This window comes from Pseudonaja textilis, chromosome 3 (assembly GCF_049901715.1).
Source record: "Pseudonaja textilis isolate UNSWEBS1 chromosome 3, rPseTex1.2, whole genome shotgun sequence".
NCBI lineage: Eukaryota > Metazoa > Chordata > Lepidosauria > Squamata > Elapidae > Pseudonaja > Pseudonaja textilis.
The window spans coordinates 82,007,772-82,132,766 of record NC_141992.1 but is presented as its reverse complement, the minus strand read 5'-3'; the positions used below and the strand labels follow the sequence as shown (position 1 = coordinate 82,132,766).

The following is a 124,995-nucleotide window of genomic DNA, read 5'->3' as shown; positions in this document are numbered from 1 at the left end:
GCAGACTGGAAATCACCTTATACATTTTTTACATGAAATGGAAAAAGTGCATTTATGATTTGATGACTAGGAAAAAAAAACTGGATAATAGAGAAAAGTGAGCTTTTTTCCCTTTGTAATCATAGAGTCAGAATTAATTTTGTCAATCATACTTATATTTGTTGCAGAATAAAATGGAAGTTTCTTCTATTTTTGTGCTCTTTCCTTTCCTTTCTCCTTTTATTCTTTATTATTATTTTTACATTTTTTTTGTTAAACAATTAATAAAGTTTATTTTTAAAAAGGTGTCACCATGGGATGTTGTTTTGCAGCTTCCCTTTTCACTCTATCATGGGAGTGGTAAAAAGAAAAACCTTACACACACAGTTTCACACCTTTGTATTGCATTGGATCATTGTTTTATCAATACTTGTTTTGTAATCTGGGTGATATCTCATGAATAATGTATAGGATGGGCACACATTATTAATTCCAACAAGAGCGTCTCTTTTTTTGTAAAAGTAAAGGAGAGCTTTAAGGTAGTTATTCTGCTTGGCAGGTTTGCCGACAAACTAACAAAAATAAAAAGAGCCAGCTTTGTCTAGTGGTTAAGGTACCAGGCTAGAAACCATGAGAGTTCTAATCCTGCCTTAGGCATGAAAGCCAGCTGGGTGAGTTTTGGCCAGTCACTCACTCTCAGTCCAACTCACCTCATCTGGTTTTTGTTGTGGGACAAATAGGTGGAAGTATTAGATATATTCACCACCTTGAATTATTTACAAAAATAATAAAAGTGGGATAGAAAATGTAAAATAAAAATGCCATAAAACTGTATTGATTTTTGCAATTTGTTACAATAGGCTCCATTGGGTATTCTGTTTTGCCCTGGGCAGTGTGGCAAGGACAGCCCACTATTTCTTTCTCAAGGACAAGGATGTCCATCGTTGGACTCAACCTGGCACCAACCTGCCTTTACCGATCCTTTCATGTTCTATCCAGGGGTGGAATTCTACCAGTTCGCAGCTATTTGCTAGAACCGGTTGTTAACACTCTAAGCAGTTCGGAGAACTGGTTGTTAGAAGAAATTACTGGCCTAATCCTGTAAGGAAGGCAGGAAGAAAACATTCTGGTGTTGCTTACAGAAACTGCCTCTCCATTAACCCTTATTACATTCTTGGCAGGACTAGACTTCCTGTCTCAGGAACATCTCTGGAGTTTTTTTCCCTCCTTTGCTGGTACTTTGCTTGTGTGGAGTGACCATTTAAAGTTACAATGGCACTGAAAAAAGTGACATGACCATTTTTCACACTTATGACTGTTGCAGCATCCCCACAGTCATGAGAGGCCAGGCGAGGAGATGCGGGCCTTGATGTGAGTGATATTGAGTTGGTCACATCCAGCCAATAACATGACCACCAAGCCATGCCACCACCTCAGCCACGCCCACAGAACCGGTTGTTAAAAATTTTGAATCCCACCCCTGATTCTATCTCCAGAGTAAGGTTATCTGACATCCACAAGCTGAAGTGGCTCTGGGTAGCTCACTTGCTGCATTTTAAGTCCTGTAGACAAATACACATCTTCCCATTAATTACGGTGCACTGCGGCTGGAATGTCTTCTCACTTTGTAACACTGGACTTTGAGCCCCCATGACAATTTCATCTTAGGATGAATATCTGGTGAAGCCGTTTTTCTTTTCTTTTTTTCAATGACAGGTCTGTAAAATGGTGAATCTCTGATATCTTTTTTATGTTATTGGTGGTCCCGTGAAAATCTGGATTTTTCTTTTCTTTTACACATTCACTGATGGACTGGCAGAAGAATGGACTTTTTTTTCTTTTAACAGGTGAAATTTTTTAAGAGCTCTGCCAGTTTTCTACCCAAGAGACGGGAAGAAAGCCAACACTTTTATTTACTTCTATCTGTCTGCCACCAGTTGACAAATAAGGTGTCAAATACAAAGCGGAGTCCATATCAACGGTCTTTCAGTGGAAACCACATAACTTCAAAGACCCACTCATAGAAATGAAAGCAATTGGTGCTTGTTTCCCCAGTACAAGTGAGATGGGCAAAGAAGCTATGGTAAGAAGTTCACTAATCAGAGATCATGATAATACCAGGCTAGACAGAACACTTGGCCAGAATCATTTGCAAAACTGAACAATGAATTACAACCTGGACAGCAATTTTTAAAACTTCATTTCCAGTGACTTCCTGCAGGGGAAACAAATAGCTTTACCTTATCATAGTGAAGATTCCTAAATTTCAAAGAAACAATAATAGACTATTGGAGATCCTGTGCTACATGTGTGATTCATGGAGATTGTTCACTTTGATTGTAATGTAAAAACCTGCAGAATTTTTAAGGGGATACAGATCTCTGTTTCAGATTTCTCTTTTCTTTTTAATGCCCAGGGTTAAAGTAGTTTTAATCCTACATGCTTTTCTTCTCTTAAGTATGTAGCTGTTACAACTTCCATTTTTAACCTGGCTTTGTTTCTAGAACTACAGTATATTTTGAACTTGGTTCTTTTTAGAACATATAGGACATGGAATAATAAACATGTTCTAATGAGAGAGTGCCTGGATTCCTTCCTCAAGGAAGATTTTTTAATTGTTCAGTTTATTGTAGCTTGATCCAACTAAAGACCAGAGACCAGTATTTCTGCTTCAGAATATTCATGTGCCTTCTGAAGATGCATCCCATTAGAGCAAAAATGACATTAATATCCATAAGTGAGAAGTGTTGCTACCTTGTGCTCATACATTATAGCACCTGATACCCAGAGGAATCTCCCCAAATACATGACTGATGTGAACCACTGGATTTGTCAGCTTTGGAAGCCATATTGAAAATCCGATGCTCCCACACTGAGACAATTGAGCCTGGGAAAGTGGGAGTGGGGGAAAATTCATTGGAGTATATCTAGTTAGACATAATAAAATTATTTTGCTGATTCAAGGTCAGGTAGTGTTGCACATTGTGAAAAGGAAGTCTTACTTTGGGATGGATAGTGATTGGGCCACGTGATGTGGTGATGGGTTTGGGGCAGTGGTGGCTAACCTTTTTGGGCTCCTGTGCCAAAAATTGTGTGTGTGCTTGCACACTTGCACTTGCGTGCCAGCACCTAGAAGGCAATGCGCCCCCCCCCCACATCCCCTACGCATGCGTGCTCAATCCACCCACCCACCCCGCCGCCCCTTTACCTGCACTGCACCTCACAGCTGATTTTTTGCTGGTGATTGTCACTTCCTGTTTTTCCCAAAAAACCGGAAGTGAAAAACGGAGCTAGATTTTGGCCTACAAAGCTTGTAGAAGCCTGCAGAAGCCTTCCTCAAGCCTTTGGGAGGCCGAAAAAGGTCTCAAACTGCCCAAAAAACAGCTGTGAGGCACACGCATGCGCAGTAAGGTAAGTTTGCCTGCAGCTGGCGTGTCAGGACAAATGGCTCTGCGTGCCACCTGTGGCATGTGTGCCATAGGTTCGCCATCATGGGTATAGGGGATGGATTTGTAGTTTTTATTTATTGCAAGGAAGCCCAAAACTTCAGATTCGGGATTCCACAGATGTGCCAGTTAATATCCAATTAAAAGGAACCTTTGCGAGATGTCTGTCTCGGAGTTATTGGTTGGAATGGAGGTTTGCTGGATCTCTGACAGGATTATTCTGGGCAGATGGGATGGTGATAGATTTTTTTTAAAAAATGGTGCTTAGCTGAGATCATTATAGGTAGCCGTTGAGCAGTGGTGGGATTCAAGTAATTTAACAACTGGTTCTTCTTAGTGACTGGCTGGGTGGGCACGGCTGGGGGGGGATCATGTGTTTGAGTGGGCATGGCCAACTCGATATCACTCCTGGCAAGCTGGGACGGTGCAGGTGGGCCGACGCTGCAGAGACAGGGCGATTTCCTAGGTACCATTCCAAGCCCCTCCCCCACACTTGAGTTGACAGAATAAAAGCCCGTCTAAAGATCACAACTGCCTGCTGAGCCTGCCTGGCACATGCTGGCAAAAGGAGGCTAGGGAGAAAAAAAAGAGAAGGCTCGACCAAAACGTCCTGTTTTCCACCTCCGTGAGGCTCTCTGCGCCACGCTGGATCAGGATGGGAAAGCCAAAAGCCCACCCAGTCCGTACTCACCAGCACAATGGCAAATCACCGGTTCGGACATTGGGAGTTTGAGGGGTAGATTGTGTACCCTGGAATCCGTCTGCTGCTCCTCCAAGCCCGGCTCTCCCTGCAGCCAACCACCCAGACCCTCGGCTTCCAGCAGGCTTGTTAAGGCATGCAATATGCTGCCTCTCAGCTCCTGGGTTCCCCACACGAGCACTGGAAGTCTGGTACTTCTTCCCCACCCAGTCTGCCCACGCTCCCCTCTGACTCCAGTCACCAATTTCCCCAGCGTCCCACACGGACAACCCCTCAAAATTTTTAAGAGTGAGAGCCGCAGGGAGGCAAAGCACTCTGATCTCTGTCTCCCTCTAGGACGGGCCTTGGAAAATCTCCCCCTCACAATCAGACTCCCTTTCTTCTAGCATTCATGAGGGGAACCCAGAAGCTTAGTGGCAGCATATTGCATGACTTAACAAGCCCGCTGGTGGCCAAGGGTCTGGATGGTCAGCTTCAGCCAAAGCCGAGGAGCACCAACAGTTTGGAGCTCATAAAGAAGCCATGCGTTTTCCAGCCTGGGCTGCTTGGAGTGAAAAGCATGCAATACTGCCACTCCCGGGCTCCCTGCACAAGTGCTGGAAAAAAGGGAGTCCGATCGTGAGGGCGGGCTTTCCCAAGGTTTGGATTGGTTCGGGGTGGGCGGGGCCAGCCATTGGTGCAATAAGCCGGTTCTTTGAACTGCACAAAAATTTAACAACTGATTCGTGTGAACTGGTCCAAACCGGCTGAATCTCACCTCTGCCCTTGAGACTGGCAATTCCCTTACTAAGTAATGCTATAGTTAAGTGAGATATCACATGACCACAAAAGGGCTTACAACCTGACTTCCACTATGGTTTTTAAGTGAATAATACATGGTTGTTAAGAGAGACCTCAGGTAACTGATTTGTGATTTTATTGCCAGCTTCTCATTGACTGTGCTGTGTCAAAAACTAGATGTGAAGTGCCTAAATGGCAATCACATGAGTGTGGGATGCTGTGACAATTGTGAATGCCCCTGGTTATGAAGCTAGGGGCATTCTTGATCATTTGACCGTAGGGACACTGCAACGGTTGTGTGTGGAGGAATCATATTTTTTTTTGAATTTTTTGTATTTTGAATCATTGCTAAACAGTGCAATCATTAAGCAAGGAGTACCTATAAAGTTAAAACTGCAAGCACAGTTGAGGGCAGGTAGAGAAAATTTGCTCACTTATTTTCCTAATCAACCAATCCTCTTGTCTTATGGTTGAAACTATAATTATGTACCCCTCCAGATGTTGCTGAACTATTTGTCCATTGAAAATCTGCTGAAGCTGATGAAGACTGTTTAGCAATATCTGTCGTCGTCTTCTCTGCCCTTCTAAGGGGAAAAATGTGCACACGCTTAGTAATGCAATGGACATATTTTGACACAAGACCTAAAAAGCATGGCAGATCTACCCACAGTTTTTCTTTGGCATTAATAGCCACCCTCATGCTTAAGGGCCACAGTGCATACTCAGGGAGTCTTATAAGTTGTTATTTCGATTTGGTTCAGCAATATTATTTTTTCTGGTAAATATTATTCTGGAAACTCTGCAGGTGTCACTTGCAAAAACCCACTTGTTGGTCCCACATCTATCTTGGGAGCCATGGCTTTGGGCTCCGAGTCGTATCATTGTGGCTGCACCAGGTCTGTTGGTCATGCTTCAGCAGGATGACTGTTTATTTAACCACATCCTGTTAGGCATTATCCCCACTCACATATTTTTAAAGTAGATTTTCAATCAAATCCATTTGTTCTTTCCATTAAATTTATCCTCTGGTCCTCCTGGATGACTCTGAAATGACAGATATGTGACCTATTTTGGACACTTTGGAAGATATCAAGCAAAGTTCCTCATTGCTTTTCAGGAAGCCTTTATAATCTACATCAATGTGAATTATAAGCCATACGAAGGCAACTAGAAGCCAGTGAGAAATATTAGATGGACAAAGCAAAGTAATGGAAAACACTAGCACATGCCAAGACATAAATCTATAGCAGAGTGTTAACAACAGCCATTTTGGGCCAAAGGTCAAGAATTAATTCAGGAACTCAAATCAACTCAGTGCTTCGTTTGTGTAACAGAAAGTCTACATTGAACTAGCTCTTCTCTTCTTCATTCCACCCCCAATTCCCAAGTCAGCTGCATAACTGCCAAGAGGCATTTTTTTCTGGCCAAACATTTGAGGAAATGGTTTGAAATGCATTCTCTTTTCCCTTGAGATGCACTTCTTCTTGTGTGTTTGACATGTGAACTCAGCAAGAAAGCAGATAGTTGTAAAAACAACAAGACCATTTTGAGAAACACACTGGTGCATCTGAAAATGTGAAACTGGTTCTTCTAGAAGAGGATGCCCATTCTGGATGCACAAGATCACCGCTCCATCCCTATAATATGTAGATGAAAATGATAAATTGCAAATAGTTCCAGACAGAGTATTACAACACCCCCGTCATAAACAGATCTCTCTCTAACCTCTCCAATGGGAAAAATTAAAACTTCATTATTCCAGTGATGAATACTTTATGATGATGACCGGATGATCCACTTTGCTGCTGCCTCTTAATTGGCATGTATCCTGCCTGTTAAATGGAAAAATATACGTAATACTTGAATATAATATCAAATGAAGAATCATTGGCAATAGTTAAGATCTCTTTCCAAAGCTCTCTAGATGCTGAGTATTGTCAACATAGGTTCTATTTTATATATGCTCAAAGGCAGTTTCTACACCCCTTATCAGCAGTATTGTAGTGGATGGGGTGGTGGTGGAAATATTTAAATCTCATTTTGCAATAATATCTTCGTAGACTATCGTAACTTCTTTAAACATTATATTTACAATCCTACATACCGTATAACTATTTATCTTCAGTATCACTGAACTCCATGGAACCTCTGTATAAAATTACGTAAGATTGACTTATAAAAAAACAAATCAACTCAAGGACTAACCACTCTTAAGCTGGGTGACCTTTGGATGGATGGGCTTTCCTTCTTGGATCCCCTTACCAGCCTGGACATGGTTGCTAATTCGAGGAATTGAAACCTCACATTTGGAAGATGCTGGATTGGACAGGTGACAGTAAAATAAACCAGTCTTCTCCAATGAAGTATTTATGCCAGAAGGGAATGTTTGGAGTTAAACCAACTCATCTGAAGGTCCGGATTAGTAAACGTATTTTTAGTGATACACAAAATTTAATCCTTACTACTTCGCATAAAAAGAATTATATATTGATGGGTAGGGAAATAGCCAGTCTGGGCAGTGTTAAACACCAGGCTAGAAACCACGAGACTTTGAATTTTAGTCTTGCCTTAGGCACCTTGTCTCAGTCCAAGGAAGAAGGCAAGGGCAAACGACTTCCGAAACCTTGCAAGACAACTGCAGAAATTTGTCCTGGCAATTGCTAGGAGTAAACACTGACACAAACTTTTAAGAACTCTGGAGAAAGAATTTCTAATACTATACCAGTCAAAAACACCATTCCATCTTTGCCAATCTGAAGGATTTATTAAAGTAAAATATTACTAGAAGCCACTACAAATATAGAAAAATTACAAATGGAAAATAACAAAGCCAGGTTGTCTGATCTCTGACATGATAACATCACATCTTGCAAATCATTTGACCAACTTTCCCATCTAACTCAACTCTAGTGAAAAGGAAAAGCATTCATGACCAGAAATGAAATGTATTTAATAAATAAATAAATATAATATAATATTCTGATTCTTTTCTGCACATGGGGGAGATATTAAAACTGCTGGTCGAAGGCATGTAATCTTCCATGAATAAATTGATCCCCAAAATGATTTGTGTTGAAATATAAGAAGTTCACATTTTCACGTTATTAGAAAAAGAATGCAATTTGGGAATCAGGAGTGTGAACTTACATGTGACATTGCCTTAATTGGCCATAATGACCTTCCATTTTGGAAACTGCATGTCTCATAGTTTAAGTACAGTAGGTGGCCACCCTGGTGAGAAGCAAGTTGCTTGGGTTTTTCCCAAGGAGAAATCTCTCAGAGGAGAGATGACTTATATACTAAACCTGCCAAATGAGAAGAGCTGGGTGTGTGTGTAGCTGCTGTATACAAAACCTATTATCTCTCCATCAGCTGTCATCCTCTGTTGCAATCATTGAAATGATACCAACTCAGTTTCCAAGGGAATGGCATAGAGCAAAGATATTGGGACCCTCCTTTTTCTTCTTCTTCTTCTCCTTCTCTCTCTTTCTACATGCTCTGCTGTTTCCACATTGTTTCACTGTAAAAATGCAACAAACAAAAGAAGAAAGGGATTGCATACCTGAGAAAGGGTGTGGAAGATGGAGGTTGGGCACACCAACAGAAATAGGTCAATCCTGGGGGCACTTCAAAGGCACCAGCCAGGACTCATTAAAGGCTGATTAAAGGCTGATTAAAGATTACCCTACTCTATGGCATTAATTGGTGCTGTAATACCAAGTCACCCAACATTTTAAAAAGGCAGCTATATGCATAAATGTGATGCAGTTCTCAACAAAGGAACTGAAAAAGCTTCTTGGATAAGAAGTGAAATGTTTTTAAAGGAAGAAAAAAAACCACGAAAGTCCTGTTGTTATTTTGGAAAAAGCACCTGTGGGGGAGAGAGAGACAGGGAGGAAAAGGGAGGGAAGGAGGGGAGGGAGGGAGGGAGAGAGAGAGAGGGAGGGAGAGAGAGAGAGGGAGAGAGAGAGAGAGAGAGAGAGGATGCATGTGTGTTTTCTCTCACACTCTCACTTTTTCTCAGTCAAATAAAAATACTGCAGCTGCTGCTGCCATTAGAAAAGTTGTTCAGTAATTACTTCATATCTAATGACTCCTGAAACCAGCAGTCTCCTGGGTAATAGATTTATACACAGTTTTGTCAGATTATGATTTTAATTGTTATTTTGAGATATGCTTTTCATGACTTTTCTTTTTTTGGAAGAAAAACGGCATTTATTTTATAAACAGGGACCTAAAAAGAACCATACTAGGGAAGACCAAAGGCTAGACTTGTCCAGGATAGTTTGATAAGTTAGGACAGGAGCACAACAGTAATTTCTTTTTCGTTGTCATCAGGAGCTAAACCTACTGATGGCAGTCAAGGACTACCATAACTGACAGTTATTGATAGCCATTACTTCCCCAAAATGTCTTTAATAAATGTCTTTAATAACCTTCAAGGGACCATCACTACATCATATGGTTAAAAAAAAAGCTGCTATGTACTTTAGAGGAAGCTTCTGTGAATGCATCTCCTTTGACTTCATTGGACAAACTCTTATGGAAAAAAAAGGATAAAACATAATTTTTCTGCGTTGTATATGATTGGATATCCCTAGAAAGCAGGATCAAAGGCTTGTGTTCAACTTTTCTGACAGAAACATTCTTTTCCATCTGTTCCAGAAATAATAGAGGTACATGCCGGGACAGAATTCTTCCAGCATGCCTAATAATTGGGAGAAGGAAAGAATGACTACTTGACTACCTAAGGTTATTCCACAGCTGTTTAAAGAAATGGAGAATTGTGGGAGGAGATAGATTTCCTAAGTTATTATGAGCAAGGCAATCTACGTCCAAGCATCTCAGCTCACTACATATCTGAGTCATGACCAACAAGTGGCATCACCCTTAATTTGCTTGCACGTTAAGACATGAATGTAGAGAGGTGTTTTTTTTTTGAAAAAAATCAAAATGAATCATTTTACATTATACAGAAGTACATAAAGCAGAAAGTCTGTAAGTTGCTATTCAGGTGCATTTATTTTTACTATAATGAAAAAAGGACCTCTCACTGCTGAATTTGTTCAATTTCTATCTTGCCTTAACTCCAGGAGATCTGAGATTACTATGAGGATTACTAGTATGAGGATTACTGTTTGATTCTCACAACAATCCTCTAAGGTAGTTTAGATAAAAATGAGTGACTAGCCCTAAGTTATTCGGTTTGGGTGAGGCTGAAACTCAGTCACAGTCCAACACTTACACACACAATCCCAAGTGGGCAGAAAACTGCATTGAGGGGGATGTTAACCCAATTGTTGATCCTGCCTCTGTTAATTTTGGGCCCAGTCCTTGCAGTCACTTGATCTTCCTTTAGCAATGGATGATAAAGTTTAATAAATTTCTCAGAAGTCAAGAAAGTCCTTGAATGGTAACCATTACTCTGAAACTGGTATTTTAAAAAGAACTTAAGCCAGACCTGTTCATGTGCTTAAAATCAAAGCAACTTGATGGATGGGACAAGGCACAAAAGGAACATCTCTGAGGTATAATTAAGTAACCTAAGAAAGGCTTCAAATTTAAGTTACATTCATCCCATTCTTTATTTTAAATTATATGAATAGTGGCAGTCCTCATTTAGTGACTGATGATAAAAAAATAATTTTCTAAAAAACGCTCACATATATGACTTTTGCAAATCGATAAAGCCAAGAAAATTTGAAGTAAGATCATAAGCACAGTTTTGGCTTGACTTAGTGACTGCTTTGACAAATGACCAAGTTGCTCGTCCCAACTGTAGTCCATTAAACAAGGACTACTTGTGTGTGCATAATAAAGCAGAGATTTTTAAATGTAACATATTTAATTTTATATCAATAATTGAAAGAACCTGTATTGAGTTATTGATCAAGCATAAGGCAATTATAAATGTCCCAAACATTCCTGCATCTGTTCAATTATTTATGGGTTTAAGATACTTAAAACTTGCTTTTAGCTTCCAAGCAAAACAGTCTCACAAAGCAGCTTACAAATATAAATCCCTAGAAATTATCCTTGAAATATGTTCACAATAAATAAAAATACCAAAGATAAAATATTATCTTTTAAAAAAAAAATCTGCTCAAGCAAAGCAAAAGTAGTTGAAGTATACAGCATAGGCAAATTAGCGGGAAAATATCCATAGTGAAGATAGTTTATATCCAAGGTTTAACACAATAAGAACAAAGCAAATACTAGGATCAACTCCATTATTGTATAAACTGTAGAAGCTAAGTTCAGAGAAGTTGCATTGGTGAAATACAGGTGAAACTCGAAAAATTAGAATATCGTGCAAAAGTTCATTTATTTCAGTAATGCAACTTAAAAGGTGAAACTAATATATGAGATAGACTCATTACATGCAAAGCAAGATAGTTCAAGCCGTGATTTGTCATAATTGTGATGATTATGGCTTACAGCTCATGAAAACCCCAAATCCACAATCTCAGAAAATTAGAATATTACATGCAATCAATAAAACAAGGATTGTACATAGAACAATATCGGATCTCCAAAAAGTATAAGCATGCATATGCACTCAGTACTTTGTTTGGGGGCCTTTTGCAGCAATTACTCCCTCAGTGAGGCGTGGCATGGAAGCTATTAGCCTGTGGCACTGCTGTGGTGTTATGGAAGACCAGGATGCTTCAATAGCGGCCTTCAGCTCTTCTGCATTGTTCGGTCTCATGTCTCTCATCTTTCTTTTGGCAATGCCCCATAGATTCTCTATGGGGTTCAGGTCAGGCGAGTTTGCTGGCCAATCAAGCACAGTAATCCCATGGTCATTGAACCAAGTTTTGGTGCTTTTGGCAGTGTGGGCAGGTGCCAAGTCCTGCTGGAAAATGAAGTCAGCATCCCCATAAAGCTCGTCTGTGGAAGGAAGGATGAAGTGCTCCAAAATCTCCTGGTAGATGGCTGCATTGACCCTGGACTTAATGAAGCACAGTGGACCAACACCAGCAGATGACATGGCTCCCCAAATCAACACAGACTGTGGAAACTTCACACTGGACTTCAAGCATCTTGCAGTGTGGGCCTCTCCATTCTTCCTCCAGATTCTGGATCCTTCGTTTCCAAATGAGATGCAAAAGTTGCTCTCATCAGAAAAGAAGACTTTGGACCGCTGAGCAACAGACCACTTCTGTTTTTCTTTAGCCCAGGTAAGACTCTTCTGACGTTGTTTGTTGTTCAGGAGCAGCTTGGCAAGAGGAATACGACATTTGATGCCCATGTCCAGGATCCATCTGTGTGTGGTGGCTCTTGATGCACTGACTCCAGCCTCAGTCCACTCCTTGTGAAAGTCCCCAACACTTTTGAATGGCCTTTTCCTGGCCATCCTCTCCATTCCTGCTGCCTGTGCACCTTTTTCTTCCACACTTTTCCCTTCCACATAACTTTCTGTTAATGTGCTTTGATACAGCACTTTGGGAACATCCAACTTCTTTTGCAATTACCTTTTGAGGCTTTCCCTCCTTATGGAGGGAGTCAATGATGGTTTTCTGCACAACGGTCAGGTCAGCAGTCTTTCCCATGATTGTGATTCCTACTGAACCAGACTGAGAGACCATTTAAAGGCTCAGGAACCCTTTGCAGGTGTTATGGCTTAATTAGCTAATTAAAGTGGGACACTTTGAGCCTAGAATACTGAACCTTTTCACAATATTCTAATTTTCTGAGATTGTGGATTTGGCGTTTTCATGAGCTGTAAGCCATAATCATCTCAATTATGCCAAATCACGGCTTGAACTATATTGCTTTGCATGTAATGAGTCTATCTCATATATCAGTTTCACCTTTTAAGTTGCATTACTGAAATAAATAAACTTTTGCACGATATTCTAATTTTTCGAGTTTCACCTGTAGTTCCTGTATCACTCATCCCTGCTTCCAAAAACAAAAAAACAACCTCCCCACCCCTATCAGCCATCCAGTGGCCTGCAACAAGGTGTACTGTGTTCAGTAGCATCACTAACCTCTTCCCTTTCACAACTGCTGCTTCATGTTTTCTTGAAACCAGTTCATCCAGTTTGTCTCCTTTACTTTGATTAAAGTGCTGTTTATAAGATTTGATGGGAAAAAAATACAATGTTCTTAATCCTATCAACCTGCATACTCACTGCATTAATGACAGGGTCAAAATAGCTAACAGGAGGGTACTCAAAGTTAGTATGCATTTATTTTGAGCAATTGTTCTCAGTCATGATGGGGCCATGATTAATTAAACAGTCAATTTTCTGGCTCTTCATTTAATTAATCAAGGATTTTGTTCACCATTGCTAGACTATTATAGTGGAATGATTAAACCAGCAGTGAGAAAAGTGTGGCTTTCAGATACTGTAGGTCTAAGATTTCAATTAGCATACCCAAACATCTGGGATAATAAGTGCTGCTATCCAACATATATGGAAATCATAAACTCAACTGTTGGTACCTTAAGCTTTCTTCTCCTTGACATAAGCAGAAGGATATCTGAACTTGTATTCGTGTTTTAGTGGTTCCAGAGAAGAACGAGGCTGGGGAGGGAAAAAGCCACCCAATTCCCAATTTGTGGTATTTTATAGTCTATGCCTATAGTCACAACACATCAATTGTTCTTTCTTCTGTACTCACTGTATTATAGGTAAGATCAGAAGTGTAGAACTATGTCAGACTACTAAGCTTTAGGACTATAGCTCCTGCTTCATTAGATTACTGTAAGGATCTGTGTTAGTATATGAATGGTAGAAATGGCTAGTATTTCCTCTTCTTACAGGATATGATGAAGGAATAAAGCTATGCAAAGGCACCTGGAGCAAAGAGAAAAGGTATGAAACATAGACCAATATCTGTAATAATTATGTTTGGGCTCTTTAATCACCATGAATACAGTATATAAATTTAAAAGATTTTTCTATAGTGGATTTAAAAATTAAAAATCTCAATAGAAACAAATATGTTCTCAAAAATATAAGCACATATGTACAGATATTTTATACATATGGGTCTTTTTTCCTACTCTAATAGGCTAACTGGCTAAGGAAGACAAAGAGTAATATCAATGTTTTATGTTGCATTGTCTGCTTGACTGGCGAGGAGAGGAGGAGGAAGAGAAGGAGGAAGAGGAGAGGAAACAGAGTTATTACTTTGGATAGTGTGGATGTCAGTAAAGTTGGAATACAGAGCAATGGCTTCCAATTCTGTCTTATTGCCCAGCCCCAAACAGAAAACCAGTAAATTCTGCTTCAGATCAAAGCCAACATCAGTACATTTTAATCTAAACACATGATAAAAAGTATTACTGCTTAATTAAGCATTAATTCTTCTGCCCATCTTTTTTTTATCTGTGATTTAATTCATTTTCTTAACATGAGCTAAATGGTGACTGTTCTGTTTTCAGTGCTAGCAGTTGCAGCCTCTTTTGTATTGTGAATGACCAATATTGTGTGTGAATTGTACACTCCAGTGGCAATTGGTTTGTAAGTGTGTAGTGTTAAACTTACAAGTCAAATAGCAATCATTTTCTTGGGCTTTCTCCCTTGACACAGCAGTTTCTATTTGAGGGTTGGACTTTAAATTCAGTAGCTGGTAAATTTGATTCTAATAACTGTCACCCTTGTTTTAAAAAAGTTTGTTCTAAAAAGTCTCCCACTCCCACTTCCCATCATGGCAGCTCATAAACAGTAGTGGAAAGCAGAAGAGCAGATGAAAACTGCGCCAAAAAGAGGAAGGAAACTGATAGTCAGATTGTAGAAATATGGAAAGCTCTTAGAGGGACAAAGGAGAAGAAGAGAGGAAGAGAACAATAAAGGAATATTGTTAGATGAATGGCATGGATTTTGGAGGCTGGAGGAACATATGGGAAGGGTGAAAAGAAAATGTGTTTAAAACATTTATATTAAGGAGATAAAATTTGTTAATGAAGAGAAAAAATATAGGCAGGGCAAAAAGCCACAATATGGAAGGATGGGGAAGTAACTAAAATTTACAATATTTTGCTATTTAATATTTAATTAATTGCATTTATATCCTGTATTTTTTTTAGAAACAGATGGAAAACATAATGTTCTCTCCTATTTTCCCTACAACTCTGAGAAGAGGGTTGGGCTGAGACATACTGACTGGTTCAAAGTCATCAAACTGATTTCTCTGCCTAAGGGAAGAACAGAAATAACTTTTATTAGCCCTTGTGCTTTCAAAGAAGGCAAACCAAAATCTTTCAGCCTATAATTTTAGAAGTTTATCATAAAAACAATAAACAAGTCTTTGCTGAACTGGGATGCAGAACTTTCTGTCAAGACTTGGCACAAGCAATGTTGTTCAGCAACTGACACCGAGTTTGAATGAGCACTTTTGAAGTATTGGAGAACAGGTTTGGTGTTTGCAACCTTCTTGAGAAAAACAGTTCATAGATCTCAAAATGTAGCTTGTTCCCTGTTCTTTCATTTTGGGTATTTATAGTTTGCAAAAGTGTAGTTTCTAATATATCCCTAGAATATGTGATGACCAAAAGTCCTCTGTCATCAAATTAACAGAATTATCTTGGTGATCATCAACTGATGCCTAGAAGGACCTCTAGCATAGCTTAAAGATAACAATTCTCCTCCTCTTTTAACACCTGTCTCTGCAACTAATCAAGCTAAATCAACAATATTTCAATTTGAGACATAACAGTATCTTCACAATAACTTTAAGTTTTGGGACAGCATGACATTAATGCAGCAAATGCAAAATTATGGAAAAATGTATTGATGAATTAATCACTTAATTATAGTTATAGTTAATTAATTATTAGAGTTATAATTAAATATGTTATAATTAAATATGTATAATTCAGTGGTTTCTTAGCATAGAAGAAATTAAAGAATTTAATTAATTAAATAGAATATTTAAGTTAATTAAATATTATTCTCTTAAAAGCCAATGTCATTGGGATTTATTACAAATAAATCTTAACAGCACCAGAATTTGATGGCACTGAAAGAGTAACTGGATTATGTTTCCATTAAAGCAAGTGTTGGCCATGCAGCACCATGACATCCCTAAATGGTATGAATGATCACTTTGCAACATCTGCATCTATGTAAAGTTTTCCCTATCCAGTTGTGTCCAACTCTAGGGTGCCGTTTTTTGGTCAAGGGAGCCAGCATTGTTCAAAGACATTTTTGTGGCTTGGTGGCCAGCATGGCTATATGTCAAAGGCTCTTGGAATGCTGTTACCTTCCCACTGAAATGGTACCTATTAATCTACTCACATTTCCATGCTCTTGAACTGCTAGGTGGACAGGAGCTTGGACAAGTAATGGGAGCTCCACTGCTATGCAGTGGGATCTTGAACACAGGCCATCAGCTTCCCAACAGACAAGCTCAGCATCCTTAACCACTAAGCTATCACCACCATGCTCTCTATGCCATCACTCTATGTATCATGACTAAAATCACAGAAAGGACAAGTGTCAAAAATCTTTGTTTGGAAATAAGAATAATTGACTACATTTGTGCAATGGCTAGTTTACTGGGATTGAAGCAATGTAACAGTTTCATAAATAAAAATTGCATAAAATCAGGACTGACTCCTGCTTATAGTCGAGATGAGATATAGCATGCTAAAGCTGAATCCAAGGAATTCTGAAGGTTTATTGATTAACATGGTTCTGTCCAGTTGGAGAGAACTTTCTAGTTCCAGATGGGGTTGCATTCTCTGAAAGGTTCCCAGTCTGGGGTATTTATGGATCTGATTTTCATCAGGTTTTGATTTACCAACTTCATCCCCAACTAACCTGGCTTCCTTCAAGACTAGATTACCACAATGGACTTTATTTCGGGATACATTTGAAAGAAATATATAGAAATTGCAACAAATTCAGAATGTATTAGACTTTTGTTGGGTATTCCCTGTCAGAGACATATGACACTTGTCCTATCTCAGTTGCAATAGCTACATCTCTTTACAGCTTGGTTCTTATCTGGAGAAACAACTTCCCCGTTATCAACTGAGAGATTCATTTGTTTGCTTGATTGGGATTTATTATGAGTACTCCTAAGAAAGGAGTATCAGCTGGAAACATGTATGGTAAGGATCTTTTTGGTGGCAGTATTAAAACTGTGGAATTTCCTTTCACCCATGGTGTAGGCTTCATATTCCATCCTTACTGTTGTTTCTCATGTTATCAATATGAATGCTGTTTGGCAAGCTATATTATATATTTATAATATATATATATTTGGGGTGTCCTTTTGATAAAACTCTTCTGGAACTTTTTCAGTTTATGTTTTACAGAAAGAGTAAATTATATTTTGGGTTCTCTAGGCAACGAAGCATTAGAATCCTCAAGTTTCAAACTTAAAACTTGGATCTGAGCCTGATTTTGATCATATGCATTGAAAGTAACTCACGTACCTTAATTGCTATAATGTTCCCAGTTTCTAGCCACAAGAGTTTCTATCATTCCAAAAGAGCTGCTTGGTTTTGTTATTTGTATGGATGACATCCTAGTCTCAGTCCCATCATCTCACTCATGCAAATTTCTAAATTGCCTTGCTCAATGGAAACAGAGCATTGTGCTTTTAAATTAGAACAGAAGCATCTATCCACTTCTCTATCTAAACTCTGATGACTAATGCACTGAGCATGCGAAACCAATTAAAAATAAGTCTGTTGTTGGTCCAGTTCAAAACACTGTTAGAAATCTTTGGGGTACAGATTATCTAATTTCCTGGGTAGGACACCTTTTTAAACCATGCTAACCCTGTCTGGAGTATGTATTTATTCATTCAATTTATACAGCTGCCTGTCTCAAATGACACAACTCCGGGTGACTAACAACACTTGAAAACAAGATAAAAACATAAAGCAGTACATCCTATAGACTGCAGCTGTAGGCTATCTGACACAATTGACACAACTGTAATACAGACTCAATCACTCACCCAGGGCCCCAGGTTCAGTAACAAAACTAGCTTCAAGATCTGGCCAAGAGAGTCAGGGGAATGATATACCAGAGGATGGGCACCACAACAGAAAAGTTGCTCTTCCAGAGTTCAAACAGATGACACTCCCTAAGAGAGGAAGGGGATTTAGAGCATACCCCTTCTGTCAGAGTTTAAGTAGGTGGTAAGACAATTTTTTTTCATGAAAGAAGCTGATTGAGAATTCCTATTTAGTGAGTACCCTTTAGCCTGCATTCTGAATAAATCATTTTGAGTATATATATTTTTACTTGTCTCTAGGCATGGCTTAAATACGGCCCACTGACATCTTTTTTCTATCCCCATGATGTTGCCTTCATCCTGTGAGCAGGGATTTAAGTCATCCTTACTTATATACGGGGTGGGATTCTACCAGTTCTGTCCGGCTCTACAGAACCAGTAGCTCAGAAGAGCAGTAGACACAGAACCGGTTCTGTGTCTGCTGCTGTTTTGGCCCACCCGCCTGCCCGGGCTCTTACCTATTCTTTATTTCCTGCTTTTTCAACCTCAGCTGCTTTGCACGGCATAGCTGCAGTTGAAAAAGCAGAAAAAAGGGCTTTTTCAACCGCTGTGCACACGCATGTAGTGCTGCCCAGCTATCTGGGCTGCTCAGCATGCTGTAATGTGGACGCTCGCACAGTGATGCATAGCACCGAACCAGTAGTTACACCAGTCAGATCCCACCCCTGGTTATATATTGTTAAATATAGCTATATTGTTAAAGCAGCATTTCCCCAATTAATTCAGGCATTTAAGCGCACCCTCTACTTATCTAAAATCTTGCTAGGCTTTGTCACCTATTGCCTCAGGGAAGGCAATTGTAAAGAATTGGGACAAAGGTATCAGAACAGGACTGGGTTCAGAAAATTTCACACTAGTGTAGTTTTCTGCCACCTCAAGGATAGGTAATAATGCAAAAAAGCACATTTTAGCTGTTGGGCAAACTCTAAAGAGAGTGGAGAACATGGGACACTGGTTACTGCGATCCATAGGTTCACAAGGAGTCAGACATGGCTTAGCACATGAACAACAAATATTTTAGTTGATGGAATTAGCATGTAAGAGGAACAGCAATCAAACTCTCTCCTCTTTCCCCGCAAGGAACATAAAGAAAACAAGGATAGCTAGCCCATTGTTGTTTGGAGCTTCACATGCAAGCTTTCCCTTACTGAGGAGATGGGAGAAACTGATGGCTCTATTACGCATGACTTTTGCATCCATGACTGCTGATCCACTGTATTCCTATACAGTATTATCTTTCATAGGCAGTTAAGCTAATTTTCTTCCAGTTTAGTTAGTGCCATAGATGAAGTGGCAAAACCTTGATCTTGTCATGCTGGAATTCCACTAAGCCAAATGGGCCTTTTCTTTTTTCTCCCTTTCAATTTTTTTTGTTTTTTTGGTTTCATCCTGCCTCCCATAGTCTGGACTTGGGAGAACAGAATAGTGATGAGATTTTTTTGCACACTTTTGTTGGATTGGAGAAAATCTCTTTAGCTCATGGGATTTCCTGCCTGTTTCCAACCTTGTCAGATTAGCTGGGTGGTAATACAATTGCCAAGCTGACTTCCAGATGTTTTGAAGTGATTACTGAATAAGAAACTCATTGATGAAAGGGCCTGGATAATATTCTTATTAATTTCATTTTTTTAGCCTTTAAGGAAGATCTGCAAGTCCATCAAACTAGCATTTTCCTTTTCCAACCTCAAGCTCAGGAATTAGGAAGAGAGGTGAGGTAGCATCCCTTCCATTGAGGAAACAGAGTCACAGCCTTTCGAAGCAAACAAAATCTATCCTAGTAGCAGAATCAACTTTTCTGAACCAGAAATAAGTTGAATAGCATCTTCAGTAGTACCAACGTAAAAGAGTTGGAGCTGTTTTCAAGTTGTTACAGAACCTTAATGTGGAAATACCCTTAATCTCTGAAAAAAAAGTATTGTTGTAGATCGAGGAAATGAGAGGCTTGGACCAGAGCATAGTTGGAACAAGCTTTATTCTAAGAATAAAGGGTCGTTGCGTCTGCTTGCTAACAGGCAGACTTGCCAGCGAACGACGACTGGCTCAACCCGACAGCCAGCTTTTATAGCCGACTGTCAAACGGAGCCAGCCAATGGGAGCTGCTGGTGCTCCCGCTTAAAGAACGGACCTGGTTGGGAACCCCAACCAGTCCCAAAGACATAACACCCCTTCCCCCTAGATGGGAAGACGTATAGTCCTTGAGATACGCCTGTGGTCTGTGTTGGCGACCGGAGCGACGTAGCTCCAGAGAGTCACTGGGCGACAACAAGTCCGTGGAGCCCTGGTCTGAGTACGTAGGGGGGCGAGCTAGGCTCGGTGCAGGATCTGGGACCCGGGAAAAGTCTCTGCCTTCGGGCTGGGTTGGAGAACAGTCTCTGCCCGAATGGCGAGTGACTTCGCTGGGGAGAAGTGGTGGCGTCTCCGGCTGGCAGTCCCAGTCTACTGCCTGCTCCCTCTGCTCTGTTGGAGGCAGCTGGTCTCTCTGGAAACTCCTGACTGGACCTTGGTAGGGAACTTGAGAGCTGTCCGGTGGAGACGGATCTGGGTTGGTCAGGCTGCTCCGACGCCTCCGCAGCTGGTCCAGGTGCCTCCAGCCATACTCGACCGTCTTCTAGCTGGACCCGATAAGATCTCGGACCTGTGACAGCCACAACCTTCCCGGCACCAACAGAGGATCCCCGCGGTTCCTAGCAAATACTAGGTCCTGTAATGCGAAATCCTGGCCAGACTGTCAGACCCCAAAGGGGTGTCTGGGCAGTAGTGGGGTGTAGCCTGTCTAAAGTAGTCCTCAGGCGTCTCCCCATTAGCAGTTCGGCCGGGATTTGTTCGTAACTGTGCACGGTGTGGTATGCTGGCTTAGGAGGAACGAGACAGTTTAGAGTGCCAGTCCTCTTGGCCGAACCTGGCCAGTGCCTCCTTAGCCGATCTGACTGCCCTCTCAGCCAACCCGCTGCTAGAAGGGTGAAAGGGGCCGTGAGGACGTGTCTGATGCCCAGATTGGTGACATACCTGCTAAATTCACTTGAAGTGAACTGGGGGCCATTGTCGGAGACCAGAGTGTCAGGAAATCCATGAGTCACGAAAAACGAGTCAGTGCTTTGGCAACTGCTTGCGTGGTGGTCTTGGGAGTAATGCCACATCTATCCACTTAGAGTACGAGTCCACGACCACCAAGAAAGTCTTGCCATGCATTGGCCCGCCAGGTCGATGTGAAGCCTTGACCACGGGCATTGGCACTTTCCCACCTGGTGGGTGTGGCGCTGGCGGGGCTGCCCTGGATTCCTGACAGGGTCGACACGAGCTTACTCCACTTGGCGATCTGGTCGTCCATCCCTGGCCACCAGATGTAACTGCATGAGCCAACGCTTTCATCCGTGCGATGCCCGGATGGCCCTCGTGCAGCACCTTCAGGATGTGTGTGCGAGGGTGGTTGGGATAGACGACTCTGGTACCCCACAACAGGCATCCCTGCAGCTTGGAAAGCTCCTGCTGGCGAGTTTTAAATGGGGTGAAATCAACTGAATAGTTAGTTTCCGGCCACCACCTCCCTACCCAGTCCAGAACCTGGGCGATTGTTTTGTCTGCTTTTGAATGAGCCGCGATGTCATCGGCAGTCACTGGCAGTTTGAGCTCGTTGATCTCGAAAATAGCGTGCATGGGAGCTGGGTCCTCGACTGGGGCTGGTAAGGGGCAGCGGCTGAGGGCATCTGCATGGCTCAGATTCTTCCCGGGACGATAGACCAGTTTGTACGAGTAAGCCGCCAGGAACAAGGTCCATCTAGTCATCCTGGGGGACAATACCTGTGGGGTTTGCTTGTCCCCGGTTAACAGACCTAGAAGTGGCTTGTGGTCTGTGGCGAGTTGAAATGGTGCCCGAATAGAAATTGTGGAATTTTTGACTGCTGCTACTGCAGCCAGGGCCTCCTTATCAATTTGGCCGTAATTACGCTCAGTTGCCAAGAGAGTTCATGAAAAGAAGGCAATTGGTGCTTCGGAGCCATTGGGAAGTCTGTGGCTTAAGACAGCTCCTATCCCAAAAGGGGATGCGTCTGCAGCTAGGACCAAGGGGAGGCGTTGGTCAAATTGAATTAAGATGGCCTCAGAGGTGAGTAGAGATTTGACTGCTTTAAATGCATGGTTTTCCTTGTGTCCCCAATGCCATGGTGAGTTTTTATCTAAGAGCCTGTGCAGCGGTTCAGCGACTGAGGCTTTGTGTGGGAGAAATGAAGCATAGAAGTTCAATAACCCCAGGAAGGCTTGTAACTCGGTTTTGTTGGTAGGCATGGGCACCTCATGGATTGCCTTGACTTTAGATTCCACCGGGTGGATGCCTGAGGCGTCTAGCCTGTATCCTAGAAAGTCCACCTGTCTAGTGGCGATGGCACACTTCTCCCGTTTTAGTTTGAGGCCATGCTGCCTGAACTTCTCTAATACTGCCCTGACTCTCTGGATGAGTTGGGGTCTGTCCCTGGCTGAGACCAAAATGTCATCGAAGTATGGCACTACACCAGGGAGGCCTTGGAGAATTCGCTCCATCAGCGATTGAAAAATACCTGGGGCTACACTTACGCCAAACTGGAGACATTTACACCTGAATGCCCCTCTGTGTGTTACTATGGTCTGTAAGTCAGCCGTTTTATTATCAACAGGGAACTGTTGGTACGGCTGTGACATGTCTAGTTTGGCGAAAACGGTGCCAGGTTCGAATGTGTGTAATAGGTGCTGAATAACTGGAACAGGATATGCGCTAACCTGTAGATAACGGTTTATTGACATCTTGTAATCAGCACAAATTCTCAAATTACCGTCTTTTTTAAGTGGGGTGACTTAGCGAAATCAGTGGGTTCAATCACCCCCTGTTTGAGGAGCTTGTCTAGTTCCGCACGTCAATTTTGGGCGGATGGCAAATGGTACTCTACGTGGTTTTAGGTGGATGGGAACTGCCTGGGGTCTACTGAGAAGGAGATGGGCGTGCCATTATAACAGCCTAACTCGCTACTAAAAAGCCAGCGTAGTCTGAGAATAAGAGTCAGTATCGGAAGTTGAGACAGCATGGATTCCCGTTACACTAAGGCCAAGAGAGGGGAACCAATCCAACCCCAAGAGACTAGGGAGGGCACCATTAACAACCACCAAAGGCAGATGGCCTTTAAAGGTTTTGAATTGGACTAGGAACTTGCCTTTCCCGAGGACGGGATGTTCTTTCCTTAGGTAGTCTCTCAGGGGTGAGGTGGCACCTTTGTAGCTGCTTCCTTGTCAGTCTGGGCTGGATCTTCTTAAGTGTGTCCCAGGAGATAATTGAGAGCGCTGACCCCGTGTCCACCTCCATGCGGCAGGGTTTACCTTCTAAGGAGACAGAAAGTGTAATTTTATTGGGGTATGAAACGTGTGGTTAGCGTGGTAGCAAGTATAGCAGTTCTCACTTGCCTTTGGGAACCAGGAGAAGAAGGAGATTTTTGTGGAAGAACGCGTGCAGCTTGGCAGACCCTTGCGAGGTGACCTTTCTTGTGACAGTTGTGGCAGCTGGCGTTTCTGAACCTGCAAGATGCCCGGCATGGGAACCTCCACAGGTTAGGCACAAAAGGGTTTGTTTCGGGCCACTGTTGTTTCTCTGCCTGGTCCCTACCTGCGACTGTCTCGCCGGCTTGAGGCGATGAATGTCAGAGTATTCTGCAGGGTCATCTTCGCTCACCACTTCTTCGGAGTGTATGGAGGAAGTGCTGGGCTTAGGTGCGGTGCCCTGGATCTCAGCTGCTGACTGGGCTGAGAGTTCAGCAGCTAAAGCTTCCTCAACAGCCTGGGGAAGGTTTAAATCTTTCCTGGCCAGCAGACGTCTTTGGAGCCTTAGATCTCTTACCCCACAGACGAGTTGATCGAGCAGCATGTCGTCCAGATAGTTCTTAAACTCACAGTGAAGGGCTGCTGTCCTCAGGGCGGCCATGTATTGGTTGATGGATTCCTCCTCGGCTTGCTTCCTCATTCTGAATGCGAAACGTCTAACAATCTGGGACGGTTTCGGTGAATAGTGGTTGGAAAGTGTTTCCAGCAGCTCAGACCATGGAACGTTTCTGATCTCTCATGGTGCTAAAAGTGCTGTGGCAGTATCGTAGACTGCAGCCCCGCAGTAGCTGAGGAAGTAGGATTTCTTCCTCTGCTCTGTAGCATCAGCCAATCCGATGGCATCGATGAAATGGTTGAAGCGATTCTTATACGAATCCCATTTTTCTTCATCGGGTTTGAATGGTGGGAATGCCGAATTGACATTCATTCTGGATCACTCAGTCTCTTGGCAGACTGGTTTGTCTCACTGGGTGTTCGTGGCCCTGGTTTCACGCTAACCGTGAGCGTTGGCAGCTGTGGCTGCAGCGCCCTTAACTCGCTCAGTGACTCCAGCCTCGAGGAGGCAGTTTGTATTTTTGCGCTCTCTGCGAGCATTTGGTGGCTGCGGCTACAGTGCCGTAACTGACAGCAGTTTAAATTTCGCGCCCTCTGGAGAGCGTTGGCGGCTATGGCTATAGAGCCGTAACTGACAGTAAATTGAATTTTCGCTACCCTAGAGAGCGTTGGCGACTGTGGCTACAGTGCCGAACTTCGCTTGAGTTGCTGAATTCAAACGACAGCGGTTTGAATTTGGTGCTCCTTTGCGAGCACGGGCGGCTGCGGCTTCAGCGCCCGACTTTCACTAGCTGTAGCGCTCTAACTCGAGCGGCTACAACGCCGTGACTTTCACTCTTGGTCAGCAGCGATCTGAGCCTGAGCTCCCTGTGAGCGATACGGCTGCGGTTCAGCGCTGTGACTCCGTGACTCTCAGCTCTTTTGAGTGCTTCTGGCTAGCCTTCAGATCCCACCCTCGTCGCCAGTGTTGTAGATCGAGGAAATGAGAGGCTTAGACCAGAGCATAGTTGGAACAAGCTTTATTCTAAGAATAAAGGGTCGTCGCGTCTGCTTGCTAACAGGCAGACTTGCCAGCGAACGACGACTGGCTCAACCCGACAGCCGGCTTTTATAGCCGACTGTCAAACGGAGCCAGCCAATGGGAGCTGCTGGTGCTCCCGCTTAAAGAACGGACCTGGTTGGGAACCCCAACCAGTCCCAAAGACATAACAAGTATGATTTCCTAAATAAAACAGGACAGTGTTTGGTAATATTTGTCACTGATGCTGGTGGTCTGAAAATCCTCTTTTTATGCATAATTACAGTAAATCACAGTACTGGTATGTTGGGGAAGGCCACTTATATAGCAGCCTCAGCTAAATAGACTGAGAAGCAGTGACAACTTTCACTACAGGGTGTGGCCCTGGTTTTGCCTGGCTTTCCAGTGTCTTCTAAATAGAGCGCCAGGAACAGTTCTAAGGGAAAAGAATATCCAAGATGCTTGATGTTATCTTGCTTAATCTACATCCATAGAGATGTTAAGAGTTAAGCCTTAATCATTTAGTCATATTTCACATAGGTCTCCATAAAAAAATCTTCAAGGGCCCAAGGCAATTTTTCTGAAAACAGAAGACTAAATACTGCTATGTAGACTCAGGATTTGACTGCTGTACAGGATCCAGAAGTTTCAAGGTTTAGCTATTGAAAATCTCTAATTGCATACTTAAGAATTTCCAGCACTGTATTGGCACTTGTACTTGGAAGGATAAAAACAGTGAAATATAAAAAGGCCCACTGTTGAACCTGGGTTATAGTAAGAATTGGCTTGCATGCTGTACCGGGCTATGGTTTATTTAACCATTGTTGTCATAAGTGGCTAAATTTGCAAACCAAGGTTTGCACATCAGATTGAATGGATTTAAGGAATATGTAAACCAAGCAATTTACTTGATAGCTAATGAAAGCTTTCACAACTTTCATTTTTTTTAAAAAAAATGGGAATTTTTCACAATTTACCTATCATTCAAGATTTTCTAATTTTTATTTACATTTTAAAATTATTTTTTTAAATTGACACCACTATCTATAGGTATGCTTATAACCCAATTACTTTGAGTGGAAAGTGGGGGGAAACCTATCATGGGTTGAATCAAAGAAGCCCATGACAATACATACCAAAATGGAGATTCTTTATCCTGGAGAACAAAGAAATGTATTTAAATTGACTTTTGCTAATTTAATTTAAGCCAGTTAGAAGTTTTTCAAACAAAGTTCAAAAGAAAATATTTAAAATAAATGAATGATGCAATCCAGTACTTTCATGTAACACAGTGCAAATGTACAACATATATACTATATAATACAGTTTATTTGTCTCACAAATAGTAAAAAGTGAAATCAGCAAAGATTGAGATAATGAAGAAGATATGTTATATTTAAATTTCATTTCTTTGATGATGAAATGGTCTTAATTGCCTAGTAGATATTTACTGGCTTATATGTCAGCAACTAAAACCAAGAATATAGTAAACACAGAATATACTTGTGTGAACTGATTTTCACAATTTACCATGAAATCTAATAATCAAAGGTGTAGTGGTGGTGCCATCTTGTGTCTCAAAGCTTGAACATTCATCTTCTGATTAATGATAAAAAGTCTCCTGAGATGCTTAGGAAGATGCTTTCCTTCAATTTTGTAGATAAACCAGCAGCTTACATAAAGAGTAATACGTGTTTTTCTCTGCTATATAATTAAATAACATCATGGAGAAATACATACAGGTAGTCCTTGATTTGTAACTTGTTGCTTAATGACTGTTTAAAGTTATGATGGACCCACCAAAAGGAACTTATGACCCAGTTTCAAAGTTCTGATGGTCCCTCCCCCATCACATTGCCACATTTTGGGACCTTGGAAGTGGCCTCCATTTACAACCTTTTGCAGCATAAATGGACACAGGCTCCATTATGACTATAAGTCAAACACGGAAGTGGCAGCTCCAAACGTGGCAGCGGTGCTCCAAATGGCGGTAGCAGCTCCAAACACGGAAGCGGCAGTTCCAAATGTGGCAGTGGTGCTCCAAATGGCGGCGGCACTCCAAATGGCGGTGGCAGCTCCAAACATGGAAGCGGCAGCTCCAAACGTGGTGGCGGAATGGACAGAAGGGAAAGCAACAGCGGCAGGTTCCAAAGGTCTTGGGTCTGCAGCAAAGGTGTTTGGTGGGAGTAGGGAGCTCTCTGCGCTTCACCATGATCACCCGTTAGGAGCGGCTGGTGGCGAGGAATTGCTGCCCGCGGGGCGCTCCTAACGGCAAGTCCCCCCACCCTTCCCCCCATTTACATGTTTTAAACTAGGCCTAAATTTGGGGGGAGGGGCTTAATTTGATTTTATGCCTAGAAAACATGCTGGGTCTTTCTATTGGTGGAGGCTGTATTGTTGGAGAAACATGGTAGTTGGATTTTCTTGTTGATCACATAAAATCATTGTGACCAGTTGCTTGGTGGGGAAGATCCCAAAAGTTGTTTTTGCCTTTACAAATGCATAGCCTTCAACGATATCTTAAAATAGGAAGTGTATTGCAATATTTCCTTTGAATATTCCATAGAACCTTAGATCCAATTCAAAGCCCCATCCCTTCCTCAGATTGCTTCCTTTGTTAGCTGAATAAACTGAAAAGTGAGTTCATAACCAACATATTGCAAACAAACTCCTTTGAATAAGAATTAGAAAAGCAGTGAAAATGTGACTTTGTACGATACTGCACCATCCATGATATAAAATCAAAACAAGAATTTTCTTCTATCATAAACTTCTAAAAATCCATTTTTTTGTCTTGTATGTGTGTGTGTGTGTGTGTGTGTGTGTGTGTTTAGCATCTTTGTATTTTTTAGACAGATACGTGATAGCCAGATAGGCAGACGGCTTTTATGAACAGTCCACAGTTCTTTGTAAGCTGAGGGCTGTAGGCAAGTAGGCGAAATCTTGACCAAGCATTTCTTCAAACTGAGAACCATTCCCTGTGATGTGATCTGCTAAGACCACAAATAATTTAAAAAGCAATTTTCTGCTCCCAAGATGCATTATAAATGACTCTCTGCATGAAAAGACAGGTTTTCTCTCTACACAAAATATGTATCTCTCTCTTTTTTTTATCAAGCCCTGGGGAATACCTGGATTAGATCTTTTGACTTTTGAATCCAAAATTCTGCATTGAAAGAGGTACTTGTTTTTCTTAATGCAAAAATTTAAACTACATTTTGTATAATATATTGTAAAATAACACATCTTATTGCACAGGCTATATTAGTTATACCCAAACGTTGCTTCATTTGAGGCTTTGTTGTAAGGATTTAAATTATGAAGATTTCAACAGCGCTTGACAATTTTCCAATTGTCCTGTCCTGCCCTAAAATATGGAATCTCTGAATTAAAAAAAAAAAAGTTGGGAAAAAATATTTTAAAATACCCTAATGCAAATGATGTGCAAAGACTAGCCTTGATTGTAGGGAAAACAGCAAAAAGTCTAAAATGAATAGTGTGGTTATTATGACTAGTACTTAGAGAAGTGCAAAACTGCACAGATTAATTAAAACAGCTATGCAGTCACATTATTAATTTTTTTCCCTTAAACACAGTGGAGTTTTTAAAATACTTGGGATGATTTTTTTCATGTTAATATACATGTTAATTATAGGCACCTTTGGGTTGGATTTCACCAATTAGTTTGCTAAATTGTTGCCTTCAAGGGAAGTATCATACGCTATGCACATTTCTACTCTCTTTATAGAAAACTGCAAGGAAGATGAAATCGGAAACCCCTCTTGTGGACAAAGAATCCTTTTTTCTTTATACTCACGCATATGTGTGATCTTATTACAAGAGCTAACACATTCACTGCAGTTCTTGGCCAGGGTTCAAAGGACGAAGTGATGCATTTCACTTTACCCACAGGGCTGATTCAAGTCCTGCATTCAACAAAGCCCATCTTGATAGTCAAAAGAGTTTTCCAGAGAAAAGTATTTGATGTATTATGAGGAGAGGGGACTGCAGCTGGAAGGGGAAGAAGTGACTATATACTGAAAGAATTTTGGTTCTTGGAATATTAATTTACCTCAAGTTTAAAGTCAGAAACAAATGAAAGGTCATTAATTACAAAGCTTGAAGTCATGTCACACAAATGATTGGTTTTGGCTTACCATATTGAATCCATATAACATACAATATTTTTTTATTTATGTCCAAACAATATATCTTTTATTATGATTGCTTACTTGAGATCTCACCTTTCTTGGCAATTGGTAGTTTGGAGGTAGGAATTATATCTGGATATGAAGAGGGCATGAAATCTTTTTTTTTTGCCTGGGACCCAGGTACCATAAAATGACAGGACACACCAATTTTGCTGTTTAGGTTGTCACTAGCTATTGAAGATTATACCTCCCCCAAAGAAATCAATGAATTTGTGCTTCCAATTCTAAAAAAAGAACCCATTGAAAATGTATAACTAAAGCAATAAGCCAGTGTATTGATATGAGCAGGTACATTGAAAATATGCCTTCTTTTTCTACTTGCTTTTGCCAAAAGCTATAAATTTGTTTCAACTGCTAAGCAGAGATTTCTCTTCAGCTTTTTAGGAATATAATTTATTCCTTTCATACTCTCCAAACCTTCTAAAACTGTTTCACACCAGGCATACTTTCTGCTGCCAGTTTTATTCCTCAACCATTCATTGCAGTTTACACTTCATCAAAGGGACAATGCCAATATTTGTACCCAAGCAATGTCCCACTTCTTTAAACACATTTTCATGTGAAGTATTTATAACTTGGAAAACAATAATGAACTTTTTCAATGAGGGAGAGATGCCAAACATCCAAGATGCTATTCATCTCTTCAATTGAAAATCAGTTTTGAGGCACTCATAGTGGCTTGACAATACCACTGTTGGGAGTGGGAACAGCATATAAACTGAGAAGTGGAATGAAGTAAGAGTTACTTCCAATGGAAAAGTAGCTTGTCCTCAAACATTACAGAGCTCTAGTGCGTCTATTTGACAATTGGATCTGGAGAAATTCCTCTTATATTGCAGTTAAACCAGAAATAATTAAACAAATTGGCTCAACTGCCCAAGAGAGATGAAAGCATGGGATTCTATGAAGATCTGATTGGGGAACAGCAAAAATATCACAGCATAGGTGCCTTGAAGTAACTTTGGAGTATATAAGGGATAGCATAATCTTATAAAGCTATCCACTGAGGTAGGTGGAATTAAAGCTATCCAGTGAGGTAATGGAGGTTGAAGAAAGCAATGTCAAGTCATAAGCTCCATCACTCTGTACATGTGTCATGATATCCCATGCACATATGAAAGCAATGGACCTTGAATCTGGACATTACATTTATTATTTCTATGAAAGCAATTTAATAGATTTTTTTGCGGGTGGGTGGGTGGGGGTGCCTTATCTTTCATGCTGATGAAGTAACAAAACAATTACAGCATGTACTTCTGGTGCTGTGAAATGATAATGATTTGCAGGCAAAATATATCCAGATGACTCTTTTGGGTTCTGCAAACTATGCCGAGATACTGACAAATTTTATTTATTTATTTATTTGATTTGTCAATCGCTTACAAGATAATAGGTATAAGTATATACATAGTTATGAATACATGAAATGGGTACATGTAAGAAAAATAAAAGAAAAAATAGGACAGGGACGGTAGGCATGTTGGTGCGCTTATGCACTCCACTGTGGACATCAAGCTTCTCTATGTGAACCCAATTCTATAAGCAATTTCTTCTCAGAATTAACTCTCTTCAAAATCCGGGTTTATGCCAGGACATCATGATTTAAAATATTTGACTATCTTTAAGAACGAAGATTAACATTTTAAAATCCAGTAAAGTCATACTATATCACTGATCACTACAAAAACCAAATGTCCATAAATGTTTGGACTAAACTTAACACAGTGTTGGAGGGGGACCACGACAGGTTTCTTGATGTTAATCTCTACAGTAATCTTACTACTACAAGAAAGGATGATATTCCCATTCTTAAATAGGGATGCTAGAATGTCGAGTGCTGGCAGAGTAAGAGAATTAAGACTTCTCAACACAAATGGTGGTGTCATAAAAGCTGCTGTGAGAAGGTTCAGAGGTCATGTCAGTTCAGCAGCACAATTAAGAATGGCCATGGAAAACAGAGCCCATGACTGGAGGGAAGTCAAGGCATGCAGTCAGAAGTTAATAGGGCCCCAGTTGCTGATTCTGTCATCACTACTATTGCTGCCAAAATGCTAGAACTATTATTATACAGTATACAACAAGTTTTCTAGTGGGAGAAGATAAAAAACTTCATTTCTATATCAGATCAGCTAAGCTGAAATCTGGGGGGCTCTGCTACAGAGATGAGTTGAAAACAGTAACACCATGAATCACATATTAAAACCACATAACTTGGGCTCATTCAACACACGCAACTCCAAATCCAGATGTCTAGTCTGTGGTTCAGTGTATAATGCAAACATAGCCAGAGCTTCAGAATTTTCCTAAGCTTGGAAAGGACTGAAAATGTATTGCTGACAATTCCTATAAGACTCTTTGATATTGTTAATAGTTTTTAATTCTCCTATGGGCTTCTAATTTCTCTCCATCTTCCCAAACAGGCAGGATCAGGAACTAGATGAGGTATCTTAGATGAGATCTGACTACTATATGTAGTTCTGCAAAACAAAGTGAAATTAATATTGTTCACAATTTGGAAACTATGATTGTATTATTGTATCATAAAATTATATTGATCTTATTTACATCTCCCTTACACTGCCAATTTATTTTCAGATGCCAGTTGTGATCCTTGTGTTTTGTTTGTAAAGTATCATATCTCTCCTTATAGTATGCGTTCATATAACAAATTAATCCAAAAAATTGGTTCATAGGCAGCTCTCAACTTTCATATCTCCTTTTGTAGGCTGTATTTCAACAAAATGTTTGAGGCTAATTGTATGTTAGACACCATTTTGAGTGTATGTATGTTGTACAGTGGCTAGAAAGTCTGGTTTGTACAAACCAAAAATGGAGCCATTTCATATTCAAAAGATACAACACACATCAAACCAGAAAACAGTTTAGCAGCTTTCTGCACTGCATTATACCCTGCCCTACAACTTGGAAACCATTTTTATTCAGCACTATTACAATATTTGAAAACCAGAAACATAGATGCTAACAGATTGTCTTAAAGCCTGAAAAACATTCTTCCATTTCTTTGCCAGAAAAGTAGCCCAGGAATAGTCGGATCAAACAAAAAATGGTATTGAACTGGCATTGCTTTTCCATTGTAAATTTGATGCTGTTTCTGGAATTTTTTTGATCATAACCTTACTTTATGAATTTGACTTTTCCTGTTCCTTTTTCCAATCAATCAGGGCTATGGTAATAGTGCTCCATATTTATCACCAGATAGATGCCTGTGAAAGGTGGGGAAGGGTTGTCTTCCATTAACAAGAATCTATTGAAAACAAATAAAACAAGGGCCCAAGGTAAAAAAAAGCAGATACTGCCCTCTGAAAAGCATGAATGTCTTTGAAGATTAGCATAGGAATGGCCTGTTGAATTTTAACCCCTTTTGTTATGCTTTATACATGCTCTATTCTTTTTCTCCTACCTCGTTCCCTTCCTTTTTCACAAGAGCTACCTGTTTTCCTTGTTCTACCGCCACCATTTTCTTTTTCTAGTGAAAAATATGCATTTGTACAAGTGGTTTTTACACATACATAGCATAGCTTATTTATTCCATTTCTATCCCGAGGCAATTCAGTGATTCTTGAGTAACTGGTATTTTAATTAGTAATTATTGATTCATCATATATGCAGTTTTATCCTGATTTATCCTTTTGTGAATTGTGGTTTCTTGCATGTATACACACACACACACACACACACACACACACACACAAAGAACAAAGAAGCACTCCCGTTTTTGCTGAGAAGTCAAACCCTTAGAATTAATTTCAGGTTGCGTTGACAAGGATTGAAAAAGCAAGATAGTCTATATTTTTACCTATCTTCCACTTCATCTTCTTTTGGGAAGAATGACTTATATCCCAATTTTTTTTATTTGAGATAAACACAGTATCCATAAAAAATGCATGAATCGCTATGGGTGATGAACACAATTGTAAAGTTCCTTGTTTATCAGCGTCTGGCTTACCACACATTAACACTGCAATGTATGCACGCATTCCTGGAAATCCTCTAAATATAAACACCAGCAGCTGAGTCAAGGTTGCAAACTGTAGTTCTCCAGAATTTAGCAGATGCCTGTTTTGTTTTGTTTTGTTTTTGTGGGTTTTTTTTTTGCATGGTCTCTATTGCTAGTCATCTCAAAAGTTTCTGGGCTTTTATGTTCTTGTGGTTGGCCCTAATCAGTGTTACCCAAATCATGAATTTTCTCTTCAAGAACCAACATAACCCGCTTTGTTACTTTATTATGTTTCTAAGAGGGGCCTTCTGTAAAAGATTTTTCCTGTCGTTTTCTCCCCCCCTCCTTCGCCCCTCCAATGGTTTTCTCCTTTGTTGTTTTGGGTCTCACAGGAGTTACAGGAACTCCGTGACTAGTACAACCGTTTGAAGAGCTCGGTGCCCAAGCAAGCAAAATACACCCAACAAAGAAAAATCGCTACCACACATTCAAGAGTCAGGCGGGCGTGCAAAAGGGAACGTTGGTTGTTCAAATGACTTTTGCGCTCTTAAAATTGAGAGAGACCCTTAAACGGGACCTGTTTTTGTTTTTCTTTAATTTCAAAGAGTTCCTTCCCCTTTTCCTCTCAACGTTACTCCCGTCTCCGCCCCGAGCCAAAGAGGAGAGATGAACTCCTCTTCGAAAAATAGCCCCTCTTTGTTTCGCCGACTGTCGAGATGGCGGAGGAGACGATATCCTTCCGCGGGCGGGCTTGCCTCTTTACTCCCGCGGAGGGAGAAGACGAACGGAGCGCTGATTCGACGCGGCCAACCCGGCCTGAGGAGATTGTACCGTTTGGAGGGCGGGGAGGGAGGAGGGGATGCTGCTGCCGCCGCCGACGTCGCCGAAGCAGCTCCTTTGTCTTTCCCACAATGCACCAGCTTCTCCTCCGCGGGAAAGCAAAATGGCGAAGGGTTGTTGTGGAGCCGGGCTGCCCGTGAGGCTGCTTCGTGCTTGAGCCCCCTTGTTGGCTTCCCTCCTCCTCCCCTTCCCCCCCCCGCCTCGCGGGTTTGCCCTTTCGGAGGGCAGCGAGAAAGCCCGGCCGAAAGGCGGCTTCTCGGGCTAGAGCGCATCGAGCGCCATTGATTTCCCTGCATGAAGCGAGTGGCCCAACTGGAGAGACCGAATGAGGTGAGCGAGAAGAAGAGGTCAAGGGAGGAGGAGATCAGCGATCTATTATCGGTCGCAGGGTGGGGGTGGGGGCAAGAGGAAGGGAAGGGAAACAGGCTCTCTCCCGTTTCCCGGTTTTTTTTGATCCCGCCATCTATTGATTTTGAAAGGGGAAAGAAAACAGCGTTACAACATTTCCGCTCTCCCGATGTTAACGGGAAAGGGGACCGAGAGAATGCAACCTTCCAGAGACGTTTCGGCCCCGCTGGCCGTATTTTGTATAGGGTGGGGTGGGGGTGGGCATCCCTTGCGCTGCAACATGAACAGTAGCTGTTGGCTGTATAAGTGTGTGTAGACACACACATATATACATATATGTGGGGGGGGGGGCGTCTGGGTGTCCTAGGCAAGCCGAACAAAGGCGAGAATCTTCGCTCGTGATTTTATAGACAGATGTAATGTATATTCGGGAAATTGAGGAAGTTCTGCATTGCCATAATTTCGGTCTGCAAATGGGACCCGAAATCATCTTTTTCGTTTTTGTTTCCAGGGTCGATAAAAAGAGGTCGTTCCAAAAGAAGGGGTTGGTAAATTTGCTGCTATATTAATGCCAGTATACTAGTTCTCGTTATTTTTTTATGATTTATTAACTGATTATTATCTTATTAATTATTTACCTAATAATAAATGGGACCTAGGGCTAAAGATTTTACAGCACTGTTCCCCGAGACAGCATTTTATATTTTTAGTTCAGACAGCTGCTATTCCCTCCCCTCTCCTGCTTTATGTTGTACAACTGCTATATGTACCCCTTTGTGTGTGTTTGCACAGTTTGTTTAACATAATTAATGAATTTACCTTTTTAAGTTTACAAAGTATATTGAACTATGATCCATAAAGTGGGATGACACATCATTTTAAACCATATTTAAAAAATTGACCAAAATTAAAAGAATCGAGCTTTAGCACATTGTACAAAGACAGTTGCTGCCTTTGTAACTGGTCTGGTTAAATGTATTATGGGGGAAGGGTCTGTGAGTCAGAAGAAAAAAGGTTTGGTAGTACTGATAAATGAAAAGGCAGCTTTGATCTTGTACAGTTGGGGGAGGGGAACAACCTGAGGCCACCTGCAGCCCCTGAGGCTTTCAGTATAGTCCCTAGCACTCCCTTCAACTGTTTCTGAAAAAATTTAGAATTTTTAATTACACGGAATAACCATGTTAACTATATTTTTAAAATGTTAAATTGAATATTGTTTTGTTTTCATCCTGGCCACTTGTGCTTTGTACTATAGTCCTCAGCACTTCACACACACATAAAATCAAATGTGGCTTTTGATCTCCCCCTCCCCCCAAAGCTGTATTTCTCTAATGTAATGAGTTGTCTATTTTCAATTTGCTTATACACTATACTTTCAAATTGCATTTGAATAGTAGTGTACAGTTAATGTCAACATTAACAATTACAATGATATATTAGAAACCCTAAATCTCTGATTAGTCACATTACTAAAAAAAATACTATAAAGCTGATAAAAGGTGCAGAAAAGACATAGCTCTCCCCAGAGCAATTACTCTGTGATAAAAGAGTATAATATTTGATGATTCTTAGCTTAAAAATGTTGAGGGAGCACGTTATTTATTTGCAGGATGTGTGTGTTGTGTTTATTATTCTATTTCCTATTTTTTCTTGTTTCCTGGCAAAGCTGTTTATACCTTTTAACAGCATTGTTGTTGCTGTTAAAAGAGCTTGTTACCTTTGCTCTTGCTCCTTTCAGTATTTGTGGAGTGTTAGCCAAGTGACATCATTTTTCATATTAGGAAATTGGAGTTCTCACCATTCACAACTATTCCTAGGCAGTCAAAATAGGTCTTGAAATTCCAGTCAAGAAATGTGGATAGAAAGAACTGGAATTCCACAAATGTAAGTAAATAAATTACAATAAGCTTGACCAGAATTTTAATCAATTGTTTAATTGGGACTGAGCTTATAGGGGGAATGGAAGAAGAGGGAAAGAGAAATCTGACTAAATAATTGAGACATATTGGTGATATGTTAAAAGTGAATGAAATAATGTATGGCAGCCAGGTATAATTCTGTCATTGCTAACTACCACACTTAATAAAGACATTGCTTTTGCTGCTGTGTAGCCTTGCCTGTCACCTGAGTGTTTCACCTATTTGTCCTTCTTTCTCCCTCTCCCTCTTTCTCTCCCTCTGTGTGTGTGTGTTTGCTTGGTTATTAAGATGAGTATGCAGCTTCAGACTTCTGTTATATTGAATATGTTCTTGCAGGAAACAAGTTAAAAAACTAACTTAATGTGTTGTGCAACACCCACCCACCCCAAATTATAGTTATAACTTATAGTTCAGTGTTCTGTACAAATCCAGGCAATTAGATTAACTCAGTTAATTGAGATTTAGCATTTTATGCCAACATGATCTATCCCTGATAATATCTCTAAAGATATGCAAGGTATTGCTTCTCTCAGTTTAATAGCCTGTTTCTGTTTTTGTCTAATTTTATATGAATTCTGTGGAATTTTAAAGTAAGCTTATGGAGTATATTTCCTGTGTTGCAAAAAGAATAGAACACTGAACTTCGCAATAACACTTTTGTTTGAATTCTTGCTTTCTGACCCCTCATCCTCAGCAAAATTAAAAAGATTCAGGGCCGTGTTTATTTCTCTTCATATGTTTGCAAATACCTTAGTTATGATGTATTGTTTCATTGTTTGTACAAGGGTTCAATGAACCAAGAGAACCCTGAGTTTGCATAGTGATAGAAATGATTATAGGTTGAATACTGTATTGTATATAAAAATATGAAAACCACTTACTAGTAACCAGTTGCTACTAAATAATTTTACATAATGTATGTTACATAGACAGGTTTTTGATAATAGCTAGAAGTTTTTTTTTCTTTTAATGCAATAAGATTGCCATGTGCAGGTTTTAATACAATTGGAAGTATACTGAGACAGTATCTGAGAAAACCAAGATGAAAGCACATCTTTAGCCGATCAGATGAACAATGTAGAAATAATAAGTACACAAGTCATAGATTTAACAGTTTTTAGGATTATGGCATATTTCTGCAATGGATATTGAATTGCAATAAATTTCCAGTTTAAATAATTACATACTGGCTTCATCTTCTTGTCTCAGATATGTCTGGAGGTTAAATATAAGTCTCACTCTCACTTAAATTTGTTGTGCTTTGAACATTAGCTTTTAATGTTTTAGAAGTTGCTCACGTTCATTATATATGTCTGTATTTTAGAGACTCTACGGGGGTGGGTAATTCAGTGGTCCACAAGCGGACTCCTTTGCACCGAAACCAAAAACCACCAATATCCTTGACCAAACTCTCCTCACGGGATGGACAAAAATCCAAAAAGCCAGTGTGCAAATTTGAAGAAGGTCAAGATGTCCTAGCCAGATGGTCAGATGGCTTGTTTTATCTTGGAACCATCAAAAAGGTAATCCATTTTTAATTAGCCTAGCTTACAATGTCTTACAGCAAAATTACAAATTGGTATTATGGCTGCAAATTTATTTTTATTTCAGATAAACAAACTTAAGCAGAGCTGCTTCGTTATATTTGAAGACAGTTCCAAGTCCTGGGTTCTCTGGAAGGACATACAAACAGGCAAGTACATCATATGATGATGATGATTTGATCCTTTAGTAAGTGATGTAAAACATGAATTTACTATTTTCAAATTCCTTCCAGTTGTGATTCAGAGTGCAGCGGGGCATGATGAAAGGGTTAACCATTCTTCAGCTGTCACTTACTTATGGTGGTGATTTGCTAAAGAGGACGGGGAGCAAGAAATGTAGTAGAGATGAAAATTATAAGGGAAGGAACAGACTGAAAGCAAAATATGTGTAGCCCATATGTAGCCCAAAGACAGATGAGTTGCTGAATTTATAGACTACATAGGTCTCTTGTATAACTCTTGATCGTAAATATACTTCTCGAACTCCAGCTGAATTCAAACTGTCCTAAGTCATGGTGCACAGACCAGAGTGGCTGAGTTCACATATTATGCAAAATAAAACCCAAATCACATTATGTCAGGAGTTAGCAATCAGTGTTCAGAATGTAAAATATAATTCATTTAATATGAAGCCATGCCTTTTTGTTGTTTTAGGAGCTACTGAAACGGGGGAAATGGTCTGTACAATATGTCAGGAGGAATATTCAGAAGCACCCAATGAAATGGTTATATGTGATAAGTGTGGTCAAGGTAATTTAAAAAAATAAGTATGTAGGCATTTTAAAAACGTATTAGAATATTGTGTGCAGAGATAGTCCTCAACTTACAACTGTAATTGAGCCCGTAATTACGATCATAAGTTGTGGAAGTCATTAAGCAGGTCATCAATACTTGACTTTGCCCAATTTTGCAATCTTCTTCACAGCAGTTAAGCAAATAGAGCAGTTGTTAAGCAAACCCACCATACCCAATGGGTGCTTTTTGCCATAATCCGGAAGTAAACACGTGTTTTCTCACAAAATGCCATAAATCGTCCATAAATATGGATCAGTTGCCAAGTGTCCAAAATACAGTTGCATGACCCGGGGGGGAGGGGTATGGAACTTCGAAGCTGGATTGTAGGTAGCTCTGGGAAGGTCTGCATAACTTCACATGGTTGCTAAGCGAATGGCTATAAGTCACAGACTACCTGTAAACCTAAGTGCATAGGCATTTCTGTTGATGCTTATTGCATTTATGCCATTCTCAATGTCTCAAATGTTTTCTAGCATCACAGGACATTTAATTTAAAATGTTTGGTTATGGGTTTTAATGTGACAGGACATTGCTCTATATCCACTTAAAGCAGGGCTGTCAAATTCCTGGCCTGTGGCCGGATGCGTCACATGCTGGCCACACACACGCCCGGTTTACTGAAGGGCGGGGGGAAATCCTGGTATGTCACATGATGCTGCTGTGACGAGTGAGTGACACCCCTGACTTAAAAAAGTTTTTTTTTTCCTTCTTAATTCAGGGTTGTTGTTTTTTTAATTTCAGGTTATCATCAACTGTGTCATACACCAAATATCAGTTCTAATGTGATAGATTCAGATGATAAATGGCTTTGCCGGCAGTGTGTCTTTGCAACAACAACAAAAGTAAGTTGATTACTTAAAGAAGTAATTGCAGTTGAAAATTGATTTTTGTACAGTGTTGGATATTAACATTTTCTGGTTTAATGCATTTTATTGTAGAGAGGTGGCGCGCTTAAGAAAGGACCAAATGCTAAAGCACTGCAGGTCATGAAGCAAACATTGCCTTACAGTGTAGCTGACCTTGAATGGGATGCAGGCCATAAAACAAATGCCCAGCAATGTTATTGCTACTGTGGAGGTCCTGGAGAGTAAGGAGTTGACATGCTTATGAACCATATATGTTCAATTTTTTTTCTGTGTTTTCTTATTTGTCAAGAATATGTGTGAGACCAAGTGTTACGTTTCATAAATATTCCATAAAACAGCTTTATTGAGCATAGTACCAGGCTCTCAGAATACTTTCCATTCTTGAGTTTTCAATTTTGATGTTTGGATGAAAAAGAATTAGTTAATCTATAATCTTGGATCAAGTTTTGGTGAATAAATTTGGAAGTTAATTGGTTTAAGACATAGTGCTAAAGCATGCCAGTGTTTGCTTTTGGTTTAGCTTGTTATATAAACTCTGCCTGTGTGTTATGTTTAATAAACATGAAGTCTGAAAAATGCAGAAGTATAATGAATGCATAGGGACCAGTTAAATCTTCAGGAGCAACTCATATAACTACTACTGGTGTAGCTTTCATTTTATTTTTCTTAAAGCAGCCAATTTAAGAAATGTTAACTGAGCATTACATGAAATAAGTATAACATGAAATAAGATGACACTCCATTTTGCTATAAGTTCACGGGATCAGCAAACTGCCAAATGACAACTTTCCTGCTCTGGGAATTTTTATTTTTATATGATATAGTAATATGTCTGTCTGTCTATCTATCTATCTATCTATCTATCTATCTATCTACCTACCTACCTACCTACCTACCTACCTATACACTGCTCAAAAAAAAGGAACACTTAAACAACACAATGTAACTCCAAGTCAGTCACACTTCTGTGAAATCAAACTGTCCATTTAGGTAGCAACACTGACAATCAATTTCACATGCTGTTGTGCAAATGGAATAAACAGGTGGAAAGCATAGGCAGTTAGCAAGACATCCCCAATAAAGGAATGGTTCTGCAGGTGGTGACCACAGACCACTTCTCAGGTCCTATGCTTTCTGGCTGATGGTTTGGTCACTTTTGAATGCTGGCGGTGCTTTCACACTAGTGGTAGCACGTGACGAAGTCTACAACCCACACAAGTGGCTCAGGTAGTGCAGCTCATCCAGGATGGCACATCAATGCGAGCTGTGGCAAGAAGGTTTGCTGTGTCTGTCAGCGTAGTGTCCAGAGCATGGAGGCGCTACCAGGAGACAGGCCAGTACATCAGGAGACATGGAGGAGGCCGTAGGAGGGCAACAACCCAGCATCAGGACTGCTACCTCCGCCTTTGTGCAGGAGGGACAGGAGGAGCACTGCCAGAGCCTTGCAAAATGACCTCCAGAGCGCCACAAATGTGCATGTGGCTGCTCAAACGGTCAGCAACAGACTCCATGAGGGTGGTATGAGGGCCCAACATCCACAGGTGGGGATTGTGCTTACAGCCCAACACTGGACGCAGGATGTTTGGCATTTGCCAGAGAACACCAAGATTGGCAAATTTGCCACTGGCGCCCTGTGCTCTTCACAGATGAAAACAGATCGACACTGGTGTGTCAGACGTGACAAGGTCTGGAGACGCCGTGGAGAATGTTCTGCTGCCTGTAACATCCTCCAGCATGACCGGTTTGGCAGAGGGTCAGTAATGGTGTGGGGTGGCATTTCTTTAAGGGGCCACACAGCCCTCCATGTGCTTGCCAGAGGTAGCCTGACTGCAATTAGGTACTGAGATGAGATCCTCATACCCTTGTGAGATCATATGCTGGTGTAGTTGGCCCTGGGTTCCTCCTAATGCAAGACAATGCTAGACCTCATGTGGCTGGAGTGTGTCAGCAGTTCCTGCAAGACAAAGGCATTGATGCTATGGACTAGCCCTCCCGTTCCCCAGACCTGAATCCAATTGAGCACATCTGGGACATGTCTTGCTCCATCCACCAATGCCACGTTGCACCACAGACTGTCCAGGAGTTGGGGATGCCTTAGTCCAGGTGTGGGAGGAGATCCCTCAGGAGACCATCCGCCACCTCATCAGGAGCATGCCCAGGCATTGTAGGGAGGTCGTACAGGCATGTGGAGGCCACCCGCTACTGAGCCTCATTTTGACTTGTTTTAAGGACATTACATCAAAGTTGGATCAGCCTCTAGTGTTTTTTTTCCACTTTAATTCTGAGTGTAACTCCAAATCCAGACCTCCATGGGTTGCCAAATTTGATTTCCATTGATAATTTTGGTGTGATTTTGTCGTCAGCACATTCAACTATGTAATGAACGAAGTATTTAATGAGAATATTTCATTCATTCAGATCTAGGATGTCTTATTTTTGTGTTCCCTTTATTTTTTTGAGCAGTGTATGTATGTGTGTGTGTGTGTGTGTGTATATATATATACACACACATACACACACACATACATACATACACACACACACACACATGAATGATGTAATTTTATTAGTGATTTTCTAAAATTCATAATCATGTAACCACATTTAATGCTTTTCTGCTAGATTTACTACCAGGGTATTTTCTGCATAACCATCTTCAATTTTTTCTTACTGTTAATGAAGCTGGTATTTGAAGATGCTACAGTGTTGCAAATGTAAGCAGTGGTTCCATGAGGCTTGTGTGCAATGTCTGCAAAAGCCCATGCTGTATGGTGACAGGTAAGACGTTTTTCTTTTGATCTTCTGTTGTGTGTTATATATCTCATTTGGGAAGGGCTGTATTTAGTCCTGTACTCATACATTCTCTATGTCTGTAACTGTGATACTCTGGACAAGATCTTTTTAATTTGCACATATTTTCATATTTTATATTTTAAACTTTATGTCCTATGGTGAATCTATGGCACACATGCCGGAAGTGGCACGCAGAGCCATTTCCCCCGGCATGCGAGAACTTGCCCAGAAGAGCCCCACTGCGCATGCACTGAACAGCTGATTGTTGGATATCTGGTGCGGGGGACGGGGATGCGCAGAGATGCAGAGGACGCGCTGGGGGGTCATGCGCGCATCTGCATGTGGATGGCACGGGGGTGATCGCACACAGGCGCAGACGCACGGCATCACAGGTGCAGATATGCGGCACGCTGCAGGGGGATTGCGCATGCATGCGCAGGGGTGGGTGGGCAGGCCCAGCACGGATTGATTTCTGGGTGCTGGCGCGCAAGCGCATGAGTGCGCACACAATTATCGGCACGGGAACCAAAAAAGGTTTGCCACCACTGTCCTATGGTATACCTTTATTTTAATTGTGCTGCTTCTGACACAAACCCTGATATTTACATTGCTGCATTAATAAATAAGTATTATGCTATTTTAGTGCATTGTGGGAGTTATTCTATTTATGGTCTTCCCTGAGTCAAGTTTTATCATAGGAGTAAAACATTAAAAAAAATGATAGGAACAAAAATGATAGAAAAATGATAGGATTTTTCACTATTTGAAAACAATCTTTTATTCACCACTTGTTGATGTACTTTAATTGTGAACACAGATTTGTTTTTTGTAGTCTTAAATACCTTGTATTGAAGGTATTGTATTGAATTACTGTCAGTACAATTTAAAAACCAAAATGTTCATATACTGAATATGCCTTTTAAACTTTTTTTAAAGGTTTTATACATTCATTTGTTCAGTTTGTAGTTCTGGACCAGAATACCTCAAACGTTTACCCTTGCAGTGGTAAGTACAACTTAAATTAATCTTGGGCAAAACAAATATTCAGCATCTCATTGCACATCTCTGTAAAGATAGTTTTGTGGCTCCATTTTTTGAATTGACTTTGCACAAGTAATTAGAATATGGATATATTACTTTTGTTATCCTCTTCCCCTCTGGTTTCAGTTGAGAAAGTGAAAAACAAAATATTTAGAAAGCAGGATTTTTAGTGAAATAGACCTGCTGATTGTCGGCAGGTTATAGTTGTGCCTGTCACAGTATGGGACAACTTGCTGTGGCTGACTTGCCCTGGCCATCGCGCCACAGTATGGGACAACTTGCTGTGGCTGACTTGCCCTGGCCATCGCGCCACAGTTGTCTCACCGTGGGACAACTCGCTGCAGGACAGTTCAACACAAGATAACTCAAGAGAGAACTTACCCCAGCCTCGAGGACTTCTAACCTGAGAAGCTTCAAAGTAAAGCAAGGCAAGGCCCGCTGCAATTCACTTATCCCTCTCTTGAGTTATTCCACATTGAATTGTCCTGCAGCGAGTTGGCCAGGGCGGGTCAGCGGCAGTGAGTTGTCCTAGACCCGTGATGGTGAACCTAGGGCAGGCGTTCCAGAAGTGACACGTAGAGCCCTCTTGGTGAGCACGCGTGCCGTCACCAGCTGCTCTTCTGGTTTCTGGTGTGCACACGTGCGCCAGCCAGCTGGTCTCCACAGGTGCCAGAGCACCAGAAAACGGCCTCCAAAAATTCCCCAAAAAAACAAGCCATTTTTGGGCCTTTGGGGGGCTGTTTTCAGGGCCATTTTCAGGCTGTTTTTGGCCTGAAAAAGAACCAAAAAACAACCTGAAAATGGCCAAAAACAGACATGCAAGCTGTCTTCAGGTTTCCAGTGCTCCAGCACTTGTGCATGCACACGCATGCACGTGTGTTCCGGTTTGAGCACTCTGTGCCGAAAAGGTTTGCCATCACTCCTAGACTCTCATCTAGACCAGCGGTCGCCAAACGGTGGGCCGCAGAGAAATGTTACCCCCAGAGCACCCCCAAAGCAATCCAGGCTGTGCAGAAACACAAGGCAGGAACCCTCCCTGCCCACTCTTTACCTGGCAAACCTGCCTGCTAAATTGCTTTTTTTCCCCCTTTTTTTGCCCTGACCATCAGCTGTTCTGCTGTGCCAGGAGATTTAGATTAGCTAGGAAGCAGGAAATGGTTGGATTTCTTGCTTTCTAGCTAATTTTTAGATCTTCGGCTCTGCTTTTAAGCACAGCCAAACTGCTTTTAAGCACAGCCTTAGGACTGAAGGCTCTGTTATTCAGTGCAGACTCACAGCAAGCAAATTTTATGTGACAGACTCAGGCAGCCAATGGCAGGTAGATAGATCACTGAATGATTCTGTGAGCAACTCAATCTGCCTGCCTGCTTTGCCTGATTTGGGTAAAAGTTTCTATTTTTTATTTTAATAAAATCTATTTAAATGCATGGTGTGTTGTGAGTTAATTTTATGAGTTTGCTTGCAAGCAAATTTTATGTGACTGAGCTAGCTGATGGCAGATAGATAGATCTCTCAATGAATCTGTGATTCTGTGAGCAACTCAATCTGCCTGCCTGCTTTGCCTGATTTTGGGTAAAAGTTGCTCTTTTTTTATAAAAAATTCAATATTTATATAAATATTTATAATATTTACATACAAGCCATGCCCAGCCAGTCACATGACCACCAAGCCACACTCACAAATTAGGCCACGCCCACAACTAGTTAGTGGTTCCTGGGATTTAAAATTATGAGCTTGGTGGTCCCTGAGGTCCAAAAAGTTGGTGACTGATCTAGAGAGTTAATGTTCTTATATCTAAAATGTTAAAACTTACTACTTGTTATTTAAACTTCTGAATTCTAGGGTAGATATAGCACATCTATGCCTTTACAACCTAAGTGTTATTCATAAAAAGAAATATTTTGATTCAGAACTTGAACTCATGACATACATTAATGAAAATTGGGATCGACTCCATCCTGGTGAAGTAAGTTTTTGAAATATTGACATTGTTTGTGTGTTTCTGTAGTTCAAAAGATCAAACAGCTAAACTGTGTGTAGATATTTTAACAATTGTTCAATCTATAGTAAAACTGCTAGGTGTAAAATTTGTTTTCCTAGTTAATGTTTAGTTGCTTGTAAACTCTTTTTGAAATTATTTCTTTTGAGTGTTTCGTTTGTATTAAAAAAAAATCTTAAGATTTGAAAGTTAATGTCAGATGCAAAAGATCAGGTCTGCACATGAAGGTCCAATTAAACATTTATTGATACTTATGCTATGCACAGGAATCTTCTCAACTAACGGTTAGCATTTGCTTGGCATTATATAAGGGTCAACAGAATTCAGGGAGGTTAGCCTTAGTTTGCTTGGGCCACATAGGGATTCTAGACTGATCCCTCTTTTGATTGTGCCTCAGGTTTTGCCACTCCTCCTACAGTTACACATAATCCACATACTTTGGCTACCTTATATGGTCTTGTGGCTGATAGAAGTTTGAATTTCAAAGCAACTTTATCTTTTTTAAATAGATTTTTTTCAATAAAAATGTTTATACATGTAGTCCTTACAATATGTTACTTCCAAGTTACAATGGATCTCCCCAGAAAAATTTTATGATGCCATTTTGAAATTCCAGTGGCTACACCCCCAATCATGTGATGACATTTTGGGCGCTTGGAAGCCAGCCTGCATTTGCAGCCATTTGCAGCATCCAGTGGTCATTTCCTCAACAAATTCTTTTATTAAAATATTTATTTTATCATTCACAGAATGTAGATTTCTCACATTTTACCAAAGAAATAAGTATTTGTATTTCATATAAATATAATATACCCATAAACACAAACGATGCTTAGCAGTTCAAATAGATACCGAACACTTTATTCAATGCCTTGTTCATAGAATAATGAAGATAATTTAACTTCTCTTGCCCCTCTTGTTTATTAATATGCTACAGTAGATATTTTAGAATTTCGCCCTGTTACATAAGAAATTCTAGAATGCTGCTGTGTTTTATATCTCTTTGAACTGTTAAGTATTAGTGCTTATGGATGTTGCTGCACATTTCAGTAGATTAAATCACTTCTTGATACTTTACAGCTGGCAGACACACCAAAATCTGAAAGATATGAACATGTTCTAGAGGCATTAAATGATTACAAGACCATGTAAGTTGATAAGGGTTTTATACAATTTTCTCTTTTATTTCCTTTAGTTTAATCAGTTAATAGTCTAAAGTTTTTTGAAGTATTATCTAAAACCGTGTGGCTGCAACAGAATGCATTATTGTTTGTCTAAATGTTTAGGTCAGATTTTATTTCTGAGTAGAAGTTATATGAAGGTTTACTTACGTTTTTCCCAATGTTGGCATTTGAACAGACTGTGAGTAGTGCCATACGTTTATTAATAAATGGAACTGCATATCTAAAGAAATGAGTTTTGTCTTCACGTTCTGCATTTAATATCTTGAAATGCAGGTTTATGTCTGGGAAGGAAATAAAGAAGAAAAAACATTTGTTTGGCTTAAGAATTCGTGTTCCTCCTTGCCCACCAAATACTGCTTTTAAGGCTGAGAAAGAACCTGAGGGAACTTCCCATGAGTTCAAAATTAAAGGCAGAAAATCATCTAAGCCTGTGCCTGATCAGAGGTAAATAGACTAGAATAAAGTGACAGACAGAAGCGGAAAGAATTGTCTGTAGATTCCAAACAAAGGCTAACTAGAAATAAGCAGAGTCCTAAAGGCTAGGGGGTCAAAGGTTGATCATGTTAGGCTAGGTTGAGCTTGTGCAGTTAGAGTAGCATAAAGAAACAATTTGGTCTAGTAGTTAAGGCACCAGGTTAGAAACCAGGAGACTTAGTTCTAGTCCTGCTTTAGCCAGGAAAGCTAGCTGGGTGACTTTGGGCCAGTTACTCTCTTAGCCCAATTCACCTCACATGGCTGTTGTTATGAGGAAAATTGTAGAAAGGAGTATTATTTATGTCTGCCACCTTGAGTTATTAAAAAAATAAGAAAACAAGAAATAATTAGAACATGTAATTCTAACAGCTATTGCTACTTTTGTCCTTACATACAGTACCATAAAAGTGCTTGATCCAAGTAGGTACTATTAAGCAATAGTACAAAATATATAATATATCTATCCAGATCAAGTTGGTAGTTGGCAAATGCAAGCTATGTGTGATCTTAATACAGAATTGGCCAAGAGTTAAATGAGTACTTTTGTGCAGTAAACTCAAAACCTGTCTTTATGTTTGAGCAAAATGGCTTGCTAAGCTCAGATTAAAGTTTTGACTATCACCAAACGGAAGGAGTATACTGTATAGCTGGGTATCTTCTATAATAGGAATGTCAAACTGGATTTCTTTGAGGGCTGGATCAACATTGTAGTTCTCTGCTGGCCAGCCAGGGGTGTGGGGAGATGGGACGGACGCTTCCTGCAGCACTTTGCCAGCCAAAACAGGGTGAGGGGGGGCTTTTTTGTCTTTGAAGAATTGCCATATTCAGGGAATACATGCCTTTTTACTACTTTGTTCCATTTCCTTTGGAATAGCACTACAGTCAGTCTGATCAATACTGTTGGCATTTTAGGAAAGTGTTTTAAGACCTGACTGTTTAGTACAATCTTTGGGGATTTGTGGTGTGGTAGATCATCTCTTTGCAGTTGGCTGTTGGTACAATCTGATATTTTTCCTCTCTGTGGTGACAGATTGGAAAGTTTTGTGGTTGTAGTGCAGAAATATAAATTGAAAGTGGTTTTCTCTGCTGGTTCTAGTGGGGTATAGTTTAATTGATATGTTTTTATATTTCACTTCTTAGAGATCTATTTTTTATGAAGTCAAAAGATAAAGTATAACTAAGACAATTGATAAAGGAAATTTCAGAAATGAAATTGTAAATACAGACCAATATTACTGTTTAAGACTAAAACTTTTTTCCAGGGAAGTCACTAATGGTGTAGAAAGAAAGGGGAAGAAAAAGTCTGTAGGTCGTCCCCCTGGCCCATACACTAGAAAAATGATTCAAAGAATGTCTGAGCCATCCATTTTGGTAAGTGGCATTCAGGTTTACTTTCTTAATAAAATAAGTACTACTTTATTATTTCCTTAGTTAATAAAAATGAACACGGTAAACTGTCTTAATGTTTACAGTTAGAGAATTGTATATTTACAGAATCTGAAAAAAATCTACTTTATTCTTTTAGGAAAAAGAACCTGTTATAGTGCCAGAATCCCCTGTTTTGGATTGTCCTAGCACTACTGGGTATGTATGGGAAAATATTCATTCAGCTTTCTATTCAAACAATCAAAGCAAATACTCCCCCCCCCCAGTGTATGTGTGATATAGATAGATATATAGATAGAATATAGATATAGATACACACACACACACACACACGCATCCTCTACATATGTGATGAAATGTAAGGTGTTTGCATTCCACTATGGTAAATAATGTTTTTGCTTCTAATGATGTGATGAAAGAGATGACAAAATAAAAAAGGGAAAGGAGACAATCAATATCCAGAAAATAAATTAGTGCCCTTTGATAAAAAAAACCCAAAAACCTCTCATTCTGTACATAAACATGGAGTTTTGTACTTTGGAACAGAAACAGATGCTTATGGTCTGTTCATACAGTACTGTATTTTCATTCTACAGCCAGTGCTTTACTTAGCTGCCTTGTTTAATGACTATTCACAATTACGATGGTGATGGAAAAAGTAACTTTACAACCGGTCCTCACTTTTATGACCTTTGCAGGTTTGTAAGCAAAGGAAAGGTGAAATAAGATTGTAAGCCCAGTTGTGGTTTCACTCCGAAGGCCGCTTTGCTTCACAACCATTTTGCTGGTTCCAATTGTAGTTGCTAAATGAGGATTACCTACCTAAAACTGGCCTTAAAAAAGATTGTATTGTGATATCCTTCCCTGTGCCTAATAAGGGAGCAGATCATTTCAATTTAAGAACTTGCTTTCATTTCAAGGTTCTGGTAATGAGATTTTAATCGGTATTTATCTTAAAACTAGAAAAACAATAATGCCACTTCTGACTAACTAAATCTGGTTTGGCCAGAATTTAATATTTGGGAATTTGATTAATGCTAGGTTACATGAAATTTACTTTAATATATATGTCCATTTTTATTCTATGACAACATGACATCATTCAGAAGATCTGATGGAACTGCACACTCATCCAATACCTCAGATGTGGAATCCACAGGTGCTGCCAGTACAAAAGAAACTACCTCAAACAGTATTTCCAAGCATTACAGGTGCAGTATTTAATGTATTACAAACACACACCTATACATAGATTGGTTGTGCTGTTTTTATTTAAAGATAATTTATACATTGAAGAAAGTGTGTTTCATCTATACCAGGGGTGTCAAACTCAATTTAATTGAGGGCCACATCAGGATTGTGTTTGATGGGGGGGTAAGCCTGGCCAGGGTGGGCATGGTCAGCTTGACGTCACTTGTTGGGGGCATCTGTGGTGACCAGAGCACTCTGCCAGTGAAAACGGGCTCCCAAGGCCCGTTTTTGGCTGTGACGTCCTCCTGCAACCCTCTGCCAGCGAAAACAGCTTCATTTTCTTTTCTTTTCTTTTTAAATAAATTTTATTAAGTTTCCAAATTTTAAAAAACATAAAACAAAACTTTATACATTGTTATCACATCAAGTCATCTTTTGCATTTCCTCACATTTTTCAGTATATGTATTTACTTATTCCTTTACCATTGCATCTTACTCTTACTATAAATCGGTATCTTTTATCCCTACATCTCAATCTTCTCCATGGTATATTTACATATTTCCTCATTCTTTTCCTAATTGCCATTTTATTTTCTTTTTATTTCTAAACCACTCATACCAGCCATCCCAGGTCCTATAATAAATTGAATCTTCTCTGTCTTTTATTTTCATCGTTAGCCTGTCCATCTCTATACAATCTATTATTTTTTTAATAACCATGCCTTCCGGTGGAACCCTTTTTTCCTTCCAGAGTTGTACATACGAAATCCTTGCAGCTGTTAATATATGTAACATAATATATCTATCTGTTTTATTGCATTTTTGTGTTGTTATACCTAATAAAAAAGTTTCCAGATTAAATTCAGTTTTCTAATTTGTGATTTCTACTATCCATTGTCTAATTATATTCCAATATTTTTTCACTTCCTGGCATGTCCGCCAGGTATGAAAATAAGTGCCTTTTTCTTTTCCACATTTTCAACAATTTGGTTCTGAGTTAAACATTTTTGCCAATCTAGCGGGAGGAAAGTGCCATCTGTAGAACATTTTGTATTGGTTTTCCTTGTATGCTGTGGATGTAATTAGTTTGTAATTTGATCCCCACATTCCCAATTTTCCAGGTCTATATTATGGCCAACATTTTTCGCCCATACCACCATCGTCTCTTTGACCACCTCCTCTTCCATTTTAAAATCTAGTAGAAAATTATATATTCTTGAAATCATTTTCTTTTCCATTTTTTGTAGAATTTTATCTAATTGATGCTTTTCCATGCAGAAACCAAATTGTTCTTTGTCCTTCTGATATCTCGCCTGGATTTGCATGTATGGCCACCAATCTATCTTTATATTTTGTTGCTGTAATTCTTGTCTCGTTTTTAATCTTCCTTGTGTGTCTAATAGGTCTTTGTAACTCCTCTTTTTTCCCAGATCCATTGCATTTGGGTATATTTGTGCTTCCATAGTTAACAACCAGTTCGGTATTTTAGTATAATGGTTCTTTTTAGTCTTGTTCCATGTCCAATTTAATGAATCTCTAATCATGTCTCTCTGAAAATATGCATGCTGTTTACATTTCCCATTCCATAGAAAACTTTGCCACCCTCTCTGCAAGTCGTGACCCTCTATTGGCAATATTCTTCTATTTTCCAAGTTGATCCAATCTTTAATGCATACCATAGCTGCAGCCTGATAATACATTTCCCAGTCAGGGAGTCCAAAACCACCCCTTTCTCTGTAACAATTTCATTTTTATCCTAGCTTTTTTCCCATCCCAAAGAAATTTACTTATTATTCAGTCTAATTCTCTAAAAAAGGTTTTATCCAATCTTATTGGTACAGCTTGAAAAAGATATAGTATTTATGGTAGGGTAGACATTTTAATTGCTGTAATTTTCCCCAGTAGTGATAGCTGTAATTTCCCCCACGTTTCCAATTCTTTTTTGATTTGTATTATTAATTTGCCGTAGTTATCTTTTTTGATTGAAGAGCATCTTGCTGTTAACAAAATGCTTAAATATTTTACCTTTTTCACACTTTGCATTCTCGATTTTCCTTCTAATTCTTTTTTTTTTTGCTTATCTTTTAATTTTTTAGTGAATAATTTTATTTTTATTAATCTTAAGGCCTGTGACCTTGCCAAATTCCTCTATTTCCTTTTTTAATTTTACTCCCCTATCCTCTGGATCTTGCAGAAAAAATACTATATCATTGGCAAATGCCTGTACCTTATAATGCTCCTTTTTAATTAAGGCCCCTTTGATTTCTACATTTTTCCTAACGTTTTCCAATAAATTTTCTAAGGTAAGAATAAAGAGAAGGGGTGACAGTGCCTTACTCCCTTGTTGATCTTAAATGTTTCCATTCTGTCACCATTCATTATTACACTGGCCGTCTGTGTCGTATAAATAGTTGAAATCAATTTAATAAATTTATTGCCAAATTGCATGCTTTTTAATTGTTGTATTATGAACTGCCAATTAACATTGTCAAATGCCTTTTGCGCATCGAGGAAGACCATTGCCAATTGTTTTCCTGAGTTTTCTTCATAATATTCTATTATATTCAATACCATTCTAGTATTATTTTTAATTTGTCTATTCAGTAAGAATCCGTTTTGGTCTCTTTAAATGATCTGATTAAGGTTTTTTTTTTTTTTCAATCTTTCTGCCATTATGGACATAAATATTTTATAATCAACATTTAAAAGGGATATGGGCCTGTAATTTTGAATTAATTGATGGTCTGAATCTTCTTTTGGGATCAATGTTATGTATGTCTCCCCCATGACTTAGGTAATTTTGCTGTCGTCAGTACCTCACTATAAAGTTCTAATAATTGCATTTCTAATTTTCCTTGGAGCGTTTTATACAGTTCCCTAGGGAGACCATCCGGTCCCGGTGTCTTATTGTTTTTCTGTTTCAGGATTGCCTCTTGCAGGTCTCTTAATGTTAGTTCCCTGTTTATCTCTTCTTTATCCTCTTCCGGGATTACAAATAGCCCTTTTCCTTCTAAGTAATGTTGGATATTTCCCTCTGGTACATCTTCCCTCCTATATAATTCCTCAAAAAAACCCTTTTAACAATATGTTTTTTCTTTTCAGTTTGATATTGTAGCGTACCATCAGCGTCCTTCAATTGTTGGATTGCTCTTTTTTCTTTTTCTTTCTTAAGTCTATAGGCTAGTCATCTTCCCGGTTTCAGAATAATTCTCTTTTATCTTTTTCATGTCCTGTAACCATTCATCTTGTGCTAACATATTCAATTTATGTCTAATCATTATCCTCTCCGTATTTGCTGTCTTATGTGGTGTTTTTTCTAGTGTTTTTTCTAAGTCCTTAAGAGTATCTAGTAGTTTAGATTGTTCTTTTATTTCCTTATATCTACGTGTATTATATGAAATTGCTAGGCCCTTGATAAATGCTTTTGTCATGTCCCATAGGTTTGGAATTGATGTTTGTTGTTTTTTGTTTTCCTTCAGAAAGAACTCCAGTTCTTTTTCCATCATCTTAACACATTCTTTTTCTTTTAGGATCTCCTTGTTTAGCATCCATCTTCTGTTTTTTTTTTTTTTCAATCCTTTCCAAATTATTTTAATGGGATTATGGTCCGCCCATATGTTAGATTCAATTTCTGTTTCTTTTATATTACGTTCCATTTCCCCATTTGTCCATAACATATCCAATCTTGACCATGATGTGTGAGGTGCTGAATAGTAAGTATACTGTTTTTTGTCTGGATTTCTTTCTCTCCGTATATCTTTTATTCCTAATTCATCCGCTATTTGATAAAATACTTTTGGTAACGTTTTCCTTTTCCTTTTTTTCCTTAGATTTTTGTTATTGTAGTCTTTTCCTAAATTTGCTATTGCATTGAAATCACCTAGCAGGCATATGTTCTCATATTCCTGGAAAACAGCTTCGTTTTCACTGGCAGAGGCATCACGGGCCAGTCCTCCACTGTTTCCAGGGCAGCCCCGCAGGCCAGATCTAAGTATCCCATGGGTTGGATCCAGCCCCCGGGCCTTAAGTTTGATACCCCTGATCTATACCATTTTGAGCTGTTAACATATTTCACATATGACTTTTAAATATTTGAATAGTTTTAAATTTCTGCAATATGCTGACTGCTAATAACAAAAATTGTGTAGTGGGAGTGTGTGTTTAAGTTTAAACAAATTACAGTCATGAGGTTCTTTATGATAAAATTGCCAATGTTTTTCAGTAGCATCTCCAAAAGTAAGAACATAAGAGTGTGCGCTGTATCTGCCAGAGCAGATTTGGTTAGTTAGCTAGAGCTTCCAATTTGTCAAAGAAGATTGAGACTTCCCCCTCCCCCCTTTTACTTCCTTCTATAGAAGTAGTGTAGTAACTGCAAATTATATAATTTCCTGCTTATAGAGATTTTATCACTGGTTCCATTTATGAGGTGCACTGGAAGAAGATTCATGTTCTTGGCAAACTTACAAGGAATCTTCTTTTCCTTATTTTAGAAATGCTTGACAAATTTAGGAGCAAAAATCAGTTTTAAAATAGACCGGCTAAATTAGTAAATTATGCATTGATACACTCTCGGTTCCAGTAACGTGGCTGAATGTGTCATGTCTTAAGTAACATAGTTCGCTGTACAGTAGAATTACCTTAACAGAAAGCAAGAATTAGGTTAGTTCCTATCAAGTGTAGTGCAAATATAAAACAAAAGCTCTGGAAAAATTATTCAAAATTATTCAATATAGTGTTGTAAAAGATAAAATTTACATAAAATGTCCATATGAAACATAGTCCCCTACATCCTGAGAGCTAAATTGTCTCTAACAATCCATGAACGAAATGTGGCCACAAATCCCACTAAAATCATACTGCTAGTTTAAGTTTTGTCTCCATTTGATTCAGCATTAATTGAACTTTCCTTTGCTGTATCTAACAAATAAGACATTAAGAGTACAGTAAATTTTGTTGTGATATTACATATTCTAAATGTTTAATTAACATTTTATACGCTCTGCAGTTTATCCGATTCTAGAAAAAGAACACGAACAGGAAGAACTTGGCCATCCACAATACCCCACTTAAGGAGAAGAGGACGTCTTCCACGAAAAGCACTCCAGATTCAGAACCCAGAAATTGTAAAAGAAGATGAAGGCAAAGATGACTATCAATATGAGGAACTCAATACAGAGATTCTGAATAATTTGGCAGATCAGGAGTTGCAGCTTAATCATCTCAAGAACTCTATTACCAGTTACTTTGGTGCTGCAGGTAGGATAGCTTGTGGTGAAAAATACCGTGTTTTGGCACGTCGGGTTACACTTGATGGAAAAGTTCAGTATCTTGTGGAATGGGAAGGAGCAACTGCTTCCTGACTATAATGCTGAATATTATTTCCTGCACTGCCCTTTTATCTATTTATAGGCAGAGTTTATACATTGGAGTGCAGAAGGGAACCTAAATGGATATTTGTAAAACTGAAAAACCAAGTTAGCCTTAACACTTCTTGAACAGAACAATTTTTTTTCACATAAGAGGCCTATCGACTAAAAAAATAAGGCTAGATTCTTAATGTGTTTAAAACGAGGATCTAGACTGTGTTGCGTTGGAAATCTGGGATTTCATTTGCTTTAAGATATTCACAAGTCAAAAAAAGCCTTGTCTCTAGTGTACATTCCATGGATGTGTTTTTGTGAGTAGGGACTATTTTCTGTAAGTAGGACAAATTTTGAAAAAGATACTTTATCTTTTCTTATCCAGAAGTTTGCAAGACTATTTCTACTTTGACAACCCTAGATTTTCGTACGGTGCAGTGTATATACTTCCAGCTGAGGACTGTAAAATATTAAAATCTTTCAAGCAAAGTGTATAAAATATATATTGAGCTTGTAAATTGCTCTGTGACTAGACTTTGTTGTCTTTTTAATATATTCTTTGCATGTGTATATATACACATATGTGTGCATGTGTATATATGTGTGATTGTGACCTATGCAATATAAATTATGGGATTGGCAGCTTTTGACTATGTATCCCATAATGTCTTTTATCAGGAATAGTTGCAGTATTTACACAGCAGCATTTCTTCTCAGGCTATATTGGGTGCTGTTGTTTGCCACATACTATAGAATATGTGTCAAATGAGTGCTGGGTATTCTGGCAGTAAGTGCAGTCGTTAATGTCATAATGCTTTTAGAAAATAATTCAGGCTGCAGTTCTACACATGGCAGCCCAGTGATTTTGGAGTGCCTCTCAGGTTCACATTATCCCTCTCCTGCACAAATACCCACTCCTTTTGAAAAATGGATATCAATTACATCAAACCTAAAGCCAAGGCTTATTATAGTTGCCTCTAATTAAATCAGTTCTAAGCGAAGGGGGAGAAATTAAAAGTACATGCTCTAGTTTTTCTTGTTAAAGATACCTGGAAACAGTGCGGCTGCACCAGGCCAGGTTTTTGAGGTTGCAGTTCTCAACTCATTTACATTCAAATCAGAAAAATGTCTAAACATGTATAGTATTGCACTGTACAATTCCTTGAAACAGTCTGGCTGTGCACAACCTTGCAGCATCAGTTTATGTTGGCGCGGGGAACCCGAGTTGGTTGAGGCACAGACTTGAACATTTGAGCATGAGCTCTGTGCAAAAAAAAAAAGAAATCTAATAATTTGTGACAAGTTGATTGTAAAATCATTTTCAGTTGCTAAAAAACAAAAGTCAGCAGGACTCACATTAATAATCCTGTTGGGTGTGATGAGAAGTATAGTTGGAAGAAAAGGTTTAATTACACAGGGTTACATATGTTGCCATTTGAAGTAACAATACTGATTTTATGACAAAATTACCTCTTCTGTTATTAAAAATGAATCAAATTTAAATGGGTAACTTTATTTTACTTGTAAATAAGTTTTTTTTTACTGGGGTCAAGGAGGATTTAGGTGGATAAAGTCGCCAACGACTAGTGGAGTAAAATCGCAGGGACTCCTTTACTTTAGTGGCTTTCCTTTACCTGAGTTTTTGATTATTTTTTTTAACCAAAGAGTAAATATTTTTACTTTGAAGTTTCTTCCCTTAATTAGAGACAGTCTATTAGACATGGGTTGCTAACAAAAAAAATTGTCACACAAAAATTAAATAACAATTGGGGAAATAGGTGTCCAATGAAATACTGCTCTGCTCTTACTTATATGATTTGAAGAACAAATATACTGTTAGGATTATCAAGAAAAACATCACCTTTCACATAACCAAAGGAAGAATAGATAAAATGCATTGCCTGGTGCTTGTGGTTTTTCAGAAAATTTAATTGAACAAAGGTGGAAATTAAAATTTACTTCCACTTGCCTTCACTAAAAATGTGGGTCTTTTCCATTTACTCAATCTCAGCTATTAAGTTGCCTTGCCTATAGCTACAATATTTTCATAAGAACAGGTTACTTTTAAAATGTTGGTCTTTTGAAATAATGCAAAATGTAGTTTTGTTGTAATTCACAGCCAGTTTTTAAAAATTTCTTTTTCTGCAATTTTTGTAATTCACATTAAACACCAGCAGTATTTGCAGTAGGGCTTCCATGCAAGATCACTATTGGAATCTGGTAGGGGAGAGAATGTGATAAACTATCGGTTGAATTGTGAATGTGTGTTTTCATTTTGTCATGGTGGTTGACATGTTTGTATTGCTGGAACTGTTTTCTAGAATTCAAACTCAACAATAAATGTGTGTATTTTTAAGAACCTGTTTCTTCTTGCATTTGTTAAAACATGCAAAAACAAAAGCTCAGCTCTCGTTTTAAGTTTCTTAAAATAAATTCTGTAGATATTTTCAGTAAATGATGGTAAAGTTAATCTTGTATGCAATTTTTTTAGGATTGTACCGACAATATATACTTATTCCCAAATTTGTTGCTGCTGTTACTACTAAAGTCCTGTCGGAAGTGCCAGAGTGTTTCCAGGTTGAAAGGATTACACAGTGATATCACTGTTGCCTGGAGGATGCCCAGTCGGGGGTTCCTTTTACACTCCCATTAAGTTACCCACCAAAATGGTACCCATTTATCCACATCGAGTTGCCTGCTTTTGAATTGCTGGATCAGCAGAAGCTGGAGCATGTGAGGGAGCTTATTCCACCCCATGGTAGCAGCCTGGTCTTGAACGTGAGCCTGCCTATTATCAGCCCAGCATCCTATGCTCATGAGCCACTGTACTCATCCCAAATTGACTGCATCAGTGTTACTTCTTTTTACATAGTAGTGAAATGATAGTCCAGTGCTAGATATTTTAAGACAGTCTAAAAAATTATTTGGGGACAAAAATATTTGAAAAAACAATCTTAATTAGTAAATGATAGAACATTTTAGATCCACTTTGGATTGATAAAAGTTAGTGTGTCTACTTTAGAAACATTTTAGCTTATCATTGAAATCTATCCTGCCAGGTCTCTGTAATGGTAAACGGATATGACCCTTGGAGAATGAAGAGTTGCAGTCAGGGAATAGTCAGGTAAAAGACAATTGAGACTGTAGTACTGTGAGCAGGGCAAGCTCAGAAGAGAGCCTTCCTAGTTTCTTGGGCTGTAAAGGAAGACTGGGAAAGATGTTCAGATTTGCAAGTTTATGTTAATTTAAGTATACAATAAAATAGAATTTGCTCATCTGATATATCTTGAGTGGCTGACCGTTTCATTATTTAAATAGGCTTAAGTTATATGAGAGCGAGCCCATTCAGTTAAATATATTAATTTCAATGGAGAAAAAAAATCAACACTTTTAGTAATAAAACAGCATGGTTAGATAATCTAAAAGTAGAAACTTGTTATTAATAAAGTAACCTAGTGCATGTAAAGTGCAAATTTAGTGATATCCTAAGTACCTCTATGAGCCCTTGAATTAGGTAGGACTGTTGGGTCCACCTTTTGGTCTCCAGAATGGTACCTTATGGTACCCCAACCTTATGGTTAAGTACAAGTACTCCTCACTTACTGATTGCAATTAGGATTGGCAACTCTGTTGCTAAGCAACATGGTCATAAAGTGAATTGCCACTGAACCATAGTAGCTCTGGCTGCGATTGTTAAGTGCAGTATTTCATAGACTTGCAAATTCCTCTTGGAAATTACATTTACAGTTTCTTCAGAGTATTTATGGGACATAAGCATTCAGGCATAGTAGTGTCTAGGGTCAAGTTTTACTCTGTTTTTTTTTTTTGAGTCTATGACAGTACTGTATATTTTAATACATTTTAAAAATGTGCTGTACTTTAAATAATATAAAAAATTTTCCCCCAAGGTGCAAAGATCTTTGAATGTTTCCTTCTATTTTCCTCTATCATGTTCAATGTTAGAGACTCTTATCTTGTTCTTGTAAGAGAACAAAAGAGCACAGATGGGAGAAACACGAGAGAAAAGGCTGCGAGGGGATACCTTTTCCTACATTCCTACATTGCCTGGGGAAGGACCTGCACCTCAAGCATGTAAATGGGAGAATCACAGAAATAAAATACACAATAGATTTAATATTCCTTTATTGGTTTTTCTCACAATTACTTTTGCGCCTCAATAAAAATCTATATTTTGTTTGCAGAATGTTTATTCCTGAGCTCTGTTAAATTGTATCATACAAAACATAGACAAAGTAAACTTATCAAAACAATTCAGTTAAGCAATGTTTATGGGTTTAAGGTTGTTGCAACCTTAACACTGCAAAGGACAGTGAGCAAGTTGTAGCTAAATATAGAGGTAGAAAGCTAGTCACAGCTTTGTTTTATACAAAATGTTATATAATACCTTTACCAGTGCTATAGCTATTAACAGCCTTTTTTTTTCCTGAATTCAAAGACCATTGGAAGTACCGTTTGTTTCAACTGCAAGATTAATATGGAAATAAAATTCAGTTTTCCTCACTTGCATATATGTTAATAGGTATATATAATGCTTGCATTTTGTTCCTTAAATAATCATTTCTAACATTTATTTGCCCATAGTAGTAGTATGTAGATAAAAAGTTTTCATGAAATTTGCTATAGCATCAAGACACTTGGGTATAGGTGCCCATGCTCACCAAAATCTAATTATTAATAGATAAACCTGTTGTATGAATGGAAGATTAAATAGTGGAAACATCCATTATAGCTGTACTGTTTTTCATCAACGGATATGCTTTTGTTTATATAAAAGAAAACCACTTAATTATGAGACAACCTCACAGGATTCTAGAATGTTTCTCAACTCTGATTTAGTCCTCGGCTGTTTCAATTTACCGGATATATTAGTGGAATCATTAAACAATGATCTACGGGATATATTGATCATGTGAGTTCAAGTATTATATACATTTTTTTTCAAAAATTGTATGGCCCGTTACCCAATATATCATAAAGTTCAAGAATAATTTAAGTAGTCAAATTGATAGAATTACTGATACTGAGTTTATGTCTTGCATTCAAATTAGCATTGGGCAGAATACTAATACACAAAGCAATTTGGTGAGCATATACAGGTATTGCTTGACTTACAAGAGTTTGTTTAGTGACCACTTTTCAGTGGCATTGAAAAAAGTGACTTATGACCATTTTGATCATGATCACATGATCAAAATTCAGCTGCTTGGCAACTGACTCATATTTATGATGGCTGCATCAACCTAGGGTCATGTGATCACCTTTTGCAACCTTCTTAATGGAGAAGCCAGATTCATTCTAACAACCGTGTCGTGTTCCTAACTTAACTGCAGTGATTCACTTTATGACTGTTGCAAGAAAGGCCGTAAAATAGGGCAAAACTGACTTAACTGTCTTGCTTAGCAACAGAAACTCGGGGCTCAAAAATGTTGAGGACTACCTGGACTTTGACTTGCTTTTGCGTTACGTTTTTTAGAATCATTCTTTCAATTGGTATAATTTAGTTCACAAAGTTAAAAATCATTCTGATGTGTATTTACAAGAATAAACCTCACTTTTGGCCTACAACAAATGTGGGAAAGAACTTTAGGAATACCAATTCACCTGAACTGAAGAATTATTTAAAAAGGCAACATTTCATACCATCCAATAATGTTACTTGGTGTCTGCCCTTGAAAACATGTGCATGTATACAACAAACATACACATAAAACATACATACACAGAAATCAAATATCCATCCTGAAATCAAATATCCATTTCTATTCTGCTGCTACTCAAATCTTAAAATTAATTAAAATGGCAGTGAATCCCTTAGTTATATTTCATGCTAAAACAGGAGTATTCTATACCCAATTCCTTGGAGACAAATTTGTACCAGAAATGGAAACAGAACACTTGTTAATCATTTACCCATGATCTACAGCAAGGGTCCCTAAACCCCAGGGCTGTGGAGCAGTCCCACTCCGTGGCCTATTAGGAACAGCCACACAAGCAGTGGGCAGGTGAACGAAGCTTCATTTGCCCAGGATCTAGGTTGTGTGTGAAACCATCCCTCTCCTGGTTTGTGGGAAAACTGTCTTCCAAGAAACTGGTCCCAGGTACCAGAAAGATTGGGGACCACTGATCTATGGTAATAATTGTGTAGCTTTGTGAATGGAGCAATATTTCAGTCCTTACAATGCTCAAAGAATTCAAGAGTAGTACTTATGTCTGACAGCATGATAAAGTGAGAACACTGTAATGATAAAGATATCCATGTTTATAATTTCTTAAAATGATAAATTTGCATAGAGAAGCTTCCAAAGTCAACCAATTAAACTAAATAATGAATCCTGATATCCAATATGTATATTAAACCTGTGCACATACTTCAAAAATGATTTTAGTGTTTCACATTTCAATACCATTCTGTTATTTAAAGCAACACACCTTTTTCAGGCTTTCATGGCAGTATGAAAAATGTTTCCATAAACTTTTGTGTGTTTATTTTATTGTGTGATTCTTAAACCAGCAGCATCTTCCAGGATGCTAGTAGTCCTAATGCACATTAATATTATGTTAAGATTAATAATATTAACTCAGCACAGGTTGCTATGTCCAGGCACTCCAGAGTTATGAGGGGTCTTTGATGCTCTGAGTTTGGTAGTTTTCTTGCAGACATTTCATTATCCAAACTAGGTAATATCATCTGGGCTAGTCACAATCATGACTAGCATTGATGATGTTTACCTAATTTGGGCAATGAAACATCTGCAAGAAAACAACCAAACCCAGCATCAAGGACCCCTCAATTAAATCCTGATTGCAAATATTTTTCTTTACTGGGTCTCCAAAATTAAAATTCTACATAAAAATTTGAGAAGAAAAGTTAGTTTTCAATACATAACTAAGTATGGTATTTCAACAAATGTTCCTTTTATGACTCCAATTATAGTTTTCATTTTGAATTATTACAAAGATTGATTCACTATACTGACTTCCAAATTTGAAGTCTAGTAGCTGATACTACTGAACCAATACAACTTTATAGGCAGTGACTTGGATTTTATTCCACCTATTGAATATTAATGCCTGTGAACTGCTGGGGTTTGAAACAAGTGCCTTCCAAATATTCATTCATTTTGAAAATGTCTTAGTACAAATAAATCACAAGAAGCTTTACTTTAACAGACGATCTAATAGTAAGCTTATTTTCAGTATTTTTACTCAACTCTGGTCATTAAATACTGAAAACACATCTTTATAAGGTTATGAAACAAATCATTTACTTTTTTAAAAAAAGCTAGGCAAAAAGTATAGACATATAATTACAAATGTTAAAAATCTGGCATTGCTCCAGTATTCTGTGCAAGACAAATGGCATCGGAGACAAATTATGCACCAAGTTAGAGAAAAGCCACTCTTCACAATTTTAAAAAATCCTATGTGAAGGTTATTATCCATTTCAAACAACTGAGAAATAATAGCCACCTCTTTTTCTTAATCATTGTATTGCAAATTCCCTTATTTATTGCTTTAAATGAAACCCTCTTGTGTTAAGTTCTAGTTTTCCTTTTATCTTCAAAAAGATTCCTCAACATGTACACCTGAACAGCTGACACTATAATCATTACTGCCAGGTTGACTATGGACCAGAAGTTTACCCTGTCATAATTGCTTTCTTGTATATTTCTATCACGAGCTTCAAATGCTTTGAGCAGGTTTTGAATCTGAATGCTTTTGCCAAGCCGAGCCTTCACACTGTTAACAGATTCCTAGTAAAAAAAATAAAAGAGTTTTAAAACCGAATATTTTTAAAGAAAAAAAAAGAACAAAGACAAATCTGAAATTTACTCCTAGTGTTGACATTGTGAGATCATGCTCCAACCCTCCTTTTCACAGGCCATTGTTCCTAGCTACATTGTTCCTAATGTTCTAGTCAAGAAGTTTGTTATTCACATAGGCAGCTGAAAGGACTCTTCTGCTTTTCATATACTATATACTACTAATATATAGGAAGATTACAAATCATCCTCTTTCAGCTAGACTTGGTCAGCTAAAAATTCCTTTGATCTCAATGTTCTCTGAAATGTTTTGTTTTTAATCTTAGCACTCAAAATATTCCTGATACGCCAGTTATTATGTTTGTAAGTATTGGTAGTCCTCTACTTATAACAATTGAGCCCAAAATTCATGTTAAGTGAGAAATTTGTTAAGTGAGTTTTGTCTCAATTTATGACTTTTTTGCTTAACAAATGTCACTGCAGTTGTTAGTAACATGGTGGTTAAAGAGAATCTGGCTTCCCCATTGACTGCTTGTCAGAAGGTTGCAAAAGATGATCACGTGGACTCAGGGCACTGCAACCATCAAATAAGAACCAGTTGTCAAACATTTGAATGTAAATCACATGACTGTAGGGATGCTGCAACAGTCATAAATGTTAAAAATGGTCATAAGCAACTTTTTTTTAGTGCTGTTGTAACTTTGGTCACTAAATGAATTGTTGTAAGTTGAGGACTACCTGTACAATATTCCAGTGTTGCTATTCCAAGCAGGTATACCCTCTATCTCATTCTTCCATCACAGAGAAAAAGAAAAGATTTCAAAACATTCTGAACTTTGAACCATTTTGAATCCTACTAAAAATGCCAGTACTACATGTATTGCATGAAGTAAATGTGAAAGTAATCAGTAGGGATAGATGTGCAATAGCTGCTACATTGCCCTATTTGCAATCCAATTTTGATTCAGTGAGAAAGAGAACAAACACGTTTTATGTACCAGTAGTCATACATTCTACAAGAGCTTCTATGTTACATACCAGAATATCTTCTAACTTCGTATCCAGAAGCTCTGTTCCAGTTGCATATTTTTCCCAATCATCTTCTTCTTCTCCCATGTTATCTAAGATCAGTTCAAAGAAAATCACTTTCTCTGATAGGGTGCTAAATGTGTTGTCAAAGCAGAACATGTAATCACCTTCCTCTGTCTCCACTCTGTTAACATAAGACATTTGCACTTTAATACACTATACAAGCAGTTATATTACTTTCAAGCCCCTTAATGACAGTACTCTGAAACTTTAAAAGGATACAGCTTATGTTATATCTAAATTGCTACAGCACCCTGGGTCAATAGAACTTTGCAGGAATGCTGTGCAATACTTTAAATTGTTGAGGAAAAGAGCAATCTTTAACATCTGTTGGACATTGGCTTAATATTGCAGTTTCCCTCAAAAATGTAAAATATTCCCTAGCACTTTTGTGCTTTTCTCTTAAACACATGGTTCCCAAACTGTCATAACACAGCATGCCACGAAAGAATTATAGAGACATACTGAAGCAAAAAAAAAACTTCGGGAACTTCCAACCTAGCATATTTCAGCTGCAGAAAAGACAAGATTTTAAGTAATTTCCCTTTCCATAGCAATTCCCTATACCTTGTTTCATATCTTTCAAAAAGATTTTGCCATCTTTGGGGGTGTGGGAGGAATGTATAGCAAAGATCGCTCAATCTTGTGAATTTTCTTTTTCAAAACTCAGGATCTGCCAAGTGAATCGTTTATCATTTTTAAACTTACGTGTGGACACCATCTGATTTTCTCTGTTCAAAAACTAGGGTTTCATGTTTTGGTGAAACGAGGTGAAAATCCACATCTAAACCTGCTCCGTCTAGTACCTAAGAATGCAACAAAGGTAGAAATTAAACCAGTACTCATCAACTTAAAATTGGCAAACAAGGTTTTTATAAACCAGTCTCAAAGTGAACAAAGTGATATAACTCTGTGAACCAAATGTGAAAGCTATTGGGGACATCTAATTTATATAGTAAGGGAGAACTGCAGATATAGTTAATAGTATATCAAAATATTTAATAGATTATATAAACATGGCCCAAGATTTTGTGAAAGCAACAGCATTTTTAATCTAGCACTCGCTTGTTTTTCATGTTACAAAGAACAATAGCAGCATTCTTTTTTAAAAAAAAAACCTGTCATTAAGCAAAGATATTTATCCCATGGTTGGCAACTATGTCAAGCATGTTACTTCGCACCTTCTGTTTGTATTACCCGAGTCACCTTGAGATGGATGGCATATAAATTTTATACACACATGTAAAAATAAACCTTCCCAATAATGAAAAGGAAATTTCAAAAAATACTAATATGGCAGAGGTAATTTGAAATTAACTTTCTAGTAACCTTGAGTAGAATTGATCTACAAATTCATTTGTTTTGTCATTAATAAATCATACTCCATAAAATACAGAATACAACAACAGCACACTAAGTAATAAGTAACAGGTAGTTCCATGACACTGGAGAAGAAACTGTTCAGATCCAATGTAGTCAAATTGTCATTTAAACTATTCATCTTAGTTCATTTTAGGCTTATTTGACTCTCACAATCCAAGTACACTGCAGAATTTTGTTATGCAGACTTGTCAGTCCGAACATCTAAAAACCAGTCTGATCAAGCTGTGTCACTGATATTTAGCTAGTCTGTTTGCTCTGTAAAACAAACACGAACTACCACATTCCCTCAACTTAGACCAGCCATCACATGGACATGCAGGGCTCTCAGGTTCCTAGCAAATATGGCCAATAGTCAAACTAGAAGAAACGATGGCACATGCACTCTATCCATCTGGAAGTTGGGGAAGGCTAGATGATGGCCAGAGATGTGAATGTTTCATTCTTTAAAGTTTTGATACTGCAAATAATTTTTCCAAAGCATCTGAAGGCCAGACAAGAAATAATGGATGTAAACTGATCAAGGAGAGATTCAACCTAGAAATAAGAAATATTTTGATAGTGAGAACAATCAACCGGTGGAACAGCTTGCCCTTGGAAGTTGTGCGAGCTTTCCATCATTGGAAGCTTTGAAGAAGCAACTGGACTGCCACCTGTCAGAAATGATCTCCTGCGTGAGTAGGAGGGGTGGTTGGACTAAATGACCTATAAGGTCCCTTTCAACTCTTATTCTATCCCAGGGGTCTTCAAATTTTGACAGCTTTAAGACTTGTGGACTTCAACTCCCAGAATTCCTCCTCCAGTCAGGTTAACTCGGGAATTCTGGGAGTTGAAGTCCACAAGTCTTAAAACTTGCCAAGTTTGAGGACCTTTGTTCTATTCTGTTATATAATAAAGACGAATAGGTCCCAAACATTTGACTTGCAACTTTTTATATTAAATCCAAGACAAAACCAGAGAAACTGGCAAAAAACCGATTCTCTCCACCTAATCGCATTACGTTCCTGCAGTATTAATAACAGGGTTTGTGCCCTGCCTATTCGCCATGTGAATCTGGGCACCGTGACCTACACTTTACGTCACTTCTTTCTAGAGCCGAAAATAAGCGTGCAGTGTAAGAGGAAACCGCAGATTTGAACTTTTTCCAGGACAGTCTTTGAAGAGCATACTTCCTCTTTAACAGGGGGATTTTTTTTTTCCTTTTGTGGCTTGAATCAAAAGTCCGCTCTTGGATAGATCCACCGATTCTTGGGGAAACCTCGGGCACTGAACTTCAAACTGGGCACCGAGGCGCCTATATAAGACACACACCAGTTGCCCCCCCACCTTCTTTTGCTACCACGATTTCATCTACAGGAGATCCCCGATCTTCCACCACCACCTTTCCCCTCCTTACCTGGAACTCGATCTCCAACGTGGCCTCCTTCTTCATGGTCTGGAAGAAGCACTCCTTCCGGCCGGCGGGTAACGTGAACGTGAAGTCGCTGTCTAAAGAAGCAACGAACCCCAAAACTCTAGGCGGTGGGGGAAGGAGCAGCAGCAGCAGCAGCAGCAGCAACGGGACGGAGACCAGCACGCGCTGCCCGGTCGCCGTCCTCATCCTCAAAAAGTTCCGCAAGCGAGGGGAACCACAAGCCGCAGATCGCAACTCGCGCCACCTCTAACGAGGGCTGGTCTCACACGTCGGGACGTGCAGGGTTAGGACACGCAGGGATGGCGGGGGAGGGTGCGGGGGGTGCGGGAAGTGTTAATAAGAAGAAAGAATACCCACAATACACAGCCCGAGGGAGGGCGGGTTGCGTTAAGGAAAGATACACCCCTTTCTTAAAACGTCAGTCCATTTCCTGAAAAAGGAGGCGCTTTTAAAAGGCCGGGTTTGCAAGGCACGGTGGGGAATGTAGTCCGCCCTGCGTTAAAAATGAGAGCCGGGAGCGGAAAGAAGGCCAGCCGCAGGACTACCACTCCCGAGGGGCGCCAGGAGCCGAGACAACGAACCAATAGACGGCGACCGCTTCCTTTTTAAGCGTCTTCTATTCGCGGACTTTTTCTTTTTAAAAAAATAAAACTTCGATCCTGCGCAGTTAGAACGAGTTGTTCCCAGGGCCGCGAATTGAAAAGCAAAAAAGTAAAGCGCTGACTCCTTATATATTTTAAAAAAAATGCGTTGGGAGGGGGTAAAAATAAGGGATTTCGTAGCGTAGGGGTTGTTTTGGTGACGTTGTTACCAACTGTCAATCCGAGTGGGGGTGCTTTGGAGCTCTCTTTTTAAAATATATATTTGGGCCACTGTAATGCGGCTTTTACTAGAGTTCAATGGGGGCACGAGGAGTGCTCCCTATAGGGGGAGAGGAGAAAGAGTTGCTAAGCAACGGGAAAGCTTATGGCCTGGAACCCGCGTGGTTGAGGCGGTTCAGGAGCTGAGGGAAAGAAGGTGGTGATTCTGACGGGCGCGGGGACCGATTTATTTATTCGTTTTATTTATTTTCACATTTTTTTGAACCGCCCATTTCCCCGAGGGTTATTCTTTGCGGGATCCGGAGCGCTGAGAGAAACCATGAAATTATATAGAGGTGAGGGAGGAGGAATATTGAGGATCTCGGCCGGTTGCTGGTGGCGGAGAAGGAACTGAATTTCGGGTATAAAAATTGAGGCAGTGGAGAAGGCCTTCTGAGGAAAAAAACTGCCATTGTCGAGCAGAGTTTAAGGTGTTTTTTTTCTTCTCACGACCCTTTCTCGGTTTATTATATAGATAGATAGAGAGAGAGATAGAGAGAGAGAGATAGATAGATATAGATAGATATAGATATATAATGAGCCCAAACTAGCTTTTCTTTTTATGGTTTATATGTATAAGAATTTCCCATATTAACAATTAAAATGGATTCATTCATAGAATATTTATTGAATCGTGCAGAAAGAGAAAAAGAATGCAAAGAAATGATTTCTGAAGAAGTGACTTATGATCATTTTTTACAGTTACAATTGTTGTAGCATGGTCATGTGATCAAAATTTAGATGTTTGGCAACTGACTCATATTTATGACAGTCACAGTGTCCCAGAGTAATGTGACGACCTTTTGCTAACTTTTGCCAACCAAAGTCAATGGGGAAGCTAGATTCACTTAACACCTTACTTAATAACTGCAGTGATTCACATAAGTGTGGCAAGAAAGGTTGTAAGATGAGTTGTAACCACCATATTCTTGCATTGTTTCATTTGTATATTATAACCAGATATGAGGTCTTAAGGGAACCAGGAAGATGGGAGCAGCAGGCAAGCAGGCTCTCTGCTTAACTAAGATTAAACTAACCTATTATTACCTGCTTTTAAGGCTATTTTTCTATCATATCTTAGTCTTCACATTTTTATTTTTATTTAAACCCTTTACATTTTTGAAATTTTTGCAGTGTGATCACTAATCCACTTTTAGTTATATTTCAGCTATGGTTTAGCTGTATTTTTTAAAAAAACGGAGCTGGGCCTTGCTGCTGCTTCTTTGTTGTTGTTCTAAAGATCTTACTTCTTTCTCTGGAAATCTAGCAATGCCTAGCATTGATGTGATTTCTCTTATCTGATTTATTCTATTTTTATCCACTATTTTTATTATTTTATCATTTTTATTTACTCATGTTCCCTGCTTTGTCGGGAGGGCAGGATCCTTGGTATACTTGTGGGGGGCTCTGCCATTGTTTGCATTAGGACTCATTTCTTCTCAACTCCCGATTCCTTTTCCTCTGGATTTTGGACTTGTTTCAGTGACTAGACTCTATGCTATATTACACAGCTCCCCCTCTATTGTGCTACTTAATATATGACAAGGAGAGACAAGGAAGACAAGGAAAAGGAGTAATTTTTCACTGACCTGGTTCCTCAACCTTTTCTAAAGCAATCCAAGATTGAGGACTATGTTTTAGCTCGGCTTCTCAGTTTGAAAGCTCCTGCTCCCTTTTGTCTGGCTGCTGCCGGTTGTCACGATCTTCCGACGGTTGAGGGCATCGCCCCCCATGTTGAGAACAAAGGCTTATCTAAAACTACAGCCCCCAACCAATCCTTAACTGAGCACACCCTTACAGAACTTTTGGCTCAGCAATGTTTCTTGGTTGCAGAAACTACAGCGAGCATTCAGCTCTAGCTTGATAAAATAATAAGTACTTTAAACTACTTAGTTTCCTGGACTACCAGTGGGAGCCCTGGGTTGACCGCTTGGCAGCCTGATGCAGCGGCAGGGTTCTCCCTGCCAAGCGTCAGCAAAAGCACTGGCCAATGTAATCCTACCAATAGTTCAAACTTTACATCTTTTGATGCAAACAGTCACCTGGTCTTACAGTCAAAACAGGTGGCCTTCATCATTAATCTCATTAATGGCAACTTACCTCACTGGCGTTCAACACAGTTGGTGAAGAGCCATATATTACAGCTATTGGGGCTAAAAGCTGATGATTTGAAGAAGGTTGAACTTTTACCCTCTCCTGAATACTGCACTAGAGTGCTACTCAGTTTTGACAATTCCAACACCCCAAAACTATTTTTCAGAAGAGGATCCCTGTTAAGACCCTTCGGCATTCTGCCAAGAAGAGTCTTCAAAGATATGTCAATTAAGCCACTCTTGAGTAATCGACAATTTGTGAGTGGCAGGAGATTTATTGCCCCCAAAAGATCCTCAGCAGCACATATTAATGTGCCAACCTTGAATGGCTTGAATACTACATCACGTACGAATTATACACCTATTCCCGCAAAACCTCCAGTTGGCGTCCTCTCAGATGGTAGCCTGACTGTTCCTCCTACAACCGGTCAAATTAACCCCCCACAGCGAGTAACATCTTACCAGGAAGCTTCCCTTGATTTGATCAGCTGGGAAGAAATGGCCCCAAAGGAAGCGACACCAGCCCAGGGCACCCCAGGTTCCTTAGTAAATGAGCCCCAGGTCAGTGCCTCTGGGATTCCATCTTTTTATGAGACTGACTTATGTCAAGACAATTTCTGGAATCAGGAGGAGACACAGCTCTTCGACTCCTTTTGTGCGCTTCCACAATCAGAAAGGGCCCAAATCATAAAGCGTCTGGATGCAGTCAAACCAAGCTCTGGAGTCTTTCACCACCTGATAAGGATTCCCTTGCACTCCAGGGAATCTATACTGATTTACCAACAGAAGTTCCCTTGGCACTCTCTCCAGAATGTCTAATTCGTAAATTTGAAGATCGAGGGCTACTTCAATCTCCATCTGTTGCTGCTGCTGAATACTTGTCAGCTAAGCAACCAATTAATGCCACAAGTATGAATTGGAGTACGCTTAGAGCGCTACAGCCTCATAAACAAGGCTCGCCTCCCCTCCCTCCTTCTCTGCCTTTGCCTCCTAAGAGGATGACCCTGCCACTTAACAACAGGTGTATCTTTTTGGATCCGAAGGGCGCTCTGGGAAAAATTAATCACACAGAATGACTATTAAAACTGGCAAAAAAAAAAAAACACCTGCACACTTAAGTGCCTTTCATGGAACATAGCAGGCTGGGGGAGAAGGTGTGCTACCACAGAATTTGCCAACTATATTCACTCATTTGGTGTGGTCCTGCTTCCGGAGACCTAGGCATGCAATAAGATATCCCTTACAGGGTTTATGGTCATTTCCTTGGCCGCCACTCGACAATCTATGACAGGAAGGCCTAAGGGTGGTCTAGCTTGCTTGGTCTCTACTTCTTTGAAAGTGGAGACAGTGGGGCTGCCCCCCTGTGGCTCTTTAGCTATGGCGCTTCTAATTAAGAGAGGACGCAGCAAACTGTTAGTTTTCAACGTTTATCTTCCATAACGATGAGGCAAGCTGATACTAAGGCTCAATGGGGCATGCTGGAGAATTACATTACTTCTATGGAAACTAAATTCCCAGCGTTGTACATCCTTATAGGGGGTGACTTTAATGCCCGATTGGGAGTCCTAATTCCCCCATCGATTGAGGCACTCTACTCCCAAGAAAATCTCCAGGCCATAGGACACCTGATTTCAGCCAGACATTCTCAGGATGAATTAACAAATTTTTCTGGCATTGAGTTAGCCCTTTTAGCAGCCCAACACAAAAAGATAATTCTTAATGGGAGTACCCTAGGTGATCTAGCTGGTGAGTTTACTTTTAGTTCCTCACATGGGAGTAATGTTATTGATTTTGTGCTGGTATCCCAGCTTCTTAGAAAGGCAGTCCGTGCTTTCTATGTGGACTGCCTTATGGAGAGCGACCACTACCCCCTGGTTACAATTATTGGGCTTTCCTCAAATATACATCTCCCTAGGCGTCCCCATATATTAGATCCCTATGTGGCCTCATATACAAGGAGGATCAAATGGTCTTCTAATACTGAAAGAAAGTTTCACTCCTTTTTATCATCTCCGGAGTGTCTCAGCCTATACAATCAGGCCCTAACAAGTAGTGGCCCAGGGACAATTTCGGCCTTTGAATCACAAATTAATAGTGTTCAAAGGGAGCTAGGAGCTGTCCGTAGGCCGAGAGGTCCATATCATTCAAGAAGTAATTCTTGGTTTGACAAAGAGTGTCTGATGCTCAGGAACCAGATTAATCAGGTTTACCTGCTCTATTGTAATTGAGGGGATAAATGCCCACCAGAGGACTACTATCGCTTGAAGTGGGAGTATAAAGGACTAATTGCTAAGAAAAGGAAAGCTAAAGAGAGAGAGAAGTGGGATCTACTTCTCCTCTCCATTCAGCAGAAGAACACTCGATTATTTTGGCAAATTGTTGCCAGCTTCTTGCCGAATCATCAAGAACTCCCCCTCTGCTGTATTTCCAACAGAGATTGGGAAAACCATTTCTTGGCAATTTTCCAGGTGTCAACAAGTTCAACCATGCTTGGGCCACAGCTGCCTCCTGCAGTTCCTGACTGGCAACCCGTGACTCATGCTGAGATTACCGAGCTAATCTCCGAACTCAAGTCAGGCAAAGCCCCTGGCCCTGATGCTATACCCCCTGATTTGCTAAAATCCAACCCCGAGTGGTGGATTCCTTTCTTAGCAAGACCCTTCATACATATCAATACCTCTGGCAGGATCCTTACCTCCTGGAGCTTAGCAATTATTGTTCCAGTTTTTAAACAAGGAAATAGGAACAACCCAGCCGACTATCATAAGCCTGCTCTCCATCATTGGAAAATTGTATGCTAAATATCTCCAATGCAGACTCCTCACTTGGGTTGAGGAGTCTAATATTATTGGTACTGAACAGATTGGGTTTAAAGCGGGCTGTACCACACTGGACCACTGCTTTGTCTTAGCGCACTTGGTCAATAAATATACTACCATACCAGGTGGCAAACTTTTTACTGCTTTTATCGACCTAAAGTCAGCATTTGACTCAGTCCCTAGAGGACTGTTGTGGTCAAAACTGCTCAAAAGTTCTATTGATAGACATCTTCTGTTCCTAATTAGACCCTTGTACAACCAGAACTCTAGTCAGGTCAGGTGTGGTTTGCAGGGAGAATTTTCAAATCCTATCCCGATTAAGAACGGAGTAAGGCAGGGTTGTGTTCTGGCTCCTCTTTTGTTTAATTTATTCTTATCTGACTTGGCCCTTCACATCGGACGTATTGAGCCCCCCCAAAGCTGTCAACTACGAAGATCCTGCTTCTCCTTTATGCTGATAATACGGCCCTCCTTTCATTGTCAAGGCTAGGTCTGAAAAGATTGCCTTCTGCATTTGGGTCTTACTGTGCTGAGAACCACTTGTCCATTAATTATGACAAATCCAAAGTATTGGTGTCCTCTAGAGCCCGGAAATTGTATAACTGGGCTATCAATGGTAGTGCTGTTAAGCAGGTTTTCCATTTTAAGTATTTAGGTATTCAATTTCAGAACACTGGTGCTTGGACTAGACATCGAATCCAGGTGCTGAATTCGGCCTCCTGTAGTCACCAGCAGATTTTAAGATTTTTTTATACCCAAGTAGGCCAGTTTATTCCTTCTGCTCTGCATATTTACAAAGCCAAAACTTTGGCTCAAACTCTTTACGGAATTTCCACATGGATATGGGACTTCAAGAATTGTATTGAAAGAACCCAGGCTGTCTTTCTTAAAAAAACTTCTGGGTCTTCCTCCTTGTGTTGGTTTCCCTCCAATGTACCTGGAACTGGCCCTCTATCAGTCGAATGTATGGCGTCGATTAACACCTTTAAATGGTGGTTTCGGGTGCTCTTTCTGGCAGTTCCTGGTAGCTACCTCTCCCTGGCGTTTGCTGACTCATATTTCTTGTTGGGAGAGGGAGCTGATGAAGAAATTACACCTGCTAGGTTTTACGGGGGATCCCCTGGGAGATTAAGGCCTTAAGGACTCCCAATTAAGGGTAGTCCAATGGCTTGTGGACATTGACTTGCAATATCTACGAGCCAGAGCTAACAAAACTTGCTCCCCTCTGATCTTCAGCCAATTTAATAATTACGGACTGAGGATGGCTTCCTATTTTTACACTCTAATCATTTCCAAGTATAGAAGAGTGTTCTCACTAGCTCGCTTTGATGTCTTGCCCTCAGCACTGCTGGATGGGCAATTTAAGAGGCTCCCCATTAATGAGCGGCTATGCCCCTGTGACAGAGCTGAGGTTGAAACTGTGGAGCATGTCCTTTTATGTATTACGCAGGCTATGTATAACGCAGGCAGATCTAAGTTACTGTCTCTCCTTGAAATAGACCCTTCTAGACCCAATGTTAGTAATTTGTTGTTATATTGTCTAGGGGATGGCTCTTCATACATCACTTCTCAGGTTTCCAATTTTTTTTAAAGAGCTTGTAACCATCAGAGGAGAATGCTGTAATTCCCCTTAGTCAAGTTTTGGTGACCAATTGTTCATGGCTAATTTTCCCATGTTCTTCTTTTTTGTACTTGTGTTTTGGTCTGTGACCGCAAATAAAGTATTATTATTGTTATTATAACCAAAAGTTTCTCCCATTTTGTCATAAATCCAGTTTTTTCTTGTTTCACATTTTAACAAAAGGTTATACATGTTCATCAATTTGTACATAGTTCTGAAAACAGGTTAATTCAATATAGAGTTAAATAATGTTAACATTATTTAACTCTATATTGAATTAACCTGTTAGTGTGTGATATTAATAGTATAAATACATATTAAAATGAGTCATGCCTACCATTCAGAAAACCTAACCCAGTTAAAACTACTGTAACTTTAAAGAACTTTCAAAGGAAAAAGTGGATTCAATTATTTAAAAAAGTTGTTCAGTAATACCAGATAACAAACAATGTATTTAAATAACATTTGTTGCCTTCCTAATAAAGAGATCTTAGTAAAGCTGAATATGTACTATAAGTATCAAACTCAATTTTTCTAGAGAGCTACCTCATCTAGGCTGAAGTTGTCTTGTATTTCCTTCAGTGGTCTAATCAGGAACATCTTGTCTGGATTAAAGCTCAATTTAGTTGTTATCCAGTTCATCACTACCACAGGTCCCAGATTCAGTACATCAGTATCAAATACCTTGATGATTCTCCTAATGAAGATTTAGAACGAACCCTGAAGATACAGATGTATCTATGGAATTCTTACATACATCTGTATCTATGGATATTAATGTGTTAACATGAAGGAATATAGCATAAACCGTATTATCTTGATAACCACCTCCATGGCATTCAAATCAGTACAGTTTAGGCCATGTGTTGGTTGGATTTCTGTCAACTAAAATATGTGAATTATGCACTCTTTGTATTTATGCAGGGCACTATCTCCTAGTTATTTCCTTCTATTTATCATTGGTTATTATCATTCAACTTAAAGTTTTTCTAAAATTAAAAAATGACCATAAATAGAAGTTTGTTTCCAAACAACTAATTGTTTGATGGTTATTAATGTTAAGAAATAGTAGTGTGAAAGTGGCTGAATGTATTTGGGCAGCTAGAGTTAACATATTTCTGTAATGATGAGAATTAAAAAGCAATATTTCAAACAGTGAATGGTAGTTATATTACAATTCTCTTCTTAGTTATTTATTTCAGACAAATGAATATAAATGGAACCTAACTCATGGGCTTCCAGTGACCAACGGGAAGATGTGGAAGATTTGCTTGCTAACATTGTAGCATTAAGAGGTCATCTAAAGAAAACAGAAAAAACTTTACAAGACTTGGGAGAACAGCTTTATAGGTATAACTGTGTGGAACTATAGTTGCTGTTACTGATGTGCTTATTTACATTGTGTTTATATCCGAACTTTGAGATTTTCTGTCAGAATAATTAGTGTAAAAAATTGAAGTAATATCTTTCTTTTATTTTTGTTTTTCCAGTAATAATTCAAATTCTGAACTTGGTGTTCATGACAGTGAGCTTGAAATTTTAACACTGAAAGATCTGGTTGATTCTTCTGAATTACAGAATAGTACTGTGAGCAAAATGTCTTGGCATAACAGTGATTCTTCAAGGAAACCCAGGAGCAAAGTAATTATTTGAGAATTTGCTCATTTCTAGCAATATGCCTACATTACCTTTGGTTTATCCCAAATCCTCATACTGTTGATCCTAAAAATTAACATTTGTGTTTATTACAAATGGTTTTTTTTTGTAGTCATATTCAGTGGCTTTTGATAAGAGTATGGAAGAGGAAAATGAACTTCTAAGGGACAAACTGAATGTAGTCCGTGAAAACAATGCTGCATTAATTTCTCAGAATCACAAACTAATGAATGAAATTGAAACTTTAAAGTTTGAACTAAACCAGGCAAGAGCACAAGTAGGTATCTTAAAAAGCATATTTATTACCTGCTATATTGTTAGTTATAATATTATCCTTTATGTTGAATTGTAATGTGTAATGTTTTTATGTTAGCACTTATGAATACTTAGCTGTGGTTTTTAGGATTACCTTCGCTCAGATTTGGAGGAATGAATTTTAAAGTGGCATAATGATGTATCTTTACTTTATTAAAACCATTGTTCCATATTATATAAAGAAAAAAGCTACTTGGTATTACAGACTATAAAACTTGAGAGATACCTTATTTTTCTCTTTCACACATTACATTTTAAGCATCCACAGTAATATTAGATCAGCAAAAATCAGCCCTAATCTTGCAATATTTTATAACTTTGTTTTACGCTATAATTGTCAATGTTTAAGTATATTTTTAAGTGAAAAAAGACAAATAGTCTTCATAGAATAGTTTTATTTCTATTGTGTTATTGACTAACTTAAAGTATAATGCTGTGTGCAGATTAAAAATGTTGGAAATTAGTAAAGAAATATTCTATTTATATTGGTAATTATTAAAGTTATTTGCCTACTGGAAATAGCAAAAAAATAGATTGAAAAAAGAAGTGTGTAATCAAATAAGTGTACAAATGATCTATTAAAAAGAACAATAATAGATTCTTCCTTTTTACCTTATTTTTCCAGATATCTTTCCTGGAATCTACTTTGAGTACATGTTCAGTCCATGTTCCAATATTAGAAGAACAGATAGCAAGCTTGGAAGCAGATGTTCAAGCTCAGGATAGTCTTCTAAAGTAATTATTGTTTAAAAATTTTTTTTTAATTTGCAAGATTGGTTCATTCACTATTTTCCACTTGGAGCTTGGTTCACTCATTTCATATTGAGATGAAAGTTTATACACTATATCAAGTTGTGCTTTCCTTTCTGAAAATAAGATATGCTCTAGGCCAGGGCTGACAAACCTGCGGCCCGTGGGCCAGATGTGTCACGCACTATCCAGGTCCAGTTTAGCAAAGGGGGGAAAGATCCCAATATGTCATGCGGTGGTGCCATGACGCTGCAAGTTTGACAGCTCTGCTCTAGGCCATCCAGTTTTGGGGATTCTTTATCTCTTCTTTATCTCTTGTTCTGAATAGGTTGCACTACCCCAAACAGAGCCAGAGTAAATTTGGGGATCTTCCTAAACTTATAGCTTCAGTTTGAGGATGAGATAGCAATTGTGACCAGGTCAGTCTTTGCAGGGCTTTGTGTCGTGTGCCAGTTTCACCCTTTCCTTGAATGGGAGTCTTTGTTCACTGTCACTCACACCTTGGTCATCTTCTGGATAGACTATTCTGTAGTCCGCTGGAGATATTTGTATTTTATCTGTATTGATCGGTTTGTCTGTTTGTTTTAATTTCAGTTACCAATTGTTTACTTATTTTCTATTGGAGAGGAGTTGATGTTTTTTTATTATTGTTGTTAGCTGCCAAGTCTTTGGTTTGAAGTGGGTAATGATAGTGAATATACAAATGAATGAATGAATGTTCTACCCCTTCTTATCCTCTTAGAAAACTAATTTGAATACAGATAGTCCTTGACTTACCATAGCAATTGGGATTGGAATTTCCATTGGTAACTGATGTCATAAAGTGCAGTGGCATCGCATAGTGATGGCAGTCCCTGAGTCCTGGTTGCTGTCATTAAGTGAATACCTTGATTGTTAGGCGATGCAACTTCCTGCTGGCTTCCCATAATCAAAGCCAATGGTGAAGCCAGCAAGAAATTGCAAGTCCATGCCCACAGGCAGATAAGTGGGAAGGAGTGAGGGGGTGCATGGAGGTGCATGGAGGTGCGGGGGTGCATGGAGGTGCGGGGATGGGTAAGGAATATACATGAGATCCACTGCATGGCAGGTTGAGAGTGTGTGAGTGCACAAGCGGTGTGTAAAAGCCATGGGTCAAGGAAGGTAGGCAAAAGACATAAATCAGGACAGGCATGATTTGAATTAGGGAGTGTGAGATGCACACAAGAGTTATGTGAATTGGGCAGAGTATGCAAGGTTGTGTGCAAGAGGCAAGGCACTGGCATGATTAATGAGAGTACAAGGAGGTATGTAATAAGTGCCACTGAGTTGAGAAGAGTGCACAAAGGTATGTGACAGACATCATGCAGGTCAAGGAGAGTGCCCAGGGATATGGGTTGGGATAGGTGAGCAGGGGTGAGTGGGTAGTGTAATTGCAGAGGGACTTGGGAGCGTGTGCATGGATAGGAGAAACGTAACCTGCAAGCACCAGATCGTGATCATGTGATCATAGAAAGGAACAGAATAGAATAAAACTTTATTGTCACTTTAAATGGATACTAATCAGTATACATTAAAATGAAATTTCATTGCATTCAGCTCCCAAAAGATAACCATTATGTACATACCCAATATACAGACATATATGACACAGAGAAACATCACAGTCTAGTTTGAATGTATACATATACATGGCAAAAAAAAAAATGTTGGAATTGGCAGAACTCTGAGGACCACTCACAACCACTATTCATTCAGTGCCATCATAACTTGGAACAACCACTGCCCTAATAGTTGTAGATCAAGGAGTCCTGGTGAATAATGTTCTGATCTTTAGTGCAGGGGTCTCCAATCCTCACAGGCCACCACCAGGCTTTGAGCTGTTTGGAACTTGGCCATGGAAGTGGCGGGTGAGTGCACATGGATCCCCACATGCATCCCTGCAAATGGAGCAGCAATTACTGCTCCATTTGCGCGAGCAGCAGTTGCACATGCCCGCCACTCCCATGGAACCACCCATCCCCCCACCGTGCCCGAAAGGTTGGGAGAGATTGCTTTAGTGTACATTACTCTGGCCATTTATTTCAAATTTCTATACTGAAAATATGATTGGAATGGGCGAGTTGAGAATGCTTTCCAGCTGTTAATATTCATTAGCCAATATCTTTGCTAGAAGTAAACTTTACCATATTGTTTTAAAATCTGTGTTTTAGAGATACAGAAGATAAATTAGAAGAAAGCCAGAAAATGCTAATGGAAAAAGAATGTGATTTGCAGAAATTAAAGGAGGATTATAGAAAAATGAAGCATGATTTAATTGGATGGTCCAAACAAGGGAAGAGGTGAGAAATTACATGCATTTTTATATTTAATTCTGAAATCTTGACTACATTTTTGCTGTAAAATAATTTTTAATATGTTGAATATTTTTAAAATAAAGTAGCATTCAGCAGTATTGCTGCATGTTATACATATGTTTGAGTGCATATTGAATATATATAAACAAATCAGGTTGTAATGGTTTTTGAACCAATAAAAATTCAGTGAGGCTGACAAAATCAAGTACATTGAAGTCAAGAAAGTTAGTAGTGATTATATCATGAGAGTGAAGATCTTAAAATCCAAACTCAGTGAAGGAAATATCATCAAGGAAATTAACGTGGACAATTCCAGTCATTAGATACATAGGTAGAATAATGTACTGGACTTTGCTTAGGTTTACAGTGATTATGATTGGTGGGACTGGGTATTTTAATGAAATGGCTGCTGCTAAGTAACAATTGGGGAAGGCCAAACTAATCTTTCTGCAGAGACATTGAAATCTGTTTCTCTCTCTTTTTTTTATACTGTAGTTCCAAAGTTGTTATATAAAGAAAGCCATGATGTAAAACATGTAGAAACAGATTCTTATTCAGCCTACATTTTAAATATTATAGGCACTGTCTTAAACATACAGAATGTTAAATAATGGATTCTTTGTTTTCTGTTGTATCTGCAAAGCTGTTATTGGCATGGAAATAAATGTTAGTAACTCACTTGTACAATTCTTTAGTTGGAGAGAAGAAATAATATCTAACATTTCCAATTTGCATGCATTTTAGACTTTACTTTCAGAGTTAAATTTATTGGCTTGAAAATAGATGTAGAAAATTATGAGTCCATTTACACTGTTGCTCTATTTTAGTGATTGAGCATATTCTATAACTATTCAGATTGAAGTTTGCTGCTGTGCTCTGAGCCACATTCAAAATTTACTTATTTATTTAATTTATATGCAGCCCATCCTGCTATTAAGCAACTTTGGGAGGTTTACAAAATGTTCTTGCTTGCATCAATAGATCTGCTTATGAAGGAATGTTTTGACCAAAGCTAAATTTATTCTTAATTTCTCATGAAAAACATGTATTTTGGATTCCTTGACATTTTGAAGATCTTTATGTAAACATTTTTAAACTGAGGTATGTTTGAATGATATCCAACAAATACGTATTCTCTGTTCAGATTTATCTTTTTGTTGAGGAACCATTTTTTTACCTCTTTAAACTGAGCTGCTGTTTTCATTTAAAGAACTGAACAGCAAAGAAATGAAGCACTGTATAATGCTGAGGAGTTGACAAGAACATTTAAACAGTACAAAGAGAAAATAACTAATAAACTGGAAAAGGTAAGAAAAGACTCCCAAGATATTTATTAGAACATTTTGTATACCACAAAGCTATGAATTCAACTATTAGTTCTAAAACTAAAGTCACTACTGTTGTTTAATATGTTTTTGCCTGTACCACAAGAGCATCTTAGCCAATAAAAATCAGATTTATTGTATATCAGTATTTGAAGAAATATCCATCTGGTTCAGTTCCAAGTGGGGAGAAAGACACTGGAAACATGAAGGCTGATTAGAAAGATGATTTATTGATGGACAGGACCACATGGGTTTGAGGTCCTGGACCAGCTGACCACATGGAGTAGAGAGTCAGCCTTTGGCCTTGCCCTTGAGCTTCCTATTCTTGTGCAAGAAATGTATTCTATTGGCTGCAGTCAGACTCCCATGCTAGGAGTTTGGCTGAGTTAAGTTTGGTTGAAGCCTGGAGCATGATGCAATGTCCCCAGGTGATTCTGCAATGCAGTGAGCCCTGCTGCTAGATAATCCTATTATATCCTGGAGGATCATGTCTTAATCCCATCACCCTGGAGCTGAAGGTCTTTTGTTTTGTAGATAGGCTGGCCTAGTCCTCCTTAATGAGCATCAACTATCTGCTGGGGGCGGGAACTGAAGATCTGAGTTTCTGTCTCCCTTATTCTATTTCTCTTTTAGGGGAAATATAATATTCTGCCTTTTTAATATTTCCTAAAATATTTCATTCTTCTACATCAGAAATATAATTCCTTGCTGCTAAAAGGTTTGGAGGAGAACAGAATGTAATGCTAGTTTGTAAGAATTTAGAAGGCTACAGATTTACCCAGGAAAAAGTCTATTTGTCCTAAATGAACGGATAATTCAATAGACATGCATATGATTGCATTATTTTTATTTTTTGATTTACTTCATTTGCATACTACCCAATCACCAAATTCTAGAAAACTAAGTCATAAAATAATATCTGCAAAGAAAGAAACAAAAATAACCCAAATTATGCGTAGTCCTCAACTTACAATCATTCATTTAGCAAACTGTTCAAAGTTACAGTGGCACTGAAAAAATGACTAACAACTGATCCCTGTACTTCCGACCATTGCATCATTCCAGCGACCACTTGATTTAGGTGCTTGGTAGACTGATGTCTACCTTATTTTATTATTTGATAAATAGTGGGTTGATTGGTTCTGAATATTTTTCTTTTATTCAGGTCCAAGTTGAAGAACAAATTTTAGAAAAAAAGTTAATAAACTGTGTAAATGAAAAGGAGAAGTTGCTCACACAATGTAATGCCTATAAAAGTGAGCTTGAAAATATAAAAGCTCAATTGAGGTAAGGATCTATGCTAGATTTTGGCATTTAACCATAGAATTGCTTTTGTGATCATGAAAATAGTTGTATGTCCCATTCAAGTCTTTTAATGCATATTTGTCTAGATTTTAGAATATAGTTTTAATATTAATGGTGACTGGATTCTTCACATTCTTGTGTATTATTTTGTATTCCACAGATGAAGTTTTAGATTTTGAAATATTAATATTAGATCACTAGCAAATAGGTTGTGAGAGCCAGTTTGATTTAGTGGTTAAGGCATCAGGCTAGAAATAGAGAAATTGTGAGTTCTAGTCCTGATTTAGGCACAAAGCCAACTGGATGATCTTGAATCAGCCAGTCTCTCTCAGCCTTTGGGACCAGCCACTTCTGAAATCTTTGGCAAGCCACTTCTGAAATCTTTCCAAGAAAACTACAGGGACTTGTCCAGGCAATAACCAGGAGTTAAGACTGACTTAAAGGCACAAATAGGTATATATGTGTGGTGGCAATAAATATCTTAAGCCAAAAGCTTTTAAAAATGGAAAAAATCACTGAACAGTCATTTATAATATAATATGCAATTGGTTTGTTGTAAAGTTTGAAGGAATTGTAATATTTTTCTGGATTTCAAGAATGAGATTTAAATCTTCCTCCATTTTAATTTGAAACTCTATTTCTTACACACTGACAAATGCTTCCAATAATATAGTTGTTCTTAAACAGGTATATGGAGCAATTTTTTTCAGAGGCATGAGAGAGACTTGATGGACTATCTTTATCATTATAAATCTGATTTATTCTTGAGTTTATTGGTAGGGGCTCTGTATGTATCTAGAACCACAGGGTACCACTTTGTAGTTGTTCATGGCAGGCTTTGTGTAAAGTGACACCTATATTTTGGAATGTCATCTCCTGAAATTTATGAGGTACCCATTGTTATATCTTACAGGCATCTGTTGGAGATTAATCCCTTTTGTTATATCTTTTTTTATGTGAAAGCTAGCTTAATATTTTTCCAATTTTCCTTTTCTTTTTTTTCTCTTTCTTACTGTATATTTTATATTGTTTTAATTCATACTTTTAACAGTGTATTTTATATTTTCTCAATCACATTGGATGCTTTGGTATAAAAAGTGATATATAGTTAACCTCCACACATACATACACACTGTGGTCACATGACTGCACTTTGTAACTTTAAGAAGAAAGGGTTCACTTAACCATTGCGGATTCACTTAATGACCACTACAAAAATGTCGTAAAATTGGATCTTGCCATGTGGATGCCTCAACTTACAACTGGAAATCCCAGTCCCAATTGTTGCCATAGGTGGAGGACTACCTATAAAATATTCTTAGTAATCATTTTGAAAAGGGAAAAAAAACTGACAGTTAAAATTCAAAACTATCTGGAATTGCTGGATGCCACAAATTACATGCTGAGAATTAAGCCCTTGATTTATTGTCCATAGACTTTATGGTTTATAAAAGGATATTACGGTATGTGCAAAACAGAATCTTAATTTCTGTTTTTAGCTGTTAGGTGTATTTTCATAAAACACTACAGAAAACCAAAGTATATTATTGCTTGAAGAACTATGCTACTATAAAAGACAAATATATCCAAATCCGGTCACCATTTAACCTCTTTCTGGCAGTGGGCATTAGTGCTCAATTTGTTTTGATGCTACAAGTCTCAAAACATAAAATATTTAAAACTGGTTAGCTTCTGAGAAGATATGAACCATTTAATTTTGTTATCTGTTCATATAGATGCGTAGACAGATAATGGTATGTGTATATATAGACACAGATATATAAATATTACACATGCACACAAATATAAATATTAAAATGACGATGGGCTTGTGCCAATTTATATTATGACTTAACTTGTTTATTTTTGTGTCTGTAGATTTCAAGTTGTCAAATATAGATTATTGATACTTAATTGTAATTATTAGTTTTTTATGACAGACTTTAAAAAGTCAAGATGATTTCATATTCCAAAAGATTGTATGTAAATGCACAGCCTGATTTTGAGAATCCACTTTCCAAATAAAACTGAATCAAACAATTATTGTCAAAGAAATCATGCTAATAATAAGATAATCTTGAAAAACCTGTTTAATTTTGTTTTGCATTTTAGACTGTTAACTGAAGAGAATTGTACTGGAATACAAAACCTTAAAACTATGGAAACAAAAATGTCTGAAGTGGAATTTTTGCTCAAACACTCTCAGCAAAAGAATCAGATCCTTGAAAATAAACTTCAGGAACAAAAAACAGGACTTCAAGAAAAAAATGCCATAATAAATGAAAATGAAGATTTAAAAGCACTAATTGCACAACAAAAAAATCAGCTTAACTTGCATCGTCAAGAAATTCAACATTCAAAAATTGAACTGAAAACTTTAGAAAATGTTATTTTCCAGTTGACCCAAAGCTCATCAAAAGAGGTACAATGATTTCTTTGATATTTTTTGAAGGATCTATTAATTGTCCATGTGTGTACATTTGTGTGTCTATACATTCAAGTCAGCCCTGATTTGTAGTAACTTTCTGAACTAGATCCCTGGAGATTTTTGGCAAGATTTTCAGAAGTTTTGCTATTGCGATCTTTTTTAGGATTGAAAGACTGGCCCAAGGTCACTCACTCATTTTGTTCCTTTTTTTAAAAATAAGTTTTATTTCAGTTTTCCACATTTAAAAAAAAAAACATCTTTTTTTAGTGAACAGCATGATTCCAGGTTTTCACATCTCCATACAGACATGGCTTTGATTACATATTCATCTTTCACATTTAGTTTCATATCTTACCTCTACTTTACATATTTTCTATTATTTTTCTCAAATATTTTCCTTGGGTTAGGCTTATTTTATAAATTTTCAGTTCATTTCTTAACCTATTTCTTTTAACTTTAAATAATTCTCATGTCTTCATATTCATTATACTTATACTTCTATCAGTCATGTTTACAATTTCATCGCATATTCTAATTTCATCATTTCAAAAATTCCACCTCTCTTCAAACATTTCAAAACAAAAATTTCCCCTACAATTACCCGTTAGAATGTGCCACCCCTATAGCTTATATATCATTTAATGAACTCCCTTTTAAATCCCAGTAATCATTTAACTTTTGATTATTTTGATACGTCACCGGAAGTCCCCGCGCATTTTGTTCCTAAGGCAGGACTAAAATTCATACATTAACAGTGATAAAATGCAAACTTTTCTCTGTATAAATGAAAGAATGCCTTTATCCCTGTACAGAAGTATCCTTCTATATGAAACCCTTATAATAGCTATTGTTTTACTTTATGGTGGGATTTACACATTAATTACACTGGACTGTAACAGAGGTACATACATGATTGTAGACATGATTCCATATGTTGTGGTAAGCAGTCATTGTCTTAGCATATTGCATGAACCAGCTATCACATTAAGCCAGTGGCAAATACATTTTATGAGCTAAGAGTTCATCATATGGTGTAAATCCAGCCTTTGAGATCCAAGTTAGGGACACCCCTAGTCTTAAATGGGATTTATGAGATGACAAACGGGCTATTGCTTAAGGAGGTACATTGTAAAAGCTCCTCTGAAGAAATAGAATAGAATGAATAGAATAGAAACTACATTTACACATCCTTATCTTGACTAATTGCTGACCAACAGAGCGGAGCTTCCTTCAAGACAGGTTTACTTGTGGGGTGGCTCCATTATTGTTAACATTCTTCTATCATTTTCTTTCCTTGTTTAGATCTGCTTTAATAGTTTTTTATATTTTTAATAATTATATAATGGTTTTAAGTAATTATTGCTTTATGTCTAATTTTAATTGGATTATTGTACACCACCCAGAGTCACTTTCTATGAGATGTATGACCATATAAAGTTGAGAAGTAAATTGTATCCATGAATGACTTCTCAATTAATTATAACCAATTTTTTAAAATATTTGTTTCTGTTTTTCCCCGTTTTTTAGGATAATCACTCTAATGAAATGTGCAGCAATTGGTCTGAAATAGATGGTCTTCTGAAAGAAGAGCTAAGGTATTCTTTTAACTGTAACTTATTAAGGATCAAATAAATTCATTATGAGTTATAAAAAAAAATCAATTATATACTATTTTTCTTAGACAAAAAATTAACTTTCAAGAAGCAGGAATTCAGAAACTTCAGACAGAATATGTGACCTGTAAGTTAGGTCAAGATTGCTCTGAAGATGATGAGGGACAGGAATTGAATGGTCTAGAAACTGAACCAGTAAAACTCAGTGGAAATCAGGCAGGTATGTATAATGGTTATATGACCTCAGTAATAAAGCACTATATTTCTACAAATGAAACTGAAAAAAATGTAATTTGTTTCTGGAATATTAGATAGTTGCTTCTCCAGAATAATCCACTTCAAAGTACAATAAATGGATCTTGTGACAAGAATATCCATTATGCTTAAATCTAACTAGCACTACAGTGGTTCAGGAAATGATAAAGCTAAACAGGTCATTTTCTAGGCTATGTAGAAATGGTAGGTCATGTTTATGCTTGATATGGCATTTACTGAAGTAATTTCTTTTCTTTGATACACCATCCCCATGATCACACAATCAAAATTTAGGCATTTGGCAATTGACTCAGATATATGATGGTTGCAGTGTCCTCAGGTCATGTGATCACTTTTTGCAACCTTCTGACAAGCAGAATGGGGGAAGCCAGATTCACTTAACAGTTGTGTTACTAACTTAACAACTGCAGTGATTCACTTAAGTATGGCGAGAATGGTCACAAAATGGGGCAAAATTCACTTAAACACAAAAAGCAACTTTTTCACTTGGCAACAGAAATTTTGGATTCAATTGTGGTTGTAAGTCAAGGATTATCTGTATTAACAGTTAAGAGAGAATTCTGCACCAAAGTATGAGTAATGTATGCATCTAAAATATTAATGAAGATCTAAAAATGGATTCTCAGATTAACATTACTTAGGTAAAAATGTATAGCTTTACAATATTGTACATTCTAAAAAAATTTATAAATGGCTAAACATTGTCTCATTTTTAAAGGGACAAAGTGCGAACAACTGGAACTTATTAGTAAACAATTTGAAAAAGAAAAGCAAATATTAAATAGAAATTTAGAAGAACTGCGTATTAAACTGGAAAAATCAGAAGAAGAAAGTGCTATTTTAAAAAACAACATCGCCCAGAGAACTAATCAATTTCAAACAATACAGGAAGAGCTATTAGAGAAAGCTGCAAAATCATGTCGCTTGGAAAGAGAAGTAAGTGAAAATTAAGAAGTCTGTTCTTGAAGGCTATCTAGTTTAATTTTATTTTTATATGGTGCCTCGGAAGTTCCCAAGAGCATACATTAATTCCTCTGTAATAATATACTATGGCTAGAATTTGTTTCTTGCATCAATACTGAGATCTCCTTTCCTTATGGTTTCTTTCATAGTGATAACTCACATTGGCTTAAGATCATTCTCACTATTGAACCAAAGAATACTTAAGGCCTTTTGGGATAATTTGTCAGTGTCTGAAGTATGCAGTAGTTATTGTAGTATAGTCCCACAAGCCAAAATCTAATGTTATATTCTGTCATCATATAAAACAGCAGATGCCTATGTACTTCTTGTTCCAGACATGACTGATATTAGCAATAGCACCTAGACTTATATACCACTTTATAGTGCTTTACAGCTCTCTCTAAACAGTTTACAGAGACAGCATATTGCCCCCAACAATCTGAGTCCCCCTATTGCTGTTGATTTTAACAAAAATAACAAAAAAGTTACTTTGTGGTAAAATGGGCAGCCAGTAAATTTGATAAATAAAATAAAATAAATAAAAGGAGAAGTGACATAATAGGTAAATGGGATGAACTGTGAATGTGAATGAGTTTATGCTTTACAATTTAGGTATGTATGTATTTTCTTAAATACTCTGAAATACAGCTCATGTTATTTGCTGTTACTAATACCCTAAACTGTGAAAAAACATACTGCCATTGTTTCAACCATCTGCACTATATAGAAGTTGCATTATCTGTATAATAAATGTATAAAAGTATATCAACCCTTGTTCATTTCAATTTATGTACATATTCTTTATAGGTAGCAAGAATATCCTCCCAGTTTTCCATCCTTGAAAAACAGTTGGAAGAAAAAACTTTTGCTTATGTAACTGCACTTGCAAGAAATACTGAATTGGAACAGGAATTAATGGTCACAGTCTTTTTTCAATATTTTGAAGTAGAATGAGATGCATTAATCTTACATGATGTTAAACAAATTGTGCTAATATGCTTTGTTTTATTCAGAGCTTGTTTCTAATATAATTTATAAAAAGCAAAATTCTTTTTTATTTTATATAAAATTGTGTATCTGATTTTTACCTGTTAATTTTCTGCCTAATATTTTTAGTTACGCTTCCATAGTGAGATAATGGTTGCCAAAACATCCATATAATTTTTTTCAACTTATTGTCAAATTGTTGTCAAACTGTAAAAAAAAAGTTTTTTCCTAGGCAATGAACTCTGAGCTTCAAAGCATGGAAAGAAACATCACTAAAGAACAAAATCACTTCTCTACAATATTAGAAGAAACAAAGTTAATTAATCATGAGCAACAGAAGGAGATGAAAAACCAAATTGATTTAGTAAGTCTCAAAGTTGTATAATATGAATTGGAATTAAAATTTCAATTCCCAAATATTTTGGTGGGCTCTTGCACTTAGAATAAGGCAGAGGTATATCTTTTCTATCTGGGCTTGCCTGTATGTAAACAGCAAACAGCATGGCTCTCTGCAAAGTAATTTACATAGCTATTTCATGCAATAAGTTCTTTGTGGAGGCATACTGCATGGCTTTTTAAGAATCATGCTACTTTAAATCTCAATAAAAGAATAGCTAATGTTCCAATTGATAGAATATTGTACTGTCCAGTGCTTTTTTCCCCATGAATTTCTTGCTACTAGGAACAGTTGCTAAGCTATTCTGTTATCAGCAGGCAAATAACAGCTGGCTTCAGGAAATGCATGTTATCTATTAAAAGACAAGAAAGAGTATGTTCACTCTTTTGAATTACATTATTCCCACAATTCGCATAAGAAAGAGTTTGGATGTAATATAAATATACAATTTGCCACTGATACAGAGTAACTTGAATTGTCACTGCCGCTCAGCAACTATTGTTCTCCACTTTCCTCTTTCTTTTCAATTCCTGCATGTATCTTAGGCCTCCAAATCAGGAAAAATAATTGGAATAACAATTCTAGGATTTGTTCCCTACATAGAGAACAGGGTAACAATGCAGTTCTATCATATTGTAGGTATTGCTATTTATGGCTTTTTAATGCTGCTGTTGCTGTATTTACTTACTTACTTATTACATTTATGTGCTGCCCATCTCATCAGAGACAACTTGGGGTGGCTTACAAACATTAAAACCTGTAATTTACACACATTAGAATAAAACAATCAATAAAAATAAACACTGTTAAAGGTGGAAAGGAGTGGTTGATGATATTTCAACCCATGGTGATAGAAGATCTCACCCAGCAGCTTCATATAGATGTAAAAGAGTAATGGAGAGAGTACCAGTACACCAAAAAGGAGCAGCTGTGGGCTGGATCTCACTACCTATCAATACTGATTGGGACCAGCCTTGTAGAAAGGAGCCAAACAATCCCAAAACCCTGCAGACAGCCAAAAAGTATCATGGTCAATGATACTAAAGGCTGCTGTGGGGTCAAGGAGAATAATGACGCTTGCAACACCCCAGAGTACTCTTGACAGAGGTCATCAAATGCAGCCAATACTGTTCCATAACTGGGCCTGAATCTTTTTTTATCCAGAATCCTTTGAAACTACCAAGCAATTACTTTCTCTACCACCTTTCCTAAAAAGGGAAGTTTGGAAACTGGATGAAAATTGTCCAGATAGGTGGGATCAAGAGAGTTCTTTTAGGAGGGGGCAAACCAGAGCCTCCTTAAAAAGCCCTGGGAATATTCTCTCCCACAGTGAGAAATGAATCAGTATCTAAATCCCCTGGCAATCCCCATCCTGGAGGCTTTTATCAGTCAGGAGGGGCAAGGATCTAATTGACAGGTGGTTGTAATGATAGCACCAAGGAACCTGTCTACTTCATTGGTCCAACAGGATCGAACTATTCACAGATAACTGGATAAGATCTTTCCCCAGGCATCTCATATGGACCAGTACCACTCATGGCTTCCAATTGGGAAAAAAGCTGAGTGACTTTGTCAGGTGTTGAATAAATTCCTCTGCACAACCCTGAAGATGATGATCTGAGCCCCACTGTCCCAGGAAGGATTCTGAACAGGGTCACTAGGAAAAACTGCAGATGCAATACGGGAAGAGAAATAATGTTTCACCACTCTTACCACCACAAGATAGGCCTTAATGTCAGTTTTAAGTTGTTTTCCTCCAGCAGTGCTCTAGGCATTTCTCAATTCTTTTCAAAACTTGCAGCTCCCCCATAGGGAAAGGCAGGCACAAAACTACTCCATAGGGAGGCTCCAAGGGTCTAGAGAGGCTCCCCAGGAGTGATCCAGTCCAAAGCCTCAGTTGCCCTTTGATTTTAGAATGTTACTAAGTGCAGCAACTCCCCCCTCCCCCAGTTCAGATCCATCAATACTACCTTATACTAGAAACAGCACTGTTTGGAAGCTACATCTTCAGGCTTTGAAATATCAAAAACTGGTATATAAATGATTACAGTGTTCTTTCCAACTGGGGTAAAAATGCTGCTACAAAACAAGGGTGGTGATGAAAGAATTGGAGCTCAGCAGTGAATAAGAAAATTGTAAACGTATTTCTGCAGGTTTCTCAAAGTTCATTAAAAGTCCCCCAATAGGCCAGAAGCTATAGCAAATGCTCTGTTTTTTTTCAGCTCTCAATTTCTGTATCTTTGATTATTTCTTTCAACAGTTGTAATCATATTCTATTGCTGTCTATGTGTCTTTATTAAATATAATAATCTATTTTTAGTTTGCTTTTAAAATATTGGAGGAGGGCATTCTTGTAATATTGATGAATAGGGGAGGTATATGTGGGATATTGGATAGATCAATTAAAACCTTTGTTTCTTATATAGCTACAGTCTCAACTAGAAACTAAAAACCAACAATTTCTAGAACAAGAGAAAACAATGTCCATTTTCCAGCAGGATATTTTATATAAACAACATCAGCTTGAATCATTGGATCGACTATTAATAGAAAGCAAAGAGGTAGCATTTTTGAATAATTAACGGTTCTTGGGATTTGGATTGGATTGCTTGAAAGTTACTACTTGCAAATTGTTTCCTTGCTTTTTAGCATCTGAAAAGCAATTTGAGAGTCACCGTTAATACTAGGAAGCTTTGTACTAACAACCTTCAGATGCAATTTCTAATTAAAAATTATAAAATAGCAGTAAAAGACCATATTTCTAGATTTGAAATAGTTACTTGTTCAGTATACTGGTTCAAGCTTTCATGATTGGTATTTGTTGGGAAGTGTTTAGCTTCAGAGTTTACTGACAATGCTCTAGACAATAGATTTTTTTGATGTTTTGCCAGCAACTATGGCTGATCAGCATTCCAAAAACGATCATTAAGAAGCTGGAATGAACAAAGGTCCAATCAGGATACTATGCCACCAGAATGGCCAATCAGAATTGGGCATAAACAGAGACTAGTTCTCATGAACCTGCACCAACCTGGATCCAGCTCATCTAAATTGATCAGTTAACCTAGCTATAAAGTTAGGAGCCTGGTCAGCCCCTACTCAATTGCATAGCTAACTACCTTGCCTCTGAAGATGCCAGTCACAGTTGCCCATGAAGTGACAAGATATCTTCTGTTCAGAATCTAGACCATACTCACAGTCCTGAAGTTCAGTACTGCCCAACAGTCACTTGTTCATTGGATTAGCTAAATATATTGTTCATGTTTTATTTTATGAACTTGCAAACATCTTAACAGATGGCAGAATCTTGCCAAACTTAACCTGGGCTCAGAAGTTAAATATGATTGTGCCTGGATAAGATTTGGATAGGAGATCATCAGGAAATGTCAATGTATTGGCTACCTTGGGATGTTAAAATACATCCTGGAAGGAGATCATGGCAAACCATGTCTGTATAATGACAAAACTGTGTTCATGTAATTGAGCTCAAATGATGGCAACTTTTAATAGTATCTTGATATGACTAGATGAATTATGATTTCTTACTATCTTCATTCCCATTGCTTCCATCAAAAAATCTGAGATGCTTCAGTCAAGCAAGCAGTATTTTATAGATAAGGCAGACTCTTTTCTATTGTTTGAAATGTTCTTGAATTTATAAGCTGTTGGAGCCCCCATATCCTAATGGCATAACTATTTGATTGGTGCTAGAAATTAGATAGATGCCTGAAGGATGAAAACCTGAAAACAAAAGACTTGGGAGGGGAAACAATAAAATTATGCAAAATGGAAGGAAAGCCTAGAAAATGAACCTAATCCAAATGTCTTAGAACAGCATACCTGCAGATTTTTCTTCTATAGAAAAACATGTGACACTCAACTTGCTTGAGAATTTATAATCATATCAAAAATATGATAGAAAACTCCAGGTTTTTAATAACATCAAATATTCTGTTGATTCTGAATAAAAACAGGAAATGAAAAAACAAAGAACAAAAAAAGATGAAGCTTTAAAGAAATTACAAGACCAATTTGCTGATGAAACTGTCAAGGTTTGTTCTTAGAGCTTCAAGTAGCTTTAAAGTCTCCCCTTATTTTTCATTTTCTTTTGAAAAGAAAAGTAGCAGTAATTCCTTTGCAGTAATTTCAATTTTGGCTTAAATTAATAAGTACTCTTTTAGTCTTTAAAAATATATCTATGAATGGATTATTTCCTTTAAATCTTTAATATTTATTAAATTACCATTTTATGAATTTATTACTACAACTATTATTATTGTTCAAATAACTTAATACTAAATGTAGCACTCAATTTTTCAGGACTACCAAGGATTCCAGAATCAATTAAAAAAACCCTCCCCTATCATCAGGGCTTACAAAATAGGAAACAGAAGGAAAAAAGAAAAGGGGGGGGGGGGGGCAAATAGCCATCATGTGTTAGTGTGTTTATAATAATCACCTGAGATGAAAACCATTCAAGGATAGCAAGAGCCAAATGTAGTTTTTTTCTTAGTATAGCTAATAAACTAGACTTGTTTCTAGCAGATAGTCTTTCTTCACTGCTATGTTTTCTTCTGTTTTATTAGGTCAAACATTTACAAAAAGCGTTAGAAAGCTGTAAGCAAGATATAGCTTTGTATTTAGAACATTTAGAAGAAAATAAAGTGTTGTTTGAAAAGCAATTGGAGAAAAAGTCTGAAGAGGTAAACATGCTCTTTTTCATCTTGCTCCCCAGATAGTCTTGCTATGTTATATTTGATACACAAAAAATAGGATTTTATTTTATTAGCTATACTATTGGAAAGAAATTTGAGAGAAACTTCACTGATTTTATAATACAACCAGACCTTAGTAGTCATTAAAGACAAAGAACGTGTTGTTTGGTTATGTGGAAGTGACTCTGAAAAGCAGGATCCATTCGTAATTTTAAGCTAAAGCTTATCTTCAAATATAGCCCGTATTGTAGATTTTTATTTCAATTTATAATAGACTTTAATAAAACTTCAACTTAGCAGTAGCATAGATATATATATTGATAGAGCAGACCATTCTGTTAAACGTGAAGTAGGAAGCTGAAAAACAAATTGCCTTGTTGCAGTCTCATCATATTATTTATTTTTCAGATACAGAGGTTGCAAAAAGAAATAAAGCATAAGAATGACAATCTTCAGTCAACTAGTGAACAAAATCTTGCTCTACAGCAGAGTCTACAGCAGCAGCAGCAAATGTTACATCAAGAAACCATTAGGAATAGTGAATTAGATGACAGCCAAGTATACCTCCAAAAGCAGGTATATTTTTCATGGTAAATATTTTTAAAATGTATGACAAGCACTTATATAGTTCATATTCTGTATTTTCTGTTACCAAGCGTATTTGAAATGAAACAATTTCATCTTATTGTGAAGCATTAAGTTGAATCCAGAGTTTAGCTGAGAGAATTGACTATTTTACCTTTAGAATATATCTTGAAAGAGATTTTCTCTATGGTTGAAGTCCCAATATAATTCTTGAAAGCAAAGCAGTCTCAGCCTCCAGTATAGTTTTTATATGAAATAAAAAAGGCTGGTAATTGTAAACCACTTAATGTTTTTAATTGTTTTCTTCTGCCTACCACAGAAGAAAAAATAAATTTGGGCATGGGAAAAATCTTTTTATCATTTTGCTTTTTGGTAAGTTATTGTTTTGTTGCTGGTGTTATTAAAGCACTTTCCAAATACAGTTGTGCAAAATATTAGGAGATTGAAATATCCCAACTCAGACATTACTGGAAATTATTCAGTGTGAAAAGACTTGGCCCAATCTTACAGAAATATTCCAATCTGAAACAGGCATTTGATTGCAAAAGGCATTTGATTGACAAGGTTGGAAAAGATGATTTTAGAGCTAGGACTTTTTGACATTTTTTTGAGTATTTCTACCTCCAAATTTCAAGTTGCCCATCAGTCCAAAAATTAGCACTTCTATACACTTGTTCACATAAATTTTGGAGATACCCCCAGATGTATATATTTATGCTTATTAGGAATAAACATGAAAACAATTGATTTGGGTATGTATTCTACTGAACCATAGGACTGATTGTTTGAATGCAGCCTGCAGTCCTCCTGATTTTTGCAAGCATAAACTCTAATGCATTGGGACTATTATGCATGGGATATTAAGAGCATATTACTAAGTGATTGCATTGAGATATGCTACCAAATTGTTTAGAATTACAGTGAAATCTCTATTTCCCCCAAAACAGGTATCAAAACTAGAGCAAGAACTTCAAAAGCAGAAGGATATGTTGGAAGAAGAATTGAGAAGAACAAATGAAAGGCTTCATTTAGCCACTGAAGAAAACAATGTGAAACGGCAAAAAATAGCAGAACTTACTGCTACAATCAGGCATAGTCCCATTTTTTAAAATTTAAAAATATGCAATTATTTTTATAAATGTATTGTTTTGGGAGAAAAAAAGGTTTTAGAAACAAAAGTTTATTGCACAATTCTATGCATATACATTTGTTCTATAGATTTTAGTGGAATTTTTCTCAGATTTAAGGGATGTGGTAGCTCAGTGGCTAAGACACTGAATTTGTCGATCAGAAAGGTTGGCAGTTTGAATCCCTAGCACCGCATGACAGAGTGAGCTCCCACTACTTGTCCCAGCTTCTGCCAATTTAGCAGTTTGATAGCATGTAAAAATGCAAGTAGAAAAGTAGGGACCACTTTGGTGGGAAGGTAACAGCATTCCTTGCGCCTTCGGCATTTAGTCATGCCAGCCACATGACCAGAGATGTCTTTGGACAGCGCTGGCTTTTCGGCTTTGTAACGGAGATGAGCACTGTCCCCTAGAGCCAGACTAGCACATATGTGTGAGGGGAAACTTTACCTTTACCTTATTCCCAGATTAATATATGAAGGCATTTCAAATGTACTTATTTGTGTATTTGTTTATTTCTCCATTTATATTGTGCTGTTTTTCATGACTCTAAATAGCTTACACTTAAAGGTTCAGATGTAGTTCCCATTTTTTTATTATTGACTCTGGATACTTTGTAGACCTGTAAACATGCTATTGTTTTAATTATTCATTGAGGCATGGTATATTTGCTTCTTTAGGCAGATTAAACAAGAGATGGATCAGTGTAAAGATGAGTTAATAGACATGGAGAAAGAATTAGTGCATTTAAGAAGAGACGGTCATAGTAAAGCGACGCAGCTGAGCCAACTGGAAATTACTTTACAGCAGAGAATCTCAGAATGTAATAAAAAGACACATCAAGGTAAGCTTTTCATTATGCTTTCAATTTTTTTAAAGTAGAATTAAACTTTTGGTTTTAAACATGAAGCGGTACTTCATAGAGATAATGGAAATAGAGTATTTCCAGTTATTATAATATGGCCAATTAATATTTTTTCCAGAATCCTTTTCTTGGAACCTAGTCTATTAAATTTAAGGATAGGCAAACAGTTTAGTTACTCCCAAATAATATATTTTACTTTTGCTCCTTTGAAAAGTGTTTTATGGTGATTGCTGATATTTAAGTTGTGTTCTTCATTTTGGAATAGCCTGAAGGATAGGGTAGAAACTTAAAACTGTATTGTGTGTAAATGCATACATGCATTGTCTGGCTAAACATTCTTGATTGCTTTTTTCTATTTGCACAAAAGTGAAAGAATTAGAAGATAAGCTGCTTATAAGTGAGACCCAGCAAAAAGATTCCATACAGAAAATAGAATCTCTAGATAATGACCTGAAAAACACCACTGGGGAGTTAAAAACTACTTTGAGACAACTGCAAGACCTTCGGGATACATTACAGAATGCACAGATATCCCTAGAGGAGAAGTATACTACTATCCATGATTTAACAGATGAATTAAGGTGTGTTAATAAGCATCCCAAAAATGGACCAGTGTAACAAACTACCATAGTAGCTTCTGCAGGTGGTGTACCTACTCAAGCTTACCTGATCTTAAAAACCTAGCATAGTTGGATCTGTTTAGCATTTGGATGGGAGACCTTAACTTAAGGGAATTCCAGGGATGTATGCTCATGTGCAACAAACATCAAGGAAGAAAACTGTGTGAAATTATTTTTGTGCTTCTGCCCCAAAATTCTTCAGGGATATTTACAAGAGCTACCAAATTTTTATCTCAAATCAAGAGAGTCTTTATTTTTCACCATTACAAATTAATAAATTAGAATTCTTATTTCAAAATTCATTGCCAGCATTTTGTTAACTGAAATACATCTTGAATTTACTTTTATTTATTAACAATGAATTGCTAACATAACTTGTGTTTTGAATGATTTAGTTGCCTTAAAATCACTGCATTGCTGAATTTTGAAGCAAAATAGCTTTAACTGTCCTTCAAGCTATTTCCCAAATGTAGGAAAGTACAAAGCTAAATATGAAATTAGGATAATAAAATGCAGGTATTATCTACTCCCTCACATAAAAGGGAATAATATAAAACAAAGAAACAAAATAGCATATAATGTATTGGCTAATTGTGCCTTATTTTGATACATGGAAAGCAACAAAAAAGCCTGTTAGATGTATAATTTATCTGAGACACAAGTGTGCAACAAAAACAAAAATATGCTATTAATCTTCATTATTTAGAAATAATCATTTGATCATTTAATTTAGAATGGGTTAATGCTAAATATGAGAATCCATAGACTCAGTACATGAGTCTGTACATAATGATTTACAAAATGTAGGTCATGTGTAGAATCAGAATACTAAACTTTTATATTTAATTCTCAGCATTTTGTAAGTACCAATAGAAGAGATTGTGTGTAGCTTTAGTGCTTTATAAGTACTAAATATTAAAATATGTATGAGTGGCATGGTGGCCTAGTGGTGAAGATGCTCACCTCCCACTCAGAAGGTTGAGAATTCAGTCCTAGGTAGAGGCAACTATTTCTTTCCTAGGGTGCAAAGAAAAAATATCTGGCTAACTCCATGTAAGCAACAGGAAGGGCATCCAGCCAGTAAATGCTCAGCTCCATCCAGTTGCCCCAATTCTACCCCAAATAGAGCATACAGAGTCATTAAAAAATCAGTTGTATTTATTAATCTTTCATATTAAATATTATGTGGTTTTAATATGATTAACTACTCTGGTTTTTGTACTATAAGACACTCCAGACCATAAGCTTTGGGGAGGAAAACAAGAAAAAAAAATCTGCCTCTGCCTCCTAGCAATTTGCCTCCTTGCAGCAAACAAACTCGTCAGCTTCAGCATAGCCTGATTTAGCACGAACAGCTCATTGGCAGTTGGATCAGCCTCCCAGAATACCACCAATCAGCTGTTCCAGGCTGCAGGGATCACCGCTGCCACACACCCCATTTTCAGTCCGTTCCAGGCGGCAGGGATCGCCGCCACCTATAACGGGCCAAAAAAGGGATGCATGGAGGCCGAAAATGCAGTGCACGGAGGCAGCAATAGGCAGTGGCAGTGATTCCCACGGCCTGGAACAGCTGATTGGTGGTATTCTGGGAGGCTGATCCAGCCACCAGTGCTAGCACCAGCTTGTGCTAAATCAGGCTATGCTGAAACTGACCAGGCTGTTGGCTGTTTGCTGCAAAGAGGCAACTTGCTGGAAAGCAGAGGCGGAAGGGTGGGGGCTGATGGGTAGGTGGGGCTTCGGCAACATTCGCTCTATAAGATGCACAGAAATTTCCAGCCACCTTTTGGGGGTGGGTGGGTGGGGAGTGTGTCGTATACTATGAAAAATTCGGTCTATTCACCCAAAATTCAATGTCAACTTAACAAAGCTATACTACAATTTCTGCTTATAGATTTGGCTGTGTTTTTTCCTTAGTATTTATGAGTAACACAGATTGAATAAGTTACTTCAAAATAAACATAAAATTAGGGTGTAGAAGAATTGGATGAGGATAATTAGAATTTAACTTCCCTAATAGAGAAAATATTTCTCATTTTTAAATGAAAATGGCAGAGAATGCAAGGATGAACTTGAAGAGAAAAAGCAAGAACTTCTTGACATGGAAAAAGTGCTGAAAGAAAGAAATTGGGATTTGAAACAAAGAGCAGCTCAGGTTAGAAGAATATGTAAATTTAATAAGCTTTTAAGAATGATTGGGACATTATTAGTAAATATATTTGGGGTGCATATTTTCATTAATGTTCCACAATTTTAGTGTGTACAGGTAATCCACAACATAACCATTTGTTTAATGATGGCTTGAAATTACTACAGCTTTACAAAGAGATTTATAATCCATTGGCTTCCATTTGCAACAGCTGTAGTGTCTTGCAGTCATGTGGTCGCAATTTGCAACCTTCCAGCTGGCTTTTAAAAGTCAACTGGGGAAGCCAGAATCACTTAACAACCATGTGATTTGCTTAGCAGTTGTGGTAAAATGGTCACAAAATTGGGTCTTGTCACATGATGACTCGCTTAATGGCTGCATAATTTAGCAATCAAAATTCAAGTCTCAATTGTGGTCATGAGTTGAAGTTTACCTATAATATTTGTTTCTGTTTTAATATTTTGTCTTTCCTTTTTTAAAAGGTTACACAGTTGGATATGTCAATTCGTGAATACAGGGGAGAAATGGAACAAAAAATAATTACATTGCAAGGTAGCTTGGAAAAAGCTGAGCTGCAGATAAAAGATTATAATAAACAGGTACTGTTATTGTTCAAAATGCTTTTTAAAATAATTGCTTCTAGTTGCTTACTTTCCACAAATGCCTGCTGTGAAGAATTTTAACTCTTCAAAGGGTCATTCTCTTTATAACTTACTTGCTTACATTTTGCTATCAGATTGAAAGTTTGGCAAGCAAGGCACAACGTTCAAAAGAGGAGCTTCAAGAACAAGAGTATAATATTCTTCAACAAGATCAAGAGATAAATCATCTTAGAAAAGAGAATGAACAAAAGCAGCAAAGAATAACAGATACTGAGAAAGTAAGTTTCTCTTGTCTATTGTTTTCTCGGTCTTTTTCAATATTCCAGGTTTCTAATCTAACCAGTTACTTTAAATAATACCTTATCAATAATATATGACAAGGAATAATATTGCCTTATCATAAAAAAGATTATTGTTTGAAGTATGTTCCACTAAAGTCATTGAAGCTTGCTGAAATATAGTTTGTTTACTTTTCCATGAGAACATGCCAGTATTTTTGCATTTAATTTTCTGATATTGCTGATTTTTTCTTTCCCTTTAGAGATGTTTGTATACATATCTGCCAACAAAGAATACTGCTCCATCTGGCTGATTATTTTAACGCTGTCTAGAACTGTTTTTCAGACAGCAGATCTAATTTTAGGATAATAAATAAAAACTACTAAAAATGAAATAACAGGAAGACATAAGATTCTTAGTATGTAAAAAAAACCACTTTTCTCTTTTTAGAAGCTGAAAGATCAAGAAAGGCGTATTGCAGAACAGTATAAAGAAATACTTGATTTGGGGCAACAGTTGAGACTGGAACGTGAAGCAATGAAACAAGTTCATGTGGATCTATTAGAGAGTCGTCGCCAACAGGCTCAAGCTCAGAGAGATGTGGACAGGATCTCTCTTGAACTGGAAGAAGTGAACCATATCTCACATGAAAAAGTAACCAATTTTACAGATTAATTTTATGAGAAATCAACTATCCCAATGCAATATTCTTTCCAGTGTCAGTTTAATGCAGGGGTCTTCAAACTTGACAGCTTTAAGACTTGTGGACTTCAACTGCCAGAATTCCTCCTCCAGTCATGTTAGGAATTCTGGGAAGTCCACAAGTCTTAAACTTGCCAAGTTTGAAGATCCTTGATTTAATGTGTAGAGCATGGTTCAGAGCACTTTCAAATGGGGAAAGACAAAAGGTTAAAGCTAACCAATATTGCTAGGTCAGTTTGAAAATGATGTAAAACAAATATTTCAGACCCCAGGTGAATACTTTTCTTAAACTTGTGGAGAAAACCTGAAAGGGGTCTCGTTATTTTAATGAATATCAGAGAAGTGCTTGAAACATTAATAACAAAAAATGTTTCAAAAATAGCTGTAAATATGTTTTCTTGATTCGTACTGGAAAATTAGTAGCGATCGTCTATATAAACGAGATATTTTGGTATTGCTTAAAATATTCTTGTTTTTAATAATACTAATATGTTAATATTTCTAAGAAAATATGGCAAGATATATTGATTTTGTGTTGGGGCATAATTCTCTTTCAGGAAACCCGTGTAAATAATTTGGCAGAACAGTTGGGAGCAGCTCAGGTGCGAGAAACTGAGTTAGAAGCAAGGATGCAAACTGAGATTAAAAGGCTCACTGCAGAAATACATTTGCTAAAACAGTCTTTCTTATCAGAGGTGAGAACAAAATTGGCTCTTTTCCATACCTTCAAATAATTTATTCTGTACCAAGTGCGTATGAAATAATTTCAAATCAGTTGGTGCCCTTTCTCAAAAGTTATGAACTGAACATTGATAAACTATTTAAGCACCACGGATATGCATAATACCAACAGCTACTATCCTATGGCATACCCTAGCCATGGAATAACTTGCTGCTATGGTTGAGGATCGTTCTTTTTGTTAAGTTTTTTTGTTAAGATTTAATAGTTTAGATTGCATCGTATATGGATACTTGCTAGCTACTTGAAACTATACATTGAGAATGAATAAGACATCCATTTTTTAAAATTTACATTTATTTGTTGAAATAATAAAGCCAGAAAGGAGCCATTTTGGTCTAATGTTAAGGCACCAGGATAGAAATCAGGAGACTGAATTCCAGTCTTGCCTTAGACATGAAAATTGTCTGGGCCAGGCACTCTCTCAGCCCAACTCATCTCACAGGGTTGTTGGAATAATAGGAGAAGGAACAAGTATAGTATGATCACTGCATTGAGCTATTTATAAAAATAATAAAGGCATGATAAAAAAAAACTATTTAAAAAAGTCACTGCAATGGGGACATGTTCATTGATTTAGTGTGGATTTAACAGTAATTAAGAGTATTTGTGAAGTCTTGTGTATCTAATCATATTTGGCCAATAAAGAATTCTAATTCTATTTGCAAATTTTTGCAGTATTTATTTTAAAACATTTAAAAAGTGAAATACAAAGAACTATATCACCAATAAAATATAGTAATGATATGATTAAAATTATAGTAATTAAAAGAAATAAAATCTAATGGGAAAATTGTATAAAAATCAATATATCTATTTAGTATCAGTAGTTAATTAGTTGCTTTCTTAAGTTTATCATATAGAACTATATGGCTTCATCTTCTCATTTTTAGAACATAAAGACTTTTCAAAAATAGTAACAAATTCACATCCTGAATCCATTCCTTAATATCAGGAGAACAAGTTACTTTCCACTGATGTAAGGTTATCCTCTTTGCTGAGTGCCAGACATGGAAGAGCCAATCATGTTCTTAAAATGAAAATTTCAAACAGAACTGCTACTTAAATTTGTATTAATTTTGAAATATTGAAAAAAATGTATTTGAAATATATTTTGTCTTCAGAAACTTTCCCATGAAGAAGAACAGACAAAATGGCAGCAGTCACTATCTAAATCTCATCATGTTAATGGGCAACTACAACAGATCAAAATGGAACTGGATGATGCTCAAGACACTGTTTATAATCTACAACAACAGCTTCAGTCCAGAGATGATACGATTCAAACAACCAATGAAAAGTTGCTTCTTAAAGTGAGTTAAGAAAGGAATATTTGTATTCGATATAAGGTTGTCATCTCAATTCATTTTATTGGAACTTGCAATACATGTCTGTTATCACTGAAATCTGTACTCTGGATGGTACTCATTCCTAGCTATTACGAAAACTTTGGATTAAGAGAGTGGAGGAAAAAATAAACATTGTAAAGTATTGTTGTTGAAGGAGATTGTTGATAGTATTAATCCTTATGAACTGTGTTTTGGATAGTTATTTTGGAAGGCCAAACTTAACAGAGAACATGATAGCAAAGAAACCTGCATTTATTGTGTTAGGGAATTTAATGGCAAAAAGACATGTGGTTTGCTTCCTTCAGTTTGCTATTTTTAAATACATACCATATTTTTCAGACTATAGGATGCTCCGAAGTATAAGACGTACCTAGCTTATGGGGAGGAAAATAAGGAAAAAAATCTGCCTCTGCCTTTCAGCAATTTGCCTCCTTGCAACAAACAGCCTGGTCAGCTTAAGCAGACTGATTTAGCACAAGCAGCTGATTGTAGGTTGGATCAGCCTCCCGACGATCAGCTGTTTCAGGCTGCAGGGATCACTATCGCCTATTGCCGCCTCTGTACACCCCATTTTCAGCCTCTGCATCCTATTTTCAGCCTTGTGCACCCCGTTTTCAGCCCATTCCAGGTGATAGGGATCAGAATGGGCCAAAAATGGGGCAAATGGACGCCAAAAACTGTATCTGGAGGCTGAAAATGGGGCACACAGAGGTAGCAATAGGCGATGGTGATCCCTGCAGCCTGAAACAGGGAGGCTGATCCAACTGACAATCAGCTGCTTGTGCTAATCAGGCTGCGCTGAAGCTGAGCAGGCTGTTTGCTGTAAGGAGGCAAATTGCTGGGAGGCAGAGGCCGAAGGGTGGGGGCTGCTGGGTGGGTGGGGCTTCAGCAGCATTTACTGTATAAGACACACAGACATTTCCACCCACTTTTGGGGAAGGGAGTTTGGGGGGGTGGAGTACATTTTATGCATTGAAAAATACAGTAATACATGGATTTTGAACCACAAAGGAATCAACTTCTCTAAAGTTAAAGGAGAATTGTCATTACATATGTGATGACCCGGGGCGTGGCACAAAGGCAACACAGTCAGATAATCAGTAGGAGTCCCTTTATTAGATCCAACTTTGCCCCCAATGTCCTGGTTACCTTCTGGGCTGGAGAAAAATTCTCCCAGGAACAGGCTTTGGTTGCAGAAAATCAAGTCCAAAACGTGGTCAACAGAAACTGTAACTATAAGTCCAGTCAAGGCAAGATGAGGTAATTAGTCCGGCAGGGCAAGAGAAGGAATTCCAGATGTGAAGGAACGGCAGTAATTCAACCCAGTTGGGAGGATGCCAGAAACACAGATAACCAAAATCAACACAAGATAAACTCATGTTTGTTCCCAGCCGATGCTGCACTCAGCTTGCATCTCTTTTAAACTCATTCCCAGATGTTGCTCATGAAGGGAATCAGGGCCCTTTCCTTCCCCCTAAGTCACGCAACCCATGTTGCTCTCTTCTCCATTCCTCCCTGCATGTCCTAGGATGAAGAGGGTTGGGTGGGCTTGGGTCTTCCTCTGTACTCCCTCTCCCTTGTTCTATCTCACCCTGCTCTGCCCAGCCAGACTTTGCCCTTCCCCCGTTTCCTCCACAGCCAACAGAGCCACACTCCCACTCCCTGTCAGATGTTCGTCTTCCTCCTCAGATTCAGATTCTGACAGGGGCATGACAACTGAGCCCATCTCCAACAGGGGCATGACATGCTGAGCCCATCTCCTCTTTTTTGAGATCTGAGAGCCTATCTCACTTCATAATATAAAATATCAGTCAGAAATAATTAAACTGGGTAGTGGAAGCCAGTTCTTTCAATTGCAGAGAGTTGCTCAGCATGTCCAACTCAGTGCAGGGATTCAAATTAGCGCACCCTCAGTAGATGGCTACTTAGGCTCTTCTTGAAGACATCCAGTAAACACTTAATTAAATAATTGGTTCTAGTATCAAACAGGTTTCCCTATTTAAAGAATGTTTTCTAAAGTATAATGCTGAGAATTGTCCCCAGCACTTGAAGTGCAATAAGGCGGAATAAAATGGAACTGTGATTTTAAAACTATTATTTTGTTGATGTAGCCTAAAACCAAATGTATCTTTTTTTGCAATTTCATTCTGCTGCTTCAAGTTTAGTTTGGAATTAACTACTATTCAGAAATCTTATGAATACCAATGAAGCTTTTAAGATCTTTTGCTGAGCGTATTCTGCAAATAAGCCTTTCTCAACTGGAGTTCCATTGAATCCGAGAGTTCTGCAAGAGGTTAAGGGTTCTTTCAAGATATTGTGATTGAAAAAGACCATTTTTTGAACTTTGCATATTATATAATGCTAGCACTTGCAATGGTGGGAATTTTTACATGTCACAATGTAACAATCTGGTCTGAATTATATTAGGTAGCTTTTATATTTTTTACAATTTTTATGCAAGAGTTTTATGAGACTTGACGATTGTATGAACTGCTTTTATTGAGTAAAAGGTTTGAGGAAAAACGGCTTATTCTACAGTAAGGCTCCCTGTTAGGAGTAAGGCTCCCAATTTATTTGTTGCCTTTTAATCTCAGTTGGTCACTAGTAAATCTTTTACTTCACTGTGTCATCATTATCTCCTTCTGTTATTCAAATATCATTTCAGATAATTGCTTAATAGCCTGTAGAAATAGTATTGGAGATGCTTTGTTTAATAAGAATCAAGCCATGCATATATAATGTATATATATAACATTTTTATTAATCAGAAATACTATCAATATTTTTATTAAACAAGTAGCTTTTGTTAAGATGATCCCTGATCACTTCATTTCTACAAAGCTTTAAATCTCTGTTGCAATATAGGAATCTGAACTTACAAGATTACAAACAAGAATTGCAGTTCATGAAAGAACAGCAAGCATCAAGCAACTAATAGAACATCATTGGTCTGATGATCAAGGACTTGACTTTGCCAAGCATTCCACTTGCAGAAAACTACGGCGTTCAACAAGCACCAGTGATCTAAATATTAAGGACAATAAAAACATACTAAGTCAAAACCAGACAGTTACACTACACTCTTCAGTGAGTTCTGAAATGTCAAAGTATATATCTCATGCTTCATCAAAGAGTTTGAATGAGTCTTCCTTTGATCCTTTGACATACAATGTAGACGAAGAAGTAACTTGTAACAGTAATGACTTTCAAACACTCAGTGGCATGCTGAAGTATATCAACAAGGAGATAAAGGATTCTGAAAATTCTTCACTATAATTTTTATCTGCTGTAAAGAAAAATCAAGTATGTATTTCTGTATCTAATATTTCCTAGGTAAATGGAGTACCATATACCTTGTCACTGAAGTAACTTTTCATGCAAATATTGTTACCTTTATAAATGTAAACAGAGTAATTTCTAACAAAGAGAAATTAACTGAAGTTAAATAAACAATTTGCTCCCCAAAAGGCCCAGTGCAATAATGAAAATAAAACAATGAAAAAAAAACTAAAATGGAGCTGTCATATTTCTAGAATATTTAGTACATTGAAGTCCTTAATATTTTACAGGTAGTCCTCGACTTATGACGACAGTTGAGACCATTTTTTTTATTGCTAAGTGAAATATTTGTTAAATGAATTTTGCCCTACTTTATGGCCTTTTGTGCCATAGTTGTTAATTGAATGCCTGCAATTGTTAAATTAGTAACATGGTTAACTGAATCTTGACTTTGCCCTGTGAGAAGGTCACAAAAGGTGATTACATGACATCAGGACACTGCAACAGTTATAAATGAGTCAATTGCCAAACATCTGAATTTTGATCGAGACTGGGGATACTGCAATAGTCAAGTGTGAAAAATGGTCATAAGTCACTTTTCAGTGCTGTTGTAACTTTGGTCACTAAAAGTACTGTTATAAGTCGAGGACTACCTGTATTTACTATGTTCAGCGACATCGAATTAAAGATGTAAGAAAATCACCATACGTCTATTTTCTCAGAATTAAATTCTATGTTTTGGAGAGCCTTTTTCCAAGGATTAGAAATGCAATGAATGTGAGAAAGGAATGTGCAAAGAATTAGTTTAAATATCAATAGATGTTTATAGCAGTAACTCAAATGTTGACCTTAGTTGTGTCAAAGAATTCTTCAAATCATTTTACTACAGGTAGTCCTTGCCTTATGACAACAAGCCTGGAATTTGGGTTTTAAATTATTAGTCATAAATTGAGTCGCCATGTGGTTGCACTTGATTTTATGACCTTTTTTTGCAGTGGTGGCTAACTGTATCACCGTTAAGTGATTCAAACATAGTTGTAAATCTGAATCCAGCTTATCCAATGGGTCTTTTTGCAGGAAAAGGCAAAAAAGTCACAAAACCTGATCATGTGACTGCAGGACATTGCAACCAATCAAATATGAGCTGGCTCCCAATGGCATGTCATTAGAGAGCATGAGTGGGTTATACACTTGGCAAAATTGAATATATTTTGACAACTACAAATTTCTGGAGGTTAGAGACTATAGAAATGATGGATGAAGGATGGGACCTTGGTTCTGTTTTGCAATGGATTTTTTTTATTTATAAAGTTATGTTTGATGATATGCTGTGACGCCTTTCATAACTGACTCACTAGAGATGTTCTTTTTTTTTTAATCAGTGAGGAGTATTGTAGTATTGTAGCCCCCAGTGTGGTCCTTATGTGGCTCTTATGACATTTTGAATTTGAAATCCTTCCTATTGTCTTGTAGAATCCTGTACAGAGAGTTTATTATATAATTCATGGCTAGCAAAAGACAATCATTCCATAAGATTGCAGTACATACATATAACGATGTCAAAATATTGCATTTCACTGAAATTAATTTGTAAATTCTGAGCTTCTGAGCTCTTTTGATTTTAGAGAAAATACTTTTAAATATGTACAAACAACATCTCCTAAAATCTCAGAAACCAGAGGTATTGCTGAAGTAAAAATTTCCATCTAGGAAAATTGTATATCGCACAGTGCTTTCTTTAACAACAACTTGAGGTCTGACTGAATTTCATTATACAATATTCATTTTAACTGAAAATATGTTTATTTCAGGAAGAAAGTTTCTGAAGAAATAAGTGTGCTGGCATGCAACTGACCACAGATGGATTTATGGGCACGGCATGGAGTTCATAAGAACAGTTTATAGAAACCACAAATATAATTATTTTTAGTAACTTTCCACCGAAAATTATTTTCTGTGCTTTTTCAGTATTTATATTATTTCTTACACTAGTAATGTTTTTTATTATGTTTACTAATAAAGTAAAATCCATAAAAATCCTTTTTTAAACAAAACTTTTCATTAAACTTTAAAATTTCAGCTAACCCCATAATTTATAACCAAACAGATCCTATAAAATTGTCCTACATTTAAAAAATGCTACTTGTAATGATAAACGGCATAATATGTATAGAATGCATGATTCTGAATGGAAGTTTATAGCCATGTACATTTGTCTGCACATAAAACTTATACACCATTAGCTCAGGGGTAGGATTTAGCCAGTTTGGACGGGTTCAGGTGAACTGGATGTTAATTTTATGTCTCGTTCAGCAAACCTGTTGTTCTGACAACTGGATGGCCCCGTCCCACCTCTCCCAGGCCATGGTGCAAGAGGCCAACTAGGTCACACCCACCATGGCCATGCCCACCCAGCAGCCAGGCAGAGAACCGGTTGCTAAAATTTTTGAATTCCTCTCTCGCATTAATTAGCTGACACACTATTGCATGACTGATCAAAAGAAGGACATACACATATCCCTGCTGGGATCATTCATACCTGGTGGGAAAGCCCATAGGCAGGATCTGGCCGGCGGTGTGCTTAGATCTGGCCTGCAGTGCCGCCCTGGAAACAGTGAAGGACCAGCCCACAGTGCCTCTGCCAGCGAAGCTCCATTTTTGCTGGCAGAGTGCTCGGGTCACCACAGGCACCGCAACATTAGTTATGTCCAGCTGGCCATGGCCACCCCTCCCCCCCCCAAGGTCAAACACAACCCTGATGCGGCCCTCAATGAAATCAAGTTTGACACCTCTGCCTTAGAATTTTTAAGCCAGCTACTTTTCTTTCCCGTTCAGCTTATCTCATATTTTGGGGGTTAAATGAGAGAATGTATTTTGATGTAAAGGCATGAAATAAACATGTGATTATAAGGAAATCAAGGCTTCTTATAAAAAGCTGCACATGCACTGTTATATCTTACAGCTGCTGCTAAGAAAGTTGCTTCTAGTTCCCTTTCAGGGGACCCTTTTTCCTTGGTGCATTGAAGCAATACCAAAAACTATGTGCTGGGGTACTTGTCTATCCCATGGGCAGGTATAATAGCTTTTATTGAGTTCTTTTTTTTAAAAAAAAAGCAACCTGTTTTCTTAATAACTTGACTCTTAAGATTATTTATAAAAGAAATTGCACAAGTGCAATAACGTATCACAGAAAATAACATTCAAGAGTTGTAACAAAACATTTTTCCTATTATGTCACCCTTATTTTATCCCCAAAGTCAGCCGAACTCTTATCATATATGCCCCATCTCGACAGAATAGTCCGTGCAGTAGAATCTATCTGTTTACTACCTAGCACTAAAACTCTTCTCTAACTCTTTAAATGGGCAAAACGTGAGCAAGAATATTTAACTATTTACCTGCTGCTGATCTCCGCTTACATTTTTGCTTTGCTATTAAGTCTGAATAGTTCTAAGACAATGAGACAGAAAAACATGAAAACTAGCAGGCAGCAAACCCCACATTCACTCGCACTGATGATGCTATCTATTTGGGTAAGGGAAACATCTGCAAACGAACAACTTAGTTGAGGAAGCATCAAGAGCTCAAAAATGACTGCGATCGAGCAACATAGTGTCACTGCGCATGCGTAATGAATCCACCTCTGGGAAATTCGCGGGCTAAACGTTACCTCACTACAAGTCAAGTGAAATAGAAACTGAGCGTTCTCGGGCCACACGCCACACCTTAAAAAAAAAAAAACACCTCGCACTGAGGTATATTGCCTTCCCGTTAAAAAAAAAAAGGCGCTTCCGTTCTAAACCGGAAGCGGAACTAGGGTGGGCCACGAGAAGCGCTTCCGGTGAAAGTGGCGTGCGCCGCTGCCGCCGCTGCCGCCGCCGCCACCAACTAGGGCTGGTCGTCTGTCGCAAGTTTTGTCCTCGTTCTTGGTGCTGCGTTGCGGGTCTGGCTGAAAGGAGCCAAAAGAAGCAGGGTGGCCGGCGCTGCGTGACCGGAGAGGTTCCCCGACGGGCCAAGGCCAGGAGGGGTTTCCTTGCGTTGGGCGTGCGTGGGGATAGCGGCAGCGGCTGCAGCAGAAGAGCCGGAGGGATGTGGCGGAGGCAGCGCTGATGGTTGTCGTCGTTGGGACTCTGGCACTCGAGAAGGAATTCGGCGGCGCCTTCCGCCTGGGCTCGAGGAACGCTTTGTGGCCGCGGAGGGCGACCCTCCCTGCATTGTGCCCTCCCGGCGTCTTGTGGCTTCCCGTTTCCTTTTCTGGGTCGTTCCGGCCGCCTCCCGAACCTGGTAGAGCCGGTGTTGATTTCCCGATCGATCCAGAATGGCTTCTTCTTCGGGCAACGACGACGATTTGACCATCCCGCGGGCGGCGATCAATAAGATGATCAAGGAGACGCTGCCGAGCGTGCGGGTAGCCAACGATGCCCGGGAGCTGGTGGTGAATTGCTGCACCGAATTCATCCACCTCATCTCCTCCGAGGCCAACGAGATCTGCAACAAGTCTGAGAAGAAAACCATCTCTCCCGAGCATGTTATCCAAGGCAAGAACCTTCGTCTGGCCTTGCTCGTTTATACAGCCACCCCATGATCTATAAAAGGGAGCTTTTAATTTCCCCTCTGTTACGATCTTAGAAACCATGAAGCTATAACTTTTAATTCCCTGAAAGTATTCCCTTCATCTCCCCATCCCTTTTCCCATTAGCCCCATCAATTGAGGTTGTTTCAAATATACTTGGTGTACAGGTGGTCCTCAACTGAACGACTGCAATGGAGCCCTAACGTTTATGGTGCTAAGTGAGAAATTTGTTCAGTGAGTTTTGCCCCATTTTACGACCTTTCTTGCCACAGTTGTTAAGCACATCACTGTGGTTGATAAGGTGGTAATCTGGTTGTTAAATGAATCTGGCTTCCCCATTGACTTTGCTTGTCAGAAAGTTGCGAAAGGTGACCACATGACCTTTGGAACAGCAACGGTCATAAACATGAACCAGTTGCCAAGCATCTGAATTTTGATCACATGAACATGGGGATGCGGCCAAGGCCATCCTTGTGAAAAGTGGTCATAAATCACATTTCTCGATGCCATTATAACTTTGAACAATCATTAAACGAACTCTTGTAAATTGAGAACTACCTGTACTTGCATGAGATGCTCATCTACACTTGAGTGTCTGCCTAATAAAGCTACTTCATTGCACATTCTATCCCTTCAGGCAACTTTGTAACAGTAGAAATCCGACAGGCAGGAGCTGTTTATCTGGAAATGTTTGTACCACTTAGTTGTATTTGAATATATTTGCATGAGAGGCACTTTGCAGATGTCAGCTTAATTCTAAATAAGCACATTTAAAAATGACGTGCCTATGTAGAATTCTGTAACAGTACTAAATTCTGTAATTGGAAAAAGGCATTACTGATTTTTATGCAAGTCTGTAATATTTATTGCTTTGGGGATGATCTAAAAGGAAAAAAGGCTATATGAGGCTGGACAAATACGTTAACAAACAGGAAAGTTTTCTATTCGAGAAGATGGCTAATTATAATTTCCTTTCTGTGACTTTCTAAAAAACAATTTTGTTTTCTCTTGCTTGCCTTCTAACAAAACCGAAGGTTCCTAGTCAAAGAATGTTAATCATGATTCTTTGCTGATTCTCACAGGACATCTTTGAGCAGATGATTAATTCTTAATTATTACTAATTTTTCTAAAAGAAATTATTATGGTGGTTTTTACATTGTATTTAGTGAACAGAAGACAACAGTGAAAGTAACCAAGGTCCTTGTTTCGTTTGGTTAGTTTTTGATAATACTACTTTCAGAATCAAGACATGTTTGCTGCTTTAAGAATAGAAACTGAAAAAGCTGCAAAAAATGAGTATAGTTTCGCTGTGCTACATTGTGTAGCATTTTTTCTTTTCTTACAGAGATCAGAGATGGAAGGCTTGCAAGGAGACAGACCCTCTCCCATAGCTGGTTCTTGGCTTTCTATATATACTTGTTCTACATCATGTTATTCTAGTATGGCATCAAAACCCTGACTTGGGTAGGTGGCAGCCATGCCTCAAGGATGTTTAGCTGATTTTCCTACACAGCAAACTATTGGCTTAGGTGATTTTTGTGGTCTCTTTCAATTATATAATTCTGTGAGATGCATGTTGAAAGTTCTGTGCTATAGAAAGTTCTATACTAAAACACTATTTTAAGATTTTTATTGTTTTATTTTTCATGGCTTTGAACCTTCCTTCTCCCTCAAAAAATATGTTCTATAGTACACAAAGTGAATTGTATAAATCACTTTGCTTACAACTGTCAAGAAGCGCAAAGATATGCAAGACATAGAAGTTTTGACTGTTAGGATCACTTAGAATGAATCTAAGGTTAGGACTTCTGCAGTACCTAATTTTTCCAACTGAGACTGGTATATGGTATATGTCCAAATTGAGAAATGGATAAAACATGCACATTTCAGCATCCTTTCTATGGTGTCACAGAATGAGAGGTGTAATTTGGTTAAGCTTGGGCATGTAACAAATAGTAGCTATTCAGTTTTGCTCATAGATTTGTACATAATTACCCAAGGTTGAAACTAACATTTCATTCAATATATGCATGCCTAAGATTTAGCACCATTTTGCTGGACTGACTTGCAAAAGAACTGAATGATATTCTGATTCATCTAAACGCTGTTTGTCTGTTCTTCTGTAGTAATAACTTTGGAATTACCTTTGTCTAGTTAATAGCAGTGTGTCTGTACAGAGGCCTTCTTTACCTCGGAGCCAATGTTTGCATATGCCAAGGCCAATATTAAACTGGTGGTGTCTCTTTTCTCTTTGCCCTCCCATTTCTAGTTAAGGAATATTTTGTTTTATGAGCATTTATGTGGTCCCAAGATTGCTCCCTGTTGTATTAGACTACACCAAAACTCATGCTTTCATGGTATACTGGGGATTCCCATTCTTTTGGCTGTGAGGGACAAGGAAAATGATGTGCCAGGAAGCAAATAGGGATGTAGCAAATGAATTGTGAAACTTAAATGTTTGCTTTCCTGAACTAATCAAAATTACTATAAGTTGACGTCTTTTGGGCAACTTTAACTGAGGAACTTATCATATTTACATTTTCTGCGAGTCCTTGAACTTTCTGTTTTATTTTTACTTATCCTCTGCATTTGGTTTAAAAAGAAAATTAGGCATGGCACTGCAGGCATAGAAATTAGTGGTATTTTACTCATTCAGCAGCTGAGAGCTTTTAGTAGTTTGATAAAATGCGCAGTATTCTCTTGATAAAATGTGCAGTATTCTCTTGCCTAAGCAGCTCTAAAATATATATTCATCAATTCTTAAATCTCTGGAAAAGTAAAATGATGCAGAGTGAAAGGAAGTAATTTTTTCCCCTTTTCCATTACATTCTGCACAGTGTTATAATTGTGTTTCAAACATTTAATGTAAATTCCATGATACTAAAAGAACAAAAGATAGGACATCATGAACTTTAAATGTTTATGCACCATTTAAGAAAATATTTATTCTGGACTTGCAGAGTAGTTTCGCTCTTTGACGTAGTCTATACCTTTTTTGTCAGCAGTGCTGCAGCATCAAAACAAAACTCTTGAGAAGGCCAAACAGATCTGAAAAGATTATTGTATGAGACGAGATAAATCTTGCTGATATTTAGAGCAATTCTAAGACTCTATATTATTATTTTTTTAATTACAGGAGTGGGTTGGAGGATACCACAGAGTTAAGTAGTGATTTAATTAAAATATTTCCACTTGGAGAAGTATAGCACATCAAGATTTTTCACTAAACCCAGTTAGGCTAAGTTCATATGAAAGATTTTTTTCCCTTTCTTACTAATTACCCTGATGATGTAGTATTGAATCTTGACAAAGGTGGATTCAACATGTTGATCAAATGTTATGAAACAAGCATCAAAATAGCAATAACAAGAGCACTTAGACTTATATACCGCTTTATAATGCTTTACAACCCTCTCTAAGCGGTTTACAGAGTCAGCCTCTTTACCCAAAAAATCTGGGTCCTCATTTTACCCACCTTGGAAAGATGGAAGACTGAGTCAACCTTGAGCCTGGTGGGATTTGAACTGCTAAATTGTAGGCAGCTGGCTGCAGGAGTAGCTTGCAATACTGCACTCTAACCACTGCGCCACAGAGGCTCATGTATACCTAATATTGCGTTAGTATTGAATCTACATATATGTCAATGTGATGAGGTACAAGTGATTCAGTGGTCTTTGATAAGTATTTGAATTAATACTTTGCAAAATATGGGTAGTCCTCTTACAACTATTTGTTCAGTGACCGTTCACAGTTATAATGGCACTGAAAACAGATACAATCAGACCTCCCACTTAATGACCATCATAGCATCTCCATGATCACATGATAAAAATTCAGGGACTGGGCAACTGACATGTATTTATGACAGTTGCAGTGTCCTGGGGTTAATGTAATCACCATTTATAACCTTCCCAGATGATTTCTAACAAGGAAAGACAATGGATAAAGCTAGATTTATTTAATGACTGCATGATTCACTTAAAAACCTCAGTGATCATTTAACAGGTGCAGTGATTTGATTAACAATGTGTCAAAAAAGCTTTAAAATTGGGTGTGACTCACTTAACAATCACCTAGCTTAGCAACAGAAATTCTCGCCTCAATTGTGGTTGTAAGTTGAGGACTACTCATCTATAGAAATGTATGAAGTCCATATTTGAATGGCTATATGGAGATAGTTACAGATTAGCTTCAGGTGAAATATTTATGAAAGATTGCATTCAGTTGGTGTCCCTTTTTATCAATGGAAGTTGGCGCTCTCCTTATTCAAGTGAAATCCTCCATTTAAATCCAAAAGTTTTATATCAATAAAGGGACCTCACCCCAACTTTTCTTTCTGTTATTTCTTAAAAGGCTACCAACATGACTTATACTGTGTGAACAATAAAATATGCTAATCATTTTATATTCATTTGCAGACTGCCAGTTATGCTGTCATTTTAATCTAAAATTATTTGACTTTAATCTATCATGGTTTTATTTCTATTCCTAGCATTGGAAAGTTTGGGATTTGGCTCCTATATCAGTGAGGTCAAAGAAGTCTTACAAGAATGCAAAACTGTAGCATTAAAAAGAAGAAAGGCTAATTCCCGTTTGGAAAACAGTGGCATTCCTGAAGAAGAGCTTCTAAGGCAGCAACAAGAGTTGTTTGCAAAAGTAAGTGGAAAACTGTGCATGTAACACTTTCTGTTAATTAATTGAAGCAATTAACAACATCCTGCTCTTACTCCAGGAACTCAAAAGTACATAGTATTCCCTTCCTCGGTTTTTCTCTGCAACAATACTTTGAAATGCCCTAGAGTAAAAAAAGGGAGTTTATTAGCCCAGAGTGACTCAGAGAACCTTCAGTGACTGAAGGTGGAGTAAACTCTGGGTTTCCCCTAATTCCAGTCCAGCTTATTCAGTGCATAGAATAATGACTGCAATTTTGTCTATATTTCTGTAAATAAATGTTACCATAAATGAAAATGAATCCGCTTGCACAAGCTTGACAGCCTTCGGAATTTTTGGAACTTCAGCTCCACGACTACTTGCCAGATTGGCCAAATTTTGCTGCTTGCCATTTCAAAACACCCTGGATTTTTTCTTTTTTCTTTTGTTGCAATCCTAGACCAGTGGTGGCTAACCTTTTCGGCACCAAAACAGGAACATGTGCCGGAAATCAGAAGAGCAGTTCTCAGACGCGCGGGGGAGTGGTGGAAACTGGAAGCTTAGCGTCCTAGCGCACGCATTCGCTCTGGGGAGCTGCTCTTCCAGTTTCCTGTGCTCCCGCGCGTGTGAAGACCAGCTAGTGGAGCTGCTGTTCCGATTTCTGGCGCTCTTGCACACAAGATCAGCTGGCCAGCACGCACATGCGCTCTGGGGAGTTGTTCTTCCGGTTTCTGGCACTCCCATGTGCTCAAAGATCAGCTGGCCAGTGCACGCATGCGCTCCGGGGAGCTGCTTTTTCTGTTTCCAGAGCTCCCGTGTGCACGAAGACCAGCTGGCATGCTGGAACCCAGAAGAGCATTGGGCAACAGCTGGCGTGTCCAGAGAGATGGCTCTGAATGCCACTTCTAGCACGCCTGGCATTGGTTCGCCATCACGGTCCTAGCTTATGTCTTGGAAATGACTTAGGAATCTTCTGGGCAAGATCTGTTTCATGTATAATAGATGAAAATGGATACGCTTAAGTAAAAGTTTAGTACAATTTGAACTTTCAGTCGAAAGCAAAATATTTTATTGTAAGTACTATTAACAAGACTATTGCACAGCTGACTTTTTCAGATATTGAAGGAAATCTGAAAGCTTGCAATCTCATAACACTAAATCTTATCATTTGTTCCATTTTTCCACCTTGTTAAAGTACCATACAGGTAATCCTGAGTTACGGTGGCAATTCGGATCAGAATTTCTGTTGCTAAGTGATGCGGTCGTAAAAGCTTAACATCATGTGAGCACATCACTTAGCAATGGCAATCCCAGCATTTTTGATTGCTGTCGTTAACCAGATCCCATCAGCTGCTAGTTGAGGACCCATTCCGATCCAAATATTCATGGCTTGGTCCCTCCCAGTCCCAACCCCTCCCAGCCAGCCTAAATCAGCAGCATGGTGCAAAGCATTCCAAGGCCCCTGTACTCCGCCAGACCAGCCGACCTTCATCAGCTTCTTGTCTTGTGCTGACCAAGAAAACTCAGTCTGGGATTTTGCAAGGCCACTGCTGGCCACGTAACAATTCCCCCCAGGCTTCTGTGAAGAAACAACTGTGTGCAATCTTAGGAAAAAGAGTCCGTAGAGATTCTCAGTCATTCAGGTCATGGTTGTCCCAAAGGTGGCTTTTTCAGGAGGTAACAGGACTTTCTTGTTTTTTTTTTTTCTTTTGAAGACCTTTCGCTTCTCAACCAAGAAGCTTCTTCAGCTCTGACAGAATAGTGGGCAATGAAAGGATTCTGACAGAGCTGAAGAAGCTTCTTGGAAGAGAAGCAAAACGTCTCCCCCCCAAAAAAAAAGGGAAGTCCAGTTGCCTCCTGAAACAGCACCTTTGGGACTTAGGAAGAAGATTTCATATGGCCAGCAGCCGCCTCATGAAGGACCAGGCCAGATGTGTAGAAGCAAGAAAACAGCAAAGGTTAGCTGGGGCAATAGACTGAAGGGGCCATGGAGTATAGGAGAACAAAAGGGCAGAGATGGAGGAAGGTGGTGATGGAGGAGAGTTGACGTCCTCCTATGATCACAGGAGTGGGTGGTCTGCCAAGCGCCTAACTTTTTGATCATGTCACTAGCTGAGTACAACAACAGTATAACTGTGGGGACTGAATGTACCATTCATTCAGCACTGCCATAACTTAGAATGGCTGCTGAACAAATTATTTTTGTTCTAACTTGAGGATTACCTGTACACAAAACGACTTAGGAATAAGCAAGGAGAGTGGGGAAGGAAAAACATAAGCAAGGAGAATGGAAAGTTACAAAACAAGCAATTTTTCTAGGCAGCGTCTGCTTTGCCTGACGTTCTCCTGTTGCCAGCAGGATTGCATTGCTCTTGATGTGTAGAAAACAGATTACTCTCTTGAAATCTTTCTCTCCAGTCTCTCTGGTCTGAGATCACACCGCAAAGTTCGAAAATGGACTCTAAAATTATTTTTTTAAGTATCATTTCAATATTCACTGAACAAACGATTAGTGAGCAAAGCCTACCTGTATTATGAGTGTGGGAATGAGTCACAATTTAAGAATTGCATTTTTTCCCCTTTAGCTAACATTGGCAATGCTGTTCTTCCTAATGTTCTGTTCCTATGGGAAGGCTTTGCTTTCAATTAACCTCACAATACCTCTTTGTATCTTTTTAAAGGTTGTTTAATTATCTCTTCGAAAACTTCTGCCTCTTTTTCTTTTCAGGATCTAATTGACTTCATCTCTCCGTCTAAACATGACTTTTCTGGTCTTTCTCTTCTCTTCCTTCACTTATTTGTTTTGCAATTGACTCCTTATTCACGTTTTCACAGTGTTCATTCACTTTTGTACTTAATCATTCAGCACTTATTCCTGTATGTCTTTAGTATTCTGAAATGGAATTCAACTTGCTTTTATGTTTCTGTTTATATACAGTTCTCACTTCCATATAATAAGTTGGACCAAAAAGGCTTTTACATACTTACAAGATACAACTTGTAAATGACATTTATAAGATACTCATACCGTTAGCATTTGAACGTCTTAAAATATCTCCCATTTCCCTATCTTTGGTGAACAAAGAACGTGCCTCCTTACCCATTTCCAAAACATTGCTTTTATTTTCATCCAAATTTTCCTGTCTCTTTGGCTTATGTCATGCTCCAATAATAACTGATGCCTCAATTATTTTTACCATTTTTTGCTCTCAAGTTATATTCTTTTTTATCTTTTTTTCTTTCTATATGCATAACACAATACCTTTTCGTCATCTTCCCCTTTTGCAGCAGCTATTGTGTTAAATGCATCTCTCCCTTATCCACATTACTATGCATGCTTTTTTATACTTCACGTTAGATAACCTCATATAGTTCTGTAGCACTCAGTAACATTATTCTTTGCTTATGGCTCATATGTCATTCATTCTAATTGGAAATTATTCTATTATATAATATTTCTTTAGAACTCATACTGTCTTGTTCTGCACTAATTTTCTTCTCAAATCTCATTTCTTTCCTTTTCTTCCAGGTCCATTTTTTTTTCTTAGATCCACTCTTCCCACTGCTGAAAAGTGGCCTGTCCCACATTCAGATCACCCTTGTATATTTCACTGATTCTCTCAATCTCATACATAATTAATTGTGCCCTTAAATTTGCATTAATTCCTTTGTCATGTAAGTAAGCTTAAACTTGAAACAGTCACTTGCTAAGCAGGTGCTCATCCTATCACAAGTGTCATTCATCTTGACAACTGGCCAAATCGCTTCATCTGTTCTTTGTTATTCCCATCTTCCCATTCATATCATCTAATAGAATAATTGTTGCCCTGTATTGCATTCATTATTAAGAATGTTGTACAATTTCCTGGTAAACTCATCTCTGGTTCTTCCATTATCTCCTTCCAGTGAAATATAATATGCAACTACTCCTAATCTGTAGATTACTACTTTCATATTTATCATAGGATAACCTATTTAATATCAAATTGTACTTTCTGACATACTATACATTTTAGCCAATACATTCATATTTAAATATATACCCTTATTTCCTAACACATATTCAACTCTGTTCCACAAAATCAGAGCACAGATTCTGTTCCACAAATTCAGATTTATTACATTCTTCCCCCTTTTCTTAATTTCTTTGACACACAAAATATCTTTTATTTCCTGTTTCTTTTATTTCCTGTTTTAATTCATGCTGTTTGTCATTTTATAGTTTAAGGCTTTAAGCTACAATCTATATGTCATGGCCATTGTCAGAGATACTGATATTGCGGCCTTCACATAAAGCATTTAGTACCTACTTCGAGAAGGAAAGGAGTGGTTTACCATCTCTAATTATATCTATGACCCTTGAAACATTTCCTGCTGTCATTAATGGCAGTACCAGTCAATTTTGGCCAGTATGTCAGAAGTGCAACAAAAGTCTAGTTCTGCCTCAAGTTTGTTGACACTATTTTCTGAGACTCTTAAGATTCCTAATTAGAGTCTATCTTATGAGCCAACATAGTTATCTACAGCTCCACAGCTTAGAGGTATGTACAATGTGTTGACATGTAGAGTGCATTGTCATCTACAGGTAGAGCTTGATGAAAAACTGTGTCAGTTTGAAGTTACGACAGTGCTGAAAAAGTAAATTTGTGACAAATGCCCACATTTATAGTCTTTGCAGTCTCTCTCTCCCCCTTCCCCCTCTCTCTGCCATGTATTTACTATCACAGTCAGTTAGTATTCATGCTGCACTTGACTCACTTTTATTTTCCTTTTCCCCCATTGCAGAGCAAGCAATTGCCTAAGCAGACTATCGTCTTCTTGAGTTGTTTTCCTCTGCAGTGAGCATGCCTCTAAAAAGCACTAACCACAAGTTAACAAGCTCAGCTCTATGGCCTTAATTAGCCTGCTTGCAGCTGCTGCCTGTAACTGACAAGACTTTAATTGCTTTCACACTTCCGAACTTTGTTTGTCCCAAGGGGCTTGGGACTCAGCATGCTAGACAAACAGCACTAGTGCAATCCTTTCAATGTGTTTTCCACATTGTGTGCCTGCTAACTCTTGTGATCCCATTTTCTCCAATCAGTATAAATAAAACATTAATTCTCTTTGTGCTAAGTATGCCAGTACCAGGATGAACATTCAAAAGGGTGGAGGAGTGAGGAGAGTCTCCCATTTGATTCCCAGTGATAACTACCTTGATAGTGTTCAGGAAGTTACTGTGAAGACCTGGTTATTCTCCCACACCTTGCAGTAGATTGAAGGTGAAACACCCATTGATGGGTTTCTGTTTCTATGTCGATCTTCAGGCTGCATATGAATCTTTTTTTCTTTTTTGATATCATTCTAATGTTTCTTTACTGTAGACAAGCACCCAAGAGTCATCAGGAGTGGGAGAGCCTCCAAATTGAAATGCATAAGTAGGTAGACAAGCAAAACAGGCTTGATGCCCCAAAGTTATTGTTTTAAAGGAAAAGCTTCTATAATTGCTTGCTAAAAGCTATGTAATCCCCCCTCACAGCTGGCAGGTGAATAGTGATATACCAGGGCCGTCAAACTCACGGCCCACGGGCCGGATGCGTCATGTGCTGGCTGTCCCTGTCCCCACCCGGTTTCGCAAAGGGTGAAAAAAGTCCCAATACATCACGTGACACTGCCTTGGCAATGCGAGTTTGACACCCCTGTGATATACAGTGCATTGCATCAATTCTCTCTCAACCTCTTCCTTTACCTTCCTAGGCTAGACAACAGCAGGCAGAGCTGGCCCAGCAGGAATGGCTTCAAATGCAACAGGCTGCTCAACAAGCCCAGCTTGCTGCTGCCTCTGCCAGTGCAATCAACCAAGCAGGATCTTCTCAAGATGAAGATGACGAAGATGACATCTGAAATGTTTCCAGGCGGAGCTTTCAGTCCTCACCAAGAAATAGTTTTCCTGCACAACAAAACCAGTGAAAATGAATGCTTGCCTGTAACTTTGTCTTCACCTTGGACCAGCCATTGGTATTTTAAGGACGTCTGCTGTTGTGTGCTGTACATGTCAGAACTGTCTTTTTTGAACTTTTGAGGACATAAGGTTCAGTATCATATCAACTTTGGATTTTTAATGGTGTTTATGGAAATTTTAGACAGCTGTGCGTCATTTATTTGATCAACAGTGTTACAATAACGTTTATAAAATATAGCAGAATTTATACAGAAGACTCTAAATTCCCACTTGCATTTCTCTTCCCTTTTAACCATAGAATCTTGTGTAAACATTTTTAATTTGTGTTTTTGAAATAGAGAAGGCATTTAATCTGCTTTGGGGAGAAAAAACAAAGCAAAGGGTTCAGTGTACTTTGAATTCTTTGTCTTTTAAGTAAGGAAAGAGATACATGGCAATGAGTAACATTGCTTAATATCACCAATCCGAGAAATTATACGTTTTTGCCAAACTAGAAAAATGTATGTTTAATAGCCGTTGTACAGCTACATGATTTTTTGGGTTGTATGGGGTAAAAAAAAATTAAAAAATAAAACCCAGAACTTTATTATGATATTGATTCAGTGTTCTCAGCAAAACAGGTATTTCATTTCAAACGTTCCCTAATTTGGAGAATTAAAATGGTTCTTGTTTAAAAGTTGTTTAATTTTAACAATAGATGGGAATACAAGCAGAGCCTAAGCATGTTATAATGCACATGCTATTTGAAGGAAAAGTAAAATTTGGAACAACAGATTTGTTTTTAATTCTGTTTGATGAGAAATGTTTAAATGGGACTGCAAAAGCAAACATTGGAATTAATGAGCATGCTCACTGTCAAAGGAATTTTTATTTAATTCTGATTACTCAAGTGTTGTCAGCAACACAATGTTAACAGTTTTTCAGGCCAATATAGAGAAGCTTTATCTTGTCAAACTGACAGCTTCTGTGTTCAGATAGAGGACTAAGTAACAATTTAATTGCAAAGTTTAGTTTGGTGGCTTGAAAGTCTAGGCTGGCCAATAAAACCTGAATGAGGAATATCTTTTAGGGTGTGATTTTTTAAAAAAAAAAATAGCAGTACTCAACATAGCTATTTACAATTTGATGATATACTTGAAAGAAAAGAACTCATATTTTTCTGGTACTTTTTTGTAGAGGAAAGGTGCAGTCTCAGGTCTTGCATATGTATACATCAAACATTTTAAAGCGATAAGATTTTCACGGTTACAGAAATATGTAACTGAAAGGCAAAAGCATCCTATCTGTGAAGCAGAAGACTAAAATAGACATGGAATTAAAGGCCTGACTGCAATTTAAGTTTTAAGGGGCTTCCCATGAATTAACCTGCCTACACTGGTTATTGAGAAATATGTTAGTTTGAATGTTAAGCTGAAAAAAAAAAAGATGGGTTCAACTTGTTAAGTATTGGGACAAGATCTAGTTGTCATGAAGGTTGATGTACCAAAGGTAGAAACCCTAGGCTAATGAAACTATGTTAATGTGCAGTGTTGGGTTTCCTAATCTGTACTACGATACCCTTACTCTTCCTGTTTCGAATGAAACATTTTTTTAAGCGAGAACTTTTTCTTTTCTGATGCAGAGTTCAGGTTAACATTTTACTGCATCTGGCATGTATCATAATTTTGAATCCCTGCAACTTTTTTCCTTTGGACATTCTTGTGCTTTTTCATATGCTGTATTCCTCAAGCAATAAAATTCAAATGTGTTTTTATATTTAATGCTTGAATGTTCAGCTCTTGGGGGTAATAGAGGAAGCTTCACGCCATTCACATTTGGGTGAATTATGCACCTTTTTTTATAGCCAGGAGGAAGTAACCAAAGAGATGTTCAGAAGAGGTCTTTTATTCGGGCCATTCCTTCACTGGTCATGTCATTTTCTCTTAATCACTCTTCCCCCAAATGTACAGGTGGTCCTCAACTGACAACGGTTCATTTAGTGACCGTTCCAAGTTAAAATTGTCAGAAGATTGAAAAAAGTGGATCACATAACCCTGTGACACACAGCGACCGTCAAAAATACAATTGCCAAGCGTTTGAATTTTGATCATGCGACCGTGGGAATGCGTAACGGTTGTACATGTGAAAAAAGAATGTCACTTTTTTCAGTGCCGTCACTAAATGAATGGTTGTAAGCAAGAGGACTACCTGTACTTAAGGCACCTGATCTACGTAATATAAGTATAGCTAATTGGTCATATATAAAAATATTTCTGTTTGTTTGAATTTGTTAGCCGCCCACCTTCCAATAAACAGCATTCTTGATCTATGGAAGTATTGCAGATCATTTTCGGGTCCATTTTTTAAAAATCCTTTTCCTTCCAACACTAGTAGGAGCTTGCTTTTGCATAATTCAGTTTTTCAGTTCCCATTTGGGAAGAAACTGTTTTTATACGAAGCCCAAAGAATATCTGCAATACAATTCTGGTGCTATTTTGTACCTTAATTTCTTAATTTAAATTTTAGTTTCCTGGAATTCTGATTGAAAGAGGCAAATCAGTTTCCTTCTAATAAAACCAGGGGTACAGTAGTCAAATTTTAGGAACAGTTTAGATCTTTACAGTGGAGGCATTTCCTAATGTCTAGGGGATTGTCAGCAAAATAGGATAATTCTTAACACTGAAATCTTTGGGGGGGTGAAGTTTAATGTTTCTGGGCAAGTAGTGAAGGTTCTGGGTCTAAATTATAGTCAAGTATTGAGGATAATTCTACAGGACACTTCAGAGAGACAGAGAGAGATCTAGATAGGGCGGAGTTAAGGATGGTGCCATATTTTGCTGATAATGATTCATTCACACTAAAAAGAGGCAATTGTTTTGCAAACTTGCAAACCTCAAAATAGGTTGAGCAATAGCATGCAAAATTGTAGGTTGTGCTGTGGCAAACGAGTCTAACAGCCTATTCATCATGTACAAGCTGCAACTGTAGCTTCCTGAGCAGTTACTTTATTGATCTGAAACTCTTTTAAGGTTTCATATAACAGCATATAATGTAGACATGGAAAATTCCAAATACAGCCCAAGTATCACCACTGTCTCAAAGATCTTGAGAACCTGAAGATTTCTACCTAAACTAGGATGGAGAATTAGAACTTTTCAAAAGTTGTTTCTGGAAGCCTCAACCAGAACAGCCAGTAAAGATGCAACTAGCAATGCTTGCAGGCCAATGTTCAACATCCTTGAAGGACTAAACGTCGGACTCTGGGTGGGCTGCTGGCTGATTTGTTCTTTGAACTTTTATTTGCTCCTTGGACTCTGGCAGTCCTGGACTCCTGATGTGATGAAGATACTTGTGCAAGTCTTCACCACACTGGCTGGGATGTCACTCAGAATCAGAATTAGGTGTCAGTGTGTACATAAGCCCAGTGGAAATGCTAGAGTAGGTCTTTGCCCAAATAACTGGGAACAGTTTTCACCAGTAGCTCCCAAGGAAGTGGATAGGGTCCTAGGGAATATCAGCTTACCATCTGTGCTTTAGATCAGTGTTTCCCCACTCACACCTCTTGGGAGGTGATGCGGGTGGGTGAAGGTGATGGTAAATGCTATTTGAAGGAGGGGATGGTACCCCAGACCATAAAGAGGCTGTGGTTTGCCTCCTTCTTAAAGAGGCCATTGCTAGATCCTACCCAGATGGAAAATTTTCATCCTTTTTGGAGAAGATCATTAAGAAAGTGGTCCACTGCAGCTTCTGAGGACTCTGGATGAAGCAGATTATCTGCCCCCCCTTCAATTGCAATTCAGGCCTGGATATGGGATGGAAAAAGTATTGGTTGCACTTTGGGATGACCTCTGGTGGGAGTGAGATGGGGTAATATGTCCCATCTAGTCTACTTGGTTTCTCAGTGGCTTTTGATACCATCGACCACGTATCCTTCTGGAACAGATCTGGGGGTTGGAGGTGGTATGTGTTATTCTGGTTCATCTCCTTCCCTTGAGGCCATTTTCAGTCGGTGCCAATTAGGAGTGAAAGGTCCTGATTTGGTCCTAGGGTCCTGATTTGCAAAGCTTTTCAAGGGCTGGTGCTTTCTCCACTTCTGTTTAAGATATGCATGAATTTGAGAGAGGAGAGACTGTCCGTCACCATGGGATGTGATATCAAACAGTATGCTGACAATACTCGGCTGTACACCTCTGCCTGTGGTCAATTAAGTGGTGCTGTGGCTGCCCTCTCTTGGTGCTTGGAGGCTGTTTAGGTCTGGATAGGGAACAACAGGCTAAAACTGAACCCTGGTGAGAGAGTGAGTTAGAGGCTCTTGGAGAATTACCAATTATCTTTGGTCATGAATGGAATTGCACTGCCCCAGACTCGCCCAATGCATAATCTGGGGGTTCTTTTAAACTCATGACTTCTGCTTAAGGAGCAGATGACAGTTATACCCAGGGGGCCCAGCTACAAGTTATACATCAGTTAAGCCCATTCCTCGACCAAGCTGCCTTTTCCACAGTCACCCACACCCTGATCACCTCATCACATCACTATGTAAGGTGCTCTATAGTACATTGGGCTGCCCTTGAAGAGTATCTAAAAGCTTCAGTTGGTTCAGAATGCAGTAGCTCAGAGTTTTGTGCTAACATTGACTTGTGCTCATGTCATCTCTATTTGCAGGAGCTGCACTGGCTGCCAATCTGCTTCTGGATACAATTTTCAGGTCTGGTTATCACTT

General features: G+C 38.3%; 4 protein-coding genes across 9 annotated transcripts; 3 read left to right on the top strand and 1 right to left on the bottom strand.

Moving 5' to 3' along the window:
• Positions 1-33,895: 33,895 nt before the first annotated feature.
• Positions 33,896-57,068, top strand: MTF2 (metal response element binding transcription factor 2). Of its 6 annotated transcripts, none has more exons than XM_087930224.1 (17): positions 33,896-34,141; positions 34,671-34,703; positions 35,977-36,043; positions 37,403-37,601; positions 37,690-37,771; positions 38,277-38,372; positions 39,159-39,259; positions 39,356-39,504; positions 41,966-42,061; positions 43,013-43,081; positions 44,961-45,084; positions 46,198-46,265; positions 46,575-46,745; positions 48,038-48,146; positions 48,301-48,359; positions 49,268-49,372; positions 54,358-57,068. In XM_087930224.1, exons 3-17 carry the CDS (start codon positions 36,012-36,014, stop codon positions 54,710-54,712), a joined length of 1,815 nt encoding a protein of 604 aa, XP_087786350.1. In that variant the 5' UTR covers positions 33,896-34,141; positions 34,671-34,703; positions 35,977-36,011; the 3' UTR covers positions 54,713-57,068. The 6 variants fall into 6 exon arrangements, with proteins under 6 accessions (XP_087786350.1, XP_087786349.1, XP_087786351.1 ...); XM_087930223.1 differs by having other exon boundaries at positions 35,941-36,043; XM_087930225.1 differs by lacking the exon at positions 34,671-34,703.
• A 1,770-nt stretch (positions 57,069-58,838) lies between these two features.
• On the bottom strand, positions 58,839-66,768 carry TMED5 (transmembrane p24 trafficking protein 5). Its single transcript, XM_026700381.2, has 4 exons — positions 66,362-66,768; positions 64,294-64,391; positions 63,535-63,709; positions 58,839-62,487 (listed from the first exon to the last, which is right to left on the bottom strand). The coding sequence occupies exons 1-4, from the start codon at positions 66,563-66,565 to the stop codon at positions 62,269-62,271; spliced, it is 696 nt and encodes a 231-aa protein (XP_026556166.1). The 5' UTR covers positions 66,566-66,768; the 3' UTR covers positions 58,839-62,268.
• Positions 66,769-67,422: 654 nt separating this feature from the next.
• Positions 67,423-107,160, top strand: CCDC18 (coiled-coil domain containing 18). The gene is made up of 29 exons (XM_087930222.1): positions 67,423-67,535; positions 74,962-75,122; positions 75,263-75,413; positions 75,541-75,705; positions 76,369-76,478; positions 78,683-78,811; positions 80,037-80,133; positions 81,317-81,438; positions 83,569-83,878; positions 85,412-85,479; positions 85,566-85,717; positions 86,492-86,709; positions 87,544-87,654; positions 87,956-88,087; positions 90,547-90,681; positions 92,095-92,172; positions 92,707-92,823; positions 93,244-93,411; positions 94,368-94,510; positions 95,228-95,391; positions 95,780-95,993; positions 98,085-98,184; positions 98,661-98,777; positions 98,915-99,058; positions 99,510-99,713; positions 100,319-100,456; positions 101,625-101,813; positions 104,715-105,152; positions 106,940-107,160. Exons 2-28 carry the CDS (start codon positions 74,989-74,991, stop codon positions 105,123-105,125), a joined length of 4,221 nt encoding a protein of 1,406 aa, XP_087786348.1. The 5' UTR covers positions 67,423-67,535; positions 74,962-74,988; the 3' UTR covers positions 105,126-105,152; positions 106,940-107,160.
• A 1,777-nt stretch (positions 107,161-108,937) lies between these two features.
• On the top strand, positions 108,938-122,048 carry DR1 (down-regulator of transcription 1). Its single transcript, XM_026700369.2, has 3 exons — positions 108,938-109,666; positions 114,195-114,358; positions 120,089-122,048. Exons 1-3 carry the CDS (start codon positions 109,447-109,449, stop codon positions 120,233-120,235), a joined length of 531 nt encoding a protein of 176 aa, XP_026556154.1. The 5' UTR covers positions 108,938-109,446; the 3' UTR covers positions 120,236-122,048.
• Positions 122,049-124,995: the final 2,947 nt, after the last annotated feature.

Excerpts from the sequence above, each read along its gene's own strand:
- CCDC18 (XM_087930222.1), top strand. The coding sequence starts at position 74,989 with ATGGAACCTAACTCATGGGCTTCCAGTGACCAACGGGAAGATGTGGAA. Across the intron at positions 86,710-87,543 it reads CATGTCGCTTGGAAAGAGAA|GTAGCAAGAATATCCTCCCA; the intron begins GTAAGTGAAAAT and ends TATTCTTTATAG. Across the intron at positions 99,714-100,318 it reads ACCATATCTCACATGAAAAA|GAAACCCGTGTAAATAATTT; the intron begins GTAACCAATTTT and ends ATTCTCTTTCAG.
- MTF2 (XM_026700375.2), top strand. Across the intron at positions 34,704-37,402 it reads AGGTCGTTCCAAAAGAAGGG|AGACTCTACGGGGGTGGGTA; the intron begins GTTGGTAAATTT and ends TCTGTATTTTAG. Across the intron at positions 46,266-46,574 it reads TTAAATGATTACAAGACCAT|GTTTATGTCTGGGAAGGAAA; the intron begins GTAAGTTGATAA and ends CTTGAAATGCAG.
- TMED5 (XM_026700381.2), bottom strand. The coding sequence starts at position 66,565 with ATGAGGACGGCGACCGGGCAGCGCGTGCTGGTCTCCGTCCCGTTGCTG. Across the intron at positions 63,710-64,293 it reads AAATCAGATGGTGTCCACAC|AGTGGAGACAGAGGAAGGTG; the intron begins GTAAGTTTAAAA and ends TTATGTTAACAG. Across the intron at positions 62,488-63,534 it reads CGAAGTTAGAAGATATTCTG|GAATCTGTTAACAGTGTGAA; the intron begins GTATGTAACATA and ends TTTTTTTACTAG.
- DR1 (XM_026700369.2), top strand. The coding sequence starts at position 109,447 with ATGGCTTCTTCTTCGGGCAACGACGACGATTTGACCATCCCGCGGGCG. Across the intron at positions 109,667-114,194 it reads TCCCGAGCATGTTATCCAAG|CATTGGAAAGTTTGGGATTT; the intron begins GCAAGAACCTTC and ends TTCTATTCCTAG. Across the intron at positions 114,359-120,088 it reads AACAAGAGTTGTTTGCAAAA|GCTAGACAACAGCAGGCAGA; the intron begins GTAAGTGGAAAA and ends TTACCTTCCTAG.